We start from the raw sequence: 144179 nt of genomic DNA, 5'->3' as shown, positions 1-144179 counted from the left end.
TAGGGATCCTCTACCCGCTAGAAAAAGGACTAATGAATATGTCTTATCTTCTCTACCCCATAGTCGAGGACGACTATGATCTCAAGAAAGAGGTAATGTCATAATAACTAATACCTAATTCTCCTAAATGATTTTCTCATCTTAAACTGATCATTTAATATGGGGAAGTGCGAGGGGAGAAAAAGCTAGAATATTGGTTAAGCTGGCAGACCAGCCATAGTAGGGATCCAAAGGAGGAAGAATAGGGATCCAAAGGGGGGGCCATCTGCAAAAGAGCAAGGTGCAACAATGGGCTTAAAGGACCCTAAGGTTCAGCCTATTAAGACTTCCAAAATTCTAAGGTTCCAAACTTCAAAGGTTGTGTCCAAAGGTCAAAAGCCTTTGAAAATTGGATGCTTTGTGTGTGCTCAAAAAGCCTTCATGCATCCCTACATAGGAGGGGGCGAGCCCTAGAAGTAGGAGATAAGAGAGAAACTTACACACACACACACACACACACACACAAGCTCCCTTTACACAAAGGGAATGAGGGACACATGTCAGTTCCCTAGGCCAGATGCCCACAAGGTGTACTCAAATCCTATTGGATGGCCACAGAGGTGGACCAAGGAGAATTAGGCTAGAGTAAATCTAGTTTAATTACTTAAAAAACACTTAATAAAAGAACCAATAGGAATTAATCTCTCTAAAAGACTATTGGACAGTCTCCCAAGGGGTCCAATGAGCATTCAGCAGCCCAATTGCTTGCCTGATTCCTATTGGCGAGGAGACAAAGGGGTCCAATGAGAGTTTAATTGGATTAATTAATTACCTAAAGCTCTCACAAAAGGGGAAAGGGGGACATGAAAAATGTGTAACTCCAATCTTTACTGCTTCTTTGTATTCATCCTCGATGTGCATCCGCACGTCTTCGGTCTTTAACATCTTCTTTTACGTGACGTTGACTCAATTAACTTCCCCCCTTCTGATTTTAGTGCCTGTCCTCGGGCACTGTTGAAAAGTGCCCATGGAGGCTGTGGAGGGTTTTTGATTGGTTGTTGATGGGCTGATTTTCTTCATTTGTCGTTGAATTTTTTGATGAGGGTATTCATTTTTCATTGGATTTGCTGATGAGGTTCACTTTCCTGTAGCATATTCATTGGTCCAAATATGTCTGATGTGAGAGATGATGTTGCATTTGTCTGTTGTAAAAGCATAATGATGAGGCTGTTGTTTATTTAAGAAAAGTATGTACAAGGGAAGTAAAATGATGAGGTTCTAACTTAGGGTCTAATACCTGGATGACCAAAGGGAAAAAACCTAGTGGGAGAAAAGTTCCTTCGGGATACGCATATTTTTGGAGCACTTATTAGCATGGGAAATATTAATAAAGTACTCAAGGGATTATTTGCTGATAGATATAAAATTAAAAGGACAGCAAATATGAAAAGGTAGCATGATGGAACATTGGTTTGCCTGTTGTAGTCCACTCAAGGTGCATAGGTGGAAGCAAAAAAGAGTGTCTAATGCATATGTCCAATGATGGGACATCCTATACATGCATACACAGAAATACATGGAAAAAAATATGCTGTGAAAGAAAGATTTTGAGGGGCTCTTCAGAAAGATGGTGTAGCTATAAAAGCATATGACATGGCTTTGCAAGATGGCACCCCTTTAAGAATGGTTTTCGTTGACAAGGATATGTATTCTCATATTACTGTGCACTGTGCGTGAGTGTTGGACTCTACGACACTCCACCAATTGTAAGTTAGTAGACTTTGACTCTTATGCTCATCTCATCCAGCATGAGCAGCACGACTTAGATATGCTAAACTCTTCCAGCTTGAGCGTAAGCCTAATAACTATGACTCTTAGCACATAGTTTAATACACCCTGGCGAGTTGAATTTTTACATTCTTGTACTTACTACAAAGATTTCTTCAGGTAAAAGTAAGCTTGAATCCTCAAAAAGAGGATTAATGAAGGACCAAGTTGGCATTGAATGTTTCTTTTGCCATACCTATTTTATCTTCTTTAAATCTGCATTCTCGTTGGTTGGGCTGTCCTTCTTTGACTGTGAAGACTCCATTATGTGTTTGATTCTCCAATTGGGGCTATTTATAGGAGTCTTTGATGTTGTTGTAGGCCTCTGTTCACTGTCGGCATCTGGCTTTTGGCTAGGAGCATTGGAAGACTTAGGAATCCAAATCTTTTGAGAACCTTTCTAACTCCTTTGTTGAGTTTTCTTTTTTCTAGGTCTTGTAGAGTTCTTGAGATCTTTATGCAAGTCTGGTGTAGTTGCAAATGGCTTGTGGTTGACTGGTAATCAAACCTTTGTATAACCTGTGTAAAATCCTTGTCTGAGAGGAACATTCTTTGAGATCCATCTTTGTTCTGTATCCTCTTGAGGGTTGTGGTAGAATTTAACATCTTTCAATATTGTTTGGTTGTATTCCTGCTTCTTAGGTATCGTAGGATATTGTTGAGGTTGATACCTTGTGGGCCTTCTTTCTTGAGAGGATCTTGAATTCACTTCATATGCTCTCACCTTCAGTTTTGGCACCCATAGATGTCTGTTAGCTCCATAGTACTCTTGTTCCTGTAAGCTCCATTGTGACGCTATCCATCCCATGTGTTTGGTTTTCTGTGTTGATTTGTTGTCTCTAATCCAAACAGGATCATTGAATTTGAGTAAACTACTCTGAACAAACACTTGCTTGAATTTCCTTTTCTTTCTTGAGTACTTTGGCTGAAATATCTTTGCTTTTTTGGGTGTCTCCTTAGAGGTTTCAAATGGGTCAGCAATTGGCTTTAAGTTTTGAAAGCTTCACTTGCTTGAAGAAGCTGATCCCCCGGGGCAGTCACTTATCAAAAGACCCCTATATCACGTGCGTTCAAGAGGTAATTAATAATACCCCAATATACATACTATACTTACACTGTGAGCCTATTTAAAAAACCCCCGCCCCCCTCTGTATGTATACATTTTTATACATTTTGGTCTTTTAATAATCCTCTCCGGTTAACTCACGTGATATCATACACATTCTAAAAAGTGGCCGTCGCGAGGCTGATCCATGAGGGTTCTTTGATGTAGAGGCATATGCTGTCACACCCTCTTTGCTAATCGATGGTAGTTCCACTTTAGCTTTTCCTTTGTCTGAAAGATTTGTCTTTGATTCCTGAGACTTTTGCAACTGTGATTCCAACATTAACAATACCTATAAATGTTGCTTGTTACCTCTTAGAAAAGAGAGTATTAGCATTTTATCTTCTTTGTAGGCATTGTGATAGTCTAACCACTGATGTCCAAGGATAACATCTACATGCATGTCCTTTGAAGACTTTACCTGAAACTTTACCTGCTCTTCATGATTTTGGATGCTAAGGGTAGCAACCATTTCTTTTTGACTTGTAGCCTTACCCATGATTTTTCCATTACCTTGCTTGTCCTTAGTAATCTCTAGAATGCTCTGAATGTTTTTTGCAACCATATTGCACTTTGCTCGTTGCATCTGACACTTGATCCTTTTGTACTGCTGAGAATTACAACTATTTTCATTGTTGATTCTATTGAAGATTTCTGTCTTGCTTTTGCCATGGTCTCATCTTGATCTAATTGTGTCTCTATGGAGGGTGACTTGAGATTTTTTGTTGCAATCTGACTTACAACAGCTGATTCTACTGGCAATGAGTGATTGAGCTTTGGACTTCCTGTTGCTTCCTGGTTGTTTGCAACCTCATTCTTCCTAACTTCTAGATTTGATGGCATTCTTTGCTCAATAGCTTTCGTGGTTGCTTTTTGCTCTGTTTGATCTGTACTTGATATTGCCTGATTTTCTTTAAGCTCTTTTGAAGTTCTTATTGATGAAGATGAATCATATTCAATAAGATCTTCTTTGATATTGGTGTCCATTTTAATTGTGTTTGAGGACTTCGTGCTGTCATTTGCGGGTGACCAGTCTTGGTCTTCATTTTTTGTTGTCTGTGATGACTCTGTCATGTTTGATTTCTGTATCTCTGACATCTTCTGAGCCATTGGCATTCCCATTATGATGTTGTCTGGTAAATCCTTTGCTGTGATCACATGGAATTGAGCAGTAATGTTTAGTAAACTTACTTCAATGGTGGTGGAGATGATTCCCCAACATTCTGCTTGTTTGTTTCTTAATATGTCAATGAACTCAGGAGCATCTTCTAGCTGTGGTTGGCCACATCTTTTCCAAGTGCAAAAGGACATGAGGTTCTTGTTTAGTTGAAAATCTAGTTGTACTTCTCTTGAGAGCTTTTCTTCATTTTCACCACCGAAAATGTTGCACTTGATCCTCTTAGGATTTCTTTCTGTATTGACTGCCTTTGCTATGGCAGCATCCTTAGGTTGAAATTTATCTGCATTCTCTTTGCTTTGATCACCTGCTTCAATTGATGTTGACTCGTATAACTGTGATACTGCACCTTTTTGCAATTGTTGAGCATTGTCCTCTTGCATCTAGGTAACTCTTGATCTTAATAAATCCATTGTACTTTCTGGCAGAATCTGTCTCTTCGGAGGAGATTTTGGTGATGACCTTTGTGTAGCTTTCTGGACTTTAGTTCCCATTGACTTTGAATTTTTTGTCACCTATTCTGGCAGCTTGAAGCTTTGCATCATCTTCAGATAGTCTTTCACTTCAGTCGTACCATCCATAGGGGTTTGTACAAGGTCTTAATCTTGCTGATATTCACTACCATGTGCATATTGATACGCATATGTGAGCTTGATCACATGTAGCTGTTTGAACACTATTGGACTTGTTGGCTTTTGGATTTGACTTGTGGAGATCAACTGAAACTTCTCTCCTTGATGATCTTGATAGAAGCATTGTCTGTAGACTCTGATGGAATCGGGGTCAATTGGAATCTTCCAACAACAAAATGATCTTTCAATGGTTTTTTCTTTGAAGGGTCTGTTGGCTAGATGCTCTAGGGCTCTAGGGATTCTAACTGGTGTAGCATTTCTTGGTACATGAGCTGAGCTTGATGGATTTACAGCTCCCCCCTTCTTAGGGTGATCACTATAGCCTGCTTCATTGTAAGAGTTCAAAATTGTCTAGCTTTGATTTAGTCTCACCTTTTGGGACTGTGAAGGTACACTTTGGGTAGCACTATTGACATTTGGCACCTGCAAGCCTTCTGCATAGTTTCCTATGTATCTCCTTGAAACATGACAAATTATTCCCCAAGTCAAGCTGTAGATAGCATTATCTTTGCCCTGATATTGTCTATCCCATGGGTCTCTTATGATTTGAGCTTCTCTGGTTTCACTACCCAAGGCATCATAGATGCTAGAATCTCGTCTATATCTACGACTGTTTTGGTCAAAGTATATGCTCGTTTGATCACAATATCAAAGTTTGATTTCCGATGGAAGAGAGTTTGGCTCTGAACAGATTTCTGAGTTCACTCGGGTAATATTCTTCAGCTCTAGAGAGGATGGGCTATAATAGATTCTTTCCTCTAAAATGAACCATCCTCTCTGATCTATCACTGGACGCACTTCTATGAGCTGGTACGTGGGCCGTTCAAACACTGGTTGATCCTTTTTGTACAGTTTTCCTTTTTGGTCTACATAGTGTGCATATGAATTATGTGTACCATACAAAGCTAACAACATTCTGTTTGATGTATCACTTAGACTCGTGAATGATTGCACACTTGTGATAATGGATGCAAAATCATTTGCAAACCTAACAGTCTTTTCAACAATCGGTGATATCTGGACATCTTGACCAAATTCATGCAGGAATTTGTGTTCAAAGAACCAATTTTAAGCTTTTCAGGTACCTGTGCATCTTTATGCTGATTTTGAACTTGAAGGGTTTTTACTTGTGCTTCTAATGGTAATGCAGAATCATCTGATTGCATTAAAAGTGATGAGTTATATGCACTTACATTGAGATTCGCATTTCCATTTTGCTATCTTAAGAAAAATGTCCACCTTTTGTCCACAATCTGAGCAATACGCCATGATTGGTGGTATTTCAATTGGTTCTATCATGTCAAGCTATAGCTAAGAAGTTTCTTCTTCTGTGCTGGCCAAGTTGTCAACATCTTCTTTCAAAACACTTAGCATCAAGCTATAGACTGCTCCATCTAGACCTTTGTATTGTCTTTGACTCGATTCTCGAATTACATTGGCTTCAATTGGTTGATCTGGTTGATTTTGCAATTCTGGCTCTTGACTATGGATGTGACCATTGTAATCCATGTACAATGACCCTGATTGCATATGCACTAATTGGATGCTTTGCTGGTTAGTGTAGATTTTTGAAGAAACACTTGGGTTGACTTTCTGAACTTCTAGCTGCACTTCATCTTTAAGCTTGCAATACCTGGCTAGAGTGAAGTCTGTGAACATCTGGGAGTTCTCTAAATCTGGCTTTACCCTGATCAATAGGATCTTGGCTCCTGTGCTACTTTTGCTGCTCATTAGATATCTATGGCCTTCTGAATATGTGTATAAGACTTTATCTCCATTGTATCCATAAAGCTGTAAAATCTGCTCTGTTGCACTTGTGCAGAAGTTGCCACTGCTACTAGCTTGCTCTGCTATACTTAAACTCTCGGCTCGATTTGAGTCCATGTTGAATGGTTTTGTATAAACTGTTTCCTAGCAGATTTTGGTGCTGATTAGCAGAATTTATCTTGCTCGTACTAGCTTAATCTACACTCACATGTGAGTTGTGGCCCTCTTCATCCAATTAGAAGCAAATTTGTAATGCAATTGCTTGCATTTGCCAATTTGTGAATTTTATCTGCCCCTCAAACGGCTTTGAGTTGGTCTATTTCTCGCTTTTTTTGACTGATCCAACTCGCTTTTGCACGGTCTACTCGATGTGCGCTACACTTTCTGGCTTTGCTTTTTGCATTCTAGGTCTTTTTTCGGGCTCCTTCTGGCTTTTTCTGGCACTTTTCGGCAACTTTCTTTTTATTTTTCTAATTTTTTTGTGAAATTTTAAAATTTCTAAATTTTTAGTATTTTTATGATTTCTTTGGGAAAGTTTTGATTTTTTATAATTTTTTTGATAATTTTCTAATTTTTTTGTTATTTCTTTGAAGGTTTGATGAATTTTCTAATTTATTGGGATTTTTCACGATCAGTTTTGGATTTTTGTAATGGTTTTTTTGAGTTTTTATGAATCTTTTATGTTTTAGGGATTTATCTGTGTCATTTTTTGATTTTTTACAAACTTTTTTGATTTATTTGTGAATTTTTTATTTGTTGGAATTTCTTCGGTCAATTTTTTATTTTTTATGAATTTCTAAGAGGTTTCCTATTTTTTAAATTTTTTTATAGTAATAAACTAACCATTAAAGTCACATCTAACCTTAACTAAACTAACATAGGGCTAACTAAACTAATCTAAGCAAACTAACTAGACTAACCTAACTGACAGACTGGCATTGACCACGGGGCCTGCCTGGCGCGTGATTGTGGGGCTGTCACAGCAGCGCGAAGCATATGGAGAGGGACTAGGGTGCAGAGCACGAGGCAGTGTTGACAGCTGTTGTTTCACATATGTAGGTTTGCCAAGTGGTGTTCGAGCACTGGCGTTCACGCGCAGAGGACGCAGCTAGCAGACAAGTGGAGTGAGAGTGTAAGTGCACGCTATAGTGTGTGTGGAAAAGGAAAAAGAAGCGCCTCCAATCACGGGCAGATGTGGGAGAGAAAGAGAGAGAGTAGGGGAAGGGTGGGTTCACCCGAAATGAGACGAGAGCGGACGACAAAAAGAAGAATAGATTTTTTTAACGTTGTAGGAAACTTTCCCAAGAGACAGTGAAGGTCTATCTGACGAAGAATTTTATGCGCCGCAAGGCACGGTTTTGAAATCAAAAAATTGTCTTGTTTATATAATAAATTTCCAAACATCCAAAAATGCCAAAATTAGGCTGAAAATTAGCCAAAACTCCAAAAATCGCCAAAAAATCCAAAAAATTCACGAAAAATTCTAGAAACCTTAGAAAATCATCGTCATTTAAAACCAAACATTTTCGATACGCAAAAGCACACCAAAAATAGCAGTTTTTACAAAAAATGCAAATTCGACAAAATCGTTAACACGGCCCTCGAAAATAGTAAAACACTCAAAACTTGACCACGGAGGGCACAAATGCGAACAAAATGATTCCATTAATACGCACACACAAAATAGCTCGTACAAATCGCAAAATCTTAAATTTTTATAAAATTAGCAAAAAATCAGCAAACAATCGCCAAAAATTGCAAAAATTATCTGAAAATGCCCAAAAATTTTCTAAAAATTCTCCACACATTGGACAGTAGTGTAGCCAAATAAAATTGCAAAAATATATCAATTCAATTGCCAAACAATTTCATCAATGAAATCAAGACTGGGCAATTAAACCAGCAAAATTAGGTAAAAAATTGACGCAATTGGGGTGTGTAAAGCTCTGTTTTGAACACAAAAATGCAACAATTAACCATTACACACATCAATCATGAAATGAAAAATTGAATCAATCATGCAAACTAAACACTTTTTTAGGCACGCACACGCACGCGCACACACACACACACACACACACACACACACTAATAATTGGCAATTTTTACCAATCTTTAGGTGCACACACAAAAGGGTCAAACTTGTTGAATTTGCAATGTGACTTCACAAATCATTAGTTGGGCATGATCACAATACAAATCAATCATCACAATTGAAAAATCATTAAGCACACATTGATTTTTAGGTGGACAAACATGGGCAAAATAGTGCACACACACCTAAAATTAGGCATACACACACTTGCTTTTAGTGCACACACACTTGCAATTGACCATCCAAGCATGCAATTAACTCAATTAGGCACCCAATTAGCAATCCACAATCACCAATTAACAATTGAAACTTGTCAAATTCATGCGCCACCAAATCTTAAAAATTTCGGCATTACGACGGCATGAAAATGAATAATCGAAAAATTTCCAATCCAACATAGCATTGCATCAACATTACATTGCATAATGGTGGGATCTCTACACAATTCTACACATCCTTAGATTCTAGGGAGGTTGAGAATACCACCTTGATTACCTTTCCATTGAAGATCAATTAAATGGTCGAAGCTCCAATCCTTCATAGCAAATTAGTAAGTTAGCAAAAATTAGTCAAATTAGCAAGGGGTTAGTGTAAACTTAGAGTGTGTAAACACACAATTGGCAAGATACAATGACACATTAAGGAATTATGAACACATTGCCTCATGCACACACATCCAAAATCCACAAAAACATAAACACACAAGTGAAATTAGTGAGGGAACGCATTTGATTATACCACAATTACACTAATGTAGGCCATCGTCCCCGGCAACAACACCAAATGTTGGGGATCCCATCGTTGCAATAGCTCCAATGACCAACAAAATTATCAATCCGGAGGGATGAGCTACCCGGCTAGGACATGGAAACACTCACATGCTTAGTGAGCTAATCGTGGCAACACAACTGGTTAACTCTATGAGGTGAGCTTCTCGGCCTATGGAGGAGCTAAGCCACAATGAAGGGCAATCTCCACATCCACTTCTCTTCACCTCCAATAAACCCAATCACACACACTACGATTGCAAGACGCACACAACACTAATCCTATCATGCAACACACTAATCACAAGCACACACACATAGATATATCGAGCACCACACTCCAATCAAACCTACATGCACACACAAGAAAAAGAGGGAAATCACACAAGATTAGAGAGGGATTAACCACTAATTAGTTAAGATCTAGCTAATCTAAGCATCATATGCAATCATAAGAAGCATGAGAGAGGCATATTGAAAGAGAATATATCATTGATTAGTGTTAATCAATGATTAGTGTTAATCTAAGCATCATATGCAATCATAAGAAGCATGAGAGAGGCATATTGAAAGAGAATATATCATTGATTAGTGTTAATCAAGTCTCATGAGCAAGGAGAAGCTCAAGGACTCCAAATCCACACACCTCAAGAGCTCTCACCCAAGAGTACTCTCAACAAATGAGCTTGAGAACCCTAATTTCTTCTGCGCACTGCCTTATGTGCCTAGGGAAAAAATATGCAATGTCCAGGCATCCAAGGCCTTTAGGGCTCCACCACTTATTGAATCTGCAACCTAGGCATAGTAATTGACCTATTATTTATATCTTGGAACTCCCATTGAACTCGTAACACATTAAAATATTACAATGGCTTGAAATAATTCGGGAATTTACAATATGTGACCATTTTGGGAAAACGTGACAAATGTGTAACTTGAATCTTTACTTCTTCGTATTCATCCTAGATGTGCATCCATATGTCTTTGGTCTTTAGCAGCTTCTGTTAACTAACTTTGACTCAGTTAATATCAGCTGCCTTTCAAGATCAAGAATTGTGTCAACTGCTTGTGCATCCTAGCAGAATTCAGCTATTGAAAAGGGTACCTGAGTGGACGCTAACTTCTAATGATATGACAGTTAATTCACATTGGTAGCGGTAGTGCACTGCAAATTGACACTCTCTTGCTCTTGAACTGGATCTACTGCTAGGAAACATGCCTACATACAGATGTATGAAGGAGGCCAGGACTCAACTCAAAGATGTCTTGTTTGAGATGCAAATTGGTAGAGGAGTTTTGGATAAAAGGGTGTAGGCCATTATTGAGGATTAGTCTTCCAACAGTAGAGGACCCCAAACACAAATGACAGTAGGAGAACAGCCAACAGCTCTCCGAAAACTCTTTCACTTGGTCCGAGTTACTAGAAAGATGATGCAGCAAGAGAACTAAGCTGTTCTTCATTTTCAGGACTTTGTGCCTAATATAGGAGAATTGAAGAATTAGGCACAAACTCCAAAAAATTAGCTCGAATTCAGCTACCTTTCATGATCAAGAATTGTGTCAACTGCCTGTGCATCCTAGCAGAATCCAGCTACTGGAAAGGGTACCTGAGTGGACGCTAACTTCTAATGATATGACATTCAATCCACATTAGTAGGGGTAGTCCATTGCATATCAACACTCTCTAGCTCTTGAACTGGATCTACTGCTAGGGAACAGACCTACATACAGGACTCAACTCAAAGATGTATTGCTTCAAATGCAAATTTCCATAGGAGTTTTGGATTAGAGGGTGAAGGCCATTATTGAGGATGAGTCTTTGAGCAGTAAAGGACCTTGAACACAAATGACAATAGGAGAACAGACAACTGCTCTCCGAAAACTCTTTCACTTGGTCTGAGTTACTAGGAAGATGATGCATTAGGGAACCAAGATGTTCTTAATTTTTTGGAGTTTGTGCCTTATACAGGAGAACTAGAGAATTAGGCACAAACTCTAGAAAATTAGCACGAAGTTAGCTGCCTTCCATGATTAAGAATTTTGTCAACTGCCTGTGCATCCCAACAGAATCCAACTACTGAAAAGAGTACCTGAGTGGATGCTAAGTTCTCATGATATGACAGTCAATTGGTATTGGCAGTGGTAGTCCACTCCAGATCGACACTCTCTAGCTCTTGAATTGGATCTATTGCTAGGGAACATGCCTACATACAGATGTATGAAGGAGGTCAGGACTCAACTCAAAGATGTCTTGCTTTGGATGCAAATTGCCAGAGGAGTTTTGGATCAGAGGGTGTAGGCCATTATTGAGGATCAGTCTTCCAGTAGTAGAGGACCCCGAACACAAACGATAGTAGGAGAATAGACAACTGCTCTCCAAAAACTCTTTCACTTGGTCGGAGTTACTAGAAAGATGATGTAGCACGAGAACCAAGTTGTTCTTAAATTTTTGGAGTTTGTGCCTAATACACAGGAGAACTAGAGAATTAGGCACAAACTCCAAAAAATTAGCTGGAAGTCAGCTGCCTTCCATGATCAAGAATTGTGTCAACTACCTGTGCATCATCCCAATAGAATCCAGCTACTGAAAAGGGTACTTGAGTGTACGCTAACTTCTGATGATATGACAGTCAATCCACATTGGCAGCAGTAGTCCACTACAAATCAACACTCTCAAGCTCTTGAACTGGATCTACAACTAAGGAAAAGACCTACATACAGATGTATGAAGGAGGTCAGCAGTCAACTCAAAGATGTCTTGCTTTAGATGCAAATTGCCAGAGGAGTTTTGGATCAGAAGGTGCAGGCCTCTATTGAGGATTAGTCTTCCAGGAGTAAAGGACTCGAACAAAAATGACAGTAGGAGAATAGGCAATTGCTCTCCAAAGACTCTTTCAATTGGTCAGAGTTACACTGAAAGGCAGGATTAGCTTGAGCAGGAGGCCATTTATAGAATTATCCAGAAGGACAATGATGGCAGTGGAACTTCTAAGGCACCAACACAGAAGAAGGGCAAGAGGAAGCGGGTTCAGTGGAAGGTTCCATCTCAGAATCAGATGGTGAATTTTCCCAGTAAGGCACTGGAATCTCCTTGGTTGGGCACCGTTGGAATTACAACTATATGGGTTTCAAGCACTCAGCAACAACAAGCATGAAATATAAAGCTAGCCATACCAAAATAATACTATCATGAGCAACATCGGCCAAATCAGGAAACCAAATGGGTTTCTCAACACCAAATCAAAATTTGGAGGTGGATTTTTTTTTCAAATTTTTTGGAGTTATACCAAAATTGAAGAAAGGAGGGAAGGATGTAGAAGACGAGGACAATCCTAGCAGGAGGGAACCGCCCCAGCCAGTGGAAACATGAACAACTACAATGGTAGTAATTATCGCAGGCAGTTACTGCAGTAACTCTTGAGAGCTATAAATAGGATCTGCTACTGTTGAATTGTAAAGTGCACCACTCCCTAGGCTTTACACTAAGGTTTATGGGATCCATGAAGAGTCACCTTGAGGGAGGTGCCAAGAGGCATGAGCAATTTATAAATGTGGAGCCTTGTTGTAAATGGAGAATGAATCAATCATGTGAATCAATGAGTAGTTATTCATGTTTCTCTCTCCCTTGCTTGCATCATCTCTTTCTTGATCACACCATCTCTAACCTCCACCATCTCTCTCTATCTCTCCTCTCTTACACTTGGCGATCCTGTTGGTGTCTCCTCTTATGGAGATGGGAACGAGTTCAGATCACCGAGGAGTAGATGCTGAGGTGGTTATGATGGAGAGTTGAAGACTTGTGATGCGCATGGTGCGAGTTCAAAGACTTGCTGTTTTGGAATTTTGCACAAATAAAAAACCTGCTGCCTTCAGTATCTTCAACGAGCATCGAACCTTCGACAGAATGTCCTGCAGCAAAGATGAACAACCACTAGGGTATAACCATTTGCTGCCCTATAACCAATATTAATATTAAATGATTATTTTTTTGGTTGCGAGGGTAGAATAACAGAACCGGCTTTGATGAAGCACCTCGGCTGGAGAAATTTTTATGCACAAGGATAAGGCACCAGTGCAAAAAACAAGCAAGCATTGAAGGTTGTAGCGAGCAGAACCATCATAAATTTGCCGATTGCATACTTGCAAACAACACGTAGCAGATGCCTTAATGTTGAAATAATAACTAACTTTTAATTTTCAAGAGGCGATTCACATGCTATTTCCATGGAGCTTGTAAATGATGAGGGAATAAAGTATGTGTGTATGAAAGTGGTCAATGGGACATGCTAGAAAAACCTTACCCTAAAAAATAGTTTCAGTGCAAAGCTTGTCTTTGACACAATTTAGGAAATTTGAATGCACATGTTGCATATGTAAAGTACACCATTGAAGTAAAATGAAAGCACCATGGGGGGAAAATATAAGAAGTCTTGTATTTTTTGTGGGAAAAATAACCACAAATGGGAGAAGTGCAGTAATAAGCCGTCTTCTCAATGTGATCATGAAGACCACAAATCATGACATTGCTCATTAAGTCTTTTGGAGAAATATTACATTCTCGAATATGACATTGTACACTATAAATTGCATTAACCCAAAGCATGGGTAGAAGAATTTGTTCATGCAGTAGAGAAAGCTTATGTATGGTTTTATAAACATGGTGACAATACATTTTGCACTCATAGGCAATTGAGCTTGCTAAAGGAGTTGCACAAAAATGCAAAGCATTTTCATGAGTTGCTTCATAAACAAAAATTTCTTAAAAAATTATTGAGAGCATGGCATACCCTAGCAGATGAGGGGGCATTTGATGATGATGATGACCATGATGAACATGAGATTCATGGGCAAATGATGGAGATTGGAGTGAAGAGAGAGGACCCTATAAGAAAAACAAGTCAAGGAGAGTCCCCGAGTAGCTCTATATTCACATCTTGCACCATCAAGCAAAGCATTGTGGGTCAAATTCCATCGATTTTTTATAGAGAATGTATATTTTTGGTATCTCAAAAGATGATGATGATAACATAGATTTGTTTGTTGAACATCATGAGATGATTCAAGACATTGATTTATGTAACTCTAAAGTAAATGAATGTTTTGATGAGTTTTGTGATGAAGCATTGAAGAAAAATCATGATGAAAATGATAAACTCTCACTTCTTAATGATGAAGAAGATGATGTCATCGATGCTTTTGTGAATTCTCTTGCACTGGGAGAAGCTTTTTGTGCTGCTCATAATGTTGAAATGGCAACTAACCAAAATGAATTTCTTCTTGATGAAATGTCCAAAGATGAGAAACAAATTGTGATGTGCGTGAAGCAACCTATTTCACAAACTAAGGGTATGCTAAATGATTGTTTTCTTGAGGCAATGTTGTGTGATGGGATATGTGTATTTATCCACACAATTGGTGCCTATATAAAGAATGAGGGGGCTTGTATGCTTATGCATGCTAGGAAAGGTGATGATGTTGTGATTTTGGGTAAACTAATGCTTGTTTTTGTGCATGATGATGCAAAGATCTTATGCCTTTTTCTCATTGTAAGCCCAGAAGGAGATCCTGTTTGGTGTCTTGAAGTCCAAATTGCATCAAGGAATAAAGTTTCTCTTTGTACAAATAACATGAGACTAATGGTCTTGGATGTGGATGTGCTTGTTGGAAGCATGCCTTTACAAATTGAATCCAAATTACACAATGTTCTTAAAGAGACCACCTCCCATTCCAATGGAACTTTTGAAGTATATCCCTAAGTGATACTTCAAAGTAGAACTAAGGCTCTACGTAATCGGACCATTATTGAACACCTTGTTAAATGGTCAACATATCCTGAGGAAGATGCCACTTGGGAACGTGATGATGTAATGAGACTAGATTACCTAGATTTCATGTCAAGGTGAGGACACCTCAAAATTTTCAAGTTTGCGAGGATGTAAGATCTCCAAATTTTGGGTCTCTTTTGAAAAAAGAATTTTGATTTAAGATGGTTGATTGACAGTATTGTCAGGTTTTCCATGTTCCAGTAGGTCAGAAGGACGTTTGGTTCAATTTCTGAGTAATTCTGCTCAAATTGGAGATCATATGTGTGAGTTATGGAAGGCCAAAAATCATAAAATTTCCCACCTTCTTTTTTGGGGGAAAAAGTGCATCCATTGACCACTCTTACACATCTCTTACACACCCACCATTCTTGCACACATGGTGTACACCTATTCGTCAAAATTTTAATCACCTCCATAAGATTGTGGAAAATAAAGAGGCCCTCCTACACCCCATCCTCTTCCTAATGTATACAAAAATACTTGTCATTGTTGGTCTATCTTTTGTGCTTTTTCTCAAATTTTAAGCATATTTGACCATTTACTTAGCGCCAAAATATGAATACTTAAATATAGGGAGTATATACAAGAATATGGGATTACTTTCGAACCTGACATGACCTGTTTCCTCCTTAAGTACTTACTGGTATGACTGAACATTCATTGAGAAAGCAAGTCGTAGTAAAATGCAACAATGTTTAATAATGCCCGATAAGATGTATAATTCACCTTGTAATGGATCTTATATGCCTCCAACCCTCCCGTGTCTGAGTCCTCCTGGACAAAATGGAAATTACGGTTGGAAGGTGGATGGAGTAATATGCCTTGGTTCATATAGCTTCAATTGTAGGAGTGCAACACGGTCTTTCGTAGGAATTTGGAAAAATTCCACTTGGACCTTTGTATGGGTACTCTGCTTTGGCCTCCATTTCTGTTGAATCTGCAATGTCGTGGTTTTCCTATGGTGTTGATGTTTGTTTTGTGACTTGAACACTGGGACCCATATCCAAGGCTGATTTCTTTGTGCCTGATATAACTTTTTGGATACCCACATTTGCTTTGTGGGCTTTGTTGGTTGTTGAGCTATTGTATGTTGCTTTTTCTATCAATTTGATACCTTAGGGAGTTTGGAAGTCATTTGGTTGGAAATCCAAATAAAGTCCGCGTTGCTTTGAGCCTAAAATAAATTCTTTGGTACCATACCTTTGTGATAGAGTCCTAAGTTGGTCGTATAGGTGTTTGATATGGTTTTTTGGGTTTTTTCTTGATGGTGGGTTTATAGTGGTTTTCACACATTTGTTATATCTTTCCTAACCCGTACTTGCTTTGCCTTTTGCTAGCCCTTGGGAAGCCAATGTTGCTTCTTGTTGTGATTTTGTCTTATTTGTTCTTATGTCATTCTTGATGTGGGCAGAGCTATTGCCACTAGTTTGAAGTGTTGGTTCATGTGCTGACCTTTTTGGAATCCACTGCATGTTCTCAATATACAAGGGTTTTTTGCCCTTGTCGCTAGTCTTTGCCATTGCTGGCCCGATTTCTATTAGTTTTGTCAATGGAATCGTTTAACTCTTGGTTATGATGAATTTTTAAACAGATTGAAACTGCAATCTATCTGAATATTGTACTTCTTTTTCCATGACTATCCCAACAATAATTGGTGTTGGTTTTGATTATCTTCTACGACATATTGGTTGATTTGAGAAAATAAGATTACTAACCCTAGTGCTTTGGTTTGGTGGTCAGTATAACTCTGTAATTCTTGGTGTGTTAGTCGAAGATTCTCTTCTTGACCAAGATGCGTATATAATCTGAGGGTAATGAAATTTCCCTAGGCTCATGTATCAATTAGAGTGGTGGTTTCTACTTGGTTGTTTCCGATTTTGACCTTAATAATTGGATCCACTCTATCTTCTTCAAATTCATTCATGGAAATAGCATTGTTTTGCAATGATATCCCATGTTGTTGTTGTTGTCATTGAAGCCTTCATTTATCCATTCGTTCTTTAGCCTCTGCATGTGCTTCCTCAACAATCCACCCTTTTTCTTTTTTTCGTTGTTTTTCTTTATGAATTTGTTGTAGCATATCTTGTGTTAATGGCATATAATACTTCTTGAGCTTGCATCCACTAATCCAATTAGAAATTTCTTCTCCTTCTAATGTCGCAAGCTTGACGACCCCACTTGGTAATAGATTCTTGATCACAAAGGGTCACATCCCTTGCTTTTTGAGTTTTTTAGTATGTTGTGTCAAGGTATAAACCAGGACATAGTCGCCCTCTTTGAATTCTTTTGTCTGCATATGCTTGTCAAAGAACTCTTTTTATCGCCTTTTTCTAGCATAGATAGAATTTCTAGGTCATTTAATCTAGAAGATAGCTCATGACTTGTCCACTCTAATTGTTGAGCTACTCAATAGGAAGAATGACATTCAGATCAAACACCATATTGTAGGGTGTTTTGCAATGGATGTCTTATAGACCACTCTATATGGCCATAAAGCTAAATGTAACTTTTTGTCCCAATCTGTTCTTGAATCTATCACAATTTTGGTCAGTACTGTGCAACATGTTTTATTAGTAGCTTCAGCCTACTGTCCATTGGCTTGTGGGTGATATGGAGCAAACTTCTTATGGATGATCATGAATTCCTCAAGAAGTTTTTTAATAACTTTATTTATGGAATGTGTGCCTCTATCAGTGGCAATTTCTTTGGGTAATCCATATCTTACAAAAGACATTTTTGTATAGAAATTGTACATTCCTTTTCTGTGCATTTTGCTTCAGCCCATTTCATGAGATAGTCCGTGTGGCAACAATGATATATTGGGTATGGTAATTTGTATAAGGGTGGTGAGATAGGTCCCACAAAACCTAATTCCCACTTAGCAAATGCCCTTGCACCCATCATTGGCTGTAATGCCATCTCATCTCTTTTTATAGGTTCCTTGGTACACTGTCAATCATCACATCGTTTAACATATTCTTTTGCAACCATGTGCAACGTTGGCCACCAAATTCCTATAGTTAAGACAATTTTAGCTGTCTTAATGCATAAGAAATGGCCTCGTCTAATATCTCCATGTGCGTGCTCTAGGATAGGCAGATATTTGTTTTCTACTGCACATATCCTAAGTTGGTTATCTTTTCCTCTTTTGTAAATTTGGTTTTCAATTAAGTCAAAGTCTCTAGCCTCCAATTCAATGGCTCTTTGTTTGGCCCGTGTTGTGTTTTCAGGGAATGTCCTTGTTGTTAATTAGTCATATAATGACTCCATTGAGGTGCAATTATTACCTAAAATAATGTGGCATATTCCACATGTAGATTATTCGTGCATGTAGCACAATTCATGACATATTTATGTACATCAACATGCATATTTGGCTAATACACTCCTAGTTGTTTTAGGCATTGTTGTTTCTTCTTTTGGGAAGAATGGAAGGCTATGTCTTGTACATGGGCTTCCATGAGATAACATTCATATTCTTTTGGAATTATGCATAATTGTAATATTCATTCTGAGCCCAAATGGTACAAGGGTCCTCCTATAAGCTAAAAGTCCTTAGCTTGTCTGATTGTTTATTGCTTAAGGTCCCGTTCAGTCTTATTAAATGTGATGTAGGTCAAAAGTGTAACTATTTCTTGAGACCATTCAATAAGCATCTCGATGTTGAAGAGGTATGCATTAGGTATGTCATCATCTACCTCTTTGGTGCTTCTTCATTTGGTAACCTAGAGAGGTAATCCTCTCTAAGGTGTGTTTTGCCTTTCTTAACCACTACCGTAAAGTCAAACTCTAGCAATATAATAAACCAGCAAATGATTCTCCCTATATTACAAGGTTCGTTTACTAGATATAAGAGGGCTTGATGTTCTATGAAGAAAACAAATATTTTGGCCAAAAAGATAATGCCTAAATTTCTTTACAAAATATATCATACCTAATCCCTCTTGTTCTATGGTTTTGTAGTTCTTCTTTGCACTGTTCAACTGTTTACTAGCATAGCCGACTGGGAAATCCATTGTACCTTCTCCAGGTTAAGACAAGATACAGGTTGTTGCAAATGCCAAGGCATCAATAAGAACATGGAATATTTTATCCCAATCTAGTGCTTTAAGCATTGGTGTTGATATAAGCGCATAATTATTTTTTTGAATGAATCCTTACATTCTTCAATCCAATCAAAGACAACTATCAACCTATACAGGGGTTATGCAATGAATGCATATATGTATATGGACCGCCGGTAGTACCCACAATGTCCATGATGGACTATACTTGTTTGGCATTAGTTGGCCTTGGTATTCCTACAATCACCTTGACCTTGTTGAGATCAGTGGAAGATAATATGTCCCAAGATTCTGCCTTGTCACACCATGAAGGCACATTTCTCAAGATTTTGGTAGATTCTGTAAGTCTTGCACTTCTCAAATACCTTTCTAAGATGCTCAATGTGTTTCTCTCTAAGAATAGAGTGAACACAAAGATCATCCATGTGTATCTCTAAGAATATTTGCAAGTATTCTTTGAAGGCGTGCGTCATTATCCTTTGGAATATGGCAGGGGAATTGGATAAGCCACAAGGCATCACCCTATAAGAAAATATTCCCATTTTATGGAAAATATCCTCTTGTATTGTTCTTCTATCACAATAGCCAATGTTTTGTATCCTGAGAATCCGTCTAAGAAGGATTTGGTTTTCTTTCCAGCCACTCACTCAAGCACATGCTATGTGATTGGTAAGGGATAGTTATCACTTATTGTTGTGGCATTCACCTTTTTGAGATGTACACATACACATAATCTTTCATTTTTCTTGGGGACCGCGATCCACCACAATGGGTGACATCCAATTGGTGTGTTCAATCTCATAAATGAACTTGGCTTCCTTAAGTTTGTTGATTTCCTCTTTAATTCATTTGGCAAATGTATCATTATAGGTGTAAGAATGTTGTCTATAGGGTTTGGCATCAGGCTTCAAGGGGATTGTATGTGGACATATCGATGGATCAACTTCTTTGAGGTCCTTATATGACCATGCAAAAACATCTTGATACTCCTTGAGGAGTTGGATGAGCAATGCCTCTTCTTATGTGCTCAGATCCATTGCTATGTAGACCAGTCTCATGTCCTCTCCTGGTTCTACTAGGTCTATTTATTTTGCATTTTCAAAGTCGTCATATGATTCATTTACTTTTTTCTACCTTATTGGTTATATCATTACTATTTTCTTTTCCTGGATAGTGAATTTTTGATAGTGGGAAGAGACATTCATATTTTCTTCTTCGGTGCTCTCTTCTTCCTCACTTTCTATTTTTGTAGTCTATACTTTACTCATCGTTTTCTTGACTTCGTGGTATTTCATTTTGGGCTCCACCTTAGTTCTCGGAACTCATCCATCCTCCCTAGTTCTTTTGATTTCTTATGTTTTGTCTCTTTTTCAAAGTTTTGAGCTTGTTTCCTTAAACTCCTAACACTTTCCTTTTTTTTTATGTCCTATGTTTTTGTGATTCAACCTGAGATTTTGTCTTTTACACAATCTTCAGCCTTTACAAGCATTAGAAATTGTGCCTTACCCTTTATTTTTGGCATCAGATTCTCTATATCCATGTTTAAGGGTCTTTTGTTCTTATAGTGTTGTTGCTTTCTAGGTTTTTGATTTGGAAAGTCATAAAACCTGACATCAGCTATGGTCTCTTCTTGATCACTAGGGTTATTAGAGCACTCATTGTCTGCATCATTATCGCATTCACAATGCTTGGGAGAGTTGTAGAGAAAATCTTCCTCCTCGTTTTCATCATGCTCTATTGTTTTTGGTTCATTTAAGACTTGACACTCATCTCCTCCTTTAATTGCAGTGACCATGTAACATGGTATCACATCATAGCCATCCTTGTCACAGAACCTTTTTGTGGGACCACCTTCAATGGCACACACATACAAGGTTGCCAAAATGTGTTCCCATTCCAAAGGCTTTAGTGAATCTTTGGGAAAGGGTTCTGGGATATAGTCTTTATCTTCTAAATACAATTCTAGGATACATTCTTCTCGTTTGAAGCTATCACATTCTGAAGCTTTGCACATCCATAACTGTTTGGATTTTCCTAACCATGTTGGAAGTTCAGATCCTACTAATGTAGCTAAATCAAATTCTTCAATAGGAGTTCTTGTCACATCCTTGTAACTATGGTCTTTCAATTTTATCTTGGTTGTGGTCTCCACATTTCTTAGATAAATATGGTCATACCCCCAATCTTGGACCATTTTCAACTATCTCATGAATGGTCTTCCAAGTGTGATGTCATAGGTATTTTTCTTGCAAAAATCAACAATGGCAAATGTATGCTCATATTCAATTTTGCAAGAGGTGACAACTATTTTCTCTAGAAGTCCTAGGTATTTCTCCATATATCCATCTGTGAGCTGTAGTTTCATTACTGGCTTCTCTCAAAGCAGGTTTACCCCATTTCTTCCACGTTTCTTTTGTATCAGTGGCTACCCCAACTCCACTATAAAGAATTTCCATGGTGGTGACACCTTGAAATTACACAGGTAGAGTCATGTTGCCATATTCACCTTTGCAATATTCTCCTACTTTGTCTAATGGTACAGACCTAGTGTTTAGGTGAGGCTTTTCAAGTTCTTAGATTCCGTCTTGAATTTGTGAAGAAGGATCCTTCACACCAAGATTTTCTAGACAATATCCTACCATAGTCCACATGTTAGGTCATATTCGTAGTAGCTTAGCTAGCGTTATTGTACATGTCATTGATGTGGACAAAATTCCTATTAGACCCTTAGAGTCAATGAATTTCTTAAAGAGAGTCTTTGTGATGGTACTGTGACAACATCTTATTTGGCCTCGTGTTCTCCCATATAGGATGGTAGTGTTCTTCGCAAATGGTGTCGGTGGTCTACTCATAGAACAAATCCTTGGTCTCCCCAATACAATGGCATCTCTAGATTTATTTGAGATCTTGTCTCAAATTCCTTAAACAGTGGAAGAAACACTCCTCTCCCATTACTAATTTGATTTACATGTTTTCTTAGCTAATGCATTAGCTTCATTGGCCTCTCTGATTTGATTTCACAATTTGTTGAGACCATCTATTTCACTACACTCCTCTTGTATGCCTAAACTGAATCCATCGAAAGACTGATCTGTGGTAATCATCACTATCTTTGGCCCTTGTGCCAGTGTTTTGGGTTCTACTTCATGCTTCTGACTAGAGGCTGGCTCTATTTGCTCGTGGTTTGGTGGAATTATTGGTGTTGATGAGACATTTATCACATCGTCTTGCCTTCCAACTAGAGGTTCTAGTAAAGCTTGGGCTATTTGAATCATTTCCTGGCACATTTCAATCCTTTGCTTGTCTAGTTCCCCATATGGATATGTCATCCACCTTTGTTCTTGATTTGATTATTTTTGAGCCATGTGTCATAAGATTTAAGGAGGGTGTCTAATGGTTTGTTAACCTTTCTTTACCAAAATTGATCCTCTCAAAGAAGCGCTTTTGGGTTTCTCAATTGTGCCTGGCTCTAGTCTTATCTTAGGGGTTTCATTTTCTTTGTTTGTTCCCTCTTCACTTTTTCTCTTGTTTGTTTCAATTCTTCAACTAAAGAAGTCTATTCATGTTCCTTCCTAGCTTTCATCCTAGCCTTCCTAGATTTCCATGTGTTTCACTGACTCTTTTGTTCAATGTTAGGTGCATCTATTTTTGGTTCCTCTATGATGTGTTTGTTTGCCATTTTTTGAGCTTGTTCTCTTGTGATTACTTGGATTGGTATCACATTTTTGTTTTTAGATCCACTACTCAATGGTATTTCGTCTAGTACGTTCAACGTTACTTTTTCTCCTTTGTAAGGGTTCTTTGGGCAATCAGGAATCATATTGTTAAGTATGGAGCCTGATTTACCCCTTGTATCTTCTATTGTAAAAATGCACATTTGTAAGGCCCCCATTATGAGGAGAAGCCATCGTGCGTGAAGAAAAATCACTCGCCAGAAATAAAAATCACTAGCCGGAAACCAAAATTTTCATGGCCAGGAGGCCGGTAGTCAATGGCCTGTGGTCGGTAGCCGAATTGAAAAGCGGACTTGTCTTCTCAAGGGAGGCCGCACATGGATGGATTGGAGGTCCGATTTGGACTTTGTCTACACAAGGACGGCTACACATGGATGCCCTCTCTCATGGGCGGCTACACATGGCTGACTCTCATGAGAGAGGGCAACCCTTTTGGCCTATAAAAGGAGGCCATTTCTACATACGTTTTGGAGTGTGAAATTGATGCAACAAGGTGGGTGTGAGGTGGTGAGAGTGAAGCAAGGTGGGAGCTCTATTAAGGGTATAATACCTTTGTAAACTACTTCTTGTTTTAAAGTATTAAATCCATTGAGTGGATGATTTCCCGTGGACGTAGCCCACATTGGGTGAACCACGTATATCGTGTGTACTCTCTCTCTCTCTCTACTCTATAATCTCTTGTGTGTGAAATCTATCTCTCTCCATTAAGTAATCTACTCAAATATCTATTTAGCTACGTCATATTTCCTAACAACTGGTATCAGAGCAAGGTTTTCTCGTAGCTAATTTATCTCAAGGAAAGGATTCCTTGAATTGAGTGGGAGTTATGGTGGAGGAAGGGAAGCTCAAGATCTAGAAGTTCAATGGAAAAAATTACCAACATTGGAAGATGCAGATTGAAGAGTATCTCTACCAACAGCCCGCAACAAGGCATTGGGAACAACCCGTTTAATATTGGCATCAACGGTGGCCTTCAATGTTTCAGAGATGAAGACCACGGAGGACTTGATGAAGTCACTTGACGACTTCTATGAGAAACCATCGGCATCCAATAAGTTATTTCTTATGAAGCACTTGCTCAATCTAAAGATGACAGAAAATGGTTCAGTTGTAGAACACCTAAATGACTCTAACACAAACATAAGTCAAATTCTATTAGTGAAAATCAATTTTGATGATGAAGTGCAAGCTCTCCTTATGCTGTCGTCTCTACCGGATAGTTGGGACAGCCTTGTGATGGTTGTAAGTAACTCTATCTCTGGCACAAATACTCTTAAGTTTGATGATGTTGTGGGTGTTCTCCTAAGCGAGGAAATGCAAAGGAGAAGCACAGGCAAATCATCAAGTGCTGCATTGTCAATGGAAACAAGAGGAAGGCCTAAGGACACGTTCAAAAACCAAAAGGGTCGTGATCTCTCAAGGCAGAGCAAGTCACGCACAAAGTCAGTTCTTGAATGTTGGAACTGTGGCAAAAAGAGGAGCTGTGTAAATCTTTTTCAACGAAAGATTTAGGTGGTGCAAAGAGGATACTTGGTATGAAGATATCAAGAGACAGGACGAAGAAGACAATAAAGCTATCTCAAGAGGATTACATCAAGAAGGTACTAGAAAGGTTTGCAATGCAAAATGCAAAAACGGTTTCTACACCTTTGGCTAGTTACTTTAAACTAACCAAGGATATGTGTCCAAAGACACAAGAGGAGATAGCCTATATGTCTAAAGTTCCATGTGCTGCAGCGGTAGGTTCTCTAATGTATGCTATGGTCTAGACAAGGCCAGATATTGCATTCACAGTGGAAGTTGTGAGTAGGTTCATGGACAACCCAGGTAAAGAGAATTGGCAAGCTGTGAAGTGGATACTTAGGTATCTAAAAGGGACAACAACAAGTGTTTTGTATTTTGGAGAAACTGATATTTTTCTTCAAGGGTATGCTGATGCAGATATGGTAGGTGACAAAGATACTCGAAGGAGCACTACTCGCTATGTCTTCACGGTTGGAGGCACAACAATAAGCTCGGCTTTGAAGCTGCAGAAAGTGGTCTCACTTTCTACCTTGGAGGCAAAGTATGTCCCAATGATGGAGGCAAGCAAAGAAATTCTATGGCTTTAAAGATTCTTAGAAGAGCTTGGATTCAAACAAGACAATTGTGTCTTGTAGAGTGATAGCCAAAGCGCTATCAATCTTGCAAAGAACTCAGCCTTTCATTCAAGGACAAAGCACATTGAGGTCAGTACGCACTCTTTTGGAAGAGGGACAACTAAAGCTAGGAAACGTGCATACAAGTGAAAATCCTGCAGACATGTTTATAAAGGTGGTCAATAAGGAGGTATTAGTGGGACTTGCACGCTTGTGCTACTCGGGCTTGCAAGGAATATTGGTGTTCTTTTATGTACCCCTTGTTGTAATAGCACTCTTCAGTCATGTGATTTGTCCAATTATGCTCTATTGCACACCACTAAGGTTGCTTAACTTGTGGCTTAGCAGATTGATTAATCCTTTTGAGTCCTTGTTTGATGACTTGCTCTTGATTTAGCAAAGATTTTGACTTTTGTACCGATTTAGCAGACTTGGATCCACTATGCTATGATAAGGAATCATAATCTAAATCCTTGTACTCTTGTTCCTTGTAGACAACACAATTATCTATCAAGTATAAGTCTTGTTTTATCAACTCATTCAATATAGTGCTCTTTTTCATGTGTAGATCTTTCTAGAGACCTGTTTACTTAGTCCTTGGATAAAAATGAGTATTAGCCTTGACTAGGTCGGTAGTTCCTAGGATCACTTTGGCACTTTCAAAGTGCCTATGGTAGGTAGTTTAAACTCTGTAGGAACCATGATTTTTGAACTCTCATAAGCTACCAGATGTAGTACTTAGAATCCATGGACTATTATAAGTAGACTCTAGAAACTACCATGCAAAGTACGTTGGAGAGGGGGAAAGGGGAACACACCCTGAACACAACACAATGCCTCACTATAGCCCAGGGTATACACAACGCCCCAATCCACTAGAGTTCACCTAAAAATTTGACACTATCAGCAAGCAAACCACCGTCTGCGTACGACCATGCACAGTACGTTGGAGAGGGGGAAGGGGAACACACCCAGAACACAACACAATGCCTCACTATAGCCCAGGGTATACACAACACCCCAATCCACTAGAGTTCCCCTTCAAAATTTGACACTATCAGCAAGCAAACCACCATGTGCACACGACCATACGCACACACGCTTTGCAATGCACCAAACAGACCTAGTCATTGTGAGGTCCTCTCCCCGTCTCATCTTGACGGAACTGGAGGCTACTTGAAAATTGCTAGATCCTATGTGGAAGCAATCAATAAAACTGGCTAAAAAGAAAACCAGTGGATGGTCTCTCATTAATTAGTGAATTGAGTCCAAGCCACCAGTGAAAGGAGTCTAGCTCCACCCCACAGGGGAAGCGTAATTATGTATTATCGGACCTATTCTCATTTTCTATGAGGAGAAGTAACCTCGGTGCATTTTTTCCCGTAGCTTTGAGAGGCATGTACACCGAGTTACTTCCGCTCTAGCCTAATGAGCTATCTAATTTTGTACTCTATTGCACAAGGCAGAGAGTTATCGACTGATCGGGACCACCCATCTCGTAGGATTTTGCAACCTGAGCCAAGCCCCCACTTTCCAATCTGCACTCACACAGAGTCTTTGTGTGGCTTATACTAACACATTGTTGTTCAACACTTAAGGTTCCTTTTTATGGTTTCCATCACAAGTTTGTTAAGACATCCCTTCAAACATTGTCAAATCCTCACCAAACCATAACTCTCTTAGGAAAAAGTACTCAATAAACAATACTTCATTAAAAACTCCAATGTCTTGGAGTCGTGAGGACCTCCAGCGAGTGTTAATTGCACTCGTTGTCAACTGGCCGCCCATACAACCAGTCCATGATCCACCTAATTCATGGAGTGACTCTTTGGATAAAAATCATGTATCCACCGCATCAAAATCAAGCCATGGACATATCCACCGCATAGAAAGCAAGTCGTGGATTTAGTGCCTCCGATAACTTTGCCAGGTACCGCCCTTTGATCAGTAGAGGATTTAGACTAAGTCGACACGGGAATAATGAACGAAAATTGTTGGAGATAATATTTCCTAGCAACCATTCTTTCCTACGATCTGAAGACCCTTCGCTACAACCGAAAACCTCCTCGTCTGAAGAATCTATTGGTCCCTATCTGTCCCTACCCAACACACCTTGTTGTGGCTTCGAATATTCAAGTAAGTCTTCTTTCTCTACAGACTTGCCGTCTTCGTAGTGTATTGATAGAAGGAAAATGTTGGAGAAGATGCAGGATACAATGGACAAACAAGCAACAATCATCAGTTCTCTTCAACCTCCCTACCACTTATCCCACATAGCAAAATACACAGATTTGTGTTTACTACGCAGGCAGAATCACTGTTGCTGCATCTACGGGATTTTCATGTGGGCGCACACGCCACAAGGTTGGATTTTGATACAGCCATTATCAAACAAGTTCTCGATTCTTTTAATGATGAGGAGGATAGTGCTATTGTCAATGGAGTAAAAATCACAGCGACTCCTAATGAAATTTCTTATGCTTTCAAAATGCCGAACGAGAAGAAGCCAACCACGTCATCTGAAGAGTAAATAAGTCTCACTCTGAAGGAGGATGAAGCAGCCAATAAGAAGAGGAACGCTAGTGCACAAGGGATTCCGGTAGCAAGACTGGACATTCCCTCAGCCTATAGGTTTGTTGTTGAGGTTGTCATTTTGAAGAAAAACCCTACATACGTGTCAAAGAAGGTGTTTTCCATGTTACTCGCAAAAAGGTTTGATGCTAACGCTAAGATCAATCTATGCCAGATCTTGTCTCACAATGTTTTACAGCAGACTGCCAAGCTGAAATCTCAGAATGTATTTAAGGCTTGGTATGTTTGGAAATTTCTCTACTAGGCAACTGCTCCAGAAGCCTCTTTTTAGGTAAAGATGGCCTGGGGTCCGAAGCCCATTCCATCTACTAACAATGTAGAGCAGTCTTTAGACAAAGAGGCTCCAGGCAATCAATTGGCTGTAACTATGCAAAAGAGGAAGGCCACACAAGAGGAATCCACTGGTTCAAAGAAACTAAGGATTATGCTGGCCAAGATCACTACTTTACTAAAGCAATTGGAGAGTCGGGTCAAGCCTTTGCCTTCTGGAAAATCTTCCGTAGGCCAGGCTCCAGCCATACTTGAAGAGCAGACTCCAGTAGACATGAGCACTGGAAAGGGCCAGCAAGAAACGTGAAGCACTGAACAGGTGATTGTCAATAAAGACAAAGGAAAGGGTCCAATACTTGTCAATCCAGCTAACAAAATTCCTTATAGAAAATTCGCTTTATCCATAGCCAAGAAGGATCGACTATAGCAATTACAACATAACCCTCTCAAAGGACGACTGAAGTTTCAAAAACTAGATGTGGCAGCATTACCATACATGACTCCTTGATCCAGCAATAGTAGCACGGATGGCTACTCGACGCTTATCCAAACATCATGGAGCACCATTGTCAATGCCTTTGTCCAGATGATGGATGCATCAGCTTCCAATGAGCAGGTTGCTAAGCTGAAAGAAGAACTAGAAAGTAGCCAATAGCAGATTCAAAAACTTCAGAAGGATGTGGCTGCACAATAACTCAGGCATAATATTGCTGAAAATCAGTCAGTAAGGACAATTAATGAGCTACAAACAAAGTTGTTGAAGGTAGAAACAAAAAATCGGCATTTAAAGAAAGACAAGGCAGCAGCCTTAAGAGATGCTGATAGGTTCCAGACTCTACTACAAATGAAGCGAACAGACTTCAACGAACTGTTGGACAACTCACACTGCAGTAGTGGCTTCCCTTACAGAGAGACGTATTTATAATAATCTTGCTGATATTCTGAGTCCAAAAGGCAACGTCACTCTGAATATGGACAATCTGAAGGAACTTATGGAGACTATGCATAGATGTTATGGTTAAGGTATGACAGCCAACTTAAGGTTATAGTTTTTCTATGATGGTATGGCAATCATGTGATGGTTATGGTTATGGTTATGGTTATGGTTATGGTTATGGTTATGGTTATGGTTATGGTTATGGTTATGGTTATGGTTATGGTTATGGTTATGGTTATGGTTGTGCAATGATTATGGTTGTTATGGTTATGGTATGACAAGCAAGTTATGGTAATGGTTATGGTATGGAAAACAGGTTATGTTTATGATTTTACAGTTTTCAACTCATGTTTTAATTATGGTTATAAATTTTTTATGCCGTTATGCCATGATCAAGCTTTTGATTTTGTGGTTATGTTATTCTATGTATGGAAATTTTGCTAATTGCCATACACTCACTCTTTAGCGTCAGCTTGTAGATGGAGTGCGGTTGCTTGTGCACTCTTCCTTGGGCAGAGAGGGCTGTTTTCTTTTGTTGCAGTACATGCAGCATCAGCTCCCAGCCCTCTCTGTCCAAAAAAAAAATGCAGGTTTGGTTGTCGGTACAAATGAGCATCTGTACAGACTTCTAAACCAGCATCGAAATATGCTATAGGAATATCGATGCTTATTTCATAGTGCATTCCAATGGTCATTTCGAAGCTTGTTCCGACGTTTTGTATACCGATGGTCACTCTGACGTTCAAAACCGGCGTCTCTTTGGAGGCCTATTTTAGCGCTTTTTAGTTTTAAATCTAACTTACTTTCATCGATAACTGTGCCAATTCCTGCCCGCGAGGTGTTATAGTGCTAGGAGAGGTCCAATGAGGTGCTAGCAAGAGCAAATAGCACGAGGGGTCGACCGAGAGAGAGAGAGAGAGAGAGAGAGAGAGAGAGAGAGAGAGAGAGAGAGAGAGAGAGAGAGAGAGAGAGAGAGAGAGAGAGAGAGAGAGAGAGGACTGATTTTTCAAAGGCAATTATCCACACACACTCACACAAGTCTATTTGTGATGCAAGAAGACTCTCTTTCTCCTTCTCAAGCTTTAATGGAAAGCTTATCACCTACTCCAAGCTTGTGAGAAGGGAGGGCTACACCAACAACTCTTGGCTTTGTGATGCAAATCCAACCAAGAGCCAAGCTTCAATGCATGCTCATCTCCTCTACCATGCTAATTACTAAGCTAAGCTATGCTAATATGAGTGATTATGTGAGGAGATGTACATCTTTCTTGTAAGAATACTCCTTCTTCCTCTCAATCTACTCTCATACCCTGCTAGCTCTCACCATCTTCAAAGGTGTGTGAGGTCTTAGGTCTGAGACCATGAGGGAATTGATGTTGTGTTTGATAAGTGTTTTGCTTAGTGCATGAAGTTTCCATCTTCATTGCACTAGCTAGTATTGAAGGAACACAAAGAATTGTATTGTAAAATGTCTCTCTTGATGGGAGAAACCATAATAAAATCCTTTTGAAGGGGGATCTGCTCCATGAAAATCCGATCCTCAACTGTTGTCAATAGCTTAATTTCTCTCTCTTTTGAAGTATTGTTCATGATATCTAACTAGGTGTCATGCTTTTTGTTTCTCTCTCCACCCAAGCACTCTTGTATTGTCATTAGGAATCGATCCTAATGAAATGCTCACTATGTTCATGCTATTTTCTGCTACACACAAGTTACTAGGCCATTAAAAATGTTACAGTGTTGCCATACTTTGTCCCGTCTCGCTCTTTCCTAAAGATCCTTTCAAGCATCCAAAGGCTAGTCTTAACAACTTTTGCTTCGCTTGTTGTTAGCAAATGGATAATTGAAGGTTTTTCACCTGCTTCTGCTAGAAAATATACACCTCTTCCCTAGAATTCATCATAAATTCACAAGAAGCTTTAGACCAACTGCCACCTAGTAAATATCATCCCATTTCATTGATTTGTTAGATTGATACAAGCTTGCTAGTAATCTAATGTTCTTGCTAGATCGATCTAGCAAATGGAGCTACTTTGCTATTACTATATAGTAAGGCATGGGCTGTAACATTTCCTACATGATAATTGCTACAAATTTGATATGTAGTAATCAAGTGCAAGTAGATGGATATAGAAAAAATGCAATTTCTATACAAAAAAAATGTGTGTTCTCATGAAATTACTACAAGTAGAATGTCCCATCATTGGTCTCCCTCAATTCCATACCAGATTTGAACAACTGTCCAAAATTTAAACACAATTCTTAAATACCATCGTCCCCACTTGTTTACCACATCTAAGATACCGTCTTGCAAGTCTCCTTAGAACATTTCTAAAATCCCAAGAAACAAATATGTTGTCTATTGAAATTTGGATGGATTTCCAAATCTTTGAGACTTTTATCATCCATGAGACTACTAATACAATTTAAAAATTGACCGCAAAAGCAAGCATGCACCATTATACTTGGCTAGTGAGTTGAATCCAAAACCAAATCTTCATGAGAGATTTAGACAGTTGTGCAAATCCCATAGACCTTCTTCCTCTTCAAACAATTTCTCAAACCTAAAGCAATAAATGCGTTATCAATTGAGATCTGGACAATTGTCCAAATCTTAGAGGCTTATCTCAATTCCAAACCCCTAGCCATTAAACTTCAAAAATTGTTTAAATCTTAACCACAATCTAGTGTGCACCTCCGCACTTGGCTAGTTGAGGATTGGATGGTTTCCCAAATTTGGAAGTCTTTTCTTAGCCACAAACTCAGAGCATTATATTTATACAACTACTTAAATCTTTGTTGTAAATGTAGCAAGCAAACATTCAATCTTGATCTGAAACATAATGTATGTCAAAGATTCTCAATTATAGATTAAGATTGTGAATCTAAATTTTTGAATGTTTTTCTACGGCAAATAGAATAATAAGCATAACAAAAATAAGAGAATCCACTGAGGAGATCATAGATTGTGTATCACATGCACCCAAGAAGTGGTACTTTGATTTTTACAATGCAAATTACACAAAGCTGCCAAGGCTACATTTGTTTGTATTCATGGATGATAAGAAATATTTCATAGATGTTGGGATTGTGATAGTTATTGAAGAATATGTGATCTCTCAAGGTAAAGCTTGTGTGGAAGTCCATTCACAAGTTGTCTCCTCTCAAAAAACTAAGAAATGGCTCTTAGATCCTAGGTGCTATTACTTCGATGGTATGAACAATATCCCATCGGATAACGTGGTCTTGCGGGGGTGGTTTTCCGCGCCAAATGATTTGAGTGACATCTCTATTGGTTTTATTCTTGATCACTCCTACAAGATTGCAGGTTCATTTGTCTCTATGAAAGGTTCTACAAAGAGATCAAGGCGTAGTCAAGATTAGATTGATGAAGTATCCCCTTCTAGGCAACAATCAATGGAGCAGATGGAGACTGTGGCCACCTCAGAGAATAGCATTTCCAAGAATGAGAAGATGATTTCACCTCGAGTCCCATTGAAGAATAGGTTACAAATGATGCTCAAGCTATAGAGCCAGTTGCTAGTGAGAGTTCAATCCATGTCAATGATTAAGAAACACCGAAGAAACATCATCTTCTAAATGTTGCATATCAAGAATGCATTTAGGAGAGTGTTGTGAAATCCTCACCTAGTGATGACATGAGACAGAAGATCAATAAGATTTTTGATGATAGAAGCCGTATTGGGTTAGCTAGACTAGTTGTATATGAGAAGTATTATCCATTGGGTCTCTCATACACCAAGGAAATCCCTATCACAGTCTGTGATCTGGAACCAAATGCTTACAAACGCCGACCATTGTTAGAGAATGTAGTGATTGAGCTTGTTGAGTAGTTTGGGACAATGCCAAGTCCATGTTCCATTGTAGCAAATCTTATGCCATACAATTCAGAGACAAAGCAACCAATTAAATTAGAAGAATTCAAGAAGGAGAATCTTAACAAATACAGGTATTGAATTCTTGGGGGTCAACATTCAATCATGGTTGCAAAATCTTCATAAGCTTTAATGATCCTGAGTATGCAGCATGAAAGTCAATTTATCAAACACGTTTGGCAAGATTTGTGGTTGATTGTCCACCATAGTCTTGCATCAAGATCTCTTTAATAAAAAAAAATAGAAAATCAACGTGTTCTAAAGAAACAATAAGCTCTAGAACAACTAAAGCATGTAAGGAGATAGTGGGAGAGTTTTGGATCACCCAAGAAAACATCATAAGGGACTACAAATCAAGTTGTCCATGACAATCGAGATGTCAGTATCTAGTTTTTTTTCTTTTGTATATTATTTCTTAATGGTTATGATTATTTATATATCTTGTTGCTCCTATGCACTTAATGTTAGATATAGAGTGTTAAGATACATTCTCATGCATACTCATAACCAATGGTAAATCAACCCCGACAAGATTCAAGCTTGAACATGAGAACATGACGTTTGTATATAACTATGATAATTGTCATATACATATTTAGAATCTTTAATGTCTATAGCATTTATGTGAGCTTAAGTGATGATGGACATCTTAACCTCAACTCTAAGTTTTAAAATAGGTTTTTCACTTATCTTTAGGATTCTCTTAGACTTTCTAAGGTTTTATAGGTTTTCTTGTTTTCAAGGCTTATTTCAAATCTGAATGTTGCTTAAACATGAGATTTGGATGATTGGCCAAATCTCATTGACTTGACATCATAGGTTTTTGACTCTCGGCATTCGTAAGTGATACAGGATCCTATACCATTATAAGTTCTTGATAACCATCTTAACCTCAACTCTCAATTTTTCACTCATTTTTAGGATTCTCTTAGACTTTCTAAGATTTTAGTAGTTTTCTTGTTTTCAAGGCTTATCTCAAATATAAATGTTGTTTAAACATGAGATTTAGACGATTGTCCAAATCTCATTGACTTGACATTCATAGGTTATTGACTCTTAAACATTCCTAAAAGTGATACATAATCCTACACCATTATACTCTCACAAGACACATTCTCAATTCTTGATTGTCAAAATTTATGCGTTGATAGCTTTGTACATGACTGCCAAGGAGTTTTGTAATTTAGATCGCTATTCATCATAGATAAGTGGAGAGAAAATATAGGAGAGACATTGGTGAAAATTGACATACAACAATCTACTTCAGACAGTGAGGACCCAAAGAAAGATGTTGAAAAAGATCAAGTGACCATAAGGACAACCAAGATGAAGCAATTTGTGGACTTGACTCTATGTATTTTTTGTAGAGAAAATGAAGTTTTCATTGATTATTGTCAGTAAACAAGTACTCCTAATGAAGAGAAAGCTAATAATTGTTGTTTGTTCACCACTCCAAGTGACCAAGGTGGCAACAAAATTAGAGAGTATTGTAAAGCGGTCAAAGCGACTTACGGCATGGTTGAGCTCTGGAGAGAGCTCAAAAGGAAAGGAGAATAACCAAAGTAATGAGGAATCCCAGAGGAACTCAGGATTGAAGGTAGCTCTTCATGTACCCTAATACCCAAAGAGACTTTTGAAATATCTAGGGATGTTGTTTTGGCTAAAATAAGAATGCTGGTTTAAGTGGTGTTTTGTAAAGAGATGGTAACACCTCTATAGTCCTTTGTATGTTAGCAAGAATATTATGCTTTAATCACATTAGAGTGAAAATTTTTGTAATATTTTGTTGCAATTTTGTATGTAAAGATAGATTTGTTAAATTTAAGTCTTTTTAATCATGCTCAATGGGGTCTCTCTCTCTCTCTCTCTCTCTCTCTCTCTCTCTCTCTCTCTCTCTTCTTTACCACATGTGTAAATGCACCTTTGTGCTCCATCTATCTTGGTTACTCAATTTCTATTTTTCTAATTTCATCTTGTGTAACGACTCAGCTAACTAGTGAGGCGGTCCGGGGCGGGCAACAAGAAGAGCGGCCTCTAAACACCCTTCGAGGCTCCCGTGTTGCTCAATTGGGGTTGGGGCAAGCACAATCAGAGACAACAACAACCCACAGCCAGAAACCAAACAAGAAAAGAGGCACCACCTAGTTGTAGATGTGAACTAGGACGCACGTGATATCTTCTTGTACTCAAACACACAAAGAGAGGGGAAGGCAAGATAGCCACACACACCAAACACAAACATTCACCTCGCCAGAGAAAAGTAAAGTGCACAAATCAACTTGAGCAACTCATTCTTAACCTTAAAGACTAGATGCACACAAAGCTTGATGAGAAATAGAGAGACAACACAAAACTTGACCTTGTTGCCAATACACAAATTGTCTTAGGGTCACGGGAGCCCTCTCACCGAGCACCCTCTTACAATTGAAAGTTTTGGAAAACAATTCAACAAGCCCTGAAACCACCAAGCATGAAATGGCACAACAAACTTCAAGGACAATATACCTTCAACCACCTGATGAGCCAACTTATCAAGTCAATTTGGAGAGAAGAGTCGTAGTTGCAGCATACAATTGCACCCAAAACTATGAATCTTATTTATGGACAAGAGTAGGCTACAAGTGTGATTGCAGAGTATAGTATCACTCCACTCCTCTAGATGGCATAACTAACTTCAAGCTTCTCCATGCACCTATGTGTAGTGATGGAATAGAGCACTCACAATGCACACACTCTACACAACTAGGCTTGAAGAGTGGTGTGTTATGTGTTGAGAATGGTGTGGTGTAGTGTGATCATTTCCAAGGGAGAGAAGGGCTCTATTTATAGCTTTTAGAAGCCCCGATTAGTATTAGGCCTAATCAAGTTTATTTGAAGGAATGAAAGATTATGCATATATATATATATATATATATATTTATTTATTTATTTATTTATTTATATTTTTAATTTATTTTTAATGAGGGTGGGTGTCTCTTGTCCTTTGAGTCACATGGATGTGGGCTCAAGGGAAGAGAATTATTGAGGATGATAGAAGAGAGGATTGAGTGAATAATTTGGGAGTGCCTACTCTAGTAGAGGGTGCATTTTACAATAAGGTTAGTGGTTAGTAGTTAGTAATTATCACTAAAACATATTTACAAAATCATTCACCAAATGGTGAGATATATGATGAGAAAAGTTAGAGAAGGGATGAGCTTGTAAAGAGAGGTTGAAGATTTGGAGAAGTTGACATTCACCTCTAATTTACAACACCGGAAGAAGAAGCAGCCAGCATGGCGAAGCAGCGCGTGTCGATGAAGCTATGTTATTTCAAACCTTGGAAAATTCATGATAAAAGCCTTCATTTGCAGAGGTTATCCTTGGATTTTTGCTGATTTTTTGAAGTTCTTTACAAAGTTGAAGAGAGTATGGTAATATGGACATATATGTAGAGAGAAAGGGGGACACCTAGGGTGTAGAAATAGAGGATGAAGGCTATGGAGGTGTGAGAGATGCAGGTTTGGGAGTGGGAAGGAGAGGGAGGAGTGTGTGTGAAAGAGGAAAATGATAAAGTGGAAGAGGGAGTGTGGCTGCTTAGCATGGGCAAACTGGGGTCCACCAATAAAATCATAGCTCACAGCTCGTAGCTCAAAAGAATATGAAAAAATTTGAGGTAAAAGTTCAGCTCACGAGCTACAACTTTTGTTTGTAACACCTTTTCAAATTTGGGGAGCATGTGATATTTAAAAATTCAGCAAAACGGACTGTTTTTTCCACTGCACAAGGTCCTTGTGAGGTCCTTCTTTGGATGATTCTTTTGAATACCTCCAAGAGTGAGCTCCCCATGGTGCATGCATGCATGCCACATACCTTTGACCTTATTTGGTAGGTCTATAATTGAAGATATTGTTGAGATCATGATATAAGTGAATAGTACAACTAAGAAAATCAAATATTGAGGGGTCTAAAAAAATATGTACATGTCAAATATAAATAATATAAATGGAAAAAATATAAAGGGGTCAAAATAAATCTCTCTCATTATAAGTCTACCATAAAAAGATGAATATTTTTGGTAGTCTAATTTATGAGAGTAATAGAGAATAGATGTAGGAAGGAAAAAATGACAATAGTGAAAAAATATACACATAAATAAACTAGTTTTTTTGGATTTTTGTTGGGATGGAGTTACACCAAAAATAAGAGAAGCTTGCATGAAATTATTTTTATATGGACTAAAGAGTATGCAAAATGGTAAGAAAAAATATGGTAATGGTGATTCAATGTACATAGCATAAATAACACACCATAGGTAGAAATATTTAAATAAATACCAAAATAATTATGAAAAATCTTTTTATTTAGGCCCTATATACAATGAAATGTTTACACACAAATGGGCCATAATATATTTTATTTTTTGATTTTATTTATTTTTTTCGCTCAACTAGCCCAGTGACTAGCTAATTGAGGGTTTTTAAGAAGATAAGGGAAAAGTCCCCTAACTCACACACGCCTATGTACAGTGAAATGGTAGGCATAGCCACAGTGTTTGAGTGATTTGATAGGGTGAGGTAGCTTACTATGGCAATTATGGAAAGCCGAAAAACGGCTATCACTAGAAAGAAAAAGGGTTTTGGCTTATTGACATTAGCTATCTAAATGTCCAGTCTAATGGAGAACAAACTATCCTGATTGAATTGGATACTATTGAGTGAATGAGAAAGAGTGTTACATGTTGACGGTGATCACTCTTTTTAGGTGTGTGCTTATGATGGTCTAAGCTTTCTAGAGAAAAAGGAGATGTACGAATTTTTTGCTAGAGATTTGGACGATCGACCAAAACTTATGCGACACGCATTAACACTCTTGAAGAAATGCTTATAATTATCAATGTACACTATTCTCTCAATAAAGGTTAATTGTATACATTATTTTTAGGAATATACATTATTCTCTCAGTAAAGGTTAATTGTATCTCTAATGTTTGCTCCCCCCCCCCCCTTCTCTCCCTTCAACCCCTGCCTCATTTGTTCATTTATGGTTCTATTTCATAGATATATCATATTATATGTGCTCTATTTATAATATTTGTAGAATACACATACAAGACCTCTATTTAGCATCATGATGATGGAAACAAAAATTTGTGTGACAAAAATCCCAAATGAATTAGATATGCATATTGGATCAAATACTTGCAATAGGGGAGAAAAGATGAATATCATCTTAGATCTTGATGGGTTAATTCTTGAGCGATGTGTTACAAGATCAGACAAGCATGCAAGCATTAAGTATGAGAAAGGTTGGATAGCATTGCGACCAGGATGCTTGGTGTTGTTTTCAAAACTGTGGAAAAGATTCAATATTGAAATATGGTCAACAAGTATGAAATGTAATGTGGATCTAATTGTGAAAGCCTTGCGGTATCATTCAAGGGATGTAAAGATGAGTTTTTTTATGATTTGGAGACAAGAGGAGTGTGAGACACATCCTCACAACAAAATATACCACCCAGAAAAGCTTGGAGTTGAGACCATGGTTAAGCCCCTATCAATAGTTGGAAGAGCATTCCACTTGGACCCTTGGTGTACATTTCTTATTGACGACACACCTTACAAGAGTTTATGTGAACCCTCAAGAGAATTGTATATATCCTCCAACCTTTCAATTGTTTCCATATTTAATATGGCATGGACCTTGAAGTTGATATTTGGCCATTTATAAAGAACAAACATCATGTACAAAGTCCGCTTGATGCTAGGAATCCATGGTATGTGTAGATAGAGGATTTAGTCAGGGCCCATTCACTCCTAGAAATTGGCTTTCAGTCTTCAAAACTCCAAAAAATTCTTCTCCATCAACACAAACACCTTCCAGACTATCACCTATCAAATACTCCTCATCAAGATTCATCAAAAACTAATTCATCACATCATCCTCATCAGTAGCACACATTATGTCTTTATCTATCTTTAGCTCTTCCACTTCATTACCGTGAACTCTGATGTCTCCCTGAATTTCAACCTCTTCAAATTTGATGTCAAGTGTTCGTATATGGGTTTGTATGGGATATTGGTGGCTTCTCTCGCTCACTCCCACTTGTATTCCCTTCTTCTCAATCGATAATTCTTCTTTTGGGAAACTTGCCTTCTCTTCCTGCAAAAAGGCGAGTCTCTTCGATGTGAGGTTTGGGGATAGCTGGCAATCCTCTTGGTTCCTTTGGCTCATGATTTGCTCCTAGCTTCCTCCTTCTTCCTTCATCATCTTTTGGACTTCATCTCCCTTGCATTGAACAAACTCTCCTTCTTGAATCAACTTCTTCTCTTCAAACATTTGAGTATCTACAACTTTGATCCCATATTCAAGAACATCAAAATTAGGTTGAAAAACTTCAGGTGCTGAAAAATTAGATTCAGGCTTTGAAACTGCAGGTGCCTGAAAAACTGTTGTTAACTGAAAACTAACAACTTCAGGTTGTTTTAGGTTGGAAGCAATAATAGGTTGTTGAAAACACCATTGAGAATCATCATCACTAAGGTAATCATCAAACTCATCTTCATACTTCTTTGAAATACATTCACACGCTTCTTGCAACCTTGATATTCGTTGAGCCGTAGAGCATGACTGCCTCTTCTTACCAGCTCAACTATTATGCCAGTTGTGTGCGTCATCAAGAAATCCAATAAACCAATCTAGATCCTCTTGAGCATCACACATATCCTCATTACATGATGCATCCTAAAAACTCTGCATAATTTGATACAACTCCCTGGACAACTTCGGCATTCAATACTTGACACAAACATCCTCTTTTTGACAAGTCTTACACATGTAAGGACATCGCTTTGTAGAGTGCCATATTTTTTACAAATAGCACACTTTTTTTTCTTCTTCTTTGCCATTAATCACACATCAAAAGAATAGAGAGAATTTGTACCTCTTTAAACCTTGAAACTGCTTAAACTGCATTGCAAACTGGAATACTTGAAACCGCATTCTGCAAACTGGAATTTCTAAAATCTACAACCTATAAATATTTGAACTGCAAATTGCAGACTGCAGACTACACATTGCCTGAAACTGCAGACCCAAAGTCTCTCCTTTGCCCAGTTCGTTCCTCTTCAGCACCATGGCCAAAGCCAGTGGGCTACAATTGCCTTAACTAGACAGAAACTGCCTGCACAGAAACTGTCAAGAATCTATAAAGTCCTGCAACTTGTCAGCAATTATAATCTTGATTTCCCCTGGTAGATTTGGGAAGAATACCTCCAAGGACTTTGATGTATATTCCTCAGACACTTCCTGCAGAGTCACCCACTTCAAGAATTCCTGCAAGTGGTCGAGGTCAACTAACATGCCAAGAACCTCTCGAATTCTTGAGTGCCATATGGTTTAGACTAAATTCAAACCAGTTGCAAGGATCGCTTCAGATAGAAGGTGGCGGTTAGAGCACAAGAAAGGAACTTTGCATCATAACCAACTCACGATTTGCTTTGAGATTATTGTAATTCTCTCCCATGTCGATTAGGACACGCGCAGTAGGATCGCAAAAGTGTTAGGGGTTCACAACCCTATCAGGTAATCAATACAAGAATGATGCAGTGTAGAGAAAAACAAGAAAGGAGACTACACATTACACCATGAAAAATGCAAATTGTATGAACACAAGAGACCATGGCTAAATAAGAGAAAGTACTACTCTACCCTGTATTCATCATCAATGCCCAGCTACTACAAGCCCAAAATAGCAGTACGGCTATAGAAAGATTGCAAACTGCAAACTGCAAGGTGGTTACATCCAAAAATTCCTACACGCCATGTGACCATTCTGATATTTTCAACTACCTAGGCATAAAGACCTTATGTAAACATGCTCCTAAGGTTTAAATCTAAGACCTTAGTTAAAAGTCCAAAAAGATAAATGCCCTGACACATTAGGCACTAACAGGGAGAAGGAAAAAAGAAGGGGGGGGGGGGATCGGCATCCTTCGAGCCTCCATGGCGATCATAGAGTAGGCATAGGGGGGACAACGGGTCTCTGATGTGGAAAGTGGATTTGGCTTTAGAGTTCATGATTCCAAACAAATCATGCATTTACTACATAGCAAATCATTTGCAAACTAGAAAATTCTCACACTTGCTAGTTTGAACCTTTACTCCTCGTTAAACTAGCAAATTGCTCTTTTTTTTACTATCTAGAAACATGCCCAAATATCCTTGTGAAAGAAGGGTCGCAAGGTCCTAAAGCTGACACAAATACAACAGATTCTTGTTCTACCAATGCTTGAATAAGAAGAGGAACAACATGAGATTCTACCAAACATAAGGACTTCTCACACCTACTAGCTCCACTTTCTATTTACACAAGATCTACTTAGATTCTCTTTGCACTACCTTTGTATGCATATTCAATCTCTCTAAATGCTCAACTCACTCTCCCCCTCTAGCAGTGAGAACTCAAACCCTCGACGTCATGGTCACGAAGGAATCCTTGGGTTGAGCTAGTCCATCGAGGCCATAGCCATAAGTCATAGCCATGCCTTGACTGTGAGAGCTGCCCTATAAAAAAATATGATGCTCCGGCTCCATCACTAGTCATCAACGTCCCACACCCATGCCATCATCCGAAACCCACTCCTCGCATCTATCAACACATGCCAATTTTGTCACCATGGTGAGGCCTCTTGCCACCCGTGCAAGCTTGTGTTCTTTTATCGCAAGTGCCGGAGACTAAGAACTTGCAAACACTGTGTGCGAGCCACAAATGGCTGTAAGCACACAACTAGACAGTCCTATCAAGCTCAAAGGGGCAATGGTGTGTCACTCACTGTTCAATGATGTCCGTCCTGAAGGATCCCGTGCCACGAAGAAGAAGGAGCCACCACTGCTATGCTCAATCGCTTTGCTACCGCAATGCTCTCTCTCTCTCTCTCTCTCTCTCTCTCTCTCTCTCTCTCTCTCTCTCTCTCTCTCTCTCTCTCTCTCTCTCTCTCTCTCTCTCTCTCTCTCCCGCTCCCTCCCACTACCCCAAGCATACACACATATACCCGTGAGCACACACATACCCGTGAGCACACGATGGAGAAGAAGGTAGAGGTAGAGCAAGAGCACTGCTTTAGCATGCACCTCAAGCATGAGGATTTTAGGTCAAAATGGACCTTTTATATGAATTCGTCCCATTCACACATGGGTGCCCACAATGGTCAATCATAGCAAAAATACAATAAAAATAAGATAATTGGTGCGCCTCTCATCGGCGATCACCTACGCACATATAGAACCGAAAAACCCAGTCCATGACTCAAATAAGTGATAAGGTGTTCGTCAAAGGTGATAGGGTTTCCGTAAGTGGTTAGCGTGCCCTCCTTCCTGATGCAGATTCCTTCCTCGGAAGCTAGTGAAGTGAAGACCGTTCGTCAATGTGGAAGAGCATCTGAGTTTGTAGTCTTTAGCTTTCTTCAAACACTACAAAATAAACCAAAAATGGCAAAATAATTTCACTCTCATATAACATATATAATTAAAAATCATATGCACTGAATAGGTACACAGATTGATTGGTAATAAAATATTAAACAATTTTTCAGGAGTAAACATTAAATTGTACTATAATCAAATGCATAAGCACTTGTAAAAGTCAAAAAGTAAACAAGTCTAGAGTCGCTAATTTAATGATCGTCGTCGAGAGGCACTAGAGTCAAATATTGATACCATGGGCAAGCTTGTCAATTCTCTCTAGTTAATTAAGTTGTTTAATCACAAGAGAAAAGTATTTCATGTCTGAGGGCTAGCTAGAGGCTACACCTAGAAGACCTTCTAGTTAAGCTAAGATAAACAAAATTTCTTATGAAATCATCGCCTGAATTATTCCCTTTTTTTGACTCCCCAAAGTGTTTTCTACATTGATTCAGATTTTGACGTGTGTGCTTATTTTTTATGCCTTGGGATTTTTGCTTCTCAAGGAAAAGCACCCACACTCGGAACCTCTAGGGATCTAGTACCATAGGCAATACATGTGAGTGAAGTACCAAATCAAGTTGGGATTTCTCTTCGAGCTTAAGATTTTACATTTTGGTACTTTGTTTTGTGTTTTTCTGTTTTTCATTGCATTTCAATTTTGTAACTTTGGGGGGTCATATTGACACTGTTACCCTCCCCAGGTTCATCACAATAGTAAACTCCCTTTATAATACTTAAGCTAAAGGTCAAGAGGGATTAATCCCACTAGAAAAGCACTAGTACATTGCACACAATGCTTCATAGTATCAGATTAAGAACCTAAAGGAACCATTGACAAATCAATCAAAGAAACATAAATAACCCTAACCTAATTATTGTACCCTCTAGAGGGTCAAGGGAACATGATATTTTAGAGATGGGCAAGTAGCCCTAAGTCTAAAATCCTATCCTTGTCATCGTCAAGAAAAATAAAGTCGCCATCCATGAGACCATACGTGCTATCCGTGTAATCATGTAAATCTTCCCCATCATTAGTTGCACACATGCTAAGAATGCCATTAGGAGTGTATAATCATCTTGGTCAAAAGGGTAAACTTGTAAAATCAGAGAGATGTTCTCTACTAAGTAGGGGTCAGTCGTGGTCCAGAGACATATCAGCCATTCTAATTCCTCAAAATTCTTCTCACACGCTAGCGTATCTACCAAATCCCATTCACAAGCAAGCACCGGATAGACTATGTGAAACACTTCTGAAAGGTAAAGAGAGTACCTCTCACCCAAGGTAGGAGTGGATGACTCTAGAATACTAGGCATATATGTACACACAGATAAATTTTGGTTCGCGTGCAAATATTATAAGGGTCATGTCAAAAGGTTGTGTCCTTGTGCACAATGTGTTATTATGATCTTTGGGTCATGTACTAGAATTTGTAGGTTTCAAGCTTTTTGTTTGGTGACTCTTGCTCTTTTACTTTTTTTTGTTTCCCTTGAGTATAGGGCTATATATATATTTTTTAAGATTAGGAGATTGAGAGGTCAGGGAGGAAGGTTAAGAGGCCAACAAGTGAATGATAGATGTCAACAAACACTCCCCCCTTCCTTAGGTAGATTATACCTTTTGGAATGATGTCGTAACTTTTTAAAACCAAATGTTCCAAGTTGTAATGGGTGAAGACTTTGACCAATAGTTTTTCACCACCCTATTCGTTTAACCTAGCTGCAAGGGTGGTAGGATACTCTCCCATGATTTTACTTGCAACGTTGTTGTAGGTGGTGAACTTACAATGGGAGGTGCTATTCTTTCCTTGTTTTTTTGTACAATTTTGGTGGTACGTGAAAGCTGTAAAGAAGCTTGTGTTTCTATAGAAGAACTACATGAAGAGCAAGAAGCTTCATTTGTTTTTTTTACATTTGAGCCGAGTGATACAAGTTGTTCTTGCTTGGATACCCAAACTAGCTCTAGACCGGGTGTATAGTACTCTGTGATCTTTCCCTTCCCACGGTCTTCAATTGGCTTGATCATTACAAGATTTGACTCACATGGGTCTATAGGTGACTGGTTAGAACACAATTTACGTTTAGGCACCCAGATTTGATCATTCTCTTCATAGTAGCATTGGGCTTCCAAAAGTTGTTTACGAATCCAACGCAACATTTTCTTACACTTCTTGGAGCGGGTGGGACGTCTCTTACAAGGTTTCTATTTTTTTGCATCGAAAATGGTCGGTAAAGAAGCTTTAGGGACCTATTTGTATGTTTTCTTTGTTATATTATGATGAGTCTTGTGTGTCTCATGCTTTGTTTCAGTTACAAAAGTTGAAGCTCTAGAGGGTTGGGCTATAGGTACAGATGGTTCAACCTCTTGAACATGCAATGTTTTGGGTTGTATTCCCTTAGGGGGTGATATCTCAAGGGCTTTTGCTTGAGTGGCAGGGCTAAGAATTGGTTTCTGTGGTATGACACTCCCAACCCCCCAATCAATAGTGCATTTTGTTTCTATCATCCAGGTGCGTCCTAGGTTTATATTACCTTCCATAGTTCCAGTAGGCATGACCAAAAAGTCTTGAGCTACGACCCCGTTGACATAACTGGCAAAAGTATGCCAGGTTCCTTGACAAACAATAGTTTTTCTCTTGTTGATACCCTTGACTTGGATGGTACTCTCAAATAGAGATGGATTTCCTAACTGACACCAAAATCCATACGATAGCAGATTATATTTAGCATGTGTGTCCAATAAGGTGTTATATAGCACTTTCCCATAGGCAATATTTAACCCAATAGGGTATTGTAGAGGTGTGTCGGAGTCCAACCAATCATCCTATGTTTCAACTTGAAATGCATGTGTAACTCCAAAGTTGGCCTCTTGTTGGTGTCTAATACGTTGCTATAACTCTTTAGCCTCACCTTGAGCTTGTATATTTTTCAATCATGCTTGTGTCTTGGCTGCCTTTTTTTTATGGATGGCACGTAGCTCCTCTTAGCTTAAAGGATCATAGTATCTTTTAAATTTACTCCCATTGAGGAATCCAATGGTTTCAACTCCATCAAGAGTTTCCACACAAATGGTGCCTTGTGGGGTGATTTTGCATACTCTATATAGTCCTTTTCCCACATATTTCAGCTTTTTCTTCTCATTATGCACTCCATACATAAGGACTTTATCCCCAACGGTCGAGCTATTTTTGTGTTTTTTTTGAATGGCCATAACTTGAGCATTTTAGCTTCAAAATTTATCGAATAATAGTTCATCTGGAGCACATTGTTGAGCTCTTTCCATAGATATGTTACATGATATAGTTTTGAGGTAATATGTAGATATGGGTTATCCATGCTCCCCCTTTTATGTTTATTGTTGACTGAAATTTGATTGGTTGCTCTTACAAGGCCCCTTTGGGATTCATATTTTTTCTAATGATAAGAATCTTTAAACAGGTTTCAAAAACTTCTTCGAGTTACATTTGGCTATTTTAAGGAGCGAGCTAGTGAAGGCAATATAAGGAAGCATAAATGATTCAATCACTTTTATCCGACTCGAGAAGGAAAGCAACACATATTCCCATCTTCTTTTTTTTCTTTGGATCTTTTTTAGGACCCACTGGAAATTTTTTCTTGTGTGTAAATTCCACCCCTAGGGGGACACCCAGATGTCAAAAAATCCTTCCGCGGCTAGAAACAATCTCCCCTGTCCAGACTGATGGATCGCATGAGTACTTTTTTAAGGGAGATCTGCCTAGACTTATCAATATTACACTTTGACCCCGAAGCTAGCAAATGCATGAACAATCTCAAGCGCCTTACTGAGAACCTGAATACAGGCTTTCAGAAAGAGGAGAGAGTCATCTATGAGCATCTTGGCCAGGAGATGGTCATTGCCGGGCAAAGTTAACCCTTGAATTTTCCCCTATTAGTAGCAGGGTTGAGCATCATTATAAGAGGATGCAATCGAATGGAAAAGCGAAGAGGGGCCAATGGGGCCTCCTTGCTTAATAGATCTTTTGGCTTCAAAGGAACCCACAATTCTATCATTGATTAGTAGCTCAAATTGGTAACATGCACCTAAGTCGACAAAGGCAAGGCCCAAAGCCCAATGACTTCATGACTTCTTCAATGAAGGATCACATAATCATACCATACACCTTGTCCAAGTTCTTAGCTGAAGCATAATACACTCTTGCTTTGTGAAGGCTGTGTACTCAATGCCAACCATTCCTCCCAGGATATTGTCATGTATTGACCTTCCTTTGTGATAAACATGTGCTGATGAGGGGATATGATTCTATCCAAGAGGGGGGCATCTCTAAGTGTGACTGCCTTGGCAATGATTTTGTATGCTACAGACATCATAGTTATGGGCCACCAGTGCTTATGATGCAAAAAGCAAACCTGTTTTGGAATAGGTTTGATAAGTCCTCTTTTCACACTAGGATCCAATGACCCTTGACTAAAGCTTGGTTAGCCATATTCGTGACTAGGAATTTGAGGTCATCCCATAACTCCTTGAAGAGTTTAGTAGTCAGACCATCCGAGCCAGGTAACTTCTCCTTGCCAAGAGCTTGTAATGAATGCGAGCTCTCCTCTTCAGAAAAGGCCCTCTCAAGTTGATTGGATTTTGGTTGAGGAATTTTCCTATTGACACTCTCGAGCAAGGTTGCTCTAGCTTCATCCACTTCTTGAGATCGGGTCTCTGGTTGGCCAATGATTTGGCTTAGATGATCAAGGATCATCTTAGCCATTTTTTCTTGATCTTCCATAGTATTCCCATTCGCATTTGTGAGTGAGTGAACAAAGCCCCGATTTTTCTTGCTTTTAAAGGCCTTGAAAAAGCGTGCTTGATTAGCGGCCTCTGGTTAGAGGAAAGTCTTTTTGGATATTAATATCGCCCTCATGATCTCTTTGAGTTGTTGCTCGGCCAGGTTGGATTTAGCGTCCTGCCAAATTTTGTGATCTTCTTTGGAGGCCATCCCAATAGCTTTTTTGGGCGTTAGTCAAGCATCCTCTTTGAGCTACTTCCAACGCTTTTGCCGGGCCTTTTTCATCCAAGGGTCTAAACTTTTGATCACTTTCTCTATGCTTCGAGAAAAGAGGTCCCAAGCTTTAGGTTTTAGTAAGCCAATATCTTTATTGATCTTACTCAAAGATTCGTTAGTAAGCCCTCTAAACATAGGGTCTTTGAACAAGTGTGCCCCAATAACCAACAGCTTCTTACTCCCTCTAGGGACAGGATCTTTGTTGTCAGCACCTTCATCTCAAGTAGTTGCGGGATCCAATCAATAAGCCTTCTAAACAGAGGGTCTTTGAACAAGTGTGCCCCAGTAACCAACAGCATCTTACTCCCTCTGGGGACATGCTCTTTGTTGTCATCACCTTCATCTCAAGTAGTCACGGGATCCAATCAGCTTGGTGAGAGTAGTAGCATCTGTCAAGTCGGGAAGCCATGTAGGCATACTAAAGGCTTGTGTATGTGAAGCCAGGCATGTTGTTCCATGGGACCACCTCCCACAAGTCCATCATAGCCCATTTCTCACAAAGACCCAGCCCGGTCTAGTTTTTTTAGAACCTACCAACAGACTGGCTGATCCTGTTATATTCATTAGGAAAAATTTGGACTCTCAAAGGGGCCCTATAAGGAGGTTTGACTTTGCCTCTCTTGTCCAAAGTGGGAAACCTGGTGAAGTACATAAACGCTTTGTCAAAACCCTATTAATCAACATATCATTGGAAAAATCTTAAAAAGTAGGTTCTAATCCCCAAACTCTTACAGATTTTGAGTTTATTTGTAGAAGTTATGGCCTCCTCACTGAAGGTGAAATGTGGGGAAGGGAGAGATTCCATTTATAGCACAAAGTTGTCACATCAAAAAATGGAATCTTCTAGAATATAAGGAATCTGATGGCATGCTACATATCAATGGATAGATCTTGATGAGTACATTTTAAATCAAAAAGGTCCGACAAGTTTTGATTTCATTTGTAAAAATTTTACCGTGCGCCCGTTTTGGATAAGAGGTAGAAAGTAAAAGTCCTTATAGGGCCCATTTGAGAGTCCAAAAAATTCCCTAATGCTTGCTTTTTTCCACCATATTAAAGTCACCTATCAAAAGCTAATCCCCTTCTATAGAAAAATCCTTGAGGTGCATCCAAAATTTGGCTCTATCCTTGGCATTTCAGGGGCCATAAATGTTTACTATGGTGATATGTTGACATGGCCATATGATTCTCACTCCTAGGACTCTCCCATAGGGATGATTAAATACCACTTTGGGATCCAAGTCCGTGTCCATAATAGAGAGAATTCCATTGAACCCATCCACTCCCTCTCCATAGAAAACCAACTTCTTCCCGAATGCTTGTTTTCTTTTTCATCGAGCATCCAGATGATGTTCTTGGATGGCCCAACAACTCACTTCCTTATCATTTCTAAATTCCTCCCAGAAGAGAGCGTGCTTCTTTCGGGTCTTCAAACCTTTTACATTCCATGATTGTAAAGCTAAAACTTCCATCATTGGGAGAGAGGGACAAATGCCTCAACCTCCAATTCTTGCCCAGCCTCTCAGACCATGACTCTAGTACAATCCGGAGGATCACCTAAATCAAGCAATTTTTTTTCTTGAAGTACGTCAAAGGGGTTGTGAACTGGTATGGAACAAGCTCCACTTCTAAGTTGATCGGGGTGGGAGAGAAGTCTTTCCCTTTTGAGTATCCGATACCTGGTAGTGTCCTAGTCACTCTGGCCACTAATTTCACCCTTTTGACCCTTTTCAAACCTGAGATTTTCACAGCTGACAAAGTTGTTACAGTTAGAGGCGTATGTGTATGGGGAAAAAAATGAGGGCTTTCTTATAGCATGGGATATTCATTCTAAAGCTCTATTTCTCCACAAGCTTCTTGTAGTTTGGTGGCCTCCTTGTCACAGACTATAGCCTCTTTTTCCCCGGCTCTTGTCCCTTTACTACTCTTTAGTTGTTCCTCCCTCATCATCCCAGATGTTCCCTTGGTAGTGTTCTGACTGTCACCTCCTGATCTGGAGTCCTATATTATGGGACCGGTATTTATTTTTACCTTCATGGGGTAGTCCTTTGCAAAGTGCCCAGATTTTTTACATTGAAAGCAAGCCCCAAAGTACGTTCTGAAATTGAGCAGAATGGTAATCAACCCACCTCCCACCTTGATCATCATGCTCTTTGGTGGGGTCTTAGATATATTCCACCCTATGCACACCCTATTAGAGGATCTGCCCAGACCCCTCTTGTTGGGAACAAACAAGGGGGTCCCTAGCTGACTGGCCAATATCTTGATATTATCCTAGATCCAACTAGGCAACCCTATGAATTCAACCCAAACTGGATGAATCTCCTGGAGGGATTCAACCGAATCAAAAATTGGTTCCCAGGGTATGACATAGACTATTGTTCTGTTGAACAATAGGGGATCTTTCTCCAAAATCTTTGACACTTCGGAGTCCTCCTTGAACCTAACTGAGAAAAAGCCCTTAGTGAGATGGGAAGTATTTTTTACTGGTCCACCATGCCCAAGGATTTGTGGACTTTGAATCCATTGAATTGTTTTGTATCTATTAAGAACTCTCTGACTGAAGCCAAAGACAGGCGTGAGCTTAGCTTGCATGGCTAGCTGCTTTTTAATAAGTACATGTGAAATCACCATAGTGATCGCCTTTGCCACCTCCACCTGCTATGGCAGAGCCCTCCTTAGATCACTATAGGCTTTATCTACAAGCCCATCTTCTAGAAGACCCATACTATTTTCTTGTTATTTGGTTCTTTTGTTTTTGTTGGGTACGGCCTTTATGTGAATGTTCACTTCTTTGGGTTCCTCTTTGAGATGAGCCTTAATGCTCTTTAGCTTTTCCTAGTCTCCAGCATATGTTGCCTCGGCGGTTTTAGTGGAGCCTCTGACCAAAGGGGTAGGACCCTTGAAAATTCTAGCAATAGATATGCATTGTCTGAGGGATGCAGCATTGTACCAACCTTGTTATTAATCGTGCAGATTGAGCCTTGAGGTTCCCCTGCCTGGAGTGTCTTCACCTCAAAATTGATGCCTCTTGCCGATTGATCGTCAAATTCTCCTTTCCTTTGCCCTATGGTGGCTCCTCCAACTACCCTGCTTTAACATCCTTCTTGTCCATGATTGATGTGTGCGGCTCCAATCCTTCCCCTTCTTCCATCAGCACAACCCCATCACAAAGTGGGAGTTTCCTAGCTGCAAGCAAATACAAGAATTTTATGATGTCCTCCTCCAAGGGTTATGCGACCGACTCCATAGCAAGAGTAGTGAAGAGCACTACGAGGCTAAGGGGGGGAGAGGGCAAGAAACACTGAACCAAGGGACCACAAGGGTGTAATAAGACCCCCTCAAAAGGGAAGCGCTGAAGATACAAAAAAAGAACGTTGAATTTTTAAGTCCTTTGAAGATACAAAACGAGAACGTCGAATTAAAAATTCCACTGAAGATGCAATACGTGTTGAAGATGCCTAAGGCGTCTAAGATGGGAACAGCGCAAAGCGCAACAGAGGGCACCCAGCAAGGAAGGGGGAGGCGGCTCCACAAGCCCCGGTCCATGTACAAAAAAAAGAATTGCATTGAACTTTAATGCACAGTTGAGCTTTCAATATCTGAGAGGAGGCCTAAGGGTCGAAAGAGAGCATCCGACCAAGTAATGTTGGGCCCAGCCGACAGAGGAAAAGCAATGGCCATGACCACAAAAGGCCCTCAATAGCCACAATCCACCTGCAACCTCAAATATCTTCACCTTTCTCCCACATCAAGAGGGATATGTTGAAGCTCACTATTCTTACCCGTTATGGATAGATCTTAGTGGTGCTCATGTGCTGCTCTAAACTGGAGACCACCCCATATTATTAAAATGCCTTGACTATTTTCCCAAAGGAACTTTGAGTAAAGAAGACTGTAAGTAATCACAAACTGTATACCAAGTCACCATACAATTTGGTAAAAATACATTACACTAATACATAATGTTTTTGTCCAAACCTTCAATGAAAGCTTTTTCATTTTTTTCTAAGGTTCAAATTTTTTTACAAATTGTAACGCCCCCAACTGTCTAAGATCAATTGACCAGGAGAGCTCAACACATCCACTTCGACTCTGCAATGCAAAGCGAAGGAACGATCAAGTTAGATGTCCTAACTCTACATATCCTTTAGCGAGGTCATCTTAAAAGGGGTTGCTTATCCGTTTTGGAATCGCAAATAACTAGAACCCTTGGTTCATAGACAAACGCTTTTTTCTCATCGAGTGTGAGGCACAGCCATCACTCGATCCCCTAAGGTTAGGACTTAGTTCGTTGTTATCTATCATCATTTAAGTGCACATTCGTGGAAAGCACCTGACTTATCGGGTCCACCCATCCGGCGATTGGTTCAAGACCAATCCCCACCTTCCACCCCACACACACTTGTCTCTTTGTTTCCTAATTACTACCACATTGTGAAACATTTACAAGCAATTCCTTAATTAAGTTTCCACACGATTTTTTTTCTAACAATCATATTTTCAAACATCACCAAGACAGTCTTTCATCATACAATTCTACTGAAAATAGCCTACTTATTCAACTTAATGGGGCTGATCACAACCGACCTGCAACAACAGGATTTTCCTCTGCACCAACAGAGCCTTTGTGCGAAGGTTTTCCTATTCATAATCAAGTAGTCAGTTCAGGGAAACAACCCTCTTCGGGCACCAACCCGGCATCGCGCACCAATGTGGCATGGGCACCAACCCACATTGCGCACCAATGCGGCATCAAGCTGCCATCCAATTGATTTAGTCTCTATTCCCAAAATGCAATATAATTCTCTTTCACCCAAACTTGATGCAAACATTATCTTTAACAGAATATAGTAGTTCCTATTTAAGTTTTCATGAATAAAGCATGTGTTTTGATTTATGCAGCCAGTGTTTTCCTTATGGTTTCCTAGGCTCATCTAAGTCATGCTTATCTACTATGCATAAACTTTAAAATAGTTGGTACCAGTTTGGATTTAAGACAACATTCTGCTACGGTGGCTGGTTAGCTTTGGCTATTAGAACATGGCTTGGGCCGGCTCCATCATTGCTCTTCTTTGCGACTTTCGGGACCATCGTGAAGCTCAAAGATTAAAATTAGTAGGAAGTTCCTTGTGCTGAGAGCAAGTCCAAGAGCTTGTTCATTCAACATCCAAACAGTTTAATAACCTTAAATTCTAAGTTACCATTCTTATCGTTCTTACCATTCTGAGGATTCTAAGGAGTTTGAGAGGTACTTTGAGAAGTCTTGTTCTCCTTTGGATTTCCCTTATGTACTTCATCTCTTGCGCAAGAGCAATCGCTACTGCCTTGTTGAGACTTACGGGGTCGAGGGTCTAGTGGACCTAATTTCCCCAGAAATTACATGAAAAGTCGATTGTTGTATGTAATTTGATAAAAATTTATTTATTGAAAATTATGCATGCATATAAAAACCACAGAAAATTTCCAAAGATGAAATAAGTCTAAGAAAGTTCTCTAATTTATTTTTTTTAATGTGAATATTTCTCATGTAGAGAAATTTTATTTATTACATTGGATTAAGTATGATGAAGGGTAAGGATGCATGGCATGAATCTTTGGTTTGATAAAACACACACCTAATTGCAAGTATTTACGTAATTAATTAATAATTTTTATAAAAATAAATAAAGTACGTGAGAAAAAGACTGTATATAGGTCCTTGGATAAAAATAGATTATATACACAAATAGGCCAGAATATATATCCACTTATTTTTTTGGCTCTCCTAGCTAATAATAAGTTAGAAAAAGATTTTAGATAAAATATGAGAAAAAAAATCCCTAACACACACACGCCTACGTACAATGAAAAGGTAGTGTTAAGGTGATCTTTCTTGGGTCAGGTGGCTTACTATGGCCGAAAAATAGGAGAAAAAAATACCAAACACACACACGCCTATGTACAATAAAAAGGTAGTGTTAAGGTGATTTTTCTTGGGTCAGGTGGCTTACTATATCCCTCCCCAAGGATGATGGTACATTCATGTAACATCATGAGACACCTTTTCCAAAGAGAGTGGTTCTGAGTACTCTGTGATATCTGGTCCCTTCACAAGATTTTCATTGTGTGGCTTCTTGTCACACTCCTGCTTCATGCAATAATACTTACATGAGATAGTCACTCTTTGACAATTCTTCGGTAGATCCTTTGGTAGAAGGCGACTCAAATAGGGCTTCAGGCAATCCCCGTTTATCTTCATGGAGTTCTCTTTACCATTCAAGTCCATAAGCTAATAGTAGCTTGAATTGAAAGCCTTATTGACTATGTATGGCCCCTACTATCTAGTTTCAAACTTGGCATCAAAACAATTATCAAGTCGATTGTCAGACCTTAGCACAAGATCTCTTTCCTTGATGCCTTTGTACTTCAATTTCTTGTTGAGCTTTTCTTTTGCTTGTATAGCTTTCCCTTTGTAGCACTCGTAAGCTGCTTCTCTTTTCCACTCAAGTTCTACTAAGTTAAGAAGTCGATCCATCCATGCTTCTTGATTATCTTGTGTTGCTTTGCTATGAAGTCACATTGTTGGAATGTTGAGCTTAATTGGTTGCAAAGCCTCTTGACCATACACCAAGTGAAATGGCGTGAACTATGTTGCCTACCTATATGTGGTTTGATATGCCCACAAGGCACCATTCAATAAGTCATCCCACAACTTTCTCTTGTTTTGCACCATATTTCTAATGATGCCTGCAATGACACCATTAGCCTTCTCCACCAAAGCATTTGACTGTGGGTAGTAGGGTGTGCTATGACGATGTAGAATGTGAATCTCTTCACAAACTTCTGTGAATAAACCCTTCCTGAACCCTAGACCGTTATCAGAAACAATTTCCAAAGGTGTGTCATATCTACAACAAATGTGAGTGTAGACAAAATTTCTCACCATCCTCTCATTTAGCTTTGCCACACTTTGTGCTTCTACCCACCTAGTCATATAGTCTACTACCACCAAAATGTAAAGTTTACCATTTTTTGCTCTAGGCAGAGGACCCATAGCATCAATACTCCACTTTTTGAAGGGTCCATTTGCAAGAACTATTTTACTCAGACCATGCACCAACCTTCTATTTCCATTTACCTGACAGTTGTGATAGCTTTTACACCAATGTTGGACATACACATGTAAGCTTGTCCATAACATACCCCGCAAGAAAAATATTCTTCACGATTAAGTCTTGGGCAAAATGACCACCATACCCCTCTTCATACAAACCTTTTACAATGGCTGGAATTTACTCGATAGTTGGTATTCTTCTGCACAATTGATCCTTCCCTCTTTCATAGAGGGAGCCTTCTAGCAAAAGATAGAAACTTGCATTCTTCATGAGTCTCCTCTTTTGAGATTTGTGAATTCTTGTGGAAACTCGCCCTCCAAAATGTAGCCAATAATGGGAGCCAATGGCTCCAATCCCTGGTATCTCGGTTGCTTGATAGCTGCTGCCACCATGATGACCTGCACTTCTTTCTTAACACATGTAAGTGCTTGTTGTGCAGGTAAATCAGCATCTTCATTCTGTTTTCTAGGAATATGATACAATTGCACTTCTTCAAATTGATTAAACAACCTATGGATGACATGAACCTTTGTCCTCAGGCTTTCATTCTTACATTCCTAAACGCCTAATATTTGCTTCACAATAAGAAGTGCATCCCCCTTTAACATGAGACGTTGTATACCTTGACGAATGCACATCTTCAAGCCATGAAGTAGTATGTCATATTTTGCTTCATTGTTGCTAGTTCAATCTGGTAGATTGACCTTCTCTTTCATGACCACCTCTCCACTTGAGTTGAGCAACACTAGCCCTCCCCCTGCTTTTCCTATGGCTCATCAGAAAGCTCCATCAAAGAACAAGGTAAAAGCATTAGGAATAATTTTTGTGGTGGCAATGGTAGGGTTTTTACTTTAGGGACCTTAATCCCCTTCTCATGCACCCTATAAGTGAGAATCCCTGCTAATTGTGCACACACTATCTTCTACCTTCAAAGAGTATTAGAACTCTTGCAGCTCCATTGAGATCCTAGTACTAAGATTCATTTGAGCCCCAAGGGAACACATTTTCTACAGTGAGAATTACAAAAGGTTTTGGTAGCAAGTAGGATCTAAACTTTCTCACCGCAAACATGAGAGAAAGCATCATGAGTTCTAGGCATTCACAACCTACTAGCAAAGTAGATGGGTCGCATCTTGGTACTGTGGGGATCTTGTTGTAGCAAAATAACACCAATTTTTTCTTTCCCAACACTAGAGCTAACAAAGAATGTGTACTCCCAACAAGGAGGCATAAGTGTTGGTAGTTCTGAATAATGAATTTGATGTTACAAAAATATTTTTAAACTCATCATACCAAACAAACTTGAGTTGTTGTGTCAATTTTTGCAAGGGGTGAAGTAACTCCGAGGCTAACTGAATGAAGCGTGACATGTACTTCACCTTTTGAATGAATGAGATGACCTCCTTAAGACTCTTGGGTGATGGTAACTAAAAGAGCCTTTGCCTTTGAAGAATCAAATTTGATGTATTTGTAAGAAACTTTGTCACCAAGCAAAATCACTTCATCCTCACCTATGTGCACTTGTCGGGGTTGAGTTGACCTCCCATGTAGTAGATTTTTTTCAAACCCTCTTCTACCTTTTGTAGATGGAATGATTTTGAGCTATAAATGCAAGAATCATCAATAAAAACCCTAATGGAGTTTCCAAAGAATGCTTGAAACACCATGTTCATGAAGCATTGAAAAGTTGCAGGAGAATTTGTTAGGCCAAATGGCATGACTCTGAAATCATAACAACCCCATCCCAAGGAGTGATGAAGGTTGTTTTCAACTGATCCTCTAATGTGATACTTATTTGAAAGTAACCTGAGTAGCCATTGCACACAATGTACTTCTCGTGACTAGCTACCTCATTTAGTATCTCATCCTAAAATGGGAGGGAAAAGTGATCTCTTTTTGCTGCCTCATTTAGTGGACAACAATCCACACATACCCTCCACTTGCTGTTCTTCTTGGGAGTGACAACAATGAGAGATACCCACTCTGAATTCTCCATGGGATAAATGAAACATGCTGCTAGAATCTTTCTTACCTCCTTGAGTAAAGCCTGCTCCTTGATGACTCCTAGCCTTTGTAGATTTTGAGCCTTAGGTGAGGCCTCTGCCTTTATCTCGATCTTGTGTTGAACATCATCTACTCCACGCACGTTGGTGTAGTCTCTAGCAAAAAGATAAGGAAACTTCCTTAGCACACATTTGAACTCCCCTCTCTCTTCCTTTATAGGTGTGATTGATAGCGTACCTTCTAGCATCCCTTTATCTTGCACACATCGATTCTCTTTAGGACCTACCTCCTCCAAGATTGGGTAAGCGACCTCTTGGTTACTTTGTTTAAACCTTACCCCCATGACTTCAATGGAAGACTCCTCTTTCATAGTGCTCCTCCCGCTACCTTCTTCTTTTGAAGTGCTATCAGTCCAATCTTCCTCCATCTCACTTTGTGATGATTCTTCATGGAGCTCCTCTTGACGTTGCTCCTTCATGTCAAAGACATACTTCTTATGATTCTCATTCCTTCAAATCAACTTTCCACTTCCCAAATCTTACAAAGCTTGCATTTTCATTAGCCATGGTCTTCCTAGGATAAATGGATAGCGACTTCCCTTGGTTGACATAACATAAAAATCCACTGCCTTCTTAATGCCAAAGGCCTCCACAAACACATTTTTACAAATGCCTACACACCTAGCCTTGCTATTGTTTGCCATCTTGACTTTGATTTCAGGTTTCTCATGGATGGGCATGCCTAGTCTCTGCATGAGTCCCTCTATCATGATGCAACTTTGTGCACCCCCATCCACTAGACCTTTCCTAACCAACCTCCTTTTGATGTAACAATCTAGCACAGGTGTGATATCCTCATTCATTTCAGCTTGTGCAATTTTTACAACAGGCACACTCCCTTTTACCTTTCTCCTAGTGCTAATTGCCTTTGTTAAATTCCTCCTAACTTCTGGGCATAATGCAAGAAATTGAGGCCATGAGATATCAGGGCCCTTACCTCTTATGTCTTCCAATAGGTTGTATGGAGCCATACCATGTCCAAGAGGAAAGCCTTGGAGGTTGAAACAACGTCGAGTCCTTTTGGCTTCCTTGGTCTCCTTCTTCTTCTTTTATCATCCATAGTCACTTTTTGATGTAACTCCTTCTTTTTCCTTACCTTTTCCATGGCCACGCTTAATGCCATTTTCTTCCATGTCAATCTCATTTGAATTTGTCACCTCTACCACATGCACATTTGGATTTGACAAAGGTGAAACTCCTTCCACTCCTCGTGGAGGTAGTCTTGCTCCATTTGGCCTTTGTAGAAATCGTAACGTCTAAGCTAATATCGTACCTAATGAGAGGCAAAATAAAAGGATTTATCGTAGTGTTTATCTCGACCAACCTAAGAGGACCTAAAATCCTACAAATTACACGTTGAAATTACAACTTAGTACTAACAATTATGTGTATCTTTTGCTTTGCAATGGGAATGAAAGGATCATACAAACTCTCTTGATTCATGCAAACTACTTGACTCTTCTACGGTTAAAACTACACGAAAACATACACAAGCCCTCCTCAATGGGGGCACCAAAATTGAGGCAGTCCGGAGCGAGCAACAAGAGAGGCGACCTCTAAACACCCCTCAAGGCTCCCATGCTACTCACATTAGGAAAAGTTTGGACTCAAAAATGGGCCTTGTAAGAATTGTTGATGTGGCATAGCTTTCAAAAAGTGGGGATCAGTAAATTTTTTGCAAATAAGATCCAAACTTGTTGGAGGTTGGATATTTAGAATCTACTCTTCAAATGCTATCTATCTCCCTACAACTAAGATGGTAAATGGTACGCTCAAAGTAGTGAGAAATAGTGTAGAGATCATTTTTACAAAGAGGAATGGGCTCTATTTATAGGTTTTAGGGAACCTTGATTATGATTATACCTAATCAATTTTATTGTCAATACAAAAGATTATGAAATAATTTTGATTTTCAAAATGGGAGCGAGTCTTCCTTATCCCTTGAGTCACATGGATGTGGGCTCAAGGGGAAGAATTATTGAGATAAAAAGGAGAGAGAGGTCAATAACTTGGAGGTGCCTACTCTAGTAGATAGTAGAGGCTGCAATTTACAAGAAGAGTTAGTCATTAGTGTTAGTAGTTTGTAGTTAATAGGATGGGGTAGAATTACATGGCATATGCACTCAAGGTGCATTACATGATTTATACAATGATAAAAAGTAAGATAAGGATGAGAATATATGCAATTTAATGGGAACCACACGATGTTGGAAAGGGAATTTTTCAATTATCTCCTCCAGTGAATGAAGCGATTGTAGAACTCTATCAGTGTATCTCTTGTGACCATGGAAAAGTTGAATTTTCCATGATCAAACTCCTCCTTTTGTAGATCTTGAGCTTGGTTATTTGCTAATTTTTTCTCTTTTTGTGAAAGGATGAAGAGGTTATGGTAATATGAATTTGATTCTATAGAGAGAAATTGAGCTATATGTGTGTAGAGATGATAATTTTTGAGCTATGGAGTAAGGGAGAGATGGAAATGGTGAAGAAGATGAAAGAATGCATGAAAGGTGCAGATTTTGGTGTGAGAAGGAAGATGAGTGTGTGGAAGTGTGGAAAAGGTAGAAAGGAACCTAGTTCTAATTGAGGGTGTGAGGTAGGCACATTGAGGTCCAAAAAAAATCCGGAAACAATATGCAAATGAAGTCAAAAAAATCTTAGAAACTTTGAGCGCATTCTTGGAATATGTGACAATGTTTTCATGTTGAACACTTTTTCATGATTGGATGGGAACTAATCTTTAAAAAATTATCAAGAACATGCATTTTCTGCCCAAAAAAGTCATTGAGTTGGTCCTTTCTTTGTTTTGATTCCCTTTAGGCTTCAAAAGAGTCCCTCATGCTTAGGAGAGTGACAAAGGACTACTAAGATATTAATATCCCCATGTGGAAAAGGATTTTCCACAAATATATTATATGCATATGTGATGAAAAGAAACAAAGTAGTGTAAAAATAAATCAAGATACCCAGAGTATAATAAAAATAAAAAATAAAAAAGCAAAAAAGTAGAAGACACAAGTGACATGATAGAGTAAAATGAGAGAACCCTCTCTTGATATTATTTATAATAGTAAAGATAAAGTATGTGAAATGTGAAGAGGTTTGAGTGATAATGAGTGCGTCGGTTGGGATATAACTCATTCTTATGAAATAGTAAAATGTGAATATTTCTCACATGGAGAAATTTTATTTCCTACATTGGATTATATACAAAATCTATGATGAAGGTTAAGGATGCATGGCATGAATTTTTTGTTTGATAAAACACACACCTAATTGCAAGTATTTATATAACTAATTAAAAATATTTATAGAAATAAATCAAATGCGTGGGAAACAATTGTACATAGGTCCTTGGATAAAAATAAATTATATACACAAATAGGCCATAATATAGATCCCCTTCTTTTTTTGGCTCTCCTGGCTAATAATATAGGATTTAAGATAAAATATGAGAAAAAATCCCCAACATACACACTCCTATGTAGAGTGAAAAGGTAGTGTTAAGATGATTTTTCTTGGGTCAAGTGGCTCACTATGGAGAGATGAAAAATGCCTATCACTAGTAGGAAGGAAACAAATCCTTGTGGGACACTAGCTTGCATGATTTTCAAAGATACACCTATTTTAATGCATTATTGCAAGGATGCTTACAAAACTTTGTCAAGAAGCAATGCCATGCTTTAATATTGCATGAGGTGTCCATTGGAATCAAATGAAAGTTTAAGCTAAGGGGACCACAAGAAGACTTTTGTTGACAAAAATGTAACCTATTTTGATGATTTTTGTATACAAGGTTCCAGTTCGAATTGGAAAAAGTATATAAAATAGGGGTCATAGCTTGTTGAAAGGACACCCTTTCAACAACGTTTCCATAAAGATTCCATTAAAGATTCCTCAAAGATTCTGTAAAGATTCCACATGAAGATGGTGATGAAGTAATGAAGATGAAGATGGATGCTACAACATGAAGATACGAGTTCAAGGACGTCATCGAATATCCCGTTATTATTATTTTGAGCCATTACGGCCACGTTTGTAATGTTTACGGGAACCTCATATTTTAAATCAGCACTTGTATTTCGGCCGCAGATGCTTGTATCATGAGTAAAGCCAACTCAGTTTCTTGTAATTAAGCTCTATAGAAGCCTAGGGACAATTCAGGTCATTTGGCCGGACATTAGGTTTGAAGGCTTTGTATATAAGCTAAAACCTAAGGCTTTGTAAAAGACACATTACGTTATCTCAAATGATATACAGTCGTGGGTTCTGCAGCACACAGTAGTGAGCTTCACGCACACACACCATCGCGCACACTAATCACATTGCAGATATGAGAGTAGGAGCATGTTAGCATCGAGAAGCTCTCCGCGTCGACGCAAGCAATGCAAGCTGAGGACCACATCGCGAGCCCGCCTGCTACGAGCTATATTTGGTCGTAAGTACCTCAAAAGACATCCGTTCTAAATGATCAAGTAGTCTTTAGAATCAGGGCGAGAAGCTCTTCGTGTTGATGTCTTTGTAGATCAGTTTCGGACACTTTGGAAATTGATGTTTTGAGTCTATTGCGACAGCGATTAGAGGTCTTACAGTTATAGTTTTCAGGGTTTAGGTGTTTGGCCATGTAGAATATGTCCTTGCGAGTCTTGCCCTCCAATTTCGAGTCATTCCGATATGATTTGAGAGTGTTTCGAGCTTGTAGTGTTTCGTAGGATGCGTTGTCTGTTTCTTTGCTTTATGGTAGTGTTGTGGTAGGATTAGTGACTGTAGAGTGTTGTTAGTGTCTAGCTTAGGGTTGACAACCCAGAGATTGCCTCCATGCCCTAGTCGGGTCAGCTACGTCCTCGGATTGACAGTTTGTTGGTCTGTGTTCTCGCTGTGCTCCATCGCCCGTCGCGGCGTACCCGCAAACATTGGCGCCGTTGCCGGGGACGAAGCGCCTAAACTAGCGTAGACCGCATCACTCGTGTTTGATAGTATAGCGTTTCTCTAGAGTTTTCTAGAGTGTTGTCACCATTTGCCTTCTTAGTGGGAAGTCAGAGAGTGGATCTCTTGACTGAGGGATAGCCAGGGAGCCTACGTCTCGCCGAGGTGGTCCACCATGAGGTTGAGGTATGGTTATATTATTTTGTTGTGTGTTTAGATTAGGTTTTATGGTTTGTGTGTTTGGTTGTGACTTATGGTTGTGAAGAACTTGAAAAAAAAAAAACGCAAAGAAAAACGCAAAAGGTAAGCAGGAGGTTGTTTGCTTGCCAGAAAGAAAAAACAACCATTTAACCATCCAAAGTAGGACTTTAGGTAGTGTAGAACATCTGATGTTGATCTAGAGCAATTTTGACATGAAAATTTGCTTGAAAACTCAAAAGACGGAATTGTGTTGATTATGGTAAAAGTGCTCTAAAATGGTCGTTTTAAAGCCGATTTGAGTGCTTGTTTTTGCATTAGAGACCTTAAGGTAGGGGAAAAACACAGATTTGGTCCAATCAAAAAAAAAAACCCTAAAAAATCCCAAAAAAATAAAAATCTGAAACCAAATCTGCAATTTTCAAAAAACAAAAAGTTTGACCTCAAGACCTTGTTTTGCATATGCTCTAGAGCTTGTATGTGAAATTTCAAAGCATTTGCATCAGTGCTTGTGCATCTAAGTGGGAATTTGCTTTTTCTGAGGGTAAGGAGTATTTGGGTGAAATGCTTGAATCCAAAGGAAAAGAAGCCCAAATTGAATGAAACTTTGGGGATACGCTTCTAAGGGCATTGGGAACCAAACTGTCCAAATACAGAAAAAAAATCACTTCCCAGTGGCTCTCTGCCCAGTCTATCGCGATAGACTGATGAATTGGAGATAGACTCACAAACAGGCAAAATCCCTCATACCACAGGTAAAACACATCAATACAAGGCTGCTCCCAAAAATTGAGTGTACTTGGAAACCTGCTTGACCACCAAACCTCAAGTCTGGTGTTTAGAGTCTAAGTTCAGAGACACAGTGGTAAAAAGACCTTGACCAATAGTCCAAACATTGCACAACTTTGTGTATTCACTATACAGAGGATAAGGAAACTAGTTGTGAAGAGAACTTTGTAAAAAGACCAAAACTGGGAAACTTTATGAGCCTATCGCCATAGGTTGGGGATATTTAGCTGTGGACCTTATTTTGCAAATCCCTCCTAGGGATAGCTTAAGCAGAGCCTACATAGCATACACACCAAATTTCAAGGTGTTTGGATCACTAGAAGTGAATCTAAAGCCCAGATAGAGATTCAAGTTCTGACAAAAACACTAAAAATGGCCCAAAACACAAACCAAGTGTCCAAATTGCATGAAATTTGAGGGATAGACACAAGAGAGTAAGGGGAATCTAAAAGTGAAGTCACAATTTTGAGTTGACTTTTCCTGCACAATCTGCTGTGTCTATCGCGATAGACTCATGACATTTTGAGTGGGACAGTTTTTGGAAATTGTGACTAGATAGCTTGAATCCACTCCTCACCTAGACCTTAACCATGATTTCAAATTTGAAATTGGACATCAAGAGGACCACCAAAGCACTTGTCTGGTGTTTTGAGTCAGACTTCAGAGACAACTTGGGTAAAAGGACTTGACCAAATTTCCAAACCTTATGAAACTTGGTATACATGATCTACAGAAGGTAGGGAACACATCTATGAAGAGAAAATTTGAAAAAAGTGTCATTTTGGCATACTTGGTGAGTCTATCGCGATAGACTAAGAACCCAGTGATAGAAACTGAATTTTTCAAAAACCTCTGTGGCATAGCTTGGAAAGGTGCTATCAAGGACACATAAAATTTTGAAGTCATTTGGACATCAGAAAGTGGGTCTAAGACCATTTGAGAGGATTCAGCTTGTAGAAAACACTAGATCTGGTCTAACTGACAAAGTAAAACTCCAAACCACTTGAAAATTGGTAGGAGGACTAAGGAGAGGTGTTGGAACACAGTGGTATAGTCAAAGTTCAAGTTTGACCTATAAAAGGGGTACTTGCTGAGTCTATCGCGATAGACTCAAAGTAGTGCCAAAGAAATTGAAAATTTCAAAACCCTCTGGAGCATAGTTTTTTTAGCCTCTCAGGAGGTTACACACAAAATTTGGTGGATTTTGGACATTGGGAAGTCATCCTAAGTTTATTTTCTAGTGATCAGATAGACTCAGAATTCTAGAGTTGGAGTTAGAGACCTAAGAAAAAGTCCAAAACAAGTGAAAATTGGTGAGCAAGGTGTACAGAGCATAGGGAACACAATGGTGAAGAGAAATTTGGAAAAGTTTCAAAATTGAAGAATTTGCTGAGTCTATCGCAATAGACTAGGGTTTTTTCACAAAAATTGAAATTTTTGAAAACTGACCTTAGGGCCTTGTTCTACATGTTGTTGTGAGCCTATGGTTGAAATTTGAGTAAATTTGGAGCATTGGAAGTGCATCTAAGTGGATTACTTCACAAGATCAGAAAAGAGACTGTTGTTTGATGCAAGTTACAAAGGAAAAGTATTCCAAATTGGTTGAAACTTGGTGAGTAGTATCTCAAGAGAAGGGGGAACTCAAATCTGTGAAAACAGTTGAAAAACTGTATCTCAGTAACACTCTAGTGAGTCTATCGCGATAGACTTAGGAATTCACTATAGAAAATTCAAAATTCAAATCTGACTTCATATTTGGGTTCAGAAGGCCCATTATACCCTATACACAAAGTTTGAGTGCATTTGGACATCTGCAAGGGGTACTTGGTGAGTCTATCGCGATAGACAACTGAGGAAAAAAATTTGAGAAAATTTTTGAAACCAAGTATACCACTGGGTTTATCATTGCCTAAAGAGTGCACACACCAATTTTGGGCTCAAACTGACCACTTGGAAAAACATCAGATAGAGCAACTTTCCAAATTACATCTCACTGTTTTGGTCATAACTTTCACATACGGACTCCGATTCCAAAACTTTTTTTTATCAAAATGTAGCTTGAGAGCAGCACTACAGATCTTAGAGTAAATTGACCAAAATTTTGGTCAGTTTTGAAAAAAACGTTGTTTAAGGCCTCAAAATGCATCCGAAAGTCAGGGGTGTCTAAAACCGACAATTTGAGAGAATTGTGAGAAAACGCTCACGGTTTTGGACATAGTTTTGGATTTTCCCTGACCAAAACACTTGAACACACTAAGAGAGGTATTACTACAACAAGCTAGATCTATTAAGCCTAGAAGTTATGTCTACATCAGACTCAGACTCAGCTTATACAAGCACATGGATTGCAGGGATAGATGAGCACCCGCCCAGAATAGATCTTCCAAACCTACAGTACATAAAGACCAATTTTGTGGAGAGAGTTTGGACTTATAACCATGAAAGTGAAGGACTATATAGGTATATTAATGGAAATCAATTCAACCTTTACAGTTACTTAGAGCCTTACCCAGATAAGCTGACAGAGTACAAGCTCTTATATGTCTATACATACGAGGTCGACCGACAATGGACATCTTCATTTGTTGACAAGTATGGACGAGAATATAGAGCTGTAGAAAGCACAAATCCACGAACCAAATTAGAGATGAGTGGATATTTGGTCAATGAAGGACCTCAGATACATCCACCAAACACAGGAACCTCTAAGAGAATTCCAAAGAGGGGACCACCACCTGGATTTCCTCCTAGAGCGATAACGAGAGATGAAACGATATGAGAGAGGAGTATGGTTCCATACTTTACACCCCAAAGTATAAGACCATCTCAGCTAAGAAAATGGGTAAATAGAAAGTACAATGGCATAGGAGACCCATACGCCCATATCTCAGCTTTCAATCAAGTCCTACGAGCAGAACGAGTAGAGGACTTCCACACGCAGTATGAGGGTTTTGGACTTACATTGGAGGACAATGCACAAGCATGGTTTGAACTATTGAACCGGAGAGAGTTCACAACCATTGAGAAAATGTTGGATGAATTTGTTCAAGAATTCACCAAGAGAGGCATAAAACATAACACCCTTCCTAAGATTCAGGAATTTAAACAAGGCGAAACAGAAACATTACGACATGCAATACTGCGTTTCAAGCAATATGTTGCGAGATGTCCTACCCAAGAGTTACCCACGCCAGAACGTCAGATCCTATGCTTCATCATAGGGCTTAGGAATGAGAATCTCCAAAAGGACCTACACGTGAAAAGATACCAAACCTTGGAAGAGGTGACCAAAGTGGCAGTTGACCTAGTTGACAATTTCGAATTCTATGAAGATGGTCAGAAGAAGATGAATGATGCGAGTGAGAAAAAGAAAACCGATGATCTTGAGGATCAAAGAGGGAATCTAGGACAAAACCAAGTAAATGTTGAGGAGCAAATCATAGAGAATGTGATGCAATGCATCAACCACTCTGACAGAGACCAGCCTATAGAATTCCTCAACAACGAAGGTGCATGACATGTGGAGGGGACCAACCGACGCAACATTGTCGTGACTATAGACCTAAGACTCCACCAGGGTTCGAGCATGTTATGTCTCAACCGCCTAGATATCATCCTGTAGCGAAACAAGTGTTCTTAAGTGAAAGACCCGTAGCTGCTAGAAATGCATATGTGAATCATGAGCTTTAAATACAAGGAAATGTGGTAGATCAGAGGCCACTTCAAGGTCAATATAAAGTATTGCCACAACAACCAATACGTCCATGTGACAGATGTGGTAGTAGTGATCACTTGATTAAGGTTGTCCACACCATGATATCATGATAAATGTATATTGTAATGAGTGTGCAATCACACATATGATTTTGGATTGTCCTAAGCATCCAAGAAAGAAAGGTAAAATGCAACCACATGTTACCTTTCCTTCTACCAGCAAATCAGAGAAAGAACGAGCCGCAATAAAAGGAGAGACGACAACAACAACAGATCAAGAAACAATTGCAAAAGAGCAGGTGCTTAAACAAGAAGAAGATGAAAGTAAGCAAGTTGCTCCAGTAAACGTTGTCACAAGAGCACAAGCAAAAGTGCAAGAGCAGAAGCCTACAGATGGAGAGACTAGTAAGAGTTCCAAAAGCCATAGAAACTCTAGACGAGCAAGAAGGACTAGAATGAAAGAGAGACTAGAAAGGGAGAAAGGGGAAGAAAAGGTTGTTAGCTGAGTTGGAAACAACTCAAGAGAAACAGACACAGCAAAGGGAAGTTGAAACCCTTAAACCAGTTGAAGCACACAAGAGTGCTAGTTCAGGAGGATTTGTCCTAGTGGACAAAGTGAATGAGCCTTTAGACGCGATTTTACAGGCTTATGAGGCTAGATTGGCAAATAAACAGACCTTAGAACAAAGATGGATGACTTATCCTTATCCTGAACTAGAGAAGCAGAGGCTAGAAATGTGTAAGCAGCTCATTGAAACTGCTCAAGCATTGCTAGAACCACCTCCACCAGAAGTGAAGGATAGGATAGTCACCCCAGTGCACAAATATCAGAGCATTAAAGTAGACGAATTGCCTAGAGAAGAGGTAGATCATTGGGAAGAACCACTGCCAAGGTTGCAAGACTCGAGGGTAGTCCAAAATACAAAAGATGAATCAATGAGGGATTTCCCACCCTATGTTCCTATAGTTGAGGAGCAGTGGCCAGAGGAGTTATGGAAGGCTATCCGAGATGCCCAAAAAAGAGAAGAGGATGCTGGACCAGCACCATTTCATGAAATCACATTAGATAGACCACAAATGAGTGCTGATGTGAGGTCATATTATGGTGATGTAGGATCGATAGCCTACGAAGACAGTAGACCTGCATTGTTAAGAACTTTGCCACAATACATGGGAGATTTTGAGGCAAATTCTGAGATTGTGAGAGTTCCATCACAGAGGCTAGGAGGGACAAAAGAATTGGACACGAAAAATTTGACTGACTTGCTATCCACGCCAGTGAAGTGCACAATTACGTTGGCAGAACTTTTGAAAATCAGGCCAAGTATGTGGACGGATATAGGAAAATGCTTGGAAAAAATTGGGATCAAAAGCCCGTTATGGTTCCTGGAAAAAGAGCTAGATGAGATTGAGAATCCTAGATCAAATGTAAGACCAGTACCTCTAAACAAAGTAGGAGAGTACTGTGAAGGAGAAGATGGTAATGCCACTTTGCCTGTCGACTACAATGGGATTGAAACGAAAGCTATACTTGACAATGGAGCAGGAATTGCCATAGCAACAAAACGAATATGGGAGAAATGGGGTAGGCCCGCCTTTAGAACAACCAGAATAAAATTACAGTTAGCGGATGGGCATGTGGAAAGACCCATGGGATTGCTAGAAGCGATAGTGGTGTCTTCTTGTGGTATAGAGTATGCGCATACTTTTGCCATAGTTGACTTTGGCAAGAAAAATAACTATGAAATCATCCTTGGAAGACCGTTCATGAGACAACTCAAGATGGTACAGGATTGGGGTTATGATTATCTATACTTGAGACATGCTGAAACCACAACACGTGTAAATATGAGAAATCATAGTTACCAAGATGTAACTAGAACGCTCGTGGAAGATTTTGATTCTGCAACACAAAGTGGATCAACAGACCATCCGTGGATGGGCAAAAAGAAAGAAATATGGATGTGCGGAGCATCGGAGTGTAGTGAATTTGGGAGAAATGAGAATTCCTTAGAGAGGGTCTTAGAAGATGATGCTTACATAAGAGAACCTTTTCCGGAAGAGGCGTTAGAACCGCTAGAGTGGACTCAGATATTGGCTACTTTGGATGTCTGTGTTAATGAGACCACACCAACAAAATTTTGCGATGAGAATGGGTATGGCATAGTCCCCTACTACATGCTAAGGGTTATGTGTGAGACAGATGAAGAATCTGAGTATGAGTTCGAAACAGGGTTATTAGCTATGGGGATAACACAAACCGAGATACCTAGCCCGAATACTGGTCATATAGAAATAGGTGCTCTTTGCGATCAGTGTGCGATAACACACTTGATTACAAGCTGTCCAACTCGAATGCATAGTACAAAGGAGGAGTCGCAAGTCAACAAAGCAAAGTTGCAGGAAGAAGGGCTAAGATCCAAAGAAGATGCTTCAGGTCTAGCGCCTACAAACGAGCAATATGCAGACTTGGAATCAATCAAAGAAGAGGTGCAGCAAGTGACAGGAAGTTCAAACACTATTGGTGACATTTCAACAGTTGAAGTCGAGGAAGAAGAGCCTATGACTCTACAAGAACCAAATGCCGATTTTGTCTCTCCAAAAGACATATCAGAGGAAATGGTGGTCAAGCAGGAGCTAGAACACACAGATGAACTCAGAAGTGTGAACAATGAAGAAGAAGACGACAAGGAGTCCAGGCCAAACATTGCTCAAGTCACTCAAGAGAACACAGACAATCTAGTACCAAAGAAGATCAACTTTTTGCTAAGTGCACAAGACGGAGTCAAGATGAATTTTATGGCAAAAATTGATACAAATTCCACAACTAATGGCATGTGGTTACTTCTAGGTAAGACAAAGCTTTATGATATTCAGATAAAGGTAAATCTCTCACCTGAAGTAGATGTTATAAGTATGGGGATTGTAGAAGCTACACTCCAACTACACTCGCAGAATGTCAAAGAAAAATTCTTGGTGGTAGATTCTCGACAAATGGGAACACACTTGATTTTTGTCCAAGCCATGGGCACAAGTCTGTGAAGACGAGCCTGAATCTTCAACAATGGTCATCACGACAAGCTATCAAGTGGCAACAGAGGTCAAGCCTACAACAGTTCAAAGATTCTTGGCTATTAAAAAAGGCAAAGCTAAAATAAGCCCACAATCTCTAGCCCTGCCAATGCAAGTGCAAGACAAAGCCTCTACATCAAAATCCAAACCATCAACAAAACAATGGAAACCCAAAGTTTCCATCACTCGAAAGTCTCCAAAGGAAGTCAAAACAAGTCAACCAAGTGCTAGTATCCAAGGCATAGATTAAAGTTAATGATCCAATTTGGATACAATCATAGGAACAACCTCAACAAGCAAAGGTAACAGGATGGATCACATCAAGCATGTCAATTATTGCACAAGGCTACAAGAAAGGAAATTCAGATGTTTGGGTCAACAAGCCCAAGATGACATCCTGGCGATATCCATCCCATGACAACCACTCAGTCAGGAATCAACAAAGCCGTCAACGTCAATCACATAACTCAACCAAGAGAAAGGACAGGTACAAAAAGAAAAAGAGAAGGTCTTCCACTGGACAAACCATACGACAAGTCTGGGTAATGAAGTCAGAATTCTACCAGACTACCCAACAAAGTCAAGTGACGATCACCTCCAAGCAAGTCCAAAGATTCATTCCAGTCAAGTTACTCGAAGCACAAGGATTCTATGAGGGTAACTTTCAAATCTGGTTACCTAAGGTAGTAGCTTCTCAAGGAATCACCCAAGAAAAGCAAGAAACATCAAGAAATCAAGAGCAGCCACCCGCTACACCCAAGCGTACTACAACCTATAGATGGATCCCTCGTCAATTACTACAAGAGCAAGGCTTTTACAAAAGTAACAGCCATATTTGGAAATTAAAGAAAAGGTACCATCAAGTCAAAGAAGAAACAAGGCAAGTGGCAAAGGAGATCACACCAGGCCCAAGAACAATGTGGGTTCCAAAATCCGCGATTGAGGCTCAACAACAAGAAAGATACACAACTCCTTTACAACCTCTTAACAACCAAAAGAAAGCAGCGGTAAATGCGGAGGTCACAGTTTTGAAGAACACTATCTGGAAGAAGAAGACTTCATCAACCATTGCTTCAACATCAATACCTGTCTCGTCAAGCGACCACAATTTGCTACCAAGGAATGAAGAGCAGATATATGCCAATGTATTGGACAACATGGCATCTCAAACAAAAACTAATGAGAAAGGCCTAAACATCAAAAGCATATGGAATTGGATTTCAGGCCGCGATCAGGTAAGTCCAAGTTTCCATTAAACTTACGTGGCATAAGAGTCTAGAGTCGGGCAGCTAAGCCACTAAATGAGCGAAGTGTCAAACCCAAGCTTCAAGTTAATATATTTATGTGGTCTATGAGTCTAGCTAATAGGTATAAGCTCAAGCTGGAGAGTTGAGCATACATAAAGTCATGTCGCTCATGCTGGAAGAGGTGAGCATAAGAGTCAAATTCCATATAATATATAAGGTGGAGAAGGCGGAGTAGTCAAAACAAAACACTCACACACTTGACACAGTGAGGAAGAGTGAAAAACCTCGACAACGAAAACCCTTCTTGTGAGTAGTGAAAGCTTTTGAAGCACTCATGCTATATGTTTTGCTCGCTACACTAACTCCATGAAGAACCCATCAATACTCTTCTCTCACACTGCATCTTGTTTAACATCCATAACTCTGTGCAAGCATATAGATGTCCCATCATTGGACATATGCATTAGGCACTCTTTTTTATTCCACCCATGCACTTACACAAACAAATGACGATGACCAAGTGGAAACAGGTTTTATAAGCCTTTGCTCAACAGCAATGACTCTAACTTCAAGCTAATAACACTTATCCATGTATATCAAGCCCATACTAGTAGCCATATGACCATATGTACTTTAACTCAACATAACTCTATAACATCAGAACCTAAGTACATATAGCCTCGCATTTAATTATGACTAAAGACATTTTTTCCCACTGGGTTTTTCCCTTTAGTCTTATCCAGGTATCTAAGACCTTCATTTTGTATATACGCTACATTTTACTTTTACTCTTTTATTTTTTATAACAACAAAAACAAGAAGAACCACGATATCCCCACACTACTAACTGCAAATCTACTGACAAGTCAAAAGGGAGAGGCCAAAAAACATCTTGACAAAGCTTCAAGTCAACTTACAGGTACGACTTCTAGATAACAACCACAGGAAAAGCAAACTCGAGCTACAATGACAACGACTGTTGCACCAACAAGTCGATACAACCTCATGCAATTCAAGATATAACAACCAATAGGATAGGGAGAGTTCCAGGCTTCAGATACACTACAGCTACAACTTCAAGGAAGCTTTAACATCACGCAACGCAACCAACTGTAGAAGAGGCTGCCACAACAACTTCAACCAACACCAAGACATCAAGAACTCGTCAAGGCCAGCAAAGACATAGGGTCTTGTCGGGGACGACAAGAATTCGGAGGGAGAGAGTGTTGAAAGGACGCCCTTTCAACAACGTTTCCATAAAGATTCCTCAAAGATTCTGTAAAGATTCCACATGAAGATGGTGATGAAGTAATGAAGATGAAGATGGATGCTACAACATGAAGATATGAGTTCAAGGACGTCATCGAATATCCCGTTATTATTATTTTGAGCCATTACGGCCACTTTTGTAATGTTTACGGGAACCTCATATTTTAAATCGACACTTGTATTTTGGCCGTAGATGCTTGTATCATGAGTAAAGTCAACTCAGTTTCTTGTAATTAAGCTCTATAGAAGCCTAGGGACAATTCAGGTCATTTGGCCGGACATTAGGTTTGAAGGCTTTGTATATAAGCTAAAACCTAGGGCTTTGTAAAAGACACATTACGTTATCTCAAATGATATACAGTCGTGGGTTCTGCAGCACACAGTAGTGAGCTTCACGCACACACACCGTCGCGCACACTAATCACATTGCAGATATGAGAGTAGGAGCGTGTTAGCATCGAGGAGCTCTCCGTGTCGACGCAAGCAATGCAAGCCGAGGACCACATCGCGAGCCCGCCTGCTACGAGCTATATTTGGTCGTAAGTACCTCAAACGACATCCGTTCTGAATGATCGAGTAGTCTTTAGAATCAGGGCGAGAAGCTCTTTGTGTTGATGTCTTTGTAGATCAGTTTCGGACACTTTGGAAATTGTTGTTTTGAGTCTATCGCGACAGCGATTAGAGGTCTTACAGTTATAGTTTTCAGGGTTTAGGTGTTTGGCCATGTAGGATATGTCCTTGTGAGTCTTTCCCTCCGATTTTGAGTCATTCCGATATGATTTGAGACTGTTTCGAGCTTGTAGTGTTTCGTAGGATGCGTTGTCTGTTTCTTTGCTTTATGGTAGTGTTGTGGTAGGATTAGTGACTGTAGAGTGTTGTTAGTGTCTAGCTCAGGGTTGACAACCCAGAGATTGCCTCCATGACCTAGTTGGGTCAGCTACGTCCTCGGATTGACAGTTTGTTGGTCTGTGTTCTCGCTATGCTCCATCGTCCATCGTGGCGTACCCGCAAACATAGCTTATGAGCTGGTTCTCTTGTTTCTATTTTTACTATTTTATTTGGATCCATGAATGAGGAGATATTATCAAAATGGTGGACCCCAATCTGCCCACATCATGCAGGGAGATCCCATTTCAAACTTTGCCAATTCATGTTCACACTGGCTCTTCTTTTTCTTGTGTAACCCTTGGGGGTTCCGTTCACCTATAAAAGGGGACCTCTTCTTTCTTGAAAACAATTCATGAGGGAGTGAGAGTATTAATACCTAATTGTACTTAGCCATAAACATAAACCTAAGCCTACACTTGCTCCTTGAAGAATACTATCCAATCTTCTAAATAATCATTGTAAGATCAATTGTAGCAAAGGAAGGACTTGGATTTGGTTCATCATTCAAGGTTGTAAGTATTCCCTCTCTTTCTCTCTCCATCAAATTGGCGAATAAATCTTGAAGGATTATCAAACAAGGTGTGTTTTTTATTTGTGATTTTGTTGGTTTCTTGATGTTTTGCTTTTCAACTCTAGCCCAACCCTTACCTCTATCTCTATTTTCAAATCTATTCCCTAGCTTAGCTATTATCTGCTTCTAATCATATACCTATCCTTATCTCTATCTCTATCTCTATCCCCGTGTCTCTTGTATCCATTATTACTGAAGGCATTCAAGCTACAACACTCCGCCAAAGCTATGATCAAACTTCTTGGAGAGCAAGGTTTCCCTCAACCCCTCTTATCTTTGCCATTGGTTCGCATCCTCTAATTACGATGCTCAAAGTTGTTGCTATGCAAGGTGAAATTCAAGGTTTAACTTTGTCCGGCAATGAAAAACTCTTGGTCAAGATGTTTGCAGATGATTCCCTCCTCTTTCTGAAATCCTACCCCCAAATATTACGAATGTGCTAGAGATTGTGCAAACATTTGTTGTCGCTTTGGTGTTGAAGTGTAGTGTTGAGAAGTCTAGACTGATATCCCTGACAAAAAACGCCTCATTTCACCCGTCACTCTGGTGAGGGGAGATTGTGTCTAAAGGAAGGATATTTTGACATTTGGACGCTCCTGAGGGTAAACATTACACATAAGCAAAGGTTCTAGTGGGTCTTGGAGAAGATCCAAAAAAAATGAGAAGGTGGGAGTTTGTGTTGCTTTCCTTCCAGAGTCCGGTCAAAGTGATAATGCATTTATGCTTCCTTACATTACATTCATGGGCCTGCTCCTCAAAAAGCCAAATGCAACTGGAAGGAGTTTCTAAAACCTGTTAAAAGATTCTTATGGAGGAACAACACCAAACCCTTGTCACCATGGCAATGGGCAAAGTGGGAAGTGATCACTCGACCAGTAGTCCAAGGTGGCCTTGGGATTCTCAAGCCTGTTGTTTATGTTGAGGCCCTTTGTGCCATTTGTGGTCTCAATTACAAAACAAGACCAATCATTGGCTAGCATGACCAAGCATATGATAGAGAAGGCAAAAATGTGCTCTAAAGGTGGTCAATGGAAAGTGATCAAGATGCACAACAAACTTCTACGCCCGAGGTGGGCTAGTTTGAGACTAGGTGGTATCACTCGAGAGTTGTTGCAAATGTGACACAAAGCAACATGGGTACTAGAATGGGGAGAAATAACCAAATACTTCTAGAACTCCATCTTGCACTGGTCCCCTTGGCTATCTAAAGCTGCTGGTGTAACTCTGGACCCTTACTAGAGAGAAATTACAAGAAGGATGAACAATAAAGGACTCCAGCGGTTGATCCACTTCTGGGATGGAAACAAAAAATTCTATAAATCCTCAGAGTCGTGGGTTGCCCAATTTCAACTCAATGGCACTGAGAAGTTGCTTGTTAGCAGAGTTGTTAATGTCTTGGACAAGACTCTTATTCCAATATGGGAATCTACCTTTGAGTGGAAAGCTTGGAAATGGCGCAGGAGTAGCCATTTTTCAAACCTTATACCAAGGGAATCTACCTAGCATTAATGCATGAAGCTGACTTGTCTGCTCCTTTGAACAAACAGTGGAAGAAACAATGGTCGAAAGCTCGATGGGTTGAGGTCACGAAGAACATTTGGAATCCATAGTTGCCTCAATTTATGAAGGTCTTTTTGTGAAAGGTCGACCCTATGGGGGGCCTTACTTACAGGCTCAAGATTCAAGCACGGGGTATTGGGTCCAATAGATGCTCTAGGTGCAGAGTGGCTAGCAAAGACCTCGCCCACCTCTTCATGGAATGCCCGACAATTAGAGGACTGGCAGGGAAGGTGTGAAAATGGATACAAAGAACATGGAAGATAGGGTTATTCAAGAAGAATCTTTGCCTTGGAGTTAAACAATTTCTAAGTCTTGCACTCCTAATATGCACTCAAATTGTCAGATACTATTTCTTTCGCAATATTTGGAAGGTCAGGAACGGGTGGATGGTGACCACTCTGCGGCTAGCTTCTTTGCGATTGTACAGGAAATTAAGGAGATGATACATGTGATAGACAAGAGGCAAAACTTGGATGATTGGCTTAGAGCGACCCTTGCCATCTACTCAAGCTTTGCTATGTAAAGGGCTTTTAATTGTAACTACTAGGGACCTCTTGTGAGGCTTTGTTGTAACCATCTTCCCCTCAAGGCTTGGCATGACCTTGAGGCACATTTCTATATCTTCTGGTGTAATTATAATACAATCACTCATAATTGTATTATAATGACACTAGAAGATTTGTATTATCATATGATGCCATTATTATACAATCACTCACATTGTGAGTTCCCCCCCCCCCCCCCCCCCCAAAAAAAAAAAAAAAAGAAACATGTTTTAACTTCAATATTGTTGGGAAAGGACAACATGTGCAAATTTTGAATTGATCCATTGAGAATAATCTTCTCTCTCTCTCTCCCGATTTGGGTGATCTATAGCCTCAATCGAAGAGCACGAAGCCCTCTACGCATTGATGTAAAGACAGAATTTTTCTGTGTAATGGAAGGCTTTGCTGTAACAGCATCTCAGAACTGAAAAAACTGTCAAAACTTTGCGTTTTTGTTGCCGACTTGAAGGCAATGTCAGACAAAACTCGCAAGGGTGGAAAAGCCACACTCGCCATGGAGAATGATGCAAAATCTCCAAGGAATTTGGATGCTAATCCAACCACATCGTCTACAACAACGGAAGCAATGATCATGGCTTACTTGATCTCGTTACAAGAAACCGTCAACAAGCAAGGTGAAGAGTTGCGCGCACTTGCAATGGAGAATGGTACCTTAAGAGTTCTCGTTGTGGAGAATGAGCACCTCAAGAAGGTTCTTGAAATGCAAACAACGCGCTTGATGCATCTTGAGAATGAAGTTCAAGAATGTAAACGCTCTCTTGTGGACATGAATGTAGTGAAAGAGCGCTTGAGCAAAGTTGAGAGTGATCATGTATTGAAAGAGGAAACGATAGATACAATACGACATGATGTATGTGAGATGAGAAATGCATCCAAATCATGGGCTGATATATGTAAGGATAATGTGGTTTCTACATCTCCTATCATGCAAGCCGTTGTCCAAGCAAAGAATGTAGAGAATGTGGACACTCAAGAATTGCAAGAACGACAAAAACGCTCAAAGAACATCGTCATTCGTGGAATCAAGGAGGGAAAGCATGGAAACACCCCAATCTCTTGCGGTTGCTATTGAAGAGTTTTTTGCTACACACTTTGGCATGTCAGGAATCATGGCTTATGGTGCACATCGAGTTGGAAAACAAGGAGTCCCTCGCTCGGGAGAAAGACCTATTGTATGTACCATGGCTGATGAGGTAAAGAGAAAGATCATCCTTGACAATGGTTGGATCTACCTCAAAGGAACAGGTTGTAATGTATATGAGGATCGCACTCTTATGCAACAAAATGTACGTCGCAAAGCATACGAGGAAAGAAGCAAGAAGGTTAAGGTATCATCTCAAGAAGAAAAGGCACTTGAGGAGGATGCAAGTCCACCCAACAAATAGGGACACATGATCTATGAGACCAACTCACGCTTGCGAATAAGCTTTTGGAATTGTACGGGTATCCATGGAATGCGGGAATTGGCATTGATGAGCTTACCAATGACTCTAATGTGATACTTCTTGTCGAAACATGGGAACATGATGCGCAACGAATTCTTGGATTTGACAAATACGATGTACATTCTTTGATGTGGGCAAAAAATGCAAAGCAACGAAGAGGCCAAGGAGGCATAGCATGTATGACCAAAAAGGGTTTGAAAGATGTTTCCATTGTCAAAGAAGATAAGTATAAACGCTACTTATGGCTGAAAATCAGCCCACCAAATGGTCAAGTCATGTTTGTGGCCGGCTGCTACATTCCTCACTATGACTCCAACTTTTATGCTCGCTTGAATATGGATAGAGATCAGCCCTTTGTTGAACTAGAGGAAGACATTGCTTATTACAAGGATCAAGGTGAAGTCATTGTTTTTGGAGACATGAATGCTCGCACAAATATGTTACAACACGACACACAACAAGTCGACATGCCGCATGTATCAAGAAGAGTGGATGACTCATACATGTATAATCGAAGTTCTAATGATGCAAACGAAGTCGATCACTATGGAAAGTCACTTCTACATATGTGCAATAGTACCGGAATGCTCATTGCAAATGGTGTATCTCTACGGCAAGGCACCAATGACTTTACATGTAGAAAGCACAATGGTGCTAGCGTGATTGACTATATGTTGTTCTCAGAAGCCACTCTAGAATGCATACAAAGCTTTACACTTGGTGAATGGAATCCGGAATCGGATCATAGGATGTTATGTATTGACCTCAAGTGTGGTAAACGGCCCGAGCATGTAGCCTCCAATCATGATGTGAATCATTTGTACCTACGTCTAGACTTCAAACGAGCACTTATATATGCTGATATGGTGGACCAAATGTTAAGCATGATAGAGCATCAAGGGAGCCCAACATTAGAATGCAAGTGGAAAGTTTTCAAAGAAGTAATTTTCTCTTGTGCGAAGGAATGCTTTTCGGCGAAACACATGTCCTGCAAAAGGTCTAAGAAGGGTAGCACCAAGAAGAAATGGTTTGACATGGAATGTAGTCAAGCCCGAAAACACTTGCTAAGATTGGATGCAATCAAAGACAAGGAAGTTTACTTGGAATGTTCACACACATACAAAGCACTTGTTCAAAAGAAGAGGAGAAGGTGGGAAGTCGAAAAACAACTTCTTTTAGCACAAGAGAAAGCACATGCATGTGGCAAGTTTTGGCAAAATCTAAAAGGCAAGCGCGTTGAGAGCTTTGGTGACTTGACTCTTGAGGATATGTATATGCATTGTAAGAACCTCTATGAGCAACCCAATGTTGATAAGATGGAGGGTTGTAGCTCCCTTCCATTTATGTCTCCCTTCTTTACCATTGAAGATGTATGCCGCGCGCTTGAGAAACTTGCTACTCGCAAGGCAGGTGACCTTCAAGGTGTCAAGGCTGAAATGATTAAATGGACAAGCAAGAAAACACGATATTGGATATGCGATATGTTTAACCTTGCACTTCAGTATGGCATGCCTCATGATTGGAGTGCAAATTGGATCAAACCTTTGCACAAAGGAGGAGATGTAAACAATGTGAACAACTATCGCACTATAATGGTTGGTTCTTTGATGGCAAAGTTATTTGGATGTATCATGGAGATGAAGATAAGTGAATGGGCTGAAAAGAATGGCAAACGTGCGCTTGGCCAAGCAGGTTTTCGAAAGCATCATAGCACTATTGATCACCTTGTCACTCTTCGAGTTCTTATGGAAGCGTCTCGATTGAAAGGAAAAAGTTGTATTGTTGCTTTGTGGATTTCAAGAAAGCTTTTGACATGGTACCGCGAGGAAATCTTTGGAGACGTATGGCAAAGCCTTCAAGTGCCGAGAGAATTTATGCATGCAGTCTTTCGCATCTACCAAAAAGTGATATGTCGATTACGTATGGGAGATGGAATTTCAGAATTTTTTGCAAGCACTATTGGTGTCAAACAAGGATGCCCACTTTCCCCAACCCTCTTTGGGCTACTCATTGATGAATTGGAATACATGGTTCTTGATTTTATGCAGCAAGAAGGCATAGAAGAGGTTAAGATTGGAAATGCGGTGATCATGCTTTTGCTTTATGCCGATGATGTAGTGCTCTTGGCACATACCTTAGAAGATGCACAAAAGCTTATGAGTGTCTTGGAACGCTTTTGCCTACATAGCGGGTTGATCGTGAATGGATCCAAAACCAAGGTTATGCTTGTAAAGACCCTCAATGACGAAAATCCATGCATTGTATACAACAATGAGAAACTTGAAGTGGTAGATCACTTCAAGTACCTTGGCCTTGAGGTTCCATCCAATCATAAATGGAAGGATTGTGCAATGCGTCGCTTGGAAGCCGGAAAGAGGGCTTATTATGCATTTGAGAACATGTGCAATGCAGGAGAGATCAAGTGTTGGGCTCTCAAAAAGTACCTCTTTGACACATTGGTGACACCGGTGCTTCTTTATGGAGTGGAGGTGTGGGGTGGAAGCATCGGGAAGTCTACTTGGAAAGAGTTTGAGAATGTCCAAAAGCGTTTTCTCACCAACTTTCTCCAAGTCAAGACACAAACACCCTACATGCTCTTACTTCTTGAGTCCGGATCGCTTCCCATTGAGGTCTTGGGCATGGAAAGGGTTGTGGAGTACATGCGTAAGACACAACGTAGCCCTTTGCATCGACTTCCTAGAATCGCATATGAAGCAAGTCAAAAGGTTCAAAAGACATGCAAGAGCAAAATACTAAGTTCGGGGTGGATGCTTGATATCAAGAAATGGTTTGGAAGATGGGATGCATGTCACTTGGTCAAGGATGCGTCGATCGACTCCCAAGTTAATGAGGCCTTCTTACAACGCCAATGTATCATGGCTTGGGAGAAATCTGGAGGTTCTCGCTTCAGCCATTACACCACACACGTTGCCCCAAACTACAAATCTCTCTTCTTCTCGGAACGAGGTAACCGAACCCCTTCCTACATCCTTGAGCCCATCCCGTTGAGTGCGATCCGCACCATTGCCTCCATTCGTCTTAGCTCCCATTCTCTACGCTGCGAGACAGGACGTTGGGGCACTGGCGAGGAGTGTCATCGACTTTGCACCTTATGCCCTCGTCAAGTGCGAGAGAGTGAGTACCACACACTACTTGAGTGCTCAGCTTTTGACCACATTAGGTCCTCTTTTCCCCATATATTCAGCCATGAGCTCTCCCTACATACCTTCCTCTCCCAACCACGATGTGGACTCTCTATTGTGACGCTCATTTCAGCCATTTTTGAGCATCGAGAGTCACTTATGAACTCCACTCACACCACGTGACATGTTCATTTGGTCCCATAGGTCATATTTGACCTCCCAGGATGATAATAGAACTATCTATCTATCTATCTATCTATCTCTCTCTCTCTCTCTCTCTCTCTCTCTCTCTCTCTCTCTCTCTCTCTCTCTCTCTCTCTCTCTCTCTCTCTCTCTCTCTCTCTCTCTCTCTCTCTCACACACACACACACACACACACACACACACTAAAATAGACATATATACAATCAGTTGGTAAGCCAATAGACAATAGCCCTTGGATTTTTAGCACATGAAGTTTATACACACACCCATACATACGGTGAATAATTGGTCATGAGATTTTCCTACAAACACTAAGACACAGGAACCTACGGCCACACAAAAAGCCATAAGATCCTAACATATACCCTGCCCACTTATACACACAAACTTATACACATGATTCTATGCCACATACAACACACATACACATGTACATAACTACAAGTTTTATGACAAAATACAGATGACCACATCTCTTAGAGCACACTAAAAGGAAAGATAACAACTGTATCAATCTGTTTGACAGTGGGATCTCCTCATCTCTTGCTTTTGAAAAAAAAGACACTTTTTTGTACCTAGGGTTTCTTTTTTGCTTCGATTTGTGTAATGTGCCTACGTCAATGACATTTTGTATCCCCGTTCATTAATTGAAGAAGCAGTAACCTAAGCTTTACGTGTCCGTTTTTGTAAATTTTTGTAGTCTAGTTGCAAGCAATAAAAAATGTGTATCAATGTGTGCATCTTGAAGTCACTAAGGGAGAGCTTTCGAATGCAACTGATGACACCCAAAGCAGGGCCGGAATGTGCACTTTAGCTCATATTTAGGCTGGCAAGTTTTTATTATTATAGAAAATTTGAAGAGTTAAAGGGCCATGCACTCACCTGACAAGTATCAGGACATGCATAAAAGACCCTAGTTAACTGAATTCAAATTTAGTTAGTTGAGAGAGCCCCCTCCTTTGTACCTGACATTTGGCAGATGCTCATCAGCCTTGCCCCCTTATATAAAGACCTAGCCTCCCCCTCACAAGCTACCACACATTCTTGGGTGGTCCAAGAAGGAAACACTGCCGGTTTGCACACACGTAGACTCTCTCTCACTCACACATACTCTCTCTCTCTCTCTCTCTCTCTCTCTCTCTCTCTCTCTCTCTCTCTCTCTCTCTCTCTCTCTCTCTCAGCTAGAGGAAGTTTGCATTGAGTGCTTACGCAAGAAGGAAGACCCGGTGCTTTTACCTCTTGGAAGCTAAAGATTCATGAACGGAATTATCCAACTCATGATCTTGAATTATTAGCAATATTTCATTCCTTAAAGCTATGGAGGCATTATCTATAGGGCCAGAGATTGACTTTAGTGATTGATCACAAAAGCTTGAAATGGATTTTTACTCAACCTCTACTCAATATGCGACAACGACGGTGGGTTGAATTACTTCAAGAGTTTGAATTTGCAATTGTCTATAGACAAGGCAAGGAGAATTCAGTAGTGGTGCCTTGAGCCGTAAAGCGTGTGTAAGCTTAATCTCTATGCCTAGTAACCCAGTTTTGTTCGAGGTAAGGGAAGCTACACAAATGGACCCCAATTATTAGAAGAAACTTGCTATGTGAAGGATAAGACACCTCAGAACGAAGCATTATTAGAACATTATGATGTTGGAGATGGGTGTTTACATTACAAACATAGCCTTGTGTGTGCCAAAGAATGCAAAAGTAAGAAAAACTATCCTTTATGAAGCTCATGATAGCCCAACATCTGGACATCCGGCTATGCCAAAACTCTCAATACAGTAAGTAAGAGCTTCTATTGGCAAGGAATGAAAGGAGATGTACTATGGTATGATTTCCAATGCTTAATCTACCAAATAGTTAAAACTGAAAGGGTAAAACTCCTAGGGAAACTTCAACCTCTGGATATACCTCAAATGAAGTGGGAGTATATCAGTATGGACTTTGTATCCAACTTACCTAAAGTTCAGGGAGGATATGACTCTATAAGGGTAGTAGTGGATATGCTGACAAAATTTTCCCACATCATCCCGGTAAAGACTACCCATACTGCCTCAGATGTAGCCCCGACTCTTTGTCAAGGAGATTTTTTTACTTCATGGACTTCCAAAATGGATAGCAAGTGGCCGAGATACTAAGTTCACTTTCAACTTTTGGACTTCACTGTTTACAGCCATTGGTACCCAGTTGGATTTTTGTACAACCTATCATCCTCAGATCGATGGTCAAACCGAATGTGTGAATCAAGTCATTGAAGATACCCTAAGAGAATATTGCGGAAGAGAACCTAGCAAGTGGATCCAATACTTGCCCCTAGTGGAATTTGCATATAATGCATCCCACCATCAAAGTATTGGAATGACACCTTTTTGTGCACTTATGGTCAAGATTGTTTATCAACTTTAATTTCTCAGATCCAACTATAAGAGTCGAAGCTTCCAAGAAAATGCTAGAAGATATGGAGGCCCAGACTAAAGCAATATGTGAAGACATTCAAACTACTAAGGATCGAAACAGAAGTATGCAGACCAAAGTAGATGAGGAAGGACCTTCAAGCCTGGAGATTAAGTTTTCTTGAGAGTAAAGCCAAAGAAAATTAATCTATTTTTGGGCAAGTATAAGAATCTTAGCTACAAATATTGTGGCCCTATCTGATAGAAAAGAACATAGGAAGTCAAGCCTACAGACTCAAGGTACCTCTCATCTCAACGTTAATAATGTATTCCATGTTAGCAAATTGAAGAAATACATCTCCAACACATATCATGTTCTTGATGAGGAAAAAATTGTAATGCCCACCCAAGGAATTCTTGAGCTTCAACCTGATAGAATCCTATAATCTAGGGAAAGAAACCTTAGAAATAGAACCCTAAGAGAGCATCTAGTCCAATGGAAAGATTACCCTGAAGAAGACGCCACTTGGGAAGATGAAAGAAATCTCTTGAAGGATTTTCCTGACTTCTTTCAAAATGAGGACATTTTGATTTCTTAAGTTGGGAAAAATGTAATTTTCTTGCCTGAACGACCTTTTTTACCCCCGTTCATTAATTGAATAACCAATTCCCTAAGCTTTACGTGTCCGTTTTTGTAAATTTTTTAGTCTAGTCGTAGAAAATGTGTATCAATGTGTGCATCTTGAATTCACTAAAGAGAGATTTCTAACTCATTTGACAGTGTCCAAAACAGGGCAAGAATGTGCACTTGAGCTCATATTTAAGTTGGCAAATTTTTTTATTATGGAAAAATTGAAGGGTTAAAGGGCCATGCACTCACTTGAAAAGTATTAGGACATGCATAAAAGACCCCAATTAATTGAATTTGAATTTAGTTAACTGAGAGAGCCCTCTCCTCCCATACCTGACGTTTGACAGATCCTCATCAGACCTACCCCTTTATATAAAGACCTAGCCTCCCCCTCACAAGCTACCGCACATTCTCGGGTGGTCCAGCATACATGTAGACTCTCTCTCACTCACGCATATACTCTCTCTCTCTCTCTCTCTCTCTCTCTCTCTCTCTCTCTCTCTCTCTCTCTCTCTCTCTCTCTCTCTCTCTCAGCTAGAGGAAGTTCGCATGGAGAACGCACTCGTGTGACGAACGAGGCGATGCACGAGCAACAAAAGAGGCAAAGATAACGCGACAAACGAAGTGATGAGGAAATATACTCATTTAATTAGAGGTATATTTCAAGTTAAATTTTGTACATATTTTAAGAGAGACTCTCTTTCTCTCTCTCTCTCTCTTCTCTCTCTCATCATTTTCTCTCTCTAGATTTTTTCATAAGCTTCATCCTATGTAACATGCAACTCTTGCATGCATGATGCTCACATGCATAAAGCCTCTAGGAATGATAAGAATCTCTAAAAATTACAGAAATCTTGCATGGATGCTCATTACGCACTCATACTTGCTCTATTTGTGTACGCATGGACCTAGAAATGTCTGTATCATCAAGCGAATTGAACAAAATCATTCATGAGTCATTAGATTCAGTTAATTAGTAATTAGAAACTATAAAATCAACTAAGACCATAAATGTTACTAATCAATAGCTAATTATTAGCTAATTAAGGGTTAAGTACGCATCCGATCGAAGTTTTTGTGTCACTAAGATTATAGTTTTTAATTATCTCCTACATGAGAAATATTGATTATGTTTTTTTTCTGATTTATAATGAAGCTTTTCTAGCTTTAAAAAATACGTCTAGGCTGAATAAATAGGTAATTTTCAAAACTCTACAAATTGAGATACATCCTTATACATATCCTTCCACCATTATTTTTCTTTCAACTTGGAGAAGGTTGCACACACACCCTTGTGTCCAACCCATAGACTCTCATGAAACTCTTGCATAAGCTTTACTTGAGTCTATTTGGATGCCATCTTGAGAGATAATGTGACATAAATACTGAATCTCTTATAAGAAAAATTCACTTTTCTTTCGATCAACATAAAGTTTATTCTCTCTTAAGACTTGAAATATTACCTGGAGGTGTTGCTTGTGTTCATCTAATGAATTAGAGTAGATGATGATATCATATAAGAACACTCCAGTAAAGGTTTGGTGATACCTGAATACCTTCTTCATCAAGCGGTTGAATGTGGCTGGTGCATTGGTCAAGCCAAAAAGCATAACAATGTATTCGTAAAGACCAACGTAGTGAAAAATGAAGTCTTTACAATGTCTTGATCAACTATCCTTATTTGATGGTAGCCACTTTTTAGGTCAATCCTACTGAAGTAGGTGGACCCTTGTAGCTTATCAAATAGGTCTTCTACCCGAGAAACGGGAAACCTATTTTTGATAGTGATCCTATTTAGTGCTCTATAGTCGACACACATACGATATGTGCCGTCTTTCTTTTGCACTAGTAACACGGTGAGCAAAATGGAGATGAGCTAGGCCTAACCATGCCCTTCTCAACTAACTCATGCACTTGCCGCATAATCTCCTCTTGTTGAGCTTGAGAAAATCTATAAGGAGGTTTATTTGTGGACAGTGAACTTCTTGGAAGAAGTTCAATTGCATGGTCATCATTGCCTTGTTTAGGAGGTAGTTCACAAGGGATGTCATCAATAAAAACATCTTGGAACCCCTTGAGAAAATTGTATAGTTCTAATTCCTTGTGATTGCTTATATTTTCTTTTGCTTAAGCATTAGGTTCATTTTGAGAATCTTTAACAAAAATCATGTACACGGAAATAGAGCTCTTTATTGACTTAGTGAAATCTTGCGTATGTACAATGAGTATGGTGTTACCCAACTCCTTTTAGCATCTATGTACATATCTTTTTCCTTGAATCTAAAGTTTATTTTCCTCTCAGGGAATTTAACATTGGCAGCCATGTGATCAAACCATGGTGCCCTAGGATTACATCCTCGCGCTTGAGAGGAGAGATAAAGAATTCCTCTTTGTCCACATAGATTTGGACATGGAGCCTCAATTTCTTGATTAAGGAAGTAACTAAAGATTCTTGCCCCTTGAAAGCACCATCGGTGGGTAGCACATCTCCCATCTCATAGGCTTGGATGCCTAGCTTGGTGGCCAACTCTGTGGATATGACATTGTGAGTAGAACTAGGGTCACAGAGAATAAAAGCATCATGTTCTCTTACCTTTATCCAAGCATAGCATAGAGGAGATCCTTTGTGGTGAAATTCCTCTTCTTGGATTTCAACCAAGGTAGCTCTAGGAGGCTCATGGACGGTGTTCTTTTGGGGACAAGCGCGGTACGCATGCCCTTGCTCGCCGCACTTGAAATAGCGGTTTTCCTAGTTGTCCTTGCGATAACACTCAAGCTCTTCAAAAGAGAGTTTGTTTTTTCTTTTGCAAACTCCCTTCTCCTTAGCTTTGTGGTTATTGGAATTGCCCTTAGGAGACTTTTGGACATTGTCCTTCACCTTAGGCTCATTGGAACCCTTGTTTTCCGTGGGCTTAGGATTTCTCTGGCAATTGATTCGAGAAGCCACCATAGTATGGTGTATAGCCGCAGCTATAGTGTGTGGCCCTTGGGAGTTGACATACTCCACCATTTCTTCAGTTAAGCCCACACAAAATTGTTGTTTTTTCTCTCCAAAATCCATCTTTTTGAAAACAGTGGCTTTGAGATGTAACTCCCAAAACTTGTCTACATATTTGTGAATGGATTCGTAAGGAGAGAGATTCAAGCTTTGCCATTTGGTAAGTACTTTGTCTTTGGCATCGGTGGAAAAAAACTGCTTCATAATGGAAGCTCTTAAAGCTTTCTATGTTCGTGGAGCTTCACCGTTGGCCCGTAGGCTAGACCACCATTGGCTGGTGGACTTTTAAAAGTGCATAGCTACATGGTGTAGCTTAGAGGACTCCGTGAAGTCCTCATCTCCAAATGCCGCATCGAAATGTTGGATGAAAGCCAAGACTTCATCCGTAGCACCAAAGGTGCCATCGTAGGTAAGGAAGGAGATGCTCTTTCCTCCCTCTTTGAACTTCTGGAGCTTGGATGATCTCTTCCATGCAGCATAGGATTTCCTATGGCCTCTTCTTTTTTATGGTTCAAAAGTTGCACATTCGCTTTCTTCAAAAGATGGAGAATAGGGTGACCTCTTTCTCGCCTTTTTCTTGCATTGGTTCTCTTTGTCCACACCATCACTTTCTTCATAAGAGGAAGAGGATGAAGAAGATGGAGAAGAGGGTGACCTCTTTCTCGCCTTTTTCTTCTCTTGCTTTTTTTCATCCCTCTTTGAATTATGGTGTGGAAAAGTGTGCGATGGTATTCTCTGTTTAGGAGGTGATGGAGAGCATTTAGCCTGCCCTCTTTGTGGAGCCATCTCTGCCAATGTGGCAGGAGACTCGCTTCTTTCTCGTTCATTCGGTGGGGGCTCTTGAATTCTCCTTTGGAAAGGATATGCATGATCAAGAAGAAAATTTTTGAGCCCTTCATATGGATCCTCTTCTTCTTCCCGAATCGGAGAGAGGCCTCTTTTGGAAGTCTCGCAAGGAGTCTTCCTATGTACTCTCTCGTCATGGTGGGGACTTTGGATAATCCCATGAGCATGAAGCTGTCGTTTCACTTCACTTTGGAGGGATGGATTGCCCATGGCTTGTTGAAGCCTAGAAACAAGGTAGTTAACAAGCATAGGGGCATCATTAGTAGCCTACTCATTATCAAAGTCAAAGCTATAACAAAATTAATTTCACTCTCTTTACTATTGTCAGCCAATCTAGCAACTTTTAGGTGTAAACTTTTTTAGGTGTACTTTGGCACTTCAAGCCCTAGTTGCTACTCCTCTTTACCCCTTTAGAAAAGCACTCAAGCTACTGTACTCGTGGCTCGAATACCATTAGTTGCAAGGAATAGAAGAGAGGGTTTTTTAACACCAAAATTTCACCGGATCCTGTCAAGCTTCTAATAGCTCAATAGTGGTTAGCCGTAGGGAGAGAGATTCATATTTGTGAATGGATTTGTAGGGAGAGAGATTCAAGCTTCGCATTTGGTGAGTACTTTGTCTTTGGCATCGGTGGCAAAAAACTGCTTCATAATGGAAGCTCTTAAAGCTTTCTATGTTCGTGGAGCTTCACCGTTGGCCCGTAGGCTAGACCACCATTGGCTGGTGGACTTTTAAAAGTGCATAGCTACATGGTGTAGCTTAGAGGACTCTGTGAAGCCGTCATCTCCAAACACCGCATTGAATTGTTGGATGAAAGCCTAGACTTCGTTCGTAGCACCAAAGGTGCCATCGTAGGTAAGGGAAGAGATGCTCTTTCCTCCCTCTTTGAACTTCTTGAGCTTGGACGATCTCTTCCATGCGGCATAGGATTTCCTATGGCCTCTTCTTTTTTGTGGTTCAAAATTTGCACCATCGCTTTCTTCAGAAGATGAAGAATTTGAGGAAGATGGAGAAGAGGGGGACCTCTTTCTCGCCTTTTTCTTGCCTTGGTTCTCTTTGTCCACACCATCACTTTCTTCATAAGAGGAAGAGAATGAAGAAGATGGAGAAGAGGGTGATCTCTTTCTCGCCTTTTTCTTCTCTTGATTTTTGTCATCCCTCTTTGAATTATGGTGTGGAGAAGTGTGCGATTGTCTTCTCCGTTTAGGAGGTGATGGAGAGCGTCTAGCCCACTGTCTTTGTGGAGCCATCTCCGTCGAGGTGGCAGGAGACTCACTTCTTTCTCGTTCCTTCGGTGGGGGCTCTTGAATTCTCCTTTGGGAAGGAGATGCATCATCAAGAAGAAAATTTTTGAGCCCTTCGTATAGATCCTCTTCTTCTTCCCGAATCTGAGAGAGGCCTCGTTTGGAAGTCTCGCAAGGAGGCTTCCTAGGTACTCTGTCCTCATGGTGGGGAGTTTGAAGAATCCCATGAGCACGAAGCTGCCGTTGCACATCACTTTGGAGGGATGGATTTCCCAGGGCTTGTTGGAGCCTAGAAACAAGGTAGTTAACAAGCATAGGGGCATCATTAGTAGCTTGCTCATTAGCAAAATCAAAGCTATCAACATTAATTCCGCTCTCTTTACTATTGTCATCCATTCTAACAAATTTTAGGTCTACTTTAGCACTTCAACCCCTAGTTGCTACTCCTCTTTACCCCTTTAGAAAATCACTCAAGCTATTGTACTCGTGGCTCGAATACCATTAATTGCAAGGAATAGAAGAGAGGGTTTTTTAACACCAAAATAGCACCGGCTCCTGTCAAGCTTCTAATAGCTCAATAGTGGTTAGCCGTAGGCAAGCCCTGTAGGACTCCACTATTAAGACCATAGCTCTTGACGGTGATGCCCCGTTATCTGCACAAAGGCAGGCGCACTGCAAGGCTGAAAAATCCCTATTCTAATTACTCATTTGCAACTAATAATAACAACCGTTTACAACTAGCTTGAGGACCTCCCTTCTTGAGCAAGAAAAGAGAAACCTTGTGTGCTAATACCAATGTAACATTTAATGGCCTAGTAACTTGTGTGTAGCTGAAAATAGCATAAACATAGTGAGCATTTCATTAGAATAGGTTCTTAATGAGCATAATAAGAGTGCTTGGGTGAGAGAGCAACAAAAAGAATAACACCTAGTTAGATAGGCATGAACAATACTTCAAAAGAGAGAGAAATTAATCTATTGACAACAGTTGAGGACCAGATTTATATGGAGCCGGTCCCCCCTCCAAAATGCTTTGTATTATAGGTTTCCCCCATCAAGAAAGAAATTTTACAATACAGTTCTTCGTCTTCCTTCAATAACTAGCTAGCGCAAAGAAGATGAAATCTTCAAGCACTAGCAAACGCTTTTAAACACAAAATTAATTCCCTCACGGTGTCAGACCGAGACCTCACACACCTTCAAAGATGGTGAGAGCTAGCAAGGTATGAGAGTAGATTGAGAGGAAGAAGGAGTAGTCTTATGAGAAATATGTACATCTCCTCACATAATCACTCATATTAGCATAGCATAGCTTATTAATTAGCATGGTAGAAGATATGAGCATGCATTGAAGCTTGGCTCTTTGTTGGATTTGCATCAGAAAGCCAAGAGTTGTTGGTGTAGGCCTCCCTTTTCACAAGCTTGGAGTAGGAGATAAGCTTTCCATTTAAGCTTGGGAAGGAGAGACAGAGAGAGAGAGAGAGTCTTCTTGCTTCACACATGGGATAGTGTACGTGTCTGTGGAATAATGACTTGAAAAATTCAGCCCTCTGTCTCTCTTGGTCGACCCCTTTTCCATTTTACTCATGCAGCCACCCCATTGGCCCATGTTAGGCTTAGCCAATGAAATTTAAGCAACATAAGTGATACCTTTTGACATTGTCCCCCTTTCCCCTTTTGTGAGAGCTTTAGGTAATTAATTAATTCAACTAAACTCCTCATTAGACCCCTTTGTCTCTAGGCCAATAGGAATCAGGCAAGCCATTGGGCTATTGAATGCTCATTGGATCCCTTGGAGACTGTCCAATAGTCTTCTAGAGAGCTTATTCTTATTGGTCATTTTATTAAGTGTTTTTAAATTAATTAAACTAGATTTACTCTAGCCTAATTCTCATTAATCCACCTCCATGGCCATCTAATAGGATTTGAGTACACCTTGTGGGAATCTGGGCTAGGGAGCTGACATGTGTCCCTCTTTCCCTTTGTGTAAAGGAATCTTGTGAGTGTGTGTGTGTGTGTGTTTGTCTCTCATCCCCTACTTGCAAGGCTCGCCCCCTCCTTTGTAGGATTCATGAAGACTTTTTGTGCACACACACAAAGTATCCAATTTTCCTAAGCTTAACCATTGGAGAGAACCTTTTATTTTTGGAACCTTAGCATTTTGGAAGTTTTAATGGGCCGAACCTTAGGGTCTTTAAAGCCCATTGTTGCATCTTGCTCTTTTGCAGATGGCCCCCCCTTTGGATCCCTTTTTTCCCTCCTTTGGATCCCTACTGTGGCCGCTCTGCCAGCTTAGCCAATATTCTAGCTTTTTCTCCCCTTGCACTTCCCCATTTTAAATGATCAGTTTAACATGATAAAATCGTTTAGGAGAATTAGAGATTAGTTATTATGACATCACATAAGACCTTATTCATCCCATTCATCATATGTGCAATAGATTTGGTTGCTCCTTACGCCAAGGTACACATTTTTACCAAACCTAAAGGTGTCTAATGGCTGTCAAGTCTATGCTTTCTATGGCAACCTGAAATTGATCATACCCTGAGTAGAGATCCCCATTGAGTAGATTCCCCTCCCTGCAAATGCCTCTACAAACTCATCCAAAATTGGACCTGTATCTACATTTCTAATTGTCACCTTGTTCATTGGTTGTATATCTTGGATGATGCGTAGAGCACCATTCTTCTTTGGAATTGTGAACCACTAATTTGAGTATGGAGCACAAGAAGGCTCCAAAATCCCCTTTTTCATCTTTTCATTCAATAGCTCTACTAACTTAGTCTTTGGAACCGGAATATGCCACATATTCCAAGGCACATAAGGTATTGTAAAAATTATCAATAGGAGCTACAATAGAAGGATCAACACATCCTATCTCATGTGGCTCAAATGCAAATGCCTTACCATGCTTTGAAAGCATTTTTTTAAAGCACTTTGTCTCCTCTTTTGTTAGGAACTCCTCGCAACCAATCTACAACTCTTGAAAAGACTCCTTTGTGAAAAAGGTGTGCCCAATATTTTTAGGATTCCTCAAACTTGGTTGCAAAGAAGCATGCTCAATCTTTTCCATGTTGTTTGGTGGTAAGGGTGAAGCTACTGGTTTCACCTTATTTGATACACTCTTGTACTTAGTTTCAACATGGACTTTTGGGCCAGCTATTTGCTTGAAAAATTGGTTTTTGTTAAAGGATTCTATGCCTTGATACATTTTCACAAAGCATACTTACACAACTTCATTTTTGAGATGCAAACTAAATTCCATTATAGCATCAAGCTCACCCATAGTATCTACAAAAGAAACTTGCTCACACAAACCCAAAACATTTTCAATAGGCTCTAGAAACCCACTCTCTCTTATGTCTATTTGTACATTATGTACATATTGACTCTCACATCTTGTCAAATCTTCAAGTGATCCATTCCTTGTTACCAAGGATCCAGTTGAGAAAGTTTCACCTATTTTTGGATCAAGCGAGACCCTTTTTCTTTCTGTACCACTCCAATCTTGCTTTACAATGGTACTTGGACAAAAATCATCATTTCCCTATGATCATGAAAGTCTTTTCTCACCTTTGGTAGAGGATGATCTATGAGGTTGTCACGATTTCTTTCATGGTTTACACAAACTATGAGAAAAGCACATTTACCATCTTTGCTTTGTATCTTGGCATAAGTTACCATCACCCATTACCTTTGTTTCCATTCAAACTCCCACAATGTAGGGATGTCTAAGGATAAGATGATATAAAGATATATCCTATATATATATATATATATATATAATATATATATATATATATATATTATATATATATATATATATATATATATATATATATATATATATAGAGAGAGAGAGAGAGAGAGAGGAGAGAAGTTTAGTGAAGGCACATGTTGAAGGTAACCATGGAATTTATATACAATAGCGTGCACAGACCGGCTTCAACAACTACATACATAGAGAAGTTGCAACCATAGGATAGTGGAGGGGGAAGTTGGACACACAAGTGCAGACGTATCAATGAGAGCTCGGAGATCTAAGGAACACGCTCAACACATACCTCTTTGGGCTTCATCAAGCATGGCAAGGGTACAAGTGGCGATCCATTCAATCCTGATTCTGTGCATTTCACTCTCTCTCTCTCTCTCTCTCTCCTCTCTCTCTCTCTCTCTCTCTCTCTCTCTCTCTCTCATAGAGCTAGGCTGTGAACCCCTTGGGCCTCCAGCATCTGGCCTCCATTGCTTTTTTTGGGTTGGTGTGTCATAGGCTTGTCTTTGTAATATTTATTTGATATTTGAAGCGACCTCATCAAGGGATTTATTCTACTAAAACTTTAAAACTCTTTTGCTATTTTTAGCTCCAAGCCACAATGTTCCATCATTTTCACGACAAGCTTCCAAAACAAGGAACCCACTAACTTATCTATCAATCAAACCTTTTTGTACCAACAAAATTTAATCTTATTTTTAGCCAGCCAAAACAAAGCTCTATCTTTATTAATCTTTATAATGAGTGTCTATTGGAAACCAACCAATCAAAAGAATGTACATTTTTTTAAAACAACCTCTCCTTTTTCATTAGGAAAAAGGGAACACGTCACTATGGCCTTAACCCTTTGTGTAGGCCAAAAAGGGGACTCAACTCTATAGCCTTTGCCCTTTGGGCAGCCAAAAATTCAATCCTATTTTTAGCCTTCCAAAAAGAGGAGTCATCTCTATCGCCTTTACCCTTTTGGCATGCCAAAAAGGGGAGTTACCACTAAGGAGGGGTTCAAACGACATGGATTTCTACACGAGACAGGGGCCAGTAAAAGACGTGATGATGCTTCATTCACCAAAAAATAGCAATGCATGTTCTGGACCCACTCTATGGATAGGTGGCCTTCTCCCCTCGAACATCAAGAAGTTCCACACACTTTTGGCTGAAAACACGGACTTACATTGATCTCATGACGCCCAATCTAGAGGCAAATCACTTAACCATAAATCTTACTTAATTGGTTGAGAGTATTGCACTCAAGTATATTGTTTTGTGCTGGCTATACAACATCTACACTTCCAATGTCTAATCTATCTTATGTCTATCAATGAAAAGAAACCAATTAATCTCTCTCTCTCTCTCTCTCTCTCTCTCTCTCTCTCTCTCTCTCCCCCCAATGCCTTTGTTGAAGAGAGCAGGAGTTGAAGTGAAAATATGTTCTTCTAGAAGGAATAGGAGTTAACGCTCTCTCTCTCTCTCTCTCTCTCTCTCTCTCTCTCTCTCTCTCTCTCTCTCTCTCTCTCTCTCTCTCTCTCTCTCTCTCTCTCTCTCTCAATGCAGCCGTTTTTTGACCTAGTAGACAGCAGTCCACTCTTTTGATCATAACTTCTTCAGCCGAACTCCAATTTGGGTGATCTATAGCCTCAATCGAAGAGCACGAAGTCTCTACGCATTGATGTAAAGACAAAAAATTTCAGAGTTATGGAAGGCATTTCTGTAGCAGCATTTTCGCAGTGAACAGGTTCAACAAAATTGATTCTCATCTCCTATTTTACATACAATGTCTTCCGGCACTCGCAAGGGTTCTTCTTCTTCAACAAGGTCCACAACCATTGTGGAAAATGATCCAAAATCTCCTAAGTGTGGAGATAGCAACACAACCACCCAACCAACGACATCGAAAACCATGATCATGGCGTACTTGGTATCATTGCAAGAGACCGTAAACAAACAAGGCGAAGACTTACGAGCACTTGCAATCGAGAATGGCACACTAAGGGCACTTGTGGTTGATAATGAGAATCTCAAGAGGACACTTGAGATGCAAACAATACGTTTGATGCAACTTGAAGAGGAAGTCAAGGAATGTAAACGCTCTCTTGTGGACTTGAATGCTTTGAAGGAGCGGATGAGCAAAGTAGAGCATGACCATGTATTGAAAGAGGAGAAATTTGACACTATGAGCCGGGATGTATGCGACATGAAAAATGTATGCACAAACAAGTCTTGGGCTGATGTATGTGGTAGCAATGTGGTTTCTAATTCCTCACTCATGCAAGTTATGGTTCAAACAAAGAATGTTGAGAATGTGGATGTGGAGGAGTTGAAGGAACGGGAGCGACGTTCCAAGAACATTGTTATTCGTGGAATTCCCAAAGAGAAGTTAGAGACACCTCCTTCTCTTGCCATTGTTATTGAAGATTTCTTCAAAACCCACTTTGGCATGTCCGGAGTTATGGTCTATGGAGCACATAGAGTGGGGAAGCAAGGAGCTCCTCGCTCGGGAGAACGGCCAATTGTATGCACCATGCCGGATGAGACCAAGCGAAAGATTATCCTTGATAATAGTTGGATCTATTTGAGGGATACAAAATGTTTTTTATGTGAAGATTGCACTATTAAGCAACAAAATATGCGTCGCAAGGCATATGAGGAAAAGAATAATAAAAACAAGGAGATCTCTCATGAAGAAAATGTGCCCAAGGAGGAGGCAAGTCTCTCAAGCAAATAGGGATGCGTGACCTATGAGACCGAGTTACAATTGAAAATATGCTTTTGGAATTGTAATGGATACCCATGGAATGCAGGGGTTGGCATTGATGAACTAACAAGCAAAGCCAATGTTGTACTTCTTGTGGAAACTTGGGAGCATGATACACAAAGGATTAACGGCTTGGAGGATTACAATGTACATTCATTGATGTGGTCAAAGAATCTCAAGCAACGAAGAGGACAAGGAGGGTTAGCATGTATGGTTAAGAAAGGATTGGAAGATTTTGTATCAATTGTGAAAGATGACAAGTACAAACGTTATGTATGGCTGAAAATTATGACACCAAAAAGAGCACCCATTTTTGTAGCCGGTTGCTACATTCCTCATCATGATTCTCCCTTTTATGCTTGCATGGATAGAGATCAACCATTTTCTGATTTGGAAGAGGACATTTCTTATTTCAAAGGTGAAGGTGATGTTATTGTATTTGGGGATATGAATGCTCGCACAAAAACATTGCAACATGATACTCAACAATTTGATATGCCATACATTTCAAGGGAGTTGGAGGAAGTTCACTTGTATGATCGTACTTCAATGGATGAGAAAGAGCCGGATCAATATGGAAAGTTACTTTTACACATGTGTAATAGCACGGGTATGCTCATTGCCAATGGTGTATCTTTGTGGAGTGGAACCAATGGATTTACATGTAGAAGACATAATGGGGATAGTGTGATTGACTATATGCTACTCTCTGAAGCCATCATGTATCGCATAAAGAGTTTTATGTTTGGTCAATGGACCCCGGAATCCGACCATCGCACCTTATGTATTGACCTTTCATGTGGAGAATCAACTAAGCATGATAATCTCAGCCAAAGGAAACAGAAGTTATCACTATGTATGGGTTTCAAACGAGCACCAATGTACATTGAAATGGATGAGCAAAAATTATGGATGACAAAGCTTGATGCACCATTGGAAACTAAATGGGAACCTTTCAAGAAAGCTATTTGTTCTTGTGCGGAAGAATGCTTTGCCATAAAGCATCTCCATGGTATCAACAAAGATAGATCACGCAAAAGGTGGTTTGATAAAGAATGTCAAGATGCTCGAAAGTCCTTGATAAAGCTTGATGCAATTATGGACAAAGAAAACTATCAAAGTCATTTGCATACATACAAGGCATTGATTCAAAAGAAGAGAAGAAGATGGGAAGTAAAGCAACAAGAATTTCAAGTCCAAGAAAAGGCACATGCATGTGGAAGATTTTGGAGAAACTTGAGAGGCAAGCGGGTTGAGAATTTTGGTAACTTGAGTCTAGTGGATATGTACACACATTGTAGGCAATTATATGAGCAAGAAAATACTGAAAAAATGCCATTTTATGGTTCACTCCCATGTATGCCGTCTTTTTTTACTATTGAGGATGTATGCGGTGGGCTTGAAAAGTTGGCCACTCGCACAGCGGGAGATCTTCAAGGTATCAAGCCGGAGATGATCAAATGGACGGGAGATTTTACCCATGAGTGGATGTGTGATATGTTCAACCTTGCACTTCAACATGGTATGCCTTATGATTGGAGTACTAATTGGGTTAAGCCTTTGCATAAAGGAGGGGATGTAAAGAATGTAAGAAACTAACGGACTATAATGATTGGGTCTCTTATGGAAAAGTTGTTTGGGTGCATAATGGAGATGAAATTGAGTGATTGGGCTGAAGAGAATGACAAGCGTGCAAAGGGACAAGCGGGTTTTCGTCGATGCCATAGCACCATTGATCATCTTGTCACTCTTCGTGTTCTCATGGAGGAAAGTCGGTTGAAAGGCAAGCGATTGTATTGTTGTTTTAAGGACTTTAAGAAAGCCTTTGATATGATTCCACGTAACAATTTGTGGAGAAGGATGGAAGAACTCCAAGTGCCAAGTGAGTTTATGCTTGCGGTTTCTCGAATCTATGAGAAGGTGATTTGTCAATTGCGCATGGGAAGAGAAATTTCAGAAATTTTTGTAAGAACTATTGGGGTTAAACAAGGATGTCCATTGTCACCAACTCTCTTTGGTCTATGCATCGATCAATTGGAACAAATGGTACTTGACTTTATGCAAGAAGAAGGCATTGAAGAGGTCACTATTTGCAATGCGGTAATCATGCTTTTGTTGTATGCGGATGATGTAGTGCTTCTAGCACACACTTTAGAAGATGCACAAAAGCTTATGGTTGTCCTTGAGAACTTTTGCTTGCATAGTGGGCTGACTGTAAATGAATCCACAACAAAGGTTATGCTTGTGAAAACCAACCATAAGGAGAAGCCATGCATTGTGTACAACAACGAGACACTTGAAGTTGTTGAGAGCTTTAAGTACCTTGGCCTTGAGGTTCCATCCAATCACAAGTGGCATGAATGTGCTATGCGTCGTTCGGAAGTGGGAAAGAGAGCATATTATGCATTTGAGAACATCTGTAATGCGGGAAACATCAAGTGTTGGGTTCTCAAGAAGTATCTTTTTGATGCATTGGTGACACCGGTTCTTCTTTATGGAGTTGAAGTGTGGGGCGGGAGCATCTCAAAGTCTACTTGGAAAGAGTTAGAGAATGTCCAAAAGCGTTTTCTTACAAACTTTCTCCAAGTTAAGACACAAACACCATATATGCTCCTACTTCTTGAGTCGGGATCTCTTCCAATTGAGGTTATGGGCATGGAAAGGGTTGTGGAGTACATGATAAAGATGCGTCAAAACCCCTCACATCGACTTCCTACAATTGCATGGGAAGCAAGCAAAAAAGTTCAAAAGACGCATAAAAGCAAGATCTTGAGCACGGGATGGATGCAAGACATAAATAAGTGGTTTGGGAGATGGGATGCATTACACTTGCTACATGATGCTTCAATTGACTCTCAAGTGAATGAAGCTTTTCTACAACGCCAATGTATTACGGCTTGGGAGAAATCCGGTGGGTCACGCTTCATACATTACACCACCTATATTGCCCCCAACTACAAAACCATGTTCTTCACTGAGAGAGGAAACCGTACTCACACTTACATGCTTGAGCCTATTCCCTTGTCCGCGATACGCACTATCGCAGCAATTCGTCTTAGCTCCCATTTCCTTCGATGCGAGATAGGGAGTTTGGGCAATGGAGAAGAGTCAAATCGATTGTCCACATTATGCTCACTGCAAGTTTGAGAGTCTGAGTACCACACACTACTAGAGTGCTCAGCTTTTGATCACATCCGAACTTGCTTCTCTCACATTTTCAGCCATAACTTAGACCTACACACTTTCCTCTCCCAGCCAATGTGTGGGCTCTCCATTGCAACTCTCATCACTACAATTTTGGAGCATCGAGAGTCACTCATCAGCCATACACATACTACATCACATGTAACTTTGGTCCCATAGGTCATATTTGACCTCCGAGGATGATAATAAAATCTATCTCTCTCTCTCTCTCTCTCTCTCTCTCTCTCTCTCTCTCTCTCTCTCTCTCTCTCTCTCTCTCTCTCTCTCTCTCTCTCTCTCTCTCTCTCTCTCTCTCTCTCTCTCTCTCTTCCCCCCCCAATGACTCTGTTGAAGAGAGTAGGAGTCAAAGTACAAATGTGTTCTTTTAGAAGGAATAGGAGTTGATGTTCTCTTCCCCTCTCTCTCTCTCTCTCTCTCTCTCTCTCTCTCTCTCTCTCTCTCTCTCTCTCTCTCTCTCTCTCTCTCTCTATCAAAACAACTTAGCTATATGACTCCACTAGTGAGTGGCTAGTTTGCATACATCAATGAATGTGTGACTAGCTAGTGTGTCAAATAACCACCCCTTTATCTAGGGCTCCTAAATATGTGCGTGGTGATATTGACCCACTAGCATGACTAAAGTTGCATATACGTGTGTGAGTCTGTCGCAAGCTCTTGATCCAATGATGAAATGTGCAACAAAAACAAAGAAATTAGCCCCCAAAAATTCATATGATGTCACCACCTCAACCTTACCCCCTAGCTAGTGTAAAAGAGGCTTGGTTCCGACCACCCTATTTGAGTTGTGGAAGATCATGACGTGGGCTTGAAGGTGTCATTGTTGACCTTCTAGGGACTCAAAATGAGAATAATGTCATCAACATATGCCATAATATGGACTAGAGTACCTCATAAATCCATTGTATCTTCCTCATCTAGAGTAACCAGTAAAACCGCACCGCCTTCGGTGGCGGCATGGCCCCACTTACCCTCAAACCCCTTGCTCTTACTTAGCATCTCTCTCTCTCTCTCTCTCTCTCTCTCTCTCTCTCTCTCTCTCTCTCTCTCTCTCTCTCTCTCTATCATAACTTCTTCATCCGAACTCTGATTTGGGTGATCTATAGCCTCCATCAAAAATCATGACGCCCTCTACACATTGATGAAACACCAAAAAATTTAGAGTTATGAAAGGTGTTTCTATAGCAACATTTTCGAAGTGAACAGGTTTAAGAAAGTTGACTCTCATCTCTTATTTTACATACAATGTCTTCCGGCACTCACAAGGGTTCTTCTTCTTCAACAAGGTCCACAACCATTGTAGAAAATGATCCAAAATCTCCTAAATGTGGAGATAGCAACACAACCAGTCAACCAACGACATTTAAAACCATGATCATGGTTTACTTTGGTATCGTTGCAAGAGACCGTAAACATACAAGGTGAAGACGGGCAGTTTCAGTAGAAAATGGCACGCTAAGGATTCTTGTGGTTGAGAATGAGAATCTCAATAGGACACTTGAGATACAAAAAACATGTATGATGCAACTTGACGAGGAAGTCAAGGAATGTAAATGCTCTCTTGTGGATTTGAATGCTTTGAAGTAGCGCATGAGCAAAGTAGAGCATGACCATGTATTGAAAGAGTAGAAATTTGACACCATGAGTCAGGATGTATGTGACATGGAAAATGTATGCACAAACAAGTCTTGGGTTGATGTATGTGGTAGCAATGTGGTTCCTAATTCCTCCCTTATGCAAGCTATGGCTCAAACAAAGAATGTTGAGAATGTGGATGTGGAGGAGTTGAAATAACGGGAGAGAAGTTCCAAGAACATTGCTATTCGCGGAATTCCCAAAGAGAAGTAAGAGACACTTCCTTCTCTTACCATTCTTATCAAAGATTTCTTCAAAACCCACTTTGGCATGTTTGGAGTTACGGTCTATGGAGCACATAGAGTGGGTAAGCAAGGAACACCTCGCTCAGAAGAACGGCCAATTGTATGCACCATGCCGGATGAGACCAGATGAAAGATTATCCTTGATAACAATTGGATCTATTTGAGGGATACAAAATGTTCTGTACGTGAAGATATCACTATTAAGCAACAAAATATGTGTCTCAAGGCATATGAGAAAAAGAATAATAAAAACAAGGAGATCTCTCACAAAGAAAATGTGTCCAAGGAGGAGGAAAGCCTTTCAAGAAAATAGGGATGCGAGACCTATGACGCCGAGTTACTGTTAGCAGCAGGCTAACCTGGATACCATTTTTTGGAGTTATTTTGATAAATTGGGAATACTATAACTCCTATTTTTTGGATAAACCTTATAATTGATGAGCCGGGCCTACAAGCTTCCAGATTGTATTAACCTGTCATTACCCATCTTTGGTAGAGCTCCCAAATTATTAGTTTTGACCACCAAAAACCTTGGCTAAGGTATCAAAGCCAATTTTTGTAAGTTATTATTAAGTTTTGGATAATGAAATACACAATGTGAGCTAGCGGCTCTCACTTCTCTCCTTCTTGTGCTTCTTACTCCCTCCCCGATTGTCACATTGCAATCATGTTTGTTGCATTTCAAGTGCAGGTTAGAGCTCTACGCATTGACGTAAGCACTTCATAGTATTTTGTAGCTTTTGGCGTCGCCGACCCGCCGCCTAATTTCATCATAAGTAGAAATTTATAGTTTAAAATCAAAAACTAAGCATAGGCGGGGTATTGGGGCATCATTGCTAAGCATTTAGTTGCATTTTGGGTCAAAACCGACTAGGTCAAAATTCCACTACTGTTAATAATCATGATTTTGGCACTTGACCTAAAGTGGGATTTGAGACCATAAGCATGTGTTCTTAGGTCTTATAAACGTGTCCTAGAAGTTTTGTTATGTTTGGATGTCATTTGATGTTGTAACAGATGTGATTTGTTTGTCGATGAGTGATTGGCTTTTGGTGATTTCAGTCACTTGAGTGTAGCTTGCGTTAGATGCAAGTTGTTAGTTTTTTTTCGAGAGATTGACAACCTCTTGTAGCCTCTATGCACTAGTTGAGTCACCTTTGCCCCATGGATTGACAATTTATCTGTGGTTCTCGCTAAATCTGCAATAAGACAGGAGTGAGGCTAAACACCCGTCCGACATTTGGCACCGCTGTCGGGGATCGAAGAGACCTAAACTAGGGAAAAACATGAGAATCTTGTGAAGTTGTCCTTTAACTTCCTCTAAGATCTCCTAGAGTAAAAACTTTCTTTGAAACCGCATAGCTTAAGATTGTCGTCTTTTGCTGTGTAGAGGTAGCTTGGAGGTAATCATACTTGCTGCGTGCCTTTAGGATTGTAGGATTGTAGAACTAGATTAGGATTTTGAGGACGATTGATAGATGAGAGAAGTCTTAAGATCAATGCTCATAAAACCATAAAAGACAAGAAAACGAGCATTTGTGGACACTTTCCACAACCCCATTGCATGAGAACCGAGGAGTAGGATAAGTCGGATCCGAGGTGGATTTCAGAACATTGCTCTCTCTAAAAGAATCAATTGTGAGTTGTTATTGGAAGTTGCAGAAATTTCAGGTCTACGGCTAGAAATAGCACGAAAAGACTCCAAACCACTCAACCCGACTGGAGAGTATGCTTAGAAGTTGTATGAACAAGTGGGTAAGTTCAAGAACACATTGAGGTAAAAATTTTAAGAGTTTTCAAAAACTCAAATTATTTACTTTTTCTTGACATTTTAGGCCAAATGAAGCTTTGACTTGATTCATAGGCTTAAAATAGCTCCTGAAAAGACTGTCCCCATTGCAAAAAAGTGTTCATTTTGGGCATAAAGTAAATAATCGTGATTATTTACTTTCAGCTCAAATTTGACCAAGCTTGATAACAGTGACTCATAGCATGTGTACAAACAACTTTTGTAAAGGCACAAAAGATTTGGATCACCAAACTGGCAAAAAATTGGTAAAAACTAAAGTTTATACTGACTTTTTGGAACTTGAGTGTAAATTCAAAAAAAACTTGATGAAAATTGATTCATAGGCTTATATTGTTGTGATAAACATGTGTATATGCTCAGTTGACCAAAAAGATGCAAAAATTTACGATTATTTACATCTGTCCCATTTTTTATCTTTTTTAGCCACGTTGGCATACACTAGTTTTGCCATGTTGTAATAAGCCCACAAACCAAATTTGGTGAGATTTGGGATTGAAATTGTGACCAAATTTACAAAGTTAGTCTGCAGACAAAAATTTGATGACCATTTGACCAAAACTTGTCCAAACTTGATGAAACTTGGCTGGAGACCTTAAGTTGAAGTGCTTAACAGATTTGTGTCAAGGTTGGGACAAAAACTTGCAAAAATATAGTTGGAGTAAATAATTGCGATTATTTACATCTGCTTCAAAATTTAATAATTTTTCATATTTGAGTATACCACAAGGTCAAGCATATCAAATAGACCACACAAATTGAATTTGCCTATTCAATTTGAGAGTAGCGGAATTTAATGAGAGTACTTTCAAGAAATGATTTTGTGAGCAGAGCGGGTAGACATAATTGAAGATAGCAACATAATTATAGCAATTAGTTAACTTGGCATGGACAATACTTTTGCAAGAGAGAGAATTTAGAGAACATGACAACAGTTGAGGACCGGATTTATGTGGAGCCGGTCCTCCCTCCAATAGGCATTTGTATTATGATTTCTCCCATAAAGAGAGACTTGTTACAATACATTCTTTGTGTTCCTTGTGACCTAGGTGAAGCAATGAAGATGGAAAGCTTCATGCATCACCATCATAGCATAACCTAAAGTTGAAGAAAGCTTTAACTATACCAAGCCTCAGTCCCAAGACCTCAAACACCTTCGAAGGTGGAGAGAGCTAGCAGGGAATGAGGGTAGGGAAGAGGAATAAGAAACATTTCATACGCGAAAGAGCTAGTTCCTCACTTATCATAACTCTTGTGCTAGCATACATAATAGCATAGTAATGAAGAAGAAATAGATGGCAAGCTCAAGCATTGAAGCATGGCTCTTGGATGGATTTGCACTCCATAGCCAAGAGTGTTGGTGTAGGCTCTTAACCTCTACTTGCTTGGAGAAGGAGAGGGAGCTCTTGCACTTTGCATAGTACACAATGAGAGTGTTTGTGAGTGTGTGTGGGTGAGAATACCCCCTAAGCACCCCCCTAGATTGCTTGGGTCGACCCCCCCTTGTAGCTCATGCTTGAAGCTCATTGGACCCCTCCAGGCCTAGCCAATCACAAGCAGGAGCCATTACAAGCAACATGGGTAGCCTTGGGACAAGTGTCCCCCTTTCCCCTTTGAGAGACAGGACTTGATAAATGCAAAATCAATTAATTAAATATCCTAAATTATCATTGGACCCCTTGGGTGGCCAACCAATAGGCTTCAGGCACACCATGAGGGCAACATGGGGAGGAACTTGACAAGTGTCCTTGCTGCCTCTTCAAGCTGGGGCTTCCCTTGTGTGTGTGTGTGTGTGTGTGTGTGTGTGTGTGTGTGTGTGTGTGTGTGTGTGTGTGTGTGTGTGTGTGTGTTCTCTCTCATCCCCACCCCCCCCCCTCTTGTAGGCTCGCCCCCCTCCTTGTAGGGATATTTTTGACTTTGGATGAGCAAGCCCCTTAGTCATCAAGCATGACTAAGCACTTGAAGTAGGGGGTGTTCCCACAAGCATCTTAGACAAGCTTCTCAAGGCACCTCAAGCACCTTAATCATGCACCAAGTGAAGCACCTCAAGCATGGAGCCAATCAAGCACCTCAAGCATCTTAATCAAGCACCTCAAGCATGACAAGCACCTCAAGCAGGACAAGCACCTCAAGCACGACAAGCACCTCGAGCTTGGGCCGGGTTCCCACCTCAAGCTCTGCCCTAGCTTACCTAAGGTCAAAGGACTTTTACACACATTATTGGAGGTCTTCAATGAAGCTAACCCTAAGGTCTTATGCTCCATTGGTTAGCCTTGCTCTTGATAGACCATCTCCCATTTGGGCCCCTTTACTATTGGGCCTGTGTTGAGGTAGATCTATAAGCACATATCTATATCTTAACACTTGTTCCCATTTATTCTCCCACATTAAGTGATCAATTTAATATGAGAAAATCATTTGGGTTGGTTAGATATTAGATTTTATGACATTACCTCTCTCTTGAAATCATAGTCGTCCTCAACTATGAGGTAGAAGAGATAAAGCCTTAGTCATTAGTCAATCGTACTTAGCGGGTAGAGGATCCCTTTTTTACCCTACGACATCTTTCCAAGATGGATGACTAATCCATTTGGTGCTTGGGAGACATAGCTGTCACAAGCATGTCTGCTCTTTAGTCCATTTCATTCTCCCAAAGTAGAGTGACAAATTCTACTTGGTGTTTGAGAGACGTCGTCATCACAAACATGATTCTAAGCATGCATACTAGTTAAATTTGTGCACAATTAAAAAGAGGATTAGTCTTATAAGACAAAAACATGAGTCATTTAAAAGAGAGTTGTACATTTGCTTACTCTAATGGAGCATTGTAAGCATTGACAAGGTTCATACTATCCTTAAGTTGTACTCCTTGCATCCATTTAGCATCTTCAAAAGGATAATTTTTGAACTTAATAAGATACCGTCTGATTATCTTACCATGTCGTAGTACCTTGTCTTCATGCCGAAGGACAGCTCCGGGTTGTAGCACCTCTTCTTGGTCTTCAACTTCGGGGGTCTTCAATAATTGGTTCATTTGGTGGCTCTCCTTTGTAGGGCTTAAGTAGGCTTACATGAAAGGCATTGTGTATAAGCCAATGTTTGGACAACTTGAGTTGATAAGTCGTCTCATTGATGGGCTTCAAGATTTGGAAAGGACCATAGTATCTTTCTGCTAGTTTAGCATAATACTTTTGATGGCCCGTAGGATTTTTGCCTGTCGTTTGCCTTAATCGAGCCTTAGGAAAATTGAGTAAGACCCAATCATTTTCTTTGAACATTAAGGCTCTTCTGTGCTTATCAGCAGCAGCTTTTTGCCTTTGTTGAGAGATGGCTATAGCCTCCCTAATCTTTTGAAAAGATTCTTGTAGGTCACGGCTATACTCATCGGTGGCGAAGATCTTCCCATGTACTTTGAGTAGCAAGGGACTTTTAGGTCTTCCCTCTATGATCTCGAAAGGTGCTTTCCCCGTAGAAGTATGTACAGTATTATTGCAGGCATACTCTACTAGAGGTAAATACTTTTCCCATTGTGAGCGTTGATCTACTTCGGTAACATAAGTCTTGAGTAGATCGAGTATCGTAAGATTGGCTATCTCACTTTGGCCATCCGTTTGTGGGTGATAGGCCGAAGAGAAATTCAATCTTGTTCCTAGATTTTCAAAGAGACCTTTCCAGAAATTACTGGTCATTCTAGGATCTCTATCTGACACGATGGATGTGGGTAATCCATGGTGCTTGAAAATCTGAGATATGAAGAGAGTTGCCATTTGATGTACCTTAATAGTCTTTTTGACAGGAATAAAATGTGCTTGCTTGCTAAACCTATTGACTATTGTCCATATTCCTGTATTCCCATGGATAGACTTGGGTAATCCAAAGATGAAATCCATGGATATACTCTCCCATGGTGAATTTGGAATAGGCAATGGTTGGAGTAATCCAAGTTGCTTCCCTCTATCATACTTGGTCTTTTGGCATACTACACATTTTGAAACATACTCTTGTATGTCCACTTTCATGGTAGGCCAATAGAAATTTGTCTACTCCTCGGAGAGTAGGTTGAATACCTCTATGCCCTGCATATGGAGGAGCATGGGATACATACATAACCTTCTCACAAAGGGAATGGGTAACACATAGCCTATTGCCGTGGAGAAGATAACCATCCTGCAAGGTGAATGGTTCCTCTTTCTTCCCCAAAGCAAGGGCTGACATTATGTCTCTAAAGTCAGGGTCAGTAGCATACTCATCTATCATAGAGGATAGATCATTGTGAGTAGCTATAGACACCGCATTAAATTTTGGTCGTCATGAAAGTGCATCGGCAACTTGATTGTGCTTACCAGCTATGTGAGCAATATGGAAATTAAATTGCGAAAGAAAATTTGCCCACCTCATTTGTTTGTCAGAAAGTTTGGTTTGCGTCATGAAATACTTGAGACTTTGGTGGTCGGTTCGTAGGATAAATAGAGTCCCCAATAGGTAGTGCTTCCATGTATCTAGGGCATGTAGAACAGCTAAAAGCTCTTTCTCATAAATGCCCAAGACTCGTTCATCACTATTGAGCCTTCGGCTCTCATATGCTATGGCATGCCCTTCTTGAAGTAAAACCGCTCCAAGGCAATCACCACAAGCATCACATTGGACCTCAAATGGTTTTGAGAGATCCGGAAGCACGAGGACTGGTTGGTAAGTAAGCTTCTCTTTGAGTTTTTCAAAAGCATTTTGCTCCTTAGCACTCCATACAAACTTAACGTTCTTCTTTGTTAAGTCATGTAGTGGTCCTGCTACTTGAGATAATTTTGCTATGAAGCGTCTATAGTATGCACACATACCAATAAAGCTTCTTAGCTCATGTAGATTCCTTGGGTTAGGCCATGATTTTATTACCTCTAACTTTGATGGATCCATACGAATACCATCGTGAGAGATAATATGACCTAGATATTGAATCTCTTGAAGGAAGAATTCACTTTTCTTTTGGTTGAGAAAACGTTTGTTTTCCCTCAAGGCTTGAAAAATCACTTGGAGATGTTTCTTATGTTCCTCCAAAGATTTGGAGTAGATGATGATATCATCAAAGAACACTCCATTGAATTTACGATATGGTCTAAAAATTTTCTCCATGAGACGATTGAAAGTAGCTAGTGCATTAGTCAAGCCAAAAGGCATGACTAGATATTCATAAAGACCAAATGTTGTGCGAAACGCGGTCTTTAGGATATCTTCATCCACTATCCTTATTTGATGATAGCCACTCTTAAGGTCAATCCTACTGAAGTAGGTAGAGCCTTGTAGCTTATCAAACAGATCTTCTACCCGAGGCACGGGAAATTTGTTTTTGATAGTGATATGGTTTAGTGCTCGATAGTCCACACACATACGATATGTACCATCTTTCTTTTGCACTAAAAGGACTGGAGAGCAAAAGGGAGAGGAACTAGGCCTCACCATCTCTTTGTCTACAAATTCCTGTACTTGCCTCATAATCTCCTCTTGTTGAGCTTGTGAGACTCGATAAGGAGGTTTGTTAGGTGGTGAGATTCCTGGAAGGAGCTCAATACGATGGTCATCATCCCCTCGTTTTGGAGGTAGGTCCATAGGGATATCATCGATGAACACATCTTGGAATCCTTTTAGAAAAGTAGACAAGTCTAACTCTTCTTGATTCCTATCATTTTCATTTGATGAAACATATTAGCTTTTAGAGACTCTTTGACATAAATCATGTACGCAGAAACTGAGCTCTTCATTGATTTATCAAAAGAAAGAGGATTTACAAGTGGAATAGTGCGACCACGCTCACTAGCATCTATATACATGTTCTTTCCCCTGTAGGTGAAGTAAATTCTCCTTTCAGGGAACTTCATGTTGGCAGCCATGCGATCAAACCATGGTGCCCCTAGGATAACATCGTGATGTTGGATAGGAGAGATGAAGAAGTCTTCTTTGTTGACATAGCTTTGGACATGAAGCCTCAACTTCCCAATCAAGGGAGTAATGGAGGCTTGTTGTCCCTTGAAAGCTGCATCAGCTGTTACTATATCTCCCATCTCAAAATCTTGAATGCCCAACTTGGTGGCCAACTCTATTGATATGAAGTTGAGAGTAGAGCCAGGGTCAAACAAGATGAAGGCATCATGATCTCTTACCTTTCCCCAAGCATAGGAGAGTGATGATCCTTTGCAATGAGCATCCTCTATTGGAGCTTCGATGGTGGAAGCCCTAGGAGTCTCATTGCGAGTATTCTTCTTGGGGCAAGAACGATAGCCATGTCCTTGCTCTCCACACTTGAAACATTTATGGTCCTTGCGAAAAGCTTCAAGCTCTTCAGGAGAGAGTTTGTTTTTACCTTTGTAAACTCCCTTCTCCTTGGACCGATTGTTGTTGTTGTTATTGTTGTTGTTGGAAGTGCCTTGGGAATTATTTTGTGCATTGGATTTCCCCTTTGCATCATTTTTATCTTTGTTTTCCATGGGCTTGACATTACGTCTAGCCCCTTGATGGAAATTGATGTGTGAAGAAACCATGGTGTGATGGATTACTTCGGTAATAGTACCAGGCCGTTGAGAGTTGATGTATTCGGCCATCTCTTCAGGTAATCCCGCACAGAATTGCTGTCTTTGCTCGGCAAAGTCTATCTTTTGAAAGACAGTAGCTTTGAGATGTAAATCCCAAAACTTGTCTACATACTTGTTGATAGACTCATGAGAGAGAAGCTTATGGCCACGCCATTCGGTAAGAACTTTATCTTTAGTATCACTTGGAAGAAATTGCTTCATGATGGAAACTCATAGAGTTTTCCATGTCTTTGGGGCTTCTCCATTGCCACGAAGGCTAGCCCACCATTGACGAGCTAATTTTTGGAAGTGCATAGCTACATGGCGTAGCTTGGAGGACTCTGTGAAGCCCTCGTCCCCAAAGGCCGCATCAAATTGCTGGATGAAGGCCAACACTTTGTCGGTAGCACCAAAGGTGCCATCGTAGGTGAGAAAAGAGATACTCTTTCCTCCCTCCTTGAACTTCTTTAGCTTTTGTGACCTTCGCCATGCAGAAAATGATTTGTGATGTCCTCCCCTCTTGTATTCTCTAGGAGAATAGCCATAACTTTCATCGGAAGAGGAGGAAGGTGAAGAAGAAGGAGAAGAGGGTGACCTCTTCCTAGCCCTTTTCTTCCTTTGTTTCCTCTCTTGCCTTTCAGAGTGATGAGGAGAAGGACTATAGGTTGCTCTTTTTCTCTTGGGAGGAGTAGGCGATCGTCTAGACCGCCGTCTTCGTGGAGCCACCTCTTCAGAAGAACTTAGACTTTCATTGCTTTCTTTCTCTTTGGTTTCCTCCTCTCGAATGGGAGAGAGTCTTCTTTTGGGGTCTCTTCAAGAGGCCTCCTAAGCTCTCTCTCCTCTGGGAGAGGAAGGGAAATTCCATAAGCAAGAAGTTGTTGAGTAACTTCGGCTTGCAAAGCAGGGTTGCCCATAGCTTGCTGCAACCTAGCGACAAGATAATTCACAAACATGGGAGCATCATCATTAGCACCTTCATGTGCAAAATCAAAGCTATCAATGTTCATTCTACTCTCTTGATTATTGTCAGCCATGTTAACAAAATTTATGTTTATACTTAGTGTATGCTTTGGCAGTTCAAAACCTTAGTTGCCACTCCTCTTAGCCTTTGAAAATCGGCTCTTAAGTATCTACACCCACGGCTCAAAGTGGTTAATTATAGAGAGTAGAGGAGTAGGTCTAACATAGCAGAGTTGCCAAGGGCTAGCTCCTTTCGGACTTCTTATGGCTCAATAATGGTAAATCCGTAGGCAAGTCTAAAAAGGCTCCATTATTAAGTCCAAAGCTCCCGAGGTGTGCACCATCCCCCACATAGTGGGCTTAACAAAACCGATATTAGATCCCAGTTCCACTTACTCTGTTATAATTAACAACATCAACCATTTATAGGCTACTTAAGGACCTCTCTTCCTAAGCAAGAAAAGAGGAACCAAATGCTCTGATACCAATGTAATGGAATTTTCCTATTCAATTTGAGAGTAGCGGAATTTAATGAGAGTACTTTCAAGAAATGATTTTGTGAGCATAGCGGGTAGACATAATTGAAGATAACAACATAATTATAGCAATTAGTTAACTTGGCATGGACAATACTTTTGCAAGAGAGAGAATTTAGAGAACATGACAACAGTTGAGGACCGGATTTATGTGGAGCCGGTCCCCCCTCCAATAGGCATTTGTATTATGATTTCTCCCATAAAGAGAGACTTGTTACAATACATTCTTTGTGTTCCTTGTGACCTAGGTGAAGCAATGAAGATGGAAAGCTTCATGCATCACCATCATAGCATAACCTAAAGTTGAAGAAAGCTTTAACTATACCAAGCCTCAGTCCCAAGACCTCAAACACCTTCGAAGGTGGAGAGAGCTAGCAGGGAATGAGGGTAGGGAAGAGGATGAAGAAACATTTCATACGAGAAAGAGCTAGTTCCTCACTTATCATAACTCTTGTGCTAGCATACATAATAGCATAGTAATGAAGAAGAAATAGATGGCAAGCTCAAGCATTGAAGCATGGCTCTTGGATGGATTTGCACTCCATAGCCAAGAGTGTTGGTGTAGGCTCTCAACCTCTACTTGCTTGGAGAAGGAGAGGGAGCTCTTACACTTTGCATAGTACACAATGAGAGTGTTTGTGAGTGTGTGTGGGTGAGTATACCCCCTAAGCACCCCCCTAGCTTGCTTGGGTTGACCCCCCCTTGTAGCTCATGCTTGAAGCTCATTGGACCCCTCCAGGCCTAGCCAATCACAAGCAGGAGCCATTACAAGCAACATGGGTAGCCTTGGGCCAAGTGTCCCCCTTTCCCCTTTGAGAGAGAGGACTTGATAAATGCAAAATCAATTAATTAAATATCCTAAATTATCATTGGACCCCTTGGGTGGCCAACCAATAGGCTTCAGGCACACCATGAGGGCAACACGGGGAGGAACTTGACAAGTGTCCTTGCTGCCTCTTCAAGCTGGGGCTTCCCTTGTGTGTGTGTGTGTGTGTGTGTGTGTGTGTGTGTGTGTGTGTGTGTGTGTGTGTGTGTGTGTGTGTGTGTGTGTGTGTGTGTGTGTGTGTGTTCTCTCTCATCCCCACCCCCCCCCCTCTTGTAGGCTCGCCCCCCTCCTTGTAGGGATATTTTTGACTTTGGATGAGCAAGCCCCTTAGTCATCAAGCATGACTAAGCACTTGAAGTAGGGGGTGTTCCCACAAGCATCTCAGGCAAGCTTCTCAAGGCACCTCAAGCACCTTAATCACGCACCAAGTCAAGCACCTCAAGCATGGAGCCAGTCAAGCACCTCAATCATCTTAATCAAGCACCTCAAGCATGACAAGCACCTCAAGCAGGACAAGCACCTCAAGCACGATAAGCACCTCGAGCTTGGGCCGGGTTCCCACCTGAAGCTCAGCCCTAGCTTACCTAAGGTCAAAGGACTTTTACACACATTATTGGAGGTCTTCAATGAAGCTAACTTTAAGGTCTTATGCTCCATTGGTTAGCCTTGCTCTTGATAGACCATCTCCCATTTGGGCCCCTTTACTATTGGCCCCGTGTTGAGGTAGATCTATAAGCACATATCTATATATTAACACTTGTTCCCATTTATTCTCCCACATTAAGTGATCAATTTAATATGAGAAAATCATTTGGATTGGTTAGATATTAGATTTTATGACACCAAGAGAGGAACTCTGCAAGAGATCTTTAGGGAGTAATATGAAAAACCCAAAACTACCTCATCATGAAGAAAACCGGGTGACACTAAAGTGTTGAGATGTCGAGCTCTACACCTTGAGCTGGCATCCACTACGGGTCTTGGCCGCTTACGGCATTTACTGACTGGCGCTTTAGGTGACCGTCATGGAGGATCTCTGCCAGTGATTCTACTGCTGGACTACACTTATAGTGCCAGCCTAGTACGCTTCTAGCGTGTTCACACTTAGTGACCGCACGTACATATGTGCTACTTTTCAGCTTTAGCACTAAGTCATTTTGTACTCTCTTTTCTGTGAAGAAGAAGAAGAAGAAGCTTTCCATCTCTGTGTGCTTTTGTGCTTGTCTTGTGTAGCTCTGTTGCATCCTCATTCTTTACATGGTATCAGAGCCTGGTGCAGGCAAGAGAGGCTAAGAGAGCAACAGCATCACAATCCCTTCGTTCAAAATTTTAGGGGTTTTTCGCACAAGTTTCTGAACAAGTCTCCAAAGTGCAGTATAGAGAGATTTACTGTACAAGTACAGTGGTTGTATGTACGCTTGATTGTGGACACTCGTTGAGTGTAGAAAGCGTTACAGGTACCACGATAGCAGGTTCAGCAGATTTGCAGGTTTTTGCAGATTGCAGCTATTTTGTCTTAGTGCTTCAAGATGTCTGACGGTTTCAGTCTGATTGTTACTGAGAAGCTTGAGAAAAATAACTATCCTGCATGGAAGTTCAGAATAACAAATTTCCTAAAAGGTAAAGGTTATTGGGACTATGTAGAAGGAGACAATGAAAAGGAACCAGAGATTCCCGAGGCAAATGCTACAGCAGAACAAAGGAAAGCTTTGAGGGACTGGCAACAAGGCCAGAGCAAAGTGATGTATTGGCTGTCTATGAGCATCACAGATGGCATGATGGGCTATCTACAGGATGCTGAAACCCCCGCCATTGCATGGAGAAACTTAGGCAGAGTGTTCGAGGTGAACACCAAGGCCAGGAAGATTCAATTAAAGTCGGAGCTAAATCAGGTTAAGAGAAACAACCTCTCAATCAATGATTATGCTTTGAAGATCAAGAGTATCATTGAGGCTCTTGGGTCTATTAAAGTCTCAGTGGAAGACGATGACATTGTCCGTGCATGCTTGGATGGTCTAGGAGATGAGTATGTACATTTTAGGTCTTCCATGAATACAAGAGACGACATCCCCGTGTTCCAAGATTTGATTTCTATGCTTATTCTTGAGGAGAAGAACCTTGACACATCTTCTTCTCATGGCAGAAATAATTCTGAACAGGCCTTCTATTCTAACTCCAACAGAGGTAGAGATAGAGGTCGTGGTCGAGCCCCAAGGGGTTGTAGGGGCCAATTTCTGGAAGGTCAATCAAATCAAAACAATACAGGTGGCAGGGGAAACCAGTCTCAAGGCAGGGGGAGTCAAAGAGGTCGTGGTGCAGGATCAAGCAGGCAGCAACATACTCCAGATAGCAGAGAATGTTGGACTTGTGGTGAAAGAGGTCACATGTCACGTGACTGTCCAAAGGGAAAAGCAAGTAGAAAGAGAGAACAGGGCAACTATGCATCTACTAGCAGAGATGCAGATGACAGCAAAAACGAGCGCATGTTTGTTATGCAGCATGTAATGAATACAATGACTGCAGAGAATTCCACCCAAGATGATGTTTGGTATGTGGATTCAGGTGCCTCTAATCACATGACGTCTCATGGAGAGTGGTTTAGAGATATGCGCAAACCAGATGTGTCAGGCTATGTGCAGACAGGAGATGACACAGCTCACCCCATTGCTCATGTAGGGGACATACCTCTAAATACGAAGAGTGGGAAATCAAAGTACTTAGCAGATGTACTTCATGTCCCAAACATTACAAAGAATCTTGTTTTTGTTGGACAAATGGTTGAGCAGGGTTTGCAGGTTCGCTTCAATCCAAATGGCTGTTATGTAGAAGATTTCCAGAATGGCTGTAAGCTGATCACAGAGGGCAAATGTGTGGGCAGAATTTTTACGTTGAATGTAGGCATGCCTGAGGTAAAAGCTGCATTATTTGCACAGGGCACAGGTGTTGTGGCTGATGTTGACATTTGGCACAAACGCATTGGCCATGTCAATGAGCAGAGATTGCGCAGCATGCAATCAAAACAGATTGTAAAAGGTTTGCCCAAATTCAAGGTGGATGGTATGCATAAAGTGTGTGCAGCATGCCAATTTGGAAAACAGTCAAAGGGCTCATTTCCACATGAGCGCAATGTATGTAAAAAGCCACTTGAGGTGGTGCACACAGATGTTTGGGGTCCAACCGATACTGTAAGTATACATGGTTGCAGGTATTATGTCTCTTTCATTGATGACCATACAAGGAAAGTATGGGTCTACTTCATGCGTAACAAAAGTGAAGTGTTTGGTCACTTTCAAGACTTCAAAGTCATGATTGAGAAGGAGACAGATATGCAAATCAAGACATTGAGGTCAGATGGAGGGGGAGAGTACTTCTCCAATGATTTTTCAGATTTTCTACGAATGCATGGTATACGCAGGCAGTTTACATGCAGATATACTCCACAACAGAATGGGGTCGCAGAAAGGAAAAACAGGCACATTGCAGAGGTTGCACATGCATTGATGAATGAGAAGAACATGCCTCATCATTTCTGGGTTGAAGCCATAAATACAGTTGTGTACATTATGAACAGGACACCTACAGCTGCGGTGCATGATGTAACACCTGAGGAAAAGTTTACAGGTACAAAGCCTGATTTGGCACACTTGAAAGTGTTTGGCTGCATAACTTACACGCATGTACCAGATGAGTTGCGTAGGAAATTGGATCCTAAAGCAGAGAAATGTATTCTTGTGCGATATTCCCTTGAACAAAAGGGGTACAGGTGCTACAATCCTACTACACGAGAGTTACGAGTGAGCAGAGATGTAGTCTTTGATGAGATGAGCAGCTGGTACAGTAATGCACATGGCACTATTGGGGCTGATGTAAAAGATGATGTGGTTGTACAAAATGTGAGGCCACAGTCATAGGTTTTGAGTGGACCACAAGAGTCCTCTTCTCGTGGCTCTGTTGAGAAATCATGGAATGGTAGACTACGTACGCAGGTTACTCCACCAACAGGTACAGGGAATGTATCACGAAAAGGAAAGGAAAAGGTTGATGAACCTCCCTTTATGGTTGATGCATCATCAGGTTTTTCACATGTAGACATGGATTCAGATGGTTCTGAACAAAGTCTTGATGAGGAATTTGGAATTCCGGCTGTCAGGACACCTGGTGTAAGGAAAGTACAAAAAGATGCTAGAGGGCAAAGGAGTGACCAAGGACCGCGCAGATCTAATAGAGTCAGAAATCCAGTTCAGAAATTGACTTATGATGGGTATCTAGCACATCACCAAGCCTACATGGCTAAGGTGATACAGGATGTGGAGCCCACATGTTTTGAGGATGCAGTTGGAAATGTGCATTGGGATGATGCAATGAATGAAGAGATGGCTGCATTGGAAGCAAATGACACATGGGAGTTGGTGCCATTGCCAAGTGGCAAGAAAGCTATTGGCTGTAAATGGGTGTATAAAACCAAGCATAAGGCTGATGGTAACATTGAGCGTCACAAGGCAAGGCTGGTCGCAAAGGGTTATACACAGACGTATGGCATAGACTATGAGGAGACCTTTGCTCCAGTGGCAAAGATGACGACTGTGAGAGCTGTCATAGCAGTGGCTGCATCTAGAGGATGGATTATGCATCAAATGGATGTAAAGAATGCCTTCTTGAATGGTGAGTTGCAAGAGGAAGTGTATATGGATCAGCCACCTGGTTATGTCAATCCAGGTTACCCAGATTATGTATGCAGACTTCTCAAAGCTTTGTATGGTTTGAAGCAGGGCTCTAGAGCATGGTATGATAGGATTGCCAAGTATCTTGTCAGTATTGGTTTTAGGAGAGCTCATGCTGATCATTCACTCTATGTACGTGAGAGTGATGTGGGGATTGTGGTCATTACCATATATGTAGATGACCTTATTATTGTTGGTGACAATGCTATGGAGATTGACCATGTGAAGGGTCTTCTCAAACAGGAGTTTGAAATGAAAGATTTGGGCGAGTTGCGCTACTTTCTTGGCATTGAGGTGATCAGGACTCCAGAGGGTGTATGGCTATCACAAAGACAATATGCTTTGGACATGTTGTCAAAGTATGGTATGGCTGATTGTAAGCCGATTTCCATTCCCTTGGATGTGAATGCAAAGCTGAGTGCAGAGAAGGGTGATGTTGTTGAGGATGTCAATATGTACAGGAAGATGGTGGGTAGTCTAATCTACTTGACTATCACAAGGCCAGACTTGAGCTACACAGTAGGCTTGGAGAGTCAGTTCATGCAGCTTCCGAGGAAGCCACATTTGGATGGAGTACGACGCACACTTAGGTATGTGCAAGGGACTCTTGACTACGCATTGTTCTATGCAGCAGATGTGCCATTAGCATTGTATGGGTATACAGATGCAGATTGGGCAGGTAGCATTATTGATAGGAGATCTACGAGTGGCTTCATGTTCTCTTTTGGGAGTGCTGTTGTTACTTGGAGCAGCAAAAAGCAGCCTACGGTTGCTTTATCGAGCACAGAGGCCGAGTACAGAGGTGCAGCAGTTGCGGCATGCGAGGTGGCTTGGCTACACACATTACTTGAGGACTTGGGAGTGCAGGTGGACCAGCAGATTGTCATTCATTGTGACAACCTCAGCAGCATGCAGTTGGCTAGGAACCCAGTGTTCCATGCTAGGACCAAACACATAGAGGTCCATTACCACTACGTTCGAGAGCGAGTGTTGGCGGGCGACATCGACTTGGTCTACGTCAGCACAGAGGAGCAGATAGCGGATATCTTTACCAAGGCCCTCGGAGCTGAGAAGCTTCGATGTTTTTGGACTATGCTTGGACTCTGTGACATGCAGAGCTCGAGGGGGAGTGTTGAGATGTCGAGCTCTACACCTTGAGCTGGCATCCACTACGGGTCTTGGCCGCTTACGGCATTTACTCACTGGCGCGTTAGGTGACCGACACGGAGGATCTCTGCCAGTGATTCTACAGCTGGACTACACTTATAGTGCCAGCCTAGTACGCTTCTAGCGTGTTCACACTTAGTGACCGCACGTACATATGTGCTACTTTTCAGCTTTAGCACTAAGTCATTTTGTACTCTCTTTTCTGTGAAGAAGAAGAAGAAGCTTTCCATCTCTGTGTGCTTTTGTGCTTGTCTTGTGTAGCTCTCTTGCATCCTCATTCTTTACATAAAGCAAGTCCAGGGCTATATGAGTCACTATTTCCAATAGACTAGTTTGAAGGACTCGGAACAAGACCAACTGCCAGGAGATCGGGGGTTGAACCAAATAGACGTGTCAAACCAGCTGATTTTCAAAAATGGGTCAAAAAATACAGTGGATCAGGGTATCGATCCATACGACCACTTAATAAGCTTTAAGCAAGTGCTAAGAGCAGAACAAATATTCGATTTTCATACTCAATTCAAGGGGTTTGGAATGACATTAAAAGGAAAAGCATTGACATGGTTCCAAAACATTCCACCAAGGTCAATCATGGACTTGAACACATTAGCACAAGGATTTGTAGCTGCTTGTTTCAAAAAGGGGATCAAACAGAATACGGTAGCTCAAATCTACAGCTTTAAACAAAAACAAGGTGAGTCTGTTAGGGATTGTAAAACTCGAATGAAGCAATACATTGCAAGATGCCCAGAGCTTGAGATACCTACAGAAGAACAACTAGTATCATTGTTTCTAGAGGGACTGCTAAACAAAGAACTTCATGCTATACTGTATAGCAAGAAGCATACAACCTTAGAAGAGTGTGTGTCATATGTTATTGACTTAGGAGACAATTGTGATATTTTTAATGTAGAAGATGTCCCTAAGGATAACCAAAGCGAGAAAACAACATCCACTAAACCAGCACAAGTAGGAACGATTGTTGCAGCATAGCTTTCATCCATAGAAGACCTACTCAAAAGGATGAATAACATGCAAAAAATAACCTAGGAGGGGACAAGGACAAGGGATAGCTCAATAGGGACAACCAATTAGGCCACAAAAATGGTGTGCAATCGAGGGTAAATGGACCAACCATGAGACCAACAAGTGCTATTTTCGACCAAAGTATGATGGGAATGTTCAGTACGTACCTATGAGGCCACAAGGACAACCCATGTACAGATATTAGCCTAATATGGCCCAAGCTCAAAGACCACCGATGGGCATGGAAAGACCTCAATCCGTGTTGGGTCAAAAACCTTCGTATCCAAGACATAATGCAGTGCCTATAAAGTACATGCACTTAGAGGGAGTCATAGATGAATAAGCACTAGTGCCTGTTACACCCTGTGTTGAGCCTACTCCATCTATAGTAATGGTAGAAGGAGATTGGTATAATTCACATCCACCACCAATAGAAGAACCTGTGACTTATGCTCCACCAGAGCTTGCACCAATGTACTATGTAGCTAATCAAGGTGTCAGACCTCCTATGGTAAGACCCATGATTAAGCCAAGAACGGGAAACTGCCATAACTATGGTGCAAATGATCATTGGAAGAATGAATGCCCAAAGCCTGACAAAAACCTCAAGCCAGTTGAAGCTTATTGTATACAATGTTGCAAAAAGGGAGAACACTTCCCGGAAGATTGTCCTAAAAATCCTTTAAATAAGGATAAAACAGTAGTAAACGTAGTCCAAGTGATACCTAGTAGCTCATTTGAGAGTGAACCAACCGTTCCAATCAAGGTAATCACTAGAGCTCAGGCTAAGAAAAAGAAACATAACTCCTCTGATGATTCTCTCAAAAGACCAAAAGAAGCAGAAGCAAAAGGTATGAGATGAGAAAAGAAAAACAACGGGCTGAAATTAAGGAGAAAGCAAAAAAGCTATTCCAGGAAAAGGTGAAAGAAACTGAAAGCAGAATCAAAGAAACAACCGTGAATTCTAGAGAATCAATTTTGGTTGATAAAACTTTTGAGCCTATTGATGCAGCCTTGGAAGCCTACCAAGGAGGACTTAAAGCAGGCCAAAACATAGAAAACAAATGAAAAAATTATCCTTCTCCAGACATAGAAGCAGCTAAGCTTGAAGCTTATCAAAATCTATTAAGAATCACGCAAGAGATGCTGGAAAAACAAAAACCCAAGCTTGAAAGTATGACAAAACATGAGAAGCTTGTGATACGAGACACTAAAGAAAAATTGAAAGTGGTGGTAGAACCCCACCTTGAAACAAAAGAACCAAAACTTATAGTGCCAGACAACGAAGATGCCTTAGACGGAATTCCATTCGTAGAAGAAGACTGGCCAGGACACTTATGGGAAAAAGTTAGAGAGATCAATGATGGGAGCCTAACTCTTAAGTCAGCTCCTATAGCATAAGTTTGGTTAGACAATTTACCTCCTGATACGGACGTGGATGTACAATCCTTGTATGGGGATTGCGAATTTGAAGCTTCAGGAATGTCTAAGCCATTGACCTTGCAAACATTACCCTCTTACTTGGGTGATAACAAAGATGAATCCAAAATGTGTAAAACCACTCAAGTAAAAAGAGTGGAACAAACCCTAGAAGTAGACAACATTCATTCAATCATGTCTACACCCATCCAATGCACTCTTACCTTGGGAGAACTATTAAAACTCAGACCATATTTATGGAATGATCTACAGAAAACTCTAGAGAAGGTGGGGATAACAGGGCTAATTGCAAAAAAATTTGGGAAAATTGAAACACGAAATGGACAACAAAGAGAATCGATCTGTTCCAATGAACAAAGTGGGAGAATACTACAAAGGGGAAGCAGGAAACACCACCCTTCCAGTCAAATATAATGACATAGAAACCATGGCAATACTGGATAGTGGAGCAGGAATATCCATAGCCACGAAAGCAGTATGGGAATCCTGGGGACAACCAGCCATTAGACAAACTCGAATGAAATTGCAATTGGCTAATGGACACATTGAAAGACCCTTAGGACTACTTGAAAAACTGATAGTTAATTCCTGTGGGATTGAATATCAACACATTTTTTCCATAGTAGACTCTGGGAAGAAACTCAATTACGAAATCATATTAGGAAGACCTTTCATGCAACAATTACAACTCATCCAAGATTGGGGAAACAATTACCTGTACTTGAAGCAAGTGGGATCAATAACAAGGGTTAATCTAAAAGATCACACTTATAGAGATGTCATGAAAACTCCCATACAAGAGTTTGATTCAGTCCTTTCGGCTGAAACTAAGCTTCCATCTTGGTTAAACAAAGACACTCCTATTTGGATGTGCGGAGCTTCGGAAGCTCAAAACGAGACGAGTGTATCTTAGAAATGGATTGCAAAGACAAAGCCTATGTACCTAAACCCTTTCCAGAGAATTTTTTTGAGCCATTTGAGTGGACTCAAATTTTATCAACAATGGATGTATGTGAATACTTCTATGCCGACTCAATTTTGCAATGAGGATGGCTATGATATAATTCCCATACAAATGATCTCAACCCTCCACATTGAAGATGAAATTCACAAAACCAAGGACTTGATGAAAGCTCAACAAGTTTTTTCAGACCTCTATTATGATGCAACAGATGAGTTAGAAGAACATTCAACTACCTCAGATGATTCGGGGTCGGAAAAAGCACATGTGAGAGCCAAGCTACTCATGAAAGGAGGGGAGGAAAAGTTTTTTGACTTTCCTAACCAGAAACTGAGAAGACAAAAATGGTATAAACAAAAAAGAGACACCAAAAACGTGGAAGCTAGACCTATGCCATCAGTCTCTAGTAGAACACAATTCCTGATGCAGATAGATGCACATGATTGTGTCAAGGACAAAATCACTGGTAGATATCCTTCAAAAAAAATCCAAAAATGTCAAAAACATCGAGAAAAATGAAGAAGGATACTCAAGCAAAACCAAAGAAACAAGAAAAGGAGTCAACCATGACACGAGTTGAGCGGAAAAAGAAGTATCAAGAGTTGAAAAAATCTCTAAAGGAGATATATACAACCAAAATGGAAACCCCAGAAGAGGATGGTAAAGATGTAATGAGTGTTCATCCCATTACAAGAACTATACTCTCCAAGATCAAAAAATCATAGTCGAATAACCTGTTAGGGAACTACAAAAGCAGGGTGAGTCCTACAAAGGGCCTGAAAACGCAAAAAGGGATAGATTTGGTTGAACCAGGAGAAGAGCTTAAGCCTGCCTACATTACAAATGACCTAACAGAAGAAGAAGAAGAGATTTTTTTAAGCTTACTAAAATAATATCAAGATATCTTTGCTTGGTCTTACAAGGATCTCAAGGGTGTTGATTCAGAAATCTGTCAGCATACCATACCTGTGAGAGATGATGCAAAACCAAGTAAACAAAGGCCATACACATATAATGAAACATTTGCCAAGAAGACCAAAGAAGAGATTGAAAAACTAAAGGAAGCCAAATTCATTTACAAAATTGAATACACAGATTGGGTGTCTCCAATTGTGGTAGTACCCAAGAAAAATGGAAAATTACGAGTGTGTCTCAATCTCAAAAAAGTGAATGCAGGTACCATTAGAGACAAATTTTCTCTTCCAATCACTGAGCATGTTTTAGAATGAGTTGCAAGAAAAGAAGCTTACAATTTCTTAGATGGCTTTTCGGGATACAATCATATTTTGGTTGACCCAAAGGATCAGCATAAAACTGCTTTTGCAACGGAATGGGGTATATTTTCCTATCGGGTTATGCCTTTTGGGGTAACTAATGCTCCTGCCAGCTTTCAAATATTGATGAGCCATGCTTTTAAAGAATATCTAAGGAAATTCTTGGAAGTATATATGGATGATCTATGTATACATCCATCAATCAAGGCTAATCATTTTGAACACCTCAAAAAGGTATTCGAAAAATGTAGACTTTATAAGATTTGCTTAAATCCTAAAAAGTGCAGATTCATGGGTAGACAAGGAAAAATTCTTGGACATATAGTGTCTAAAAATGGCATAGCTACTGATATGAATAAAATTCATGTCATTGTTGATTTGCCTAGACCAACAACAATCAAGGGGGTTCAAGCTTTCATGGGTCATTGTGGATATTACAAATGATTCATTTACATGTACGCTATAATTGCATGCAAGGCCCATGTATAGCTTGATTACACACTTTGAATGGACTGATGAGTGTGAAGAATCCTTCATGAATCTTAAGTAAGCTCTCACCTTAGCTCCAATATTAAAAGCACCAGATTGGAATAAGATATTCCACATACATGTATGCTTCCAATTTTGCCATCGGTTGTATACTAGCTCAACCAAGAGACGAAAAAATTGACTTTCCTATTTCTTATGCTAGCCGACGCCTGAACATGGCAGAAAATAATTACACTACCACAAAAAGGGAAGGATTAGGGATGATCTATGCCGTTAAAAAGTATAGACATTACCTATTAGCCAACAAGTTTGTGTTCTTTGTGGACCACCAAGTTTTGTTGTACTTGGTCAACAAGCCATGCAGCACAGGAAGAATAGTGAGATGGTTCATCATTCTTCTAGAATTTGATTTCACTGTGGTTGTAAAAAAGGGCACTACACATCAAAGAGCAGATCATTTGTCAAGGATTGTTTCAAGAGAATCACCTAAAGGGGTAAACGATGATCTACCAGATGCCTATTTGTTCTCCATGGAAATGATACCTTGATGGTTGAAAAACATGGTATCATTGATGCAAATAGCTCAAGTGGATTCACAAATACCACTTCTATTCCAATCGGATTAATCAAACAATCGGCTACGTATCAGGCTATGTATCAATTACTAGCTGGTATGCTATACAAAAGAAAACGAGACAGAATATTTCTATTCTGCATTAATCCTAAAGAGAAAAACCAATACCTAAGTCAAGCACATGTTACAATAGTAGGACTTCACTTTGCAAAAGATCAAACTATGTGACAAATGAAACTTAGAGTATTTTGGCTGACTATGAGGAGTGATGTTCGCTCTTTTGTAAAGGATTGTCCTCAATGTCAAAAACAAACACCCATACCTCATGTAACATTGTTCCAAATGTCGCATGTTCCTAAGTGGAGTAACTATCTAGTTCCTTACTTATCAAGCCAAACATTTCCTGAGGATATGAGCAAACACCGTCAAAGAGCAATTGAAACTGAAGCAAGAGACTATGCTCTTATTGAAAACCAATTGTATCAGAGAGGTAAGGATCAACATTGTGTCTTTGTGAAAATGAAGATGAATATATTCCAATTATAGAACAAGTACATGCTAGATTATCTGGAGGTCACTTTTCTAGTGAGACGACCGCAAGAGCAATCTTAATGGCAAGCATATGGTGGCCAACACTTTTTGCAAATGCCAAAGAATATGTTTGGAGATGTGATGCTTGTCAACAAGAAAAAATGCCAACACGTGTAGATAGCATGCTCTTAAGACCAATGATGGGGGCTAGAGCTTTTGCAAAATGGGGTATAGACTTTGTTGGGCCAATACAACCACCTGCTTGTAGAACCCAAGCTCAATATATCATTGTAGCTATGGACTATTTTACCAAATGGGCCGAGGCTAAAGCAACTCAAAAAAATGATGCCAGAACCACTGTCGCGTTCTCATATGAGTATGTATTCACGAAATATGGACTGCCAATAGAAATTGTCAGTGATCGGGGAACTCATTTCCTCAATGAGGTAATCGAGTATTTGCTTTATGAATTTATGGTCATCCATAACAAATTAGCTCTCTATCACCCATAAGCAAACGGACAAGTTGAGCATACAAATAGAATTCTTAGCTCGGTATTGACTAAAGTGGTAAGCTCAGGAAGCACAGACTGGGAAATGAATCTCCATGCTTCTCTATGGGCTTATCAAGTTTCATGCAAAACAGCTTTAAATGTTACACCCTTTAACCTTGTTTATGGTCTTGATGCCATACTGCCAATAGAATTTCTATTGTTGACACTAAGGGTAGCTAAGGATCTTAAGTGGATTGGACATGAATTGTCAGAAAGACTTGAAGATTTAGAAAAACTAGATGAGCAAAGGCTAACTGTTGTAGCTCATATCTATGCATAAAAGCGAAAACAAAAACAGTTTTTTGATTCCCATCTAATTACAAAAATCTTCAAAAAACGGAACTTAGTTTTAGTCTATTCCCTTAAGCAACACATTCCCAAGTTTAAGAAGAAGGGGAACGGACCGTTTATCATTGAAGATGTATCTCCAAGTGGAGCAGTTAAGTTGTCCACCCTAGATGGTGAACCAATGGCTAATTGGATTAGTGGATGTCGTTTAAAGAAGTACAATCTGCTGCTAACCAATGAATTGCTAGAAAGGATGCATGCAGCCAAGCAAAGAAAGATAAAACGATAGCAGGCTATTGATGAATCCCAAGAGGAATCTTGGCTTTGGGTACTCAAAAGGAAATCTGCTCTCAAGAATCAATAAATACCGATTCCCATCAACACTCTGGAAATAGATGATCGACAAAGGGAATTGCCGAAAGATGCAGTATCGACAGATGATGAATGGTTAGATGTAATGGACCTTTGCATCAAAGTGCAGCTCAACAATCATAGCACGAATCCATTGGCTGACATAGGAGCTTGAGTAAATGCAATCAACTATTCCACGAGAAAGCAACAAGTCAGTCATTGACGGCAAGAATAGCGACTATCAAAGGATGCAACAAGAACCCAACACTGACATTGGGAGTAGTCAACTTAAATGTGATAGTACATGAATGTTTATGTCCTCATCAATTTGTATGCTTACCATATGAACACATGAATGAGACAATGATTCTTGGAATCTCATGGATGCAGATGTGCAAGGCTACCAGATTGGGATACGAATCAGCTCAAGCTGTCACCTAAAGGCGGACAACTCATTGTTCCAATCGCACCAAGCAAGGAGAAATGGAAAGGATGTAATCAGTAGAGCAAAACATGAAGCAATCAATCTTCTCCATCCTCTCAACAATTAAATACTACAAGTAGCATGCAAGGAGTCAGGAAAATTTGGGTACCAAAATCATAGCTTAAGGACAAGCCAATTCATATATGGGTGCCCAAAACATCCTCGACAAAACCAAAGGAGGTTCCAAAGATCAAAACACAGAGACGAGCACCTCCGAGTAAGGAATCTAACATGAAATGAATTTGGAATAAAAAAGAGCACTTATCTTCTCCACAAACCGTAAGACCAATCAAGCAATGGATAGTTAAGTCTCAGAAGACTCCACCACACCATTCTGCACCAAGTAAACCAAGCTACTAATGGCGGGTAAAAGCTCGACAACAACCATTGTTGATACCAAAAGCTCAGGCAATCAGTGTGCTAAATAATCCTGATGGTACAATCAAGCAAAGAGCACACAAGCTACAAGATTTGCTCTTTGGAGGACAGCATCAGAAAGCCTCGACATCAGAAACCCTTGAGTTAATTACTCAAGACCAAGCTATTGCACAGCATAATGGTTTGAATTGCCATTGATCTTCAAATCATGGTAGAGCCAACCAAAGCTATGTATAAGACATGGTCGTTCAACCCATGCACACAGTCGTCCCGGAGTACGCCATCTAGGAGGGGTGGAAGGGCACTAAGTAAATAAAGGCAATGTTTGAAAAGGGAGAAAAATGTTTGATGTTAACGTGTGATTTTTTTCAGAATTACCTAATAATGCCCTTATAATTCATCAACAAGGAAAAATTAGTTGATAATATCTTCCCAATGAGTGTAAATAGTGTATATACTATAAGAAAATCATCAAAAAATAGTTCTTTTTTGTTATTTTTCATCATTTTTCTTGATATTGAGACTTAAAAATAGAGAAATCCAACAAAAAACAAAAAAGATGTGTTTTTCAATGGATTTTTCTAATTATTGGATTTTTACTTTGCTTTTTTAGCGCATTTTGTTATTTTCTTTTATTTTTCCAATAAACATGTCAAAAATTAATAATACATAGCAAAGGAGCTCAGATGGAAAAGCTGAAGACACGGTGGTGATCGGAGAGACAGGGCAACAAGCACAAAACATTTCAATCAAATCGGCATATGGAAGCGGGAAGCCTAAATTAAGCGGCCAGATCTACTTTGGCAAAATTCTTGCAGAATGAGCTCCAGGAATCCGATCGGGGAAATTTTTGAGTCTAACATAAATTGCACGGCCTAGTAGGACTAACAGGGAAATTTGAGGAAAAATGGTTCGGGAAGTCCGAGTATAGATACCCAAGGTAAGCTAAAATCACCGCATTTCTACTTGTTGCCTTTGGAGAGAGAGCTTTTGACCTCTTTCGCTCGCAATTTTCGAAGTCCACAGTCACCTGTTTAGAGCGCCGTCTCATACGAGACATGAGGGGTTAGTTCTATACTTATCAATTATCCATTTTGTACGGCCAGTAGCTAGTCTAAACCCTTGGAAAAAACCCTAGAATCCGAGCAGTGCACTAAGACCTACGACCAAAAACTGACCATAGCGGCCTGTCAGCTCAACCAAATTGAATGAGATTTAACGTGTAGCATGCCCTAACATAATCGAGCACCTCTATATCATCAGTTGACCATTCAGCAAGGGTCGAGGGGGTCCCAAGTAGAAAAGCTAGGTTTTTTACAGATGCCAGAATTGCATTCTGACCCCACGGACAGCTTGCATATGAGGTCTATACACAGTGTATATGATTGGTTTCATAAAAGAAATCAAGCCAAGCCCTCAAAAAGCAAAAAATGGCTCAAAGGCTACAAAGCATCAAATTTGACATGCGATGTCAAATTGACTCCAAATGGGCTAAAATTGGATGAGTTGCTTCACGACTATGTTATGGACAAGTTCAAAGCCTTCAAAGTGACTAACCAACACTACATACCAAGTAGTCGCAAAAATCGGTGATTTCAAAGTCGACAAAGCACAAAATGATGCCCACAAGACCAAACTTTACCAAATTCAGTTTAGGACTTGTTTTAGGTGTATAGAATGTGTTTAGGTCAAAATTTGCAAGTTTTACAAGAAAATGATGACTGTTGTAAATAATTAGGATTATTTACTTTTGCAATATTTTTGCTTGAAATTTGTATCATCACCTCACCTATCACTTGTACACAATTTTAAGTATGAGCCAAAATGATCAATTAAAACTTGGAAAATTGCCAAAAAACGCAAAGAAGTCCTTGCAAGCCAATTTCTGAGTTATGAGCCACATTTTTTGATCCAAATCACCTCATATCACATACACAGGGTCTATACCATGCCTAGAACCAAGTTGTACCAAAAAATGTTGATTTTGGTGAAAAACTTAATATTCACGATTATTTACTTTTATATCAAAATGGGGGAGATTTGCAATTTTGCCATCATGGGACCAAAGTACATGATGTCCTAAGCCCACTAGCCAAGTTTGAACCAATTTGGAGCTCAAAATCTTAAAATTTCTTCACATCTACTGTTTCAGAGACCTAAAGCCAAAATCTGGCACCATTTTCATCCTGCGCACCCAAATGAGCCCATATTTCACTCAGAGTATCTATTTGGTATATACTTCAAGCCTATAATGTCACATTTGCAAAAAGTTCAAAAAAATTACTCAGGTGTAAATAATCACGATTATTTACTTTTGTTGCAATTTTTTGTTTTGACTTCATAAATTTGATCTTTACATGTTTTTTCTATACATGTTCAAAAATTGATTTGAAGCAAATTGGACCAAAATTGTCAGTATTTCAAACTGAAGGATATTTCAGAGAAAATCTATCAAATTTGCTAACTTTGACACTCTATTCACTTAACAGGAGCCATGGAAGCTACAGAGAAGGCTAAGAAGAAGCTCTCACAAAAGGAGAAGCTGCAAGAGATACCACCATACCAACTGGACCCTGATTCAGTCCAAGAATGCCAAAGTGACCTATTGGTCAAAGGAACAGCTTGAAGAGCATACCACAGATTCAAGAGTGAAGAAGGACATCAGGTAGAACTGCAACTTCTACCAAAAGAAGTTTATGATGTCGCCGCAAATCCCGACACAAAAGAAGCCAATAGAAGGCTTAGTCTCAAAGAATTTTATGAACAAGAGCCATGTGAAGTGGACTTCCAAAAAGCTTATGAGCTCTTGTCCGCAATCAAAGAAGATGGGACCACTCAAATCTCTGACCAGCAAGGGAAAAAAGTTGAAGTGGTGATTACCAAAGAGATAGTGGCAAAAGCACTCAAACTGCCAACAGAGGGAATGACCATGAAGGCACGAGATAGAAAAATGGCAGGAACTTTCACCAAGGAAACTACCGTTGCCACATTTGCCGACCTCATACAAAACCAGGTGGAAGAGCCCGTGAGATTGTACCACAGCACTTCCACTCCCTCGTCAAGAGACTGCTGAGGTATACGACATCAAATCATGCGGTTGCCACAACCTTTACACAAGTTCTCAAATCAAAAACCAGGCAACCAATTGACCATGCACGGTACCTGTTGTCCACATGAAGGGGACAAATAAAGAGGGAAAAATTACATACCTGGAAGCACTAGAGGTTTTGACCAGAATTGCCTACCATCCTATCGGCATGGCCGACAACTTGCCACCTGCCCCAAATCAGAATACTTGGATAGTGTCAGCACATCCTTCCCCTTGAGCCACAAGATCTACCAGGAGAACATACAAGTCTGATGAAGAGTATCCTGAGAGCTCGTCAGAATGCCATAGTAGTGAAAGCTCTAATAACAAGGAAAGAAGAGCACGGATCAAGGAAATGAAAAGATAAGCCATGGAAGCACATCAGGAGGAGTTGCCGCAGAAGCATGCCACGTTTGAACGAGAAAAAAACTCCTATGAACGCGGCCAACAAGCACAAGGCAAGGACCCGTCAAAGTGGGTGCCTATTGAATTGAAAGGACCAAGAAAAAAACACCATGCCAGAAAACAGGCAGAAGATCCCACCAAATTACTAGAAATTATGTATCAGGAAGCCGAAGCTTTAAAGCTAAAAGAAGCCCAAGAAGCAGAACGGAAAGCTGAAGAGGCAGCAGACTAGCAAAGGCAAGCAGAGGAAGTAATTGCACAAGGAGAAGCACAACAAGAACAAGGTGATATGTCTTCCCAAAATTCTTCACCTGTTTCTGAACAGCATGATCACCCCATGCCAAGCCCCCCACCTTCACCAGCAAGTAAAGCCACAGAACTTGAGCCCACCAAGGAGGCAGAACCTGAACAAAGAGAAGCAATTGAATCTGCACAACAGGCAACTGAATCTACACAAGAGCAGCAAAAAGAGCAAGACAAAGAGCCAGAAAGGGCAACGAGTCCTGCACCAGAGGACAACACAAAGTTTAAGCAAACAATAGAAAAGGAGTCTAAGGAAACACCTCTACCTCTACACAGCAGAAAAAGGTTGAGGCATCCACGCAGCCTCAGGAAGACAAAGAAGAAGATGCCCAAGCACAGCCTCAAGGGCAAGAGCAACTAGCTGCCACAACCAAGAGACACAAGAGACAGCAAAAACATCAAAGGAGCTAGCATGAAACAAAGATTGGCAATCAAATGATGAAGTTATCATGCAATTCAACGAGTATGCCAAGCAAATGTTGGACATGACGGAAAGACTACGAACAGCCGCACTTAGCCATAGCACAAAGGCCAAAGAATCAGACATGGTGATTGACGCACTCCAAGGGGAGTTAGACGACAGATGAAATTTCATCACCGATCTTCAAAGGCAAGTGCAGGATTTGAAAACTGAAGCTGAACAACATTAGCTAGCAAGAGATAAATAACAGAAAGAGATGGAGGAGCTCGGTGATCTGCTTACGAAGTTGTCAGATGCTTGCAAAGCAAAAGATGAACAGCTAACAGAAGTTACCAACAAACTTCTAACTACAAACCTATCAGTTTAGAAGATGCAAGTACATTTAGATGTAGCCAATGCCTCCCTGCAATACTCAGAGCAGAGAATAAATGATCAAGCAATTTTCTTGCGACAAATACAAGAAAATCTCGCAGTGGCCTCGATCAAAGGAACAAACGAGGTTTACAAATCATTGGAGAAAAAGAATAAAGACCCCAAGCTACAGCTTAAACCGAAGCAGTCTCAGCGCAGAGACCTGGCTTTAATGCGGGTGCAAAGAGAAGACAAGCTGCTGAAAGAAATAGCTAAGCTTAAAAGAGTCAACCAACTGTTGAGAGATGGACGCCTAGAAATGCAAGAAGAGGCAGGAACTTCAGAGCAACCACAGATAGAGATCCCCTCAGTTTCATTCGCTGAGATGGAGACACAGCCAGCAGAAGAGCTAGGTGGTGAGGAGGAATTTCAAGTACAAATAGCAAAGACAGATACAGTGCCAATGGTCCAACTGTCAAAGGCTGAGCAAGATGCATTGAAAGAAAATATTACACAAGAGGTAGATGAGAAGTGGAAGGCCGCGATGGATTGGGAGTTGAGAGTTCTTCACTTTGTCAATGTTACACAACTCACTCTCAATCACATCAATGCACAATGGCACCAGCAATCCCTGCCCTGTCCTTTGATAAAGGTGGAGTTACTCCAAGTCAAAGAGAGACTTTACAAAGACATGCAGGTAGAAGGTGCAGATCAAGACCACCCAAAGTGGAGGTTGAGCTAGTTGAACAAGAATCCAAGGTATTTGATTATGCTCATAAGAGCACCTGCAGCCTTACAAAAGAATCCCACATTTTGTCATGTACTAAGAGTAAGGACTTGGCAAGCGCATGAGACATTAATGAAGAAGCAGCCAACCTGGCTAAGCTACCAAGAATTCCAGCTCCAGAAAAGGGATCGGCCACAGAAGAATACATGGTGAAAACCCTAACAAGTGCCATGTCCTTCTTCAAGAGTCTACCGGATTTATCATGTGTCATGTTATATAAAATATGTCGATTGTTGCTCACCTGCATCGAAGTTTTCCATGAGCCAAAGCAAGCAGGCATCCCTTGGACATTATTCCTCGAGGGTAACAAAGATTTATGCTACGATCTCAGTGGCCAACCTTTCGAAGAATTCCTCTATGACTTCTACACCAGATGTATGTTTTTACCTTCTCACAATATACTGGCATTTGAGGAAGCGTTCTACATAGGGTTCTTCACTTGGTGAACAAAGATATTTGGGCTAGTGATCAACAACCTGACATCCAGATTTATAGGCTACTCCCAATAGAGCTGATGAACAGAGTCACGATGCAGTTTCTACGGGTTCCATATAAAGAAAGGAAAATCAGATATGAAAAGGCTCTAACAACACTTAAAAACCGCCTCGCTAGCCGTCAACCCGAAGACTATTTCAGTGCATAAAGTTGTGTCAAGGGATGACATAGGTAAGGAGGGAGGAAATGTTAGCAGCAGGCTAACCTGGAGACCATTTTTTGGAGTTCTCATTGTACAAACACTTATTATTTTGATAAATCGGGAACATTGTAACTTCTACTTTTTGGATAAACCTTGTAATTGATGAGTCGGGGCTACAAGCTTTTAGATTTTATCAACCTATCATTACCCATCTTTGGTAGAGCTCCCAGATTATTAATTTGACCACCTAAAACCTTGCCTAAGGTATAGAAGTCAAGTTTTGTAAGTTATTATTAAGTTTTGGATAATGAAACACGCAACGTGAGCTAATGACACTCACTTCTCTTCTTTTTGCGCTTCCTACTCCCTCCTCGGTTTTCACATTGGAGTCATGTTTGTTGCATTACAACCGCAGGTAAGAGCTCTACGCATTGACGTAAGCACTTCACAGTATTTCGTAGCTTCGGCGTCACCGACCCGCGGCCTAATTTCATCATACGTAGGAATTTACACTTCAAAATCAAAAACTAAGCATAGGCAGGTTATTGGGGCATCATTGCTAAGCATTTAGGTGCATTCTGGGTCGAAAACGACTAGGTCAAAATTCCACTGCTGTTAATAATGATGATTTTGGCACTTGACCTAAAGTGGAATTTGAGACCATAAGCATGTGTGTTTAGGTCTTATAAACATGTCCCAGAAGTTTCATTACGTTTGGATGTCATTTGATGTTGTATCGAATGTGATTTTTTTGCCGATGAGCGATTGGCTTTTGGTGATTTCAGTCACTTGAGTGTAGCTTGAGTTAGATGTGAGTTATTAGTTTTTTTCCAAGAGATTGACAACCTCTTGTAGCCTCTATACACTAGTCAGGTCAGCTTCATCCCATTGACAATTTATTCGTCGTTCTCGTTAAATTTGCAATAAGACAGGACTGAGGTTAGACACCCGTCCCACAATTACAATTGAAAATAGCTTTTGGAATTGCAATGGATATCCATGGAATGTGGGGGTTGGCATTGATGAACTAACAAGCAAAGCCGATATTGTACTTCTTGTTGAAACTTAGGAACATGATACACACGGGATTAACGGCTTGGAGGATTACAATATACATCCATTGATGTGGTCAAAGAATCTCAAGCAACGAAGAGGACAAAGAGGAATACCATGTATGGTTAAGAAAGGATTGGAAGATTTTATATCAATTGTGAAAGATGACAAGTACAAACGTTATGTATGGCTGAAAATTATTGTTAAGTATGGAGCCTGATTTACCCTTGTAATTTTCTGTGGTAAAAGCGCACATTTGTAAGGCCCCCATTATGAGGAGAAGCCATCGTGCGTGAAGGAAAATCACTCACCGGAAACCAAAATTTTCACGGACAAGAATCAGGGGCAACTTTAAAGGCCTCGGGGGCGGAGGCCCCCGAGACTTTTTATTCGCCGGAATATTCCTTTTCGCCGGAATATTATGGCCGGACGGCGGCCGGAAAGTGGTCGGAAAACAACCGGTCGGTTGGCCGGTGGCCGGTAGTCAATGGCCGATGGCCGGTGGTCGGAAGTCAATGGCCGGTGGCCGGTGGTCGAAAGTCAATGGCCGGTAGCCGGTTGCCGAATTCAATGGCCGGTGGCCGAATTCAAAAGCGGACTTGTCTTCTCAAGGGCGGCCACACATGGGCGGATTGGAGGGTCCGATTTGGACTTATTCGCACAAGGGCGGCTACACATGGCTGTCTCTCATAAGAGAGGGCAGCCCTTTTGGCCTATAAAAGGAGGCCATTTCTACACACATTTCATAGTGTGAAGTTGATGCAACAAGGTGAGTGTGAGGTGGTGAGAGTGAAGCAAGGCGGGAGCTCCATTAAGGGTATAATCCCTTTGTAAACTACTTCTTGTTTTGAAGTACTAAAGCCATTGAGTGGCTGCTTTCCCGTGGACGTAGCCCACATTGGGTGAACCACGTATATCGTGTGTACTCTCTCTCTCTCTCTACTCTATAATCTCGTGTATATAAATCTGTCTCTCTCCATTAAGTAATCTACTCAATTATCTATTTAGCTACGTCTTATTTCCTAACAATTATGACACCAAAAAGGGCACACATTCCACATCATGGTTCCCCCTTTATGCTTGCATGGATAGAGATCTGTCATTTTTTTATTGAATGAGGACATTTCTTATTTCAAAGGTGAAGGTAATGTTATTGTATTTGGGGATATGAATGCTCGCACAAAAACATTGCAGCATGATACTCAATAATTTGATATGCCATACATTTCAAGAGAGTTGGAGGAAGTTCACTTGTATGATCATACTTCAATGGATGAGAAAGAGCCGGATCACTATGGAAAGTTACTATGACACATGTGTAATAGCACAGGTATGCACATTGCCAATGGTGTATCTTTGTGGAGTGGAACCAATGGATTTACATGTAGAAAAAATAATGGGGATTATGTGATTGACTATATGCTAATGTCCGAAGCCATCATGTATCGCATAAAGAGTATTATGTTTGGCCGATGGACCCCAAAATCAAACCATCAAACCTTATGTATTGACCTTGCATGTGGAGAAGCAACTAAGCATGATAATCTCAGCCAAAGGGAAGAGAAGTTATCAGTATGTATGGATTTCAAACGGGCACCAATTTACATCAAAATGGTTGAGCAAACGTTATGGATAAAGCTTCAATATGACACACCATTGGAAACTAAGTGGAAGCTTTCAAGAAATTTATTTGTTCTTGTGATGAAAAATGTTTTGCCATAAAGCATCTCCATAGTATCAACAAAGATGGATCACGCAAAAGGTGGTTTGATAAAGAATGTCAAGATGCTCGAAAGTCCTTGATAAAGCTTGATGCAACTATGGACAAAGACAACTATCAAAGTCATTTGCATACATACAAGGCATTGATTCAAAAAAAGAGAAGAAGATGAGAAGTAAAGCAACAACTTTTTCAAGTCCAAGAAAAGGCACGTGCATGTGGAAGATTTTGGAGAAACTTGAGGGACAAGCGGGTTGAGAATTTTGGTAACTTGAGTCTTCTGGATATGTACACACATTGTAGGCAATTATATGACCAATCAAATGCTGAAAAATTCCATTTTATGATTCACTCCCATGTATGTCCTCTTTTTTTACTATTGAGGATATATGCGGTGGGCTTAAGAAGTTGGCCGCTCGCAAAGCGAGAGGTCTTCATGATATCAAGCCGGAGATGATCAAATGGATGGGAGACTTTACCCTGAGTGGATGTGTGATATGTTCAATCGTGCACTTCAACATGGTATGCCTTATGATTGGAGTACTAATTGGGTCACGCCTTTGCATAAAGGAGGGAATGTAAAGAATGTAAACAACTACCGGACTATAATGAGTGGGTCTCTTATGGAAAAGTTGTTTGGGTACATAATAGAGATTAAATTGAGTAATTGGACTGAAGAGAATGAAAATCATGCAAAAGGACAAGCGTGTTTTTGTGGATGCCATAGCACCATTGATCATCTTGTCACTCTTCGTGTTCTCATGGAGGAAAGTCAGTTGAAAGGCAAGCAATTGTATTGTTGTTTTGTGGACTATAAGAACGACTTTGATATGATTCCATGTAACAATTTGTGCAGAAGGATGGAAGAACTCCAAGTGCCAAGTGAGTTTATGCTTGCGGTTTCTTGAATCTATGAAAAGGTGATGTGTCAATGGGAAGAGGAATTTCAAAAAAAATTGTAAGCACTATTGGGTTTAAACAAGGATGTCCGTTGTCACCAGCTCTCTTTGGTCTATGCATCGATCAATTGGAACAAATGGTACTTGACTTTATGCAAGAAGAAGGCATTGAAGAGGTCCCTATTTGCAATTCGGTTATCATGCTTTTGTTGTATGCGGATGATGTAGTGCTTCTAGCACACACTTTAGAAGATGCACAAAAGCTTATGGTTGTCCTTGAGAACTTTTGCTTGCATAGTGGGCTGATTGTGAATGAATCCAAAACAAGGTTATGCTTGTGAAAACCAACCATAAGGAGAAGCCATATATTGTGTACAACAATGAGACACTTGAAGTTGTTGTGAGAATTTAGTATCGTGGCCTTGAGGTTTCGTCCAATCACAAGTGGCATGAATGTGCTATGCATCGTTTGTAAGTGAGAAAGAGAGCATATTATGCATTTGAGAACATGTGTAATGCGGGAAACATTGTGTTAAGTTCTCAAGAAATACCTTTTTGATACATTGGTGACACCGGTTCTTCTTTATGGAGTTGAAGTGTGGGGCAGGAACATCTTACTTTTTGAGAATATCCAAAAGCGTTTTCTTACAAACTTTCTCTAAGTTAAGACATGAACCCCATATATGCTCGTATTGCTTGAGTCGGGATCTCTTCCAATTGAGGTTATGGGCATGGAAAGGGTTGTGAAGTACATGATAAATATGCATCAAAACCCCTCACATCGACTTCCTACAATTGCATTGGAAGCAAGAAAAAAAGTTCAAAAGACGCATCAAAGCAAGATCTTGAGCACGGGATGGATGCAAGACATAAAGAAGTGGTTTGGGAGATGGGATGCATTACACTTGCTATATGATTTTTCTATTGACTCCCAAGTGAATGAATCTTTTCTACAATGCCAATGTATTACGGCTTGGGAGAAATCTGGTGGGTGGGGCTTCACACATTACACCACCCATATTGCCCCCAACTACAAAACCATGTTCTTCGCTGAAAGAGGAAATCATGCTCACACTTATATGCTTGAGCCCATCCCCTTGTTGGCGATATACATTATCGCAGCCATTCAGCTTAGCTCCTATTCCCTTCGATGCGAGACAGGGTGTTAGGGCAATGAAGAAGAGTCAAATTGATTGTGCACATTATGCTCACTGCAAGTTTGAGAGTCTGAGTACCACACACTACTAGAGTGCTCAGCTTTTGGTCACATCCGAACTTTCTTCTCTCACATTTTCAGCCATGACTTAGACCTACAATCTTTCCTCTCCCACCCACAGTGTGGGCTCTCCATCCCGACTCTCATCACCAACATTTTGGAGCATCGAGAGTCACTCATCAGCCGTACACAGCCGGTCACGCGACGGAGTCTGTGTTTCAGGCCTACGGCGCCTCAAGCACTGTGTAGAGCGGTGGATTTTGGCTATGCACGTCTCGATGTTTTTCAGGCGATACTCGACACGGGAAAGGCTTTCGACAGCTCGACAGGGGACAGGCTTTTGGACAGCAACTCACTCTCGACAGCGTTAACACAACTGTAGTAGGCAGTTTACTTTGAGCATTTTTCAAAGGTCAAAATCTTGAGCAATCTCAAAGGTTTCTACCTTGGAATTTGCAAACCATTGGTTGGTTCCTTTCTACCTCCTCAAGCACAGGGATGACTACCCCAAGAGCCCTGCCAACACAAAACCGAGCTTTGCAACAGTGCTGGCAGCCCCAAGCAAACTTGATCGCATCAAGCAATTGCAAGCAACTCTTTATCGAGTCCTGGAACAAAACTTCGAACTCAAATCTTGCCTCAACAAATTAGAAGAGCAATTCAACTCTATGGTTAACCTCACCACCGACAAGGTAAAGGAGGTTGAGGCTAAGGTTAGCCAAGCTCACTCAACAACCATTGCCCAAGTGAATGTTGAGGACATTCACTTGGGCAATGGTGGTGCACTGTTGAGGACACCCTTGAAGAGGCAATCATCAAACTCAACGACATTATTGAGCAAGTCAACATCAAGCCAGAGAATGTCGCTTGGATCAATGACACACATCGCCATGTGCATCCCGAGTGTCCTTGCTTTCAGGAACAAAGAGGAGCGGGTGAAGCTACTACGCCAATCCCGCCTTCTCAAAGAAACCAAGCTTTGGATTGTAGAAGAAATCACCATGAATCAACTCAAGAGTAAAGCGAGCGAGCTTAAGAAGGTGCATGAAGCGCGTAAGCAAGGCAAATGGGCAGTCTACTAAAGTGGCAAAGCAATCATCTAGGAATTCCAAAATCTCAAACCAGCTCTCCCCCCAGCGGACCCTTAGGCTTTTGTTTTCTCCTTTTTCCTACTCTACCCTCTTGATGGACCATCAGTCCTTAACTGATATGTATCAGCCCACACTGAGAATGAATCATTGTAATGTTGTGTTTTTTTGTCCCATAGGTCATATGTGACCTCCGTGGACGATAATCCAATATCTCTCTCTCTCTCTCTCTCTCTCTCTCTCTCTCTCTCTCTCTCTCTCTCTCTCTCTCTCTCTCTTTTGCCTACATAGCGGGCTGATCGTGAATGGATCCAAAACCAAGGTTATGCTTGTAAAGACCCTCAATGACGAAAATCCATGCATTGTATACAACAATGAGAAACTTGAAGTGGTAGATCACTTCAAGTACCTTGGCCTTGAGGTTCCATCCAATCATAAATGGAAGGATTGTGCAATGCGTCGCTTGGAAGCCGGAAAGAGGGCTTATTATGCATTTGAGAACATGTGCAATGCAGGAGAGATCAAGTGTTGGGCTCTCAAAAAGTACCTCTTTGACACATTGGTGACACCGGTGCTTCTTTATGGAGTGGAGGTGTGGGGTGGAAGCATCGGGAAGTCTACTTGGAAAGAGTTTGAGAATGTCCAAAAGCGTTTTCTCACCAACTTTCTCCAAGTCAAGACACAAACACCCTACATGCTCTTACTTCTTGAGTCCGGATCGCTTCCCATTGAGGTCTTGGGCATGGAAAGGGTTGTGGAGTACATGCGTAAGACACAACGTAGCCCTTTGCATCAACTTCCTAGAATCGCATATGAAGCAAGTCAAAAGGTTCAAAAGACATGCAAGAGCAAAATACTAAGTTCGAGGTGGATGCTTGATATCAAGAAATGGTTTGGAAGATGGGATGCATGTCACTTGGTCAAGGATGCGTCGATCGACTCCCAAGTTAATGAGGCCTTCTTACAACGCCAATGTATCATGGCTTGGGAGAAATCCGGAGGTTCTCGCTTCAGCCATTACACCACACACGTTGCCCCAAACTACAAATCTCTCTTCTTCTCAGAACGAGGTAACCGAACCCATTCCTACATCCTTGAGCCCATCCCGTTGAGTGCGATCCGCACCATTGCCTCCATTCGTCTTAGCTCCCATTCTCTACGCTGCGAGACAGGACGTTGGGGCACTGGCGAGGAGTGTCATCGACTTTGCACCTTATGCCCTCGTCAAGTGCGAGAGAGTGAGTACCACACACTACTTGAATGTTCAGCTTTTGACCACATTAGGTCCTCTTTTCCCCATATATTTAGCCATGAGCTCTCCCTACATACCTTCCTCTCCCAACCACGATGTGGACTCTCTATTGCGACGCTCATTTCAGCCATTTTTGAGCATCGAGAGTCACTTATGAACTCCACTCACACCACGTGACATGTTCATTTGGTCCCATAGGTCATATTTGACCTCCCAGGACGATAATAGAACTCTCTCTCTCTCTCTCTCTCTCTCTCTCTCTCTCTCTCTCTCTCTCTCTCTCTCATAATTATGTTTGTGTGCACATAGATTTATATTGGGACTCTTTCTAAATTTTGCTACTTATTATGTGTGCGCACATGTAACTTTATATGGGAGAGAGTCAGTATGCCCTTTGCAAGGGGGGGGGGCTCTTATCCTCTATATTAACTTTTTTTGTTGAGGAGCATTGTCTCTCGACAATTCTATCTAGCATTGCATGCATGTGATCAATAGAGTCTAGACACCACGTCAAGGAGCCGATGCCACTCATTGCTACTTCACTCCACGTCTTGCATGCGTTACTCTTCTCTCTCATCTCCCTCTCTCTCCCTCTCTCCTTCTAACAGATACACACAACAACAATGAAAATCGCCTATGCCGAGTGTTCGGGCTAGTGTGTGCCTCAACTTATCCTTGAGCAGGATGAAAAACCGAATCAGCCGGTTGAAGAGAGAGGGGGAAAAGGAAGAAATACAGCTAGAAAATTTAAGAAAATAGAGTTAAATTGGAAAAAAGACCTGTTATTTTACAAAATTTTCTCTTTGAATCTATCCAAATTTTCTCGAACATCGCCTATGCCAAAGCATGTAATGGCACTCATCAGTTATGTCCCCTAGAGATTCCTCGTGCTTTCAAATCTCTCTCTCTCTCTCTCTCTCTCTCTCTCTCTCTCTCTCTCTCTCTCTCTCTCTCTCTCTCTCTCTCTCTCTCTCTCTTGCTTGTGCATGCATGTGTGTGTGTGTGTGTGTGTGTGTGTGTGTGTGTGTGTGTGTGTGTGTGTGTGGGGGGGGGGGGGGGGGGGGGGGGGGTGGGGGGGGGGGGGTTATTTGGTGGCGTGTGCTCGTCTTGTGAACTTGAGTGATAATGAGAAGATAGAGTGAGAGAGGAGAGGAAGAGAGAGTAGACAGAGAGATGGAGATAGAGAAGGGAGAGAAGTGTATGAGAGAAGGGAAGGGGGAACTAACACCAAGTAGAGGGGGAAATTTTCAATTTGAATTGCACACTCATCTGCACTACTACAATACGATGGGGAGTTCCTTTTATAGGCATGGATAAGTCATATAGCTGTTGTAGGGATAAGATATCATTGGTGAGGTTTGAACTCCAATGCTTAGGTTTAAAGTGCAATGCACTTTCCACATCTCCCCTCAAACCAAAACCATAGGAGAAAGCATAGAGCATTTGTGAGGAAATCCCCCCTTAAAAGCAAATACAAAAATAAAACTATGCTGAAATACAATGAATGTTGTTGAAGATGAAGCTAGTACCGTATTGTTGCATATAGCCCTTTGCGACAAGCCTTGCTTTGTAGCGCTTGATAGAACCGTTGGGGTGATGCTTCTTCTTGAGAATCCATCGCCAACAACCGATGACATTGGCATCGCCAAGCCTTGGCATGATAGTCCAAGTATGAGCTTCTTCGTGTGCTTGAATCTCTTCCTTCATGGCTTCAATCCAAAGTTCACCCTCGGGAGAGGCAATGGCATCTTCTACAGAGAGTGTGTTCTCCTCAAGCGGGTCAGGGATATTGATAGAGAGGTCTTCCTCTTCTTGAATCAAGAATGAGGAGAAGGAAGTAGCTTCGTAGATGGCTTTGAGAGAGCGGTGTTGAGGGCAAAGGGGAGGGGAGATCCCTTCATCATCCATTGTGGCTGATTTGGAGGGTTGATTAGAGGCCTTGAGGGCTGAGGATGAAGATGAAATGCTGATGGGAGTGATGGTCTTTCTACGAGGAGTAGAAGTAGGCGGGGTTGAGTATGAGGATGAGACCACTATAGGTGTGTGAGTCATGCTTGGAGGCAACAAAGGAGGAGCTGAGGGGCTGAAATGAGGGGGAGATGAAGCTGAAATTGGATGATCTGTGTGTATGTGTCTGCTCAGAGTAGAAGATGGCGCAAGACAGGATTTTGTGTAGCGCTGATTTTCAGCCTGTGTGTGTGCCTTATGTAGGAGCTTGGAGGGCTGAGTTTGAGGCTTGGGATTGCCTGTAGGAGAGAGTATGTGCATGCCAACAAGTGGCACTGGGTGTTGATAAGGTGCAGGGGATGTGGAATCGAAAGCTAAGGTTAGCGTTGGAGTGTGTGCAGAGACAGCATGCGCCAGTTGATAAATTTCGGTAGTTTTTTATTTTAAGGTTGTGGGATTTAGTTTTTGAATTAAAGTGATCAAGTGGTTGTTCACACACTATGGAGCAATGGGTTATTGACTTTACTGGCCACGATAATTGATGGTGTATCCGAGGTAGGTAGAAGAGGCTCATGTGGTGATGAGGATTGGTTGTCAAAGTGATGATCTGTGAACTCACAAAAAATTACTGACCTTGAGAAAATAAACCATCTAGTTGTCGAATCATATAGGTGATACGCCTTGATGCCATGTGGTTCTCCATAACCACAAAATATGGTGTTGATGCTCTTCGGGGAAAATTTAGGATTATGACCAAATGTATGCCGGGGAACCAAATATTTTGAGATGTAGTATGTTGGGCGGGTGATTGTACCATAACCGATAAGGGTTTCTGTGCGGATTAGCTGATGAGAGGACTTGATTATGAATGTATGTTGCAGTAGCTATGGATTCTTTCCAATAATTAAGTGGTAGTCGAACGAGGGCTAGCATTGAGCAGGTAGCTTTGACCAATGTGTTATTCTTACGCTCGGCGACTCCATTCTAATGAGGGTGATCTAGAATTGTAAATTCCCATCGAATACCATGCGATACACGGTATTGTTGAAAATCATTGCTTTTGTATTCCCCACCATTGTCCGTCCTCAATGCCTTAATTTTTTGATCCAATTGTGTCTCCACCGCAGCTTTGAAAGCCTGAAATTTAATGAACGTAGCACTTTTATCTGCCAAGAAATAGACATAAGTGTACCTTGTATAGTCGTCAATGAAGATTAGGAAGTATTTGTTGTCATTGAGTGATTGTGTCTGCATTGGGACGCACAAATCCAAGTGGATGAGCTCAAGAGGTTGAGTTGTATGGGACTTTGACCTTGGAAACTTCAAATGCTTTGCTTTGCCCAATACGCATTCTTCACAAAATGTGATTCGGGTAATTGTGGTTGGTAAACCCACCACTATCTCCTTCTGCTGCATATCCTTGAGCACTTTTTGTGAGACATGACCTAGCCTGTGGTGCCAAGTAAGTGTCTCCTCTTGCTTATAAGAATTGATGACTGATGAAACATGACCTAGCCTGTGGTGCCAAGTAAGTGTCTCCTCTTGCTTATAAGAATAGTGGTAAACCCACCACTATCTCCTTCTGCTGCATATCCTTGAGCACTTTTTGTGAGACATGACCTAGCATGTGGTGCCAAGTAAGTGTCTCCTCTTGCTTATAAGAATTGATGACTGATGAAAGTTCCTTGGCTTGGACTTTGCTGGAGCCAAGAGGATACAAGCGTCCTTCCTTGGGGCAAGAGATAGAGAAAGTCTTGTGATTTGTGTCAAGTGTTTGCAGGATGCACTTATCATGCATGAAAGAAATTGTAATGCCCTTGGAGGTGAGCTCTCCTACGGAGATGAGATTCTGCTTTTGACCAGGTACATAGTATACCTTGTCTAAGTGAGCTAAAGTGCCATTTGGTAGGGTAATGGAAACAATGCCATATCCTCGAGCATGTTGAATGTTGTTATCCCCCATGACGACTTCAAGTGGGTGTTGAAGAGGAGTGTAGTGTGCAAGCCAATCAAAATGATATGGCATGTGATCTGTAGCTCCAGTGTCTAGATACCAGATACAAGAGTTGTGTTGTGGCTTAGAGGAGCTAAAGCTTGCAGCAAAAAGTTGTATAGAAGTAGGGTGTGTATCACCATCATAGCTTGAAATATTGGTGAAATGAGCATGAGCTTTGTGATGATAGCCTCCATTTGCTTTATGTCCATTGAATCCTCCATGATTTCTACCATGATGCTTGGTTTTGGACCTGCAGTCCTTGGCAATTTGTTTGAACTTCTTGCAGTTGTGGCATTGTACTTGACCATAAGGTGCACTTCTAGGGCGGTTAGAACCACCTGCATGCAGCTGCCTTGAATTGTTGTAATGGTGGTTAGGACCACCTTTTTTGAAATTGATATGAATGGCTAGAGCCACTAAAGTAGATCCATTAGACTGGTCTCTCAAAGCTTCTTCTTGATGGATTTTGGATACAAGGCCTTGCAATTGCATTTGGGACATAGCTTGAGTAGTAACAAAGGCTCTCCAGCTTGCGGATAAAGCTGCCAATAGAAGCAAACATTGAAATTTCTCTGAAATCTCCATTCTAGAGATGAGAACTTCATCTAACAATGGCTGCCAATTGTCAAGGAACTTGGCTGCAGATTGGCCTTCTTGCATAGTATTGTTTACAAGCCTCTTGATCAGAGAGACTTGATAAACAAGATCAGTGTTCTCATAACTGTTGTTGAAGAACTCCCAAATAGCCTTAAAAGTGGATAGAGTCCACACCATTTGGACTTGCCTATCCTCACAATGGAGTATAATCTCCATTTGAGCCGTAATGTCCCTTGAATCCCATGCCGAGTGTAGCTCCATGTCGGAGGCGTACTCGTCTTAACTTGGTCTTATTTCATCTCCATAACAATTTTCCTGAGGCTACTGAGGCTAAGCTGCTTCAAATATAGCTCTATTCTCATCTTTCGCACATTGTAATTTTTCCTATTGAGCTTATCAATGGTGAAATACCTTGACTTGGTGGTTGCAACCATAGGTGACGAGGCACTAGTCATGCTAGCCGAGTAAACCTTGGAAGTGAGAGATGGGTGGAATAATAGGCTATTGCTTTGAGAGAAGGCTCTTAGAGTACTTAGGAGCTCAAGTTCTTGAGCTCTGATACCATGTGAACTTGAGTGATAATGAGAAGATAGAGTGAGAGAGGAGAGGAAGAGAGAGTAGACAAAGAGATGGAGATAAAGAAGGGAGAGAAGTGTATGAGAGAAGGGAAGGGGGAACTGACACCAAGTAGAAAAGGAAAATTTGACTTTGAATTGCACACTCAACTGCACTACTACAATACAATGAGGAGTTCCTTTTATAGGCATGGATAAGACATATAGCCTTTGTAGGGATAAGATATCATTGGTGAGGTTTGAACTCCATTTCTTAGATGTAAAGTGCAATGCACTTTCCACATGTCCACCCTTGATATAATGGCTACAACGTGTGCTTTTCCACCTGCAACCTGCAACCAATCTCTTTGCCCAATGCATCACCTTGTTGTTGGCTATTTCGGGATGACCTGTAGGACAGACAACTTTGCACAAAAAACATGTGTGCGCATGCACACACACAGTCGCACAGAGGTAGCCATGCATTCAAGCAGTGAGGTAGCTCAATGCTAGACTCCACATACATATAAGCATCATAGTGCATGCCATAGTAGACATCTCTCTCTCTCTCTCTCTCTCTCTCTCTCTCTCTCTCTCTCTCTCTCTCTCTCTCTCTCTCTCTCTCTCTCTCTCTCTCTCTCTCTCTCTCTCTCTCTCTCTCTCTCTCTCTCTCTCTCTCTCTCTCTCTCTCTCTCTCTCTTGCAGTACCTCTTATATTCAATCCAGGGATTGCAGTACCTCTCTCTGAGGCATGGTTTCATTACTGCACACCAGCAGCAGCCCTGTTGCAATGTTACGCATCGGTAGTAACGAGCAGCTTCCCACTTGCATTACTACGCACCATGAGCAATAGCAATAGCAACCCGCCAGACTCCAAAGCATAAACAAAAGGACACTCGGCGGTGCAGGAGCTGTACTCGCATGATCACCCCAGCCCATGCCTCTTTATCTTCTTCATCCTCACCATATGCATGGCTCTGCTCTTGAACTTCATGCATCCGACCCACCCCTTACCATCCATCGAATTCCATCCTCCTCCCTGCACCTCCAGTACTACACCGCAAGCTGGAGTCACCACCTCTCCAGAGTCCAGGCCCTCCTTCTCTCACTTTAGAGTTTGCAGTCTTGTACAACCTATACTCTCTCTTGTGAAATACCCTTTTACTATAATGGTGTACACCCACT

Source organism: Adiantum capillus-veneris, chromosome 2, assembly GCF_014529385.1.
Source record: "Adiantum capillus-veneris isolate H3 chromosome 2, ASM1452938v2, whole genome shotgun sequence".
NCBI classification, from domain to species: domain Eukaryota; kingdom Viridiplantae; phylum Streptophyta; class Polypodiopsida; order Polypodiales; family Pteridaceae; genus Adiantum; species Adiantum capillus-veneris.
This window is presented reverse-complemented; position numbering follows the sequence as displayed.